At 41.0% G+C, this 144,179-nt stretch overlaps 3 protein-coding genes across 3 annotated transcripts; all 3 read left to right on the top strand.

The window, feature by feature from the left end:
* The first annotated feature begins 2,136 nt into the window (after positions 1–2,136).
* On the top strand, positions 2,137–17,091 carry LOC145405015 (uncharacterized). Its single transcript, XM_080276515.1, has 7 exons — positions 2,137–2,149; positions 2,749–2,871; positions 7,139–7,215; positions 8,684–8,766; positions 9,262–10,039; positions 15,419–15,637; positions 16,320–17,091. The coding sequence occupies exons 1-7, from the start codon at positions 2,137–2,139 to the stop codon at positions 16,806–16,808; spliced, it is 1,782 nt and encodes a 593-aa protein (XP_080132641.1). The 3' UTR covers positions 16,809–17,091.
* A 6,513-nt stretch (positions 17,092–23,604) lies between these two features.
* On the top strand, positions 23,605–45,758 carry SCOT (Succinyl-CoA:3-ketoacid CoA transferase). The gene is made up of 11 exons (XM_080276430.1): positions 23,605–23,693; positions 29,716–29,833; positions 32,211–32,437; positions 32,972–33,075; positions 33,528–33,680; positions 34,463–34,631; positions 35,936–36,104; positions 37,236–37,401; positions 38,109–38,184; positions 41,441–41,611; positions 44,894–45,758. Exons 1-11 carry the CDS (start codon positions 23,616–23,618, stop codon positions 45,044–45,046), a joined length of 1,584 nt encoding a protein of 527 aa, XP_080132556.1. The 5' UTR covers positions 23,605–23,615; the 3' UTR covers positions 45,047–45,758.
* A 22,283-nt stretch (positions 45,759–68,041) lies between these two features.
* Positions 68,042–143,574, top strand: 14-3-3epsilon (tyrosine 3-monooxygenase/tryptophan 5-monooxygenase activation protein epsilon). Its single transcript, XM_080276307.1, has 6 exons — positions 68,042–68,184; positions 86,364–86,563; positions 92,026–92,150; positions 101,261–101,380; positions 127,554–127,759; positions 139,231–143,574. Exons 1-6 carry the CDS (start codon positions 68,121–68,123, stop codon positions 139,293–139,295), a joined length of 780 nt encoding a protein of 259 aa, XP_080132433.1. The 5' UTR covers positions 68,042–68,120; the 3' UTR covers positions 139,296–143,574.
* Positions 143,575–144,179: the final 605 nt, after the last annotated feature.

Raw genomic sequence — 144,179 nt, 5'->3', positions numbered from 1 at the left:
CCTAACACAACAAAGCTTACCTAACCTAGACATAACCTTACACCTAACCTAACCTAGAAACCGAATCTGGTTTAACCCAGCCTAGCTTAACCTAACCTAATCTAACTACAGCAAACCACACCTAAGAGTAGTAGTAGTAGTAATAGTAGTAGTGGTGGTGGTAAGTGATTTTTTTTTTTTATGTGCAAGACCATTAACTCATACCACCATTACCCGGTACGTTTAATGGAGGTTAGAGTAGTTAAAACTTTGAATGCTATAACGACTCATAGTACTCCACTAGGTCATTAGCTAATAACGGCAGTTATCTAGACATTAACTTATATCGTGGGAATAATTTGCTCTGGTAGGCTATTAAGCAGTCTTCATTAATGTCTGCTGACAACAAAAGCAAAATATACGAGTAGTAATCGAATTAGCAGTACGGTAGTTGTAGCAGCGACCGCAAGCTTATCTGAATGTAAAGCCGGGTGGATTGCAGGCTGAAGTTGCCCCTCTCCTGCAGTCCACGATCCTCCTTTCCGATGGATAGGGAGGGAGTTGAGGGACGTTTGTATAACCGGGCAGCTCCACCGCCCAGTTATACCTGCCACCACACAAGGACACCAGTCATCACAGTAAAGTGATCAAGTAACATTTCGTTTGTTTTCGTTGTTCAGACCCATATCAGACGGTATGGTTGTGTATTGTAGCGGCCGCCATACACACATCTGGCATTGGGGAGCAGCGTTACTCCTTTCATCTGACGGAACTGGGACACCCTTTAACATTTAATTCTAAGTCGTGGTTGCAGAAAATTCGATGAGCCTTAGTTATGAGCTAGCCATGAGTCTCCTTGGTTACTATACCCTTTTTACTTTAACTTTGCCTACAATAGCCTTTTCTCCATCTTCAGTACTGAGTTGTAAACAGTAAAATAACACAGGATTATGATGCTAGTCATGAAAATGTGCTATGAAAAGAATCTTCCGCTGAGGTGCGTGAAATGATCTGCAAAAAGACGAAAATCTGAGCCAAGTTATCGTGAACCAACCATAGTCATCTCAACCCTCCAGTCTGACAGCGTTTGCCCATCCGCTGAGCTGAAAGGGTTGACGGGTCTTCGTCAGGAAAACAACTACCTACAGCCCAGGCACGTTCAAGACATGTTTTACTGGGGCTTGCTGATCTGTAAGGGCGATAAACGCTACTCTTTATCACCGGAGAAGGACGAGAGAGAGAGAGAGAGAGAGAGAGAGAGAAACTGTAAAGGTTAATGAGTTACGTGGGAAGTAAGGAAATGGTGGAGGGTAGACATTGGAAGAAGTTGGCCGCAATCTATGAGCCACCTTGTTTTTAGTATTTCTTCATGGTGTTTCTTTTTTTCTATATTTTTTGATGGTCGCGGTATTGCTTTTTCCTCTCGCTTTCCAATTTTTTTTAGGTTGATGCTTTCCTTTCTTTTTGTATACCCGTATGTTTTTCGTCCTTATCAGTTTTTCATATTCCATTGCTTTCCCTTCGTCGCTTTCCATTTCTTTAACTCGCTGTGTGTGTGTCGGTGTTTTTTGTGTTATATGTGCAAGATCTGATTTTTTCGAACTGGAAGGGCAAGATTTATAGCCTTGATAAACCCCTGTAGTATGAGACGCCTTGCATTAGTTGAAGAGAACATCGGAAAAGTAGAAAGAATAAAAGAAAAAAGTCACCTGATTGGGGTTAAATATTACTGTTTTCCGTTGTATTGTGCACTTACTATTACCGAACATCAGAAGTTACGTTTGACTAGTAACCAAGGAGACTCATTCCTACCTCATATCTAACTCAACTTCCATGCAACCACAGCTTAAGATTTGAATTTTGGAAGTGACCTAGTTCCATCAGATGAAAACAGTACAGCTGTAGTATCTAATAATATTACTTGTGTTGCTTCTGAATGCGATGTAGACTTCTTATTTCTTTATTCGTCACCTCTTCACACTGGTGACGTATTTTAAGCACGTTTAGCGCCCCCCCCCCCCCTTTTTTTTTACTGGATCCTCCTGACGACTGTGAGGAAATTAGGAATCAAAGCGGGCTCTATATAACCCTCTGTTTCGAAAAGTTTCTTTCTGCATAACAGCGTTTGAAGAGCAGGAAAAAAGTGAAACTTACGACATGACTGGCTCTTGTTAGCGCAAGGCGATATGTAAAGCAGGGAGGACAGCTGACAGTAAAAGGAATGATGAAGGCTGTACCGTATCTAATCCCTCCAGTTTCAGAGATCTTTCCATCGCTTAATCATATCATTTGGAGTAAAAAAGAAAGCCTGTCATCGGATTAAATGGGCTGACCCATTTCCAGCGTATACTAATAGCCTGAGGTAATGGTGATTACCTGTGACTGATAGCATGTTGCCTGATGATTATATGCTACCTGTAATTGTGTTGGTAATATATATATATATATATATATATATATATATATATATATATATATATATATATATATATATATATATATATATATATATATAATTTGTTACCGGTATAGTACTAGGCTATATGTCCACTTACTAATTGACTAACCGGTGTTACTAATGGCATTACTAAGCCCAGCTACTGCTCATGATACTATTGATGTTACCAACCTCTCCAGCTACGAGTTACATAACTGATGCAGTTACTGATGGCTGAGTTGCTACTTACCATTTATTGAATACCTTAGTAATGATACAAACCTGTGCAATAACTAATAACATTACTAATGGGTTGTTACGTTACTGTGCAGGGTGTGCGTGTGGTATATGCGTGCTGGACAACAAGAAGGGGTGGAGTCTGGAGTGTGGGGTGAGGGACAGCTATCTCTTCAGGGTCAAGGATTACGGAGGCATCAGAGCTAATTTCGATTTTGGTGAGTACAGAGGGAGGGAGGGGAGGGGATGGTTTTATTGTATGCTTCTGTAGAAATATAGATGTACAGACGTGGACAAAAGTTCGCCAAACTTTTCATTTCTTCTATTTTCATATTTCCTCTTCAGTATTCATAAGCTAGAGGGACTTAATGTGTTTCTAGGCGTTTGTATGATTCTTCGAGTTTGTTAAAGAACAGAGACCGGGGAGACTTTGGCATACATACATACAGACATATATATACTTCACAATAACTTTTTATTGCTTAATTGTGGCTGCCTCCAAGTTTTTATTCATCCTAGGAAAGGCTTATCGTACAGAAGGGGTTAAATAAAACCTCCAATAATTAACCTTTTCACTACATGGTGTCCTGAGCAGGGTAAAATCGTCTGGTAATGGCAGGAATAACCTAAGGAGGTCCTTTGGTCGAAGGTTTTATTCATTTGTTACATGTCCACAAATATGAGCGGCGTGCCACGTATATAAATGTTATTATAGTCAGTGGTAATTAGCCCAGCCTCCGTTCTCTGTCAATTAACTGTGTATGGAGTGACGTCATCAGGGCCAGACGTGGTCCACTATTTACACATTTTCTTGGCTTCAAGTTCTGTGTATAATTGTTTATACCTCTGTGTTCATTTAGTTCGGTTGCCCAACGCATTACAACTAAACCAAAGATATTATGAAAGGAAAAATGTCTGATCAGACAAAAGCATTTCCGATGATTCACTGCCTTGACACTTTGATTATCGTAGTGGGTAAGAACCTTTGTGAATACAGCCCTCGGTAGCGGCGTAGACGGGTAGCGACACCAAGGGAAAGAGGACACCACATATTATTGTTTTTAGCCTAATATTTATGTAGTTGAAAGTGGTTTCTCGGCATAGGGAACGCCATTGAACAATGCCAGTTATTGGATTATGTACAAGGAGTTTGGGAGTATGCTGAGGGAAATGTGTAGGGGGGTGGGGGGAAGATGGTCGCTAAGCATGCAGCCAGTGTGGCACTTATTGTCGGATTATGTCACTCAACTGATTTCAGGAATTTGCAATTTGACAGTTGTTCATTTATTTTTGGAATGATTTATTGGAGCATATGGGAGAAAGAGTAAATGTGGTAGACCTTGGTAGCACTTAGCGTTTAAGTGCAGTGGATCACGTGTATATATATATATATATATATATATATATCAATCAATCAATCAATCATTTCCTGTGGCACCCTCGGGGATGCATAGGGCCTCGATGAACTCACACCACCACATCCTATCTTGTGCTAACTCCTCAAGATCTCCCCAACACTCATCTCCAGTTTCCCGTCTCATTGTCCTCACCCACGTCTCTTTTGGCCTTCCTCTACCTCTCCTACCAAGTGCCACCCACCCTGGTGTACCTCGTACTATTCCCTGTCTCCTATACACATGTCCTAGCCACTTCCATCGTGAGAATCTAACATATTCATCGATCGGCTGCACTCCCGTTATTTCTCTAATTCTACTATTTGGTATCCTTTCCCACCATTTAACTCCTAATATTCTTCTAAGTGCCTTATTTTCAAACACCAAGAATTTATTTTCCATAGTCACTGTGCTGTACCAAGACTCGTGTCCATAAATTAAGATACTCCTAACCATTACCTTATAAAGTTTGATTTTTGTATGCACAGAGAAATTGTTATTATTCCAAATATTTTTAAGCATTCCCATTGCCTGATTAGCCTTCTTTAACCTTTCCTCGAATTCAAAGTTCAAAGAACCATCCTTATATATATATATATATATATATATAAAGTCACTTAAGTACTCAACTAACGTGATCTTGTTGTGGGGTTTGAAAATTTAGGTAATGGTCAAGGGATTCTTAGATCATGTTTGTGGGCTATTATTATTAATTGGAAAGATGTATTTAAGCAAATTGTGAAAGTGCTGTGTGTGTGGTAATCCCAACACAGTTCCTGTTGCTGAGAGTGATGGCAGTCAGGAGCTGGTGTGTTTAGCGGACTTGTTACATGTGTGGCAGTAACAGAGATGTCAAAGCACAGTTACGACAGTTAATGCCACCAATTGGACGGAGAGATAGAATACTTCCCCTGTAACCTAAAAAGGACCCTTTTGTTTCCAGTCTTTCTCCTTACTGTCCTCTGCTCTCCTGTCCACTCTCTCTTCTAAGTATTTCCATGTCTCTTTTGGCCTTTATTTTCCCTCTGCTACTATCAGGTTGGACGTTAGGTTTCATGGCATGGATAGTTTAAGGATTTCCCACACCAGTTCAGCGCTACACCACCTTGACGTCAAAACGGCTTCAACGTCACCACTTCATCGTCAAAACAGCTTCATCGTCACCACTTCATCGTCAAAACAGCTTCATCGTCACCACTTCATCGTCAAAACAGCTTCATCGTCACCACTTCAGCGTCAAAATAGCTTCAACGTCACCACTTCATCGTCAAAACAGCTTCATCGTCACCACCTCATCGTCAAAACAGCTTCATCGTCACCACTTCATCGTCAAAACAGCTTCATCGTCACCACTTCAGCGTCAAAACAGCTTCAACGTCACCACTTCAGCGTCAAGACCACTACATTTTCCCTTTCTGCCGTTGCCTTTCTTTGCCTTGGTGTCATATGGCCTTTGTTGCCTAGCTTTGGCATATTCAGTCAGTCAGTCATTCAATCAGTCAGTCACCATTAGCACAGTGAGGACAGTTGATACGACCATACTTGATAACACCACTACCACAGTTGATACAGCCACTACATTTAACACCACCATCACACTGAACATCATTACCATCGTTAATACCACTCCTACCACAGTCAGCGTCATCATTCCTATAGTTAATTCCACTACTGCCACAATCAACACCATCACAGCCAAGTTAGCATTATCACTGCCATAGTTCATACCACCACTTCCACAGTTAACACCATCGCTATCATAGTTAAATACCACCACTACCACAGTTTTAACACCACCACCATCACAGTTAACACCACCACAGTTAAATCCTCTTAACATATTAATCATACTAGTACCACAAATGCATCAGCTAATACAGTTAACACCACCTGCCAGTATTTAACACCACTACAACTGCAGATACCACCAGCATTACCACATTAAAATCCTTTCAGTATTATACCATTATCACTTACCATCATTACCACAGTTAATGCAACCAAAATTATAATATTCAGCTGCTGATTCCTTTAGTTGTCCTCCTTGGAATGAATAAAAACGTCTTGAGGTAACCAAAATAATAACAATAATAATAATAATAATAAGGAGGGGAGGGAGTACAGTAATAATAATAATAATAATAATAATAATAATAATAATAATTATGAGGAAGCGGAAGAGGAGGAGGATATTTCAAACTGCTTAGGAGGGGAGTACAACAACAATAATAATAATAATAATAATAATAATAATAACAATAATGGACCGCAGTCTGTTTGTATGTTTGTCTGGCTGCTCCTAGACGCGTGAACCGATTTTGGTGTAACTGCAAGAAGGGCCCGGAATGTGTATACAGTATATTTTTTTTTTTTAAATTCTGAAAAATAAACAAAGGGTGACGGATCAGACGAGCATCGATGGCCAATAATAGCAGTAGTAGTAGTAGTTGTTGTAATAAATAAGAATAATGAAAACTACTCCTACTATGAAAAGTTTGCGTGAGATTCTTCCATCATCACCATTACAACCATCTCCACCACAACTACAACCATCTCCACCAGAGCTACCACCATCACCACAACTACCACCACTATCATGACAACTACAACCATCTCCACCACAACTATCACTATCACAACTACAGCCATCTCCACCACAACAACCACCATCTCTGTCACTAACCACAATAGCAAATGCACCTCTTTTTCTCCGTATCTCCACCACGGTAATAGCAATCTCCCTCAGCTACCATCATCTCCACAACCACACCAGTCTCACTACAGCTAAACCCGTCCTCACCACAACTAGTCATAACCAAAACTACCACCATCACCACGACAAATATCCCCTCCACAGGTACCACCATCTCCACCGCAAGTTCCATAATCACCATCAACTACACCACAACTACCATAATCTCCACTATCATCTTCACTACAGTACAACCACCATAATCTCCACAAACGCAACCATCTCCATCACATCTACAACCACCTTCACCACAGTTACCACCATTACCACATCTGCAGCCACCTCCACCACAGTGACTCCCATCTCCACCACAACTACAACCACCTCTATCTCCGGCAGGTTTCGAGGTGGGGAATGAGAAGGGTTTCCCGCTGTCCATCACCAACTCTAAGAAGGGAGGATACCACAGGAGACAGGTGAGAGAGTAGTAGTAGAAAAAAAGAGGCTTGTCTGCGTGAAGGTAAACCCGATACAGTACACTACAGACTGGAGTTGCCCTTCTGCAGTCCACCATTCTCCTGTTGGGGGGTTTGGTAGAGAGTTGAGGGACGTTTGTATGACCGGGTAGCTCCTCTGCTTGTCTATATCGGTGCCACCACATGAAGGTGTCCCACTCTAGGAACAGGTGAGAGATAAAGGTAAATAGATGACGTACCACTAAATAGACGACTGAAACGATACATGCTGAGATAAGCACATACAGTAGCTTGGATAGATTGGTAAGGAAATAGGTAGCTACGATATATATATATATATATATATATATATATATATATATATATATATATATATATATATATATATATATATATATATATATATATATATATGCTACATTGGTAAGGAATTATATAGATTTACACTACCGAGATAGCCGTGGATGGATTGGTTAGAAAATGGAACCAGGAGATGATACAGCAGATGTGCAGAAGTGTGTGTGATAGATAGAATAGATTGTCAAGGGATTAGATAGATAGACAGATAGGTAAGTAATTAGATAGAGAGGTGTGTGGCAAGATTGTACCGATTGTACGTTAAAATGGCTCACATTCCTGTACTGAGATTGATGACGCCAACTTACCTGATGATAAAAGGTTTGTAGATTAATTACACAGATGCATTTATAGGTAATGCTAACATATGTGATGAAAACATGTAATACTTAGATTTGTATATAAACTGTAGAGTCCTTATTAAATATGTTTTATTTTAAAGTTTTGATTCTGAAAGCAGTGAATCAGTGAAGCGTATTTTTTTCCCCTAATATCTGTTAGTGACTAATTATTATGTTGTTTTGAAGTAATTTTTTAAATCAGTCATTACCTAAAAGCATGTTTAAGAAAAAAAATGTGTTAATAATGTAACTTCATGACCTAGGCTTTTACCCATGCTGCCCGAGAATATCAAATGGCTAAGTAAGGAACATCTGTTTACAATCGTATAGAAAACGTTGACTTTCTTATGGTCTCCCTTTCAGAATTTAAAAGACAGTGGTACTATTCATGATGATACTTTGATGATGAATACAGGAGTGTGAAATTCATAGACGAATTCTGTAGATCCCTAGGCAGATAATGGTAACTTTCCTGGTTATAGGTGGACATGTGGGTTAATTGTACACAACGAATTTTAAACAGTGATGGAGGGATAGGATGGAGAGGTATATGAGAGAGGGGGGTGTAAGTTGGGAAGGGGAGCGCTGCAGAATGACAGGGGACAGTGTGACAATGGAGGTGATTTGTTTGTGGCCACCCCTTATGGGATTAAGGCATCTGGCTGTAGAGAGAATTTTATACATCCCCAGACAGGTAACTTTCCTGATGATAGGTGGATCTGTGGGTTAATTATAGACAGTGGTAATTCTCTGACGGTTCTTCTCTTCAGGATGACACTGCCAGGAGTTCTGACGTGGCCCTAGAAGCTCCCCAAGCGGGCAAGAGGCAGGACGGTCATGGAGTCAGGGCAGCGTAAGTTAATGTCCGCCCTCTTGTTTTACCCGTTGAGTGGCCATGTGTGTGTGTGTGTGTGTGTTTATAAATCCACAATGCCTAGACCTGGATTTGCGAACTTCTGATCAGTTCCTTGTCATAACTATACAGTAATTTGCTTTTGTCGCAGGAAGGAAAAGAGTTCAGCATCTTCCTGTATCTCTTGTTCTTTTGAGAGTTTCAAGTATGTTCTGCCACCGAGGTAGTAGGCTGGTCTCAAACATTCGTTTGTCTGGACAATATTAGCTAAAATCCTCCCTAAAGTTTAAAGATTTCCCTGGAGTTGATTAAAATAATGTGGCAACAAGAACAACAGACATCATTACTTTGAGAAAGTTAATAGATTATTTCTGTCCTTTTGACTGTGACAGGATGCCCGAAATCAGAAAAAAAAAAAAAAAATGAAATGTATTAACAGCACTTCAGATGGGTGATCACTCACGTTGAAATAGTTAATTGTGTTGTCTTGTACAGCAACTCCTGGCCACTTCCCCAAGATCTCCGGCCGCCCCCACCCCTGAGCCAAAGTCTTCCAGAGAGAGGCTCACCCGTCTACGAGGTCCCGGCACAGAGGAGGCACGTGGTTGGCCCGTTCTCCATGGAAAAAGTTCGTGTTGGTCAGCCGTCAGTAGAGAGAGGTGTTCCTGGTCAGGCAGTAACAGAGAGTAGTGCCCCTTTTGTTCATTCACCAGTGGAAAAAGGAGACACTGCCACTCTTGTGTCACTAGAGAGAAGGCCTGTTATTGAAGCATCATTGGAGAGGAAGCCTGTTTACCAAGCACCAATCGAAGAGGGTGTTCCTGTTGCCCAAAACTTAGTTGAGAGGAGGACTACCACTGACCAAATTATTAACAGACCAAGGCCGTCCTTCCCGCCACAGAGGACAAGGAAGCGCAGCAGAAACTCCAGGCGACCTTCACGAGCGCAGAGTTTCCTGTCATGGCTCCCCTGGCCCTTCAGTTACTTCGTGTCCTCGCCCGATCCCACTCCAGCCCCAGCCGACCCCGTTCTGGCCTCCCCTAACAAGCGCTCCCACACTCATTTCAAGGTGTTTCGTGAAGACGACTTGCAGCAGGGCTTCAGTGTGCCGCAGCAAGACTTTAGTGTGCCACAGTTGCCTCCCCCGCTAACACCGCCTCCAGCATTGCACCACTCGCAGCCACAGCCACACTTTCGACCACACCCACACCACCGCCAGACCTCCACACAACCACCACCTACAGTCGGCCCAGAGATTGCACAGGTTTTGAAGGTGAGATTCACGGTAATTATTATCTGTAACAGCAATATATCTAACTGCTGTCCTGTATACATGTATATCTACCGGATTTATCTGACCACGTTACTGACACCTTTCTTGCTCACATGACGAGAATCACAGCACATGTATAATATTAAAAAAAAAAAAAAAAAAAAGTCCTCAGGGTTCCTTGTCTTTGCGTAGCCCCTGTTTTTCCATTAAATTGGGATTGGGTTTGAGAAATGTGTATTGCTTCAGATACCTTTACGCAGTTATCTTATCAAGGTATGTAATGAGAAAAATTACCCTAACAGTGATATGAACTGATCTGACTGACTGGCTAAAGACCACCTGTGTCCAGATGACAAGAGTGATGTATGCGCAGTTTAAAGGACAGAAGTTGAACATACACTGAATTGCTACTTATCGCTCATTAAATAAGATTTCAAATTGAGTGAGAGGATTTAATCCCCAAGCTAGGCAACTATGGCCATATAGCCCTGCTAGGTTAAAGGAGCGCGCTACCACTCCCGGCACGGCAATCCCGGGCGAGGCTCGAACTCGCAATCCCCCGATCACGACTACGATGCTCTACCACTGAGCCACCGTGCCCCCCAAATTGAGTGAGAGTAAAGAGAATATTCCATGCTCTGCTGTACATTCTTGTGGGTGTGTTCAGATGAAGTGCTGTATGGACCTTAAATTTGCATGCGTGTATGGTTCGTCCACATAGAATATGATAAATGTCTTCTTTTTTTAAGTAATTCATGCCGGAAGGTTGGCACGCTGCCGAAAACCTGGCAACTGGAATGCAGTATTGAAAAACCACTTTCAAGTAGAGTTGGGCCGATAGGCAATTTTGTTGATTACCGATGAATCTATCTATCTATATACCTAGGCTGCTTCCCCCAAGGAAAGGGAGGTAGCCGAGACAGGACGACACACTCCCCATTTACTCATCCATTCAAACACATTCATTCGCATCTTAGCCCCAAAGGGGAGAACGGACAGATCCTCACCGTACCACACCGCACAAGGGTCAACTGCGCAATGCAATCAGTGACATCCGCAGCAGGGCCCGACAGCAGAGCTGGTTTACCCCTGCCACATCGTAACAGAACCATCCCCTTACCCGCACCGGACCTGACTAGCTGATCAGAACAAATGCGGGAGAATATCCCCTCAGAGCTGCGTCATCACTTATTCATTCACAATTTCTCTCCATTTATTTCTGTCACGCACAGCCACTCTTCCTTGCTCAACAGACATCCGTCTCGCATCCAGCGCTCTCTTCACACTGTCCATCCATCCTATTCGTGGTCTTCCTCTCAGCCTTACACCTCTCACATCAGATCTAGTTATCTTTTTCACCAATCGCTCATTATCCATTCTCTCCATATGCCCAAACCATCGTAACACTCTCTGCTCAACTCTACCAGCCATCTCCCGAACAACTCCAGTTCTCCTTCGCACTTCATCATTTCGCACTCGATCCATACGTGTCACTCCACACATACTCCTCAGACACCTCATCTCCATTACATTCATACTTTTCCTCTCTGCTACACCCATATTCCATGTTTCAGCCCCATATAACGCAGTCGGTACCACAACACCCTCATACAACCTTCTCTTTACATCCATTCTAAGTGAACGACATCTAAACACTGTTTTCATTCCTCCCAGCACCTTTCCTACTTCATTTATTCTAAACTTCACTTCTGCATCTATTCTTCCATCCACAGCAACATGTGACCCTAGATATTTAAAACACTCTACCTCCTCAAGCAACTCGCCATTCAAAACTATATTCATCCCCCTACCATCTACCAACCTCGTACACTTCATCACTTTACTCTTATTCTCATTTACTTTCAATTTCCTCCTTTCACACACCCTTCCAAACTCCTCTGCCAACTGTCTCAATCTCTCCTCTGAATCACCCACCAGTGCAGTATCATCTGCAAATAGCAGCTGCTTCAGATTCCACTCTCCACCATCAACATCACCAGACTCAGACCTCCACCTAAAACTCTAGCATTCACCCCACTTACAACACCATTCATGTAAATATTAAACAACCAAGGCGATATCACACATCCCTGTCGCAGCCCCACTCTCACGGGAAACCAATCACTCACAGCATTTCCAACTCTTACACACGCTCTACTATTTACATAAAAACTTTTCACCCCTTTTAGTAACCTACCATCAAGTCCATACAGTCTTAAAACAGTCCACAAAGTCTCCCTAGCAATTCTATCATACGCTTTCTCTAAATCCATGAATGCCCAAAACACATCCTTGCCTTCCGCTAAATACTTTTCACACACGTCTCACAGCAAACACCTGATCCATGCATCCCCTCCCTCTCCTAAAGCCACATTGCTCATCACCAATCACTCCCTCTGTACCCTCTCTAACTCTCATAATTAACACTCTGCCATAAACCTTACCTATAACAGTCAACAGACTTATACCCCTAAAGCTAGTACATTCATACTTATCACCCTTGCCTCTATACAACGGGACCACACAAGCACTTGCCCAGTCAATCGGCACCATACCGTTCACAAAGCACACATTCAACAATCTTACTAACCAGTCAACAATAGTCACTCCACCACCCTTCAGGCATTCCACAGCACACCGATCCATACCTGTAGCTTTCCCTGTTTTCATCTCCTTTACTGCCTTCTCCACTTCCTCCTTCGTGATCAAAGAATCACTCAGCTCTCCCAACACATTTATTCCTTGCACCCTTCCATCCGCCACAATCTCAGCCACCCTTTCCTCCTCTACATTTAACAATCTTTCAAAATACTCTGCCCATCTCTTCCTTACTGCATCCATCTCGATTAACATCCTTCCATCCTCTGCTTTTACACACTCTTCCTTCCCAGACTCTCCCTTTCGCACCCTTTTCACCTCCTCCTAAAACATTTTCTTATTCTGTTGAAAATTCTCTGTCAGCCGCCTACCCCACCTCTCATCTGCTGCCACTTTAGCATCACGCACAGCCCTTCTCGCCCTATTCCTCTTTTCCTTATACCTTTCATATGACATCTCATCTTTCCTCTGCAGCCACACTTCATATGCACGTCTCTTCTCAGCCACAGCCATACGTACTTCCTCGCACCACCATTCACTTCCTTTTCTTACACCACCACCCACACGTCTCACACCACACCTCTTCTGCATGCCCCACCACAGCACTCTTAAACAACTGCCATTCCTCCTCCACACTGCCATTTTCCTGATCTTTCACTGCGTTCCACTCATCTTTCAATTTCTCCTGATACTCTATTTTTTTTCTCTCTTTTATCCAACTCACTTTCAAAAACTCCCTGCCACACCTAACCCTCCTAGCTCTCACCCCATCTCTTACCTACTCTTAACTTTCCCTCCACCAGGTAGTGGTCAGACATACCTCCACCCTCCCCTCTCACATCCAACAATCTTCCTATTACATTCGTAGACACAACCACATAGTCCATCAAAGTTCTATCAACAACCCTTCCTCCCTCCTGTCTCACCCATGTATACTTATAAATATCTTTCTTCTCAAACCGTATTTCCAATCACCATCTCTCGCTCAACACACATCGCTATCATTAGCTCCCCATTTTCATTTCTTCCAGGCACACCATGCATACCAACTACACCTTCAACTGCTACATTTTCCACTTTAGCACTCAGATCTCCCATCATTACCACATTCACATTCACTCCAAAACCCTGCAGACACTCATCAACATCATTCCAGAAAGACTCCCTCTCTTCTTCATCCCTTTCACTACCAGGCCCATATGCACTCACAAACACCCACAACTCACGTTCAAATTTTACTTTCACGCACATCAGTCTCGATGACACCTCCTTCCATTCAGTCACACACTGCTGTACTTCCAGACTCACTAACAAGGCCACACCTCTTGACCTTCCTCTGTCAACACCTGACAATCTTCATTCACACTTCCAAACATAGACTCACCCTTCCCTTTCATCTTCGTTTCACTCAAAGCTAACACATCCAACTTTCTTCTCAAAAACATTCTCCCAATCTCCTCCCTTTTAGCCTCAATCGTACTACATCCACTCACATTCATAGACCCAGTCTTCAGGGTACGGGGATAACTCCATCCCCCATCCCTTTCTCTGGCCTGTCTCTTTCTAGGAACTAAAAAACAGAGGAGGGGGCCCCTAGTCCCCTCACCCCGCCCCTTTTAGTCGCCTTTTACGACACGCAGGGAATGCGGTGGCAGTATTCTTCCTAACACAACCTGGCCACAGAGTAGTAGTACCACCCCATAGTGCGGCCAGATTTTGTCCCCCCCGCCACAAGGGGGCCGATGAATCGGTAGTCCATAATCGGCCGATTATTAAGAAATTTTAAATGTGATTAATCTTCATGAAATATTGGCAGCACAAAGTTAAAGACATCACCCTAATGTTATTTTCAATTTTGTTTAATGCCCAACTGCCATCTCCTGTATGGAGAGCAAATATTATTTGCCATTCGTCTGTAGTCTAGTTTTGCTTTGTTGCAACATCTCATTCTTTGCATCCTGGTTGTTGTATTTTGTTAGAATTTGCCATTTTTCTTGTTCTTGTGTGATCCTAGATGCTACTAGAAATGGTAGTGTATAGAAAATGTATCAGTGTTTATGAAGAACTATAACAAGATGAGAAACTTATTTTTTTTAGTTTCATTATTTGTCTGTTTCGTGATGTGGGAAATGGTAAAAATAAACAGGCGGAGCACATAAAACTAATATAGATAATGTACGGTAACTAATATACATTTGTATAGGAACTTGCCTGAATTAAATGCTTTGGAGAGGGTATAAGTTTTGGCAAGATCATCATACTCACATACTGACTTTAATGCATGTTAATATAAAAGACAGATATAAGCTTCTTCAACTAATTGGCTCCGATTATTCGGTCAAAAGGCCGATTACCAATTATGGTAATCGGCAAAGTGGCTGATTACCGATTACCTGCCGATTGAACGGCCCAACCCTCTTTTAAAGGCCTAATTGCTTTTTGTGTCTGTCTATTTCACTTTTTTTTTTTCTTGATAAAACTACCAAAAATTACCCAAAGCACCATGTTAGCACAAAAATGTTGAAAAGTGTTTAGTATTGTACACACACAGACTGGAATCTACGACACCTGCTTTGTGTGACGTCATGCTCGGCTGGAACTGTGCTAGATTACTCGTGATCAGACCACGTCAGTTGTAAGAAGGACTACAATGTTGTTTATCATACTACAGAAATCCTTGCATGAAAATGATGAGCTGTGTGTGTGTGTGTGTGTGTGTGTGTGTGTGTGTGTGTGTGTGTGTGTGTGAAGCCAGTATTGTACAGTATGGGTTCCCCACAGGTGCAATGGGATACCCCAGCAGACACCGATCACGTACCGTCCTTCGCCGCGAGGATGTTTGTGGTGAGGGAAGCGCCCAAGGACTACCACCCTCCAGGCTACACCCCGAGCCCCGGCGAGCTCACTGGGGAGAGAGTTGAGGTGCCCAGGACTAAATTTTTCTGCGAGGAACAGAAGTACCTGCCGGGGATATACGCAGACACCCAGCTGGGCTGTAAGGTAAGGAGAGCAGTTGGAAGGGGAAGGGGAATAAAGTCACAAGAGGTCAAGCTAAGGGAAGGAGAATGCCTGATGATGGTTAGCCCAAGTAGGAGGTGAGAGGTCGTGGATGAAGAGATGAGTATAATACAGTACGATACAGTCGTTTTGTGATCCTCAGATTAATATATGGATGTGGAGCATGGACTCTGTTGGAAAGACAACTCAATTTGAGAGTGGAAGTACGTGGTCGGAGAAGAATGTATGGAGTTAAGTGAAGATATAATCAAGTGACGAGGGTTGGAAGCATGATGATGTTGATGTGGATATACTGGATTTTTTTTTTTTTTTTTTTTTTTTTTTAATGGAGTGCATGGAGAGCGAGATTGGCTAAGAGAGTATATGTGAGTTTGGTGGAGAGAGAGAGAGGGGGGAAAGGATACCAAGAAAGAGGTGAAGGGGCAAGATTGAGAGATGCAGTATATGAATGAGAGTAGTGCGGGACAGAGGCAGGGCTGTCTGACAGTGAGGGTAGGATGGCATGGAGAGTTGTTCATTGTCGCTCCCAGTAGCTAAAGACATCTCACTCTAGACAGAGAGATAGAAAGATATACAGGTAAACAGGTAGAACTCTGTACAGTGATATATGATGTTCATTAGTTACTTGTCCAGTGTTCTTATAATTATGTATGATACCTGACAGGTGTTCCACTTATGTGTTCCGGCGGCCATGGGCAATACTCTGACAAGTTTCCTGTGCCCCAACATGACACTGTTTGACCAGTCTGTGCTGCAGTGCAACTGGTGGTTCCACGTCAGCTGTGAGGAATCAAGCAGGCACTTTGACGCCAACTTGCCCTTGGCTATCAGCTACCGCAAGATCAACTCTGCATTGTTGCCATTGTCAGCAGTGAACAACCTGAACAGCGTGTCCTTGCTGGCCCACAACACCAATGGCTTTGTCAGTCGCATCTCTCGTGCCATGGACTTTTCAGAGGAAGAGACAGATCCTGAAACTATTGAGGGTGAGAGCAGGACAGCAGAGGGGGAGAATGAAGGTGATGAGTCAAGTAGTGAGTCTGAACACATCACAGATTCACCACGAACCTTCCCTGCACCTGACATTTCTCCAGATCAGATCGCGATGCTAAAAAGGTTTTATAAATTACTGGAAGTTGCGCAGAATCATTGACATCTGATTCATAAGATACAAACGGGTTCACTAGTCGCAGTTCCATAGCATCTGAAAACAACTCTTATAAAACATTTTCTTAACAAACTGTTTTTTTTAATGTAAGTACCATGTACTATTTTATGAAAACCGGTGATTTGGTACCTAGAAAAGGAGAAATGACAGTGAAAACTACGTTTTTTATATGGAAGTGCATTAGACAAACTGTTGGTGCTCAAAAACAATGATTTTGCGATGATGAGTGAAAGACGTGAACAAAATCTTCATATATGCAACTTCTGGAGATGTAGTGTGCGTGTGTGTGTCACAGTGTGTGTGTGTGTTAAGCTGTGCAGCGAGTAAAAAAAAAAAACAGTGAGATAAAAATTAAGTAATAATGTTAAGAACTAATCAAAATTTACCTATCAGAATCAGGATTTATTATTAATGGTTGGTGGGGGCACTCACCGTCCACTCACTCGATGTAGTGCTGCTCTCGGGTCCCTGCCCTTTCCACTTTTCCTTCTTTCCATCCTTTCTCTTCTGCCTTTCTTTCTTTTATTCATTCATCTTCCCTCTATCAACGGGTGACCCTGCACTGAGTGACAAGCGTTCTGGTTTCCTGTATGTGACCAGGCTATTGTATGGCCTGTTTCCCTTTATAGGAGGGATAAATCTTAAAACGAACAAGCGGTTTCCTGTGTAATGGGGTCTGTATAAGCCTGCGTTGCCTGCTGGCAAAGGGGGGATCCTCTGTTTGGCTCAGTGGTAAGATGCGCACTTATGGAGCGCTAGAGCTTGTGATCGAATCCCAGTCAGACCAATGTGATTAATTTGTTAAGTTTCAGTTTGGTTATAACATAGGTTGGCAGCGGTATGGGATGTGAGGCGAGGCTTGGGGGGCAATGATGTTGGTTAGCTGACAGCGTCCTAGTCCTTACATCCCCCGGGTGAGCTGTTTGGTGTGGTCTGCAGCGTCCCCAGTGGTGGCCTCCTGTGCTACGCTACCGTGTGTTTGAAACTCGCCAAATTAATCACCAAGGGGAGATAAGAGTGATGTAATGGGGTCTGTTAAAGCCCGTGTTGCCTAGAGGTAAAGGGGGGATCCTCTGTTTGGTTCAGTGGTAATGTGCGTGCTTAAGGAGCGCGAGGGCCTGAGATCAAATCCCGGCCAGACCAGTTTAATTAATTTGTTAAGTTTTACTTCAGTTATTACACTTGTACACCAGGGAACCATTTACTATGCTGGGTGGTAACCATATAACTATGTTATGGCGCCTGGTGGTTCAGTGGGCAATTAAGGCGCTCCAAACGGATTGGGCCGGTGCAGGTCTATATCCAAGGGGTGATTGGGGTCTATTGTTCACATAAGGCCACTCAGGGATGAGTGAGGCTGGTCATTCATCTTAAATGTCAGGTTCAATTTGCCTAGCCCCGGGCTCCTATGCTCCTCGTGGAGCGACAGTGGATTAGATGATGAATGAATGAAATTATTATTAGTACTATTATTGTGTCATTGTGTTGTCTTTGTCACTGCTTTTTTTTTTTTTTTTTTTTTTTTTTTTTTTTTAGTGCGATCATTATAAAACGTACAGTTAGTGAGTTTTGGAAATATTTTGTATAATGCTATGACAGTCCTGTGAACCCCAAAGTGCTCATGTTATGTAATTGGCTGTGTTCAAATTGCCCTTAAAGACTCGTCATTGCACTGTATCTGTATACAGTTTAAACTTCACAGTTTTCATAGTAGCTGACTAGATAGAGTGATTTTAAATTAATATTATATATTTTATATACTGTACAGCATTGTGATAGAGCCAGGAAGGTTTCAGTAAGCCCTGTTTATTCCAACCCTTAATATTGCAAGCTTCCATTACATCATGTAGGTAAATCTGAAGGAAGGCACACTAACCCTTTTAATACAGTATGTTTTGTATTCCACACTTCCTGTCTGCCTGTCTTCTGGTGATTTTATTCAGCTTTGGAGAAACTTAGAACTGGAACGGTCAGTTACAACCTTTATCATTCTACCCATTGTTGAGGGACTCCCCCAAGTTAAGTAAAATTGTCCAGACAACGATGATAAGATATAAAAAGAAGACCACTGTATTTATGGGGCTGTGCTTGTTCAGAATGTGAGGTAGAGAATAACTTGTTATCCAGGCATTGCATATAATGTTAAGTACAGCTCAAAATGATAAAAGTGTAAAACCGGAACCATCCCTCCCCTTCTTTTAGTGAATATGGCAAACTTACACCCTGCATTATTATTGCAGTCTGACATGTACAGGACGTCCTGAGGTGTAGAAGGGAGCAAATTGCACCTGTACTGCCTTCTCTGATTTTTTTCGTTCTTGAAATGAAAATGTCTTATCAAGGATCTCCCCACTCTGTGAGTTTGAATGAGGATGATGAAAAATAGGTATGAATAATGATGATTTTGAGAAATAGGTACTGTATAAGTAATGGTGAGTGAATTATGATGGAAATGAGAAATGGAGTTAGAATGATGATGGATGAGATCAATAGAAATTGGGTCTGAATGATGTTATAAAGTGAAAAGTCTCACTTGTAACCCCCTCTCCCCCTGTTGCATGGGAACTACCGGTACTGCACTAGGCTGCTGGCATCACGGTTGTACTTTTAACAATGTCCAGTGCAGTTGATATCCATACTTCAATAAAGCAACCCTATATTTCAGTCATTGCATATTCAAACATTCCCTCTCTCAAGCTTCCCAGTGTTTCAGTCTTGCCTTCTCAAAATTTATGTATTATATAATGCTTTGATGATTGTATGTCAGTATAAATGTACTTTATGTGTAGAATTGACTTAAAGTCCTGCTGAGTGGAAGAGTGGTGTATTTTAGCTGTCTGTGATCAGTACTGTTGTGCCTAATTTTATTGTTAATGTCCTTACCATATTGTTTAGTATGTATATTATAATATTGAGTCCAAAACAGATTGATCATTCACTCATTGATACTGCATAGTATTACATGATTCTAGTAGATTCTGTTATTGTAATCCGATGGTTCAGCTGTGCTTTTGGCTTAGTTTGGTGAATTATTCCATTATGCCATTGGTTTATTGCATTGGACTAATATTTCAGTAATCATTAAGCTAGAATGGTGGCTATGCTATTCCAGAATTTCCACAGTTTCATTGCTCAGTTTTTCAGTCTGAAGGAGCTCTGACATAGGATTGAAATAAAGAGGGTTTACTGCAGAGTACAAGTTAAGTCTGCCCCCTGGGTGCAACATGCCAGGCAGTCTGCAAGGGAGACTCCATTATGAAGATAAGACAACTCTTTTCGTGGTGTGTTTGTCTCATTTAATCATTGTTAACCACCTCACTATGATGTCATCTGTTGTCAGTTCTGGCTAAAACCACTTGATTTTACTCAGGACAGACTTCTGAACTTGAATGATTGACAGCAGCCTTTTTTTAGCCCTTCACAACGAGAGATCTCCCCTAAATTACGCTAAACCATCGGTTTGATAACCAAGGGAAACTAAAAAGCCACTGCTGTATTGAAAATATTTTTTAAGTTTTATTATTGATATTTTGCTTGATTATCCCAAGGATTACAAGGACATTCTTGTGCTTTAAACTAGCCGTAATAATCACGCGTTAGTCCTGTACTGTAATTGCAAAATTTGAGGAAGCTGACAGACGTGCCAGAATGAAGAAGCTGTTCATTCTTGATTTAATAAAGGATCTCTGGTATGCTGGCCATGGTATTACCCAGACTTGCCACTTCACCCCCTCAGGTAGTTCCTCTCACCCCCCGCCCACCAGTAGATGATGCTCTATACGCTCAGAAAAAGACATTGTAATTGGTTGTTGTAGTTATTTATGGTAAGGTGTAAGTATGAGTTAATGTATATTGTGTAGGCTAAAAGAACTTATGTGTTGATTTAGACATTGTTTAAAGTTTGGTTACATCCTACCATGACTTAACGTGTAATTTTACGATATCATAACTGTGAAAATATAACCACATTTAAATTTAAGGGGGGGAAAGTTATACAAATGTAAGCCAAATTGTATTTCATTGTTGATATAAATAATATCAGTGTGTGATGTCTGGTAAGCACTATTTAATTAGTTAATACTGTAGTAGAGAAACTGAGATTTGGCTGATTTGATAAACTGGCATGGATAAATGTGCAGTACAGTAATTGCCTTCTGGAGAAATTGATAAATTACACATGTTAAATTGACTGATTAAATTGTATCCTAGATGTACGGTAAACAGATACAGATATAGGTAATTACTTTGTGGATATATATGCCTTTGAGTAAATTGTAACCTGTATAAATGTAAGTACAGGTATGGATAAACTGGCTTGTTATATGTAAATGGGGTTTGAGGAACTTGTGCAAAATAAGAAAATACATCAATATTTCCTAGTACTGTGTTGTTCTGTACATATGTCTTGTCATTTATTTTGTTATATGCAATTCAATAAAGCTGTTGATTATGTCTTGGTATTTCCCACACATTAGGGATTCAGTAGATGGGAGGGAGAGATTCAGGTTATGGACTTTTTATTTAAATTTTTTTACCACATGACAATTATGTTTAACACTAGAGAGACCGCTTGTAGTGACGGTTAGAAGTATTCCATTATCCTCTTCACAACCTGATCTCTTTCCCTGAGCTAAATAAAATCGTCAGAAAGTACGGTAACAAGCATAAAAACATTACAGTATGTCATCAGACTGGAGGAGTGAAAGCATACGGTAGTTAACCCTTTTTCAAAGCTCATGCCTTCTCCAGATCATTTTATTCCACTGACTTTGAACTGGAGGGGTTGGATGCAGTCTTTATTTCTCCTTCACTGCTGTGTTATCATTTCAAGTAAAATTTTCCTTTGGTACTGAGGGAAAAAAAAAAAAATGCATCGCCACAAGAAAGAGTATTCTCAGTAATGTATAAAGACATTGATGTCAGTTGACTACGGTGTGCGCTAGTACAGTACTGTACTATTATACGACCGGTATATGTTACAGGATATAATTATTAGAAAGGTGGTTTAAACCTATCATGATTTAAAGTACCTGAATTTATTGCACATGGGCTTTTGCAAGAATAGTAATAAGAATAGCGCTAATATGCCACTCTTTAGGATATGATCAGGATAGAGAGGTTGCAACAACACATCAGCATGTAGACAGATATGATGGAGCTCGAGAGCCAAAGGTGGTCAGGGGTTCTTGATTGATGTCAGCATGTGGATACCTGACTAATGCAAGGGGAAAATCGCTCCAAGGTTCTTGTGGGAATTAACAGCTTAGTACCTCCAGATGACACAAAGGATAGCAGTTTGGGTTGGAAAATTAGGAATTCAAGTTGACTAGATTCATGAGTGGCAGTTAATATTAATTCAGCTACCACTAAAGCGAGAGCAGCAAGCAAAGGAGGTGGCCAACTCCAGAACAAGGTTTCTTACATTTTCCCACGTGAAAGAACTGCCATCCATGGTGTGAGCTGAGATAGGGAGGAAAGGTCAAAAGGGTCTAATAGCACAATAATACCAAAGGACGAATATCCAAGGATTCAGGACTGAAGACAATGAGGAAACGGTGCACACGAGCAGCACGAAAATCCTACCAAACAACAGGGTACAACCACCAGCGAAAGAAGACAATTTATACAGTACTAATCTTCCATAAAACAGCAGGAAAGAAAATGGCGTTTCACACAGCGTGGGGGCAGGGTGGTTCAATCGTAGTGCGCCTGACTCCAAACTAAAGGGTCGAGAAATTGCGCCTCGCCAGGATAGCTACCCTGCTAGGAGAGGTAGCGCTCTCCTGCCACCAAGCGAGGCTATATGATCAATGAAGGTCTAGCTTGGAGAGTTCTTTTCCCCATATTAAATTCCAAAACACTTCCAACACACACAGAGTCGAAAGATACAACCTATCTGTGGCCATAAGGCTTTCCAGCCGCTAGTTTTCTGCAGCTCGAAGCAATGGGGGGAGGGGGGGCGCTCCTCGGGACTGTAGGCTATAACTTGTTCAGGAAAATGAGGACCTGTAAAAGGGGCTTGAAAGTGTCCGGCAATGCTATGATGTCATATACAAGCCGGTAGTTGCTAAGATCCGTCAACCATAGGTGGAAGCCGAACATGATGAGGTTAGCCTACCGGTACAATAACCTCAGAAATGGTAGGCCTAAAAAGATGACTTGTGAGATGAAAATAATTTTGATAGCAGCTGTAGGCTATTTTCGTTGACATTTCTTGGCATCGAACGCACTACATGCCTCTGATTGGTGGAGGTGAGGGTGTGTCCAACCTCCCCGTCAGTGATTGGGAGCCGTCCAAACTTTATTTATTTATTTATTTATCTTAACTGAAGGTGCTGTGCAGTACTGTATTGAAACCTTATTTATGAGATATATATAAAACTGAAGTTTGTGCAAAACTGGCAGACATCAAAAGTCGTAATGCCAGTTAACAAAACACCATTAGATTTTAAAACCTGCAGCAGCACATTACTCCCAAAACAAGGCATGGTAACTACAGCTGTTTTCGGTTTTTATTACACGTCAATTTGTCCTAGAACTTAGTTATCACATTTTGCAGACCTCGGCTCAACAGCACTATCTCACTCAAGTGTATTTAGAATTAATATGATTTTAAAATCATATAGTGATAGGCAATTAAATATCACCTTTCATTATAGCGTTCTATTGTTAGGATTTCCTGAATATATCATATTCTTATGTTATAAATAAATGAGTTGGTTCGTAGTACCAATTGCAAGTCAGAACATTGCGACTTGCTTCTTACGCTTGTACAGTACCAGCTGGGCAGAGATGGCTTACGTACTTAGCAGTTTTCTTCGCGGCAGCTCCAAATTCTCCCCCATTACCTTGACATGGCATGTCAACCAGGTAATTCAGTGTTTCTAAGTTATATTTACACATATTTTTGACATGTCAGCACTAATCAAACGTTTATCTCAATATACATACAAGGTCGCTGGTGTTTGCTCGGTACCTGGGATTGTAAACAAGAGAAAGGCAATGGCGCACCATGGTTTTTTTTTATGTTCTGACGGGCCACTGGGTCACTTCCCGTACCCTCAGCCAGAGTTATTAATTCCACATGAGCATAAGACAAACCTCACTACTATACCCTGTGAATTCACTCATTGTCCCAGTTGAAACTAGGATCTTAAGCTGTCTGTTAAAAAGATTTATTTATCTAATATAAACGTCTTGAAAGTAAATGTTGTTGTCACCAGCTAATCCTGTTTGCTGACATGGTTCCTAGCTCTTGCTCAATTCTTTATAACGTTTATTTTGATGTGATCATCATTTAAGCCGCGCTTTTGTCGTCCAAGCTGACAGATCAGATTCGAAGCCATCTTCGGTGAAACCAAGGTGCATCGTTTTTGTCGGCCAAAGTGATATGAAGCCGAACCAAGCATTTGTTATCAAAACCAAGACCGTCTTCGTATCTCACCCAAGCATGGTTGGGAGCAGTCTTGGTGTAGCTTGGGGAGAGTGAGAATGACAGTATTATTTTACAAGTGGACAATACGCGGTTCAGGAATATTAGCACCATTAACGTATAGTATATTCCCTAAGGATGATAATGAACCCTCATAACCCCATTCGGAAATTGATATTTTCAGAGATAATGAATTTAATTTAAAATTAAAAAAAAGAAACTACCTTGGATCTTCACTCGGCCACTCCAGGCAAGAAATGCGTGCGTTTGTACGTGTGTTTCTCTTCCCTTCGACTGCACATGCGTCTCGTAGGTCTGTATCACCCACTGATAGGCATACTTTAGGTCACATGATGGTATTCTACCAATGAATTTGAAGTGCGGTCTCTGATTCATTCTGGATGGAAAATTCAAATCCTTCTCGGTATGGCCTCTGATGAAGAAAGACGTGCTGTGTGTTCCAGGTGTGATATTGATTATTTACGGGTGATTAAGTGTTTCCACTTGGAATCTGAGGAGGCTATTGATTTTTTCAGAAGACACTGTGTATTACCTTGGAAGTTTATTGCCCAGATTGTCAGGAACCTTGTAAAATTAGAAAAGACAAACATCAGTGGTACTGTGGTTGGTACAAAAAATACGCAAAAACTAAGAATCGGGTCCAGTGTAGTTTTAGTGTTTCTAACTACAGAGGAACTTTTTTGGACAACACACACCTTCCTGCTTGGCAAATTACATTGTTCATAAACCATTGGATTCAGAAGTTCTGGAATCACGACGTTATTATCACGTGTTTGAAGTGGCCTACCCCCGGAAGACGACGACGACCCTCATTCTGGACCATCGTATCTCTAGGGTAAGCATTCCCCTAGGATAGGTTAGGTTTGGTTAGGTTCAGTATGTTGGGTGAGATTACGTTAGGTCTGTTTGGTTAGGCTTGGTTAGGTCTGTATGGTTAGGTGGTTAGGTTTGATCAGTTCGGTTATTTAACGGGTGGTGCAGTATATTTTTCTGGTGGTTTTGATGTGATTTGAGTTGTTTTTTTACTTCATTTTTTCGGAAAATGCTTGATTTCTCCTACTTGTCCAATCAGAGTTCATGATTGGAAAAGAGGGGAAATGAGGCATTTCCGACAAAAATGAAGGTCAAAAACATTTGAATCGCATCAAAAACTGCCTGAAAAATATATTGCACTGCCTGGGGAGTGTTTTGTCCACTTGTAATGATTTACCAGAATGGCCAGCAAGGATACGTAAATGCTAAATCTATCTATCTATCTGTCTATTGCCAGACGCCATAATCCCGTACAGGATGGCCATTTGACTCTGAGTTATTTGTTTTACAGGGAGGGGCACTAACCCTCGACCAACCCACTTGACATGTAGGGAGCACATATGGTTTGGTTATATGGTTACCACCCAGCGTTGTAAATGGTTTCTTGGCTAACATTATGCAATTAGCACGATGTACATAAAATTAGAGTGCACGTGGCAAATATTAACAACATATAGAGCCAGTTCAGCACAAATAACTTCCATATATAAGTTGCATATTCGTCAGAAGATCATCTTCGGCAAACCCATCTGTTTACTATGTGATCACATTTAATTTGTCGGTTCTACGTATCCTGGACTGTTTTTGCGGACAGAAACCAAGCGCCCAAGACACACATCAAATCCCAAGCTCCAGCTTGGACGACAAAAACATGGCTTTAATGACGGCAGTCATGCTCAGTAGGTGGTGGCGACCATCAGCACTTGGTGTGCAGCCTTCCTTCACCTTTATTATTCTTTTTTTTGTGTCTGCCCTCCTCTCTTCCTGTTTCTCGCATCTTTCCTGTCACTTTTTATTACCCTTCTTTCTATATTAGGTGGCTTTACATCAAGGGACAAGCCTAATGGTTTCTTGTAAGCCAGGAAACCATTCTCAGCACTGGGTGGCAACCATAAAATTAACCCATATGTGTTCCCTGTGTGCCAGCAGGTGGTTTGGCAGAGGGTTAGTGCCCCTCCCCGAAAAACAACTACCGGTAACTCAAATGACCACCCCTTACGGATTTATGGCATCTGGCTATAGATAGATAGATAGAATCTTGCTCAGATTACTATTCAGTGATCTTGTTTTATACGGTACAGACTAGCACAAAAAAAAAAAAAAAAAAAAAAAAAAAAAATCTCAGTGTTTACAGGATCATAAATCTGGATTCCTAAGAAATAAATTGTGAATCAATTCTTTGTATAGTTCACAGTCAACTTTCATCTGTGATGTTTCTTCAGCAAATAAAAAGTAAGCAAGATATTGTGGAGTCATTAATGTGGTGTAAAGACTTTGTAAACATCAACTCCCATCATGACTTTTTTTTTTTTTTTTGTGAAATAAACAAACAAAGTAATTTCAAAACATATTAGGCATTAACCTACCCAAACATCATTCTACCTTACCTATCTGTGTGTCACTGAAGCCTAACTGACACCAATTTCCAACCTTACCCTAATTCATCAGTGGAGTCTGTCTTGACTTATTTCAAATTACAAAACACGCAACAGACCTACTTCCAGCCCCCTGATTGGCAGAACCAGAACCATAATGAACCAAGAATTTAAAATTGCATTGCTTTTTATGGGCAAAACTTAAGCAAACTGCCAGGCTTGGCACACATCAAAGACCCCATAACCTCTTGCTTAATTTTAATTTGCAGAAGAAATGTCACAAGAAAGTTGACAAGGATCTGTGCTACAAATTGAGTCATGTTATTATTTCCTAGGAATCTGGTGTTATGGATCTGTAAACTTTTTTTTTTTTTTTTTTTTTTTTTTTATAACCACCAGCAGATAATGATAGTCACCTCATATTCCAGGAGGTAATTACATTATAGCCACTATTTCATAAGAGTTCATCCCCCTTGTTCAGTAAGATAATTTGATGATAAATAATTCAGTATTTTGATAATGCCTTAGTTGACACTTTCACAATGTATAATTATATGTTTCTCATGAAGGTCCAAACCTTGGGGCTGTCCCCTTGATTAACTTGAAAATGCCCAGTTCTGTCTCTTTTTAGTGGGTACTTGGCATGAATGGGTTCAACTTATCACACTGCTGTGCAGTTTATCTAAATTAGTAGTCCTTAACTTGTTATAAGGCATTGACCACCAGCCCAACTAAAATAAAACTGTGGACAAATCTCCATTTTTTATTTATTTTTTACCAGCAAATTTTGGATTATCACTGACAATTTATTCTCTTATTTCTTAGGAATTGTAGAAAGTGAACAGATAAGAAATTTTAAGTTTATTATTTACAGATGTTTAGTATTCCCTCTTTATTTCATCCACAACTTGATCACATGTTTATGTTCTGTGACATCTCAGTTATCCATCCTAATACTGTGTCATTGGAGACAGATATATCATTCAGCTTCCATGCTGCTTCCTTGCTGGCAACAAGCTGCACCATTTCATTTGCGTAGGGCAACACAAGTTGCTTTACAATCTTTTGAGGCATCTTGGCCTGTGCAACATGTAGGAGGTGTGCACTGCATTGCTTGTCTTTTCATAGAATGCTCCTCATGAGCTGAGAGACTGCCGCTTACGATGAGTGCTGCTCAAAATAATCTTGATCCTTTTCCAACAAGGTGGGGAGACACTCTTTTAGATGGAGTTTGAGCTTGGCTTGCTTCATAGAGTCATTCCCCAAGGCTTTGAAGCAAATTACACATTGTGAAAGAGTCACACCTTCTCTTTCTTGGCAAGTGAAGGCGAATTTGATGTAGTCCTCTGAATACTGTATTTGCGTTTAATTCCTCCTTGTCATTGCCATGATTCTAAATCTGTAGACAAGCATAATACATATTTTTAGGGGGGAAACAAATTTATAAAAACAAAATATTGCATGCACAGAATAACAAAAAACAGCATTAAATGTAATAAGTAGCCCTGACCCATGCAAATCAGTAATTTTCTAAGCTGGCTCCAAACTGTCTTTTAAGGTGATGCATGGTAGTATACAACGTGGTGGAATAGTTTGAAAAATAGTTTTTTTTAAAAGGCTTCAAGTTAGGTTAGGCAGCACTCTGCACCCACCCACACCCACAGAAATTATGTCGCCTCGGGATCTGAACTATGGACCACTCAACAGAGTCATTATGGGCCACCAGTTGAGAACCATTGAGCCAAATGATTAGCACATTTGAAAAGCTTATGGACAACACTTAATATATCCTTGAAATAGTTATGCAGCTTATTGTAGCATTTGGTACATATTGAAACATATCTGAAGCCTTCACATGATTTTAGATATGATAGTTTTACCTACTGCAACATAACCTTGTGAAAAACAAGGTAGTTTGTAGGAATGCATCTAGAGTGCTAAAGGATATACTGTATATAATTCTTTTTATCAGGAGCAGTAGGTCTTTGACATAGCTATTCAGTCCAGACATTTTATTTATTGCAAAAATGACGAGTCATATTTCCTTGAGTGGCAGTATTGGAGCAGTACCGTAAATACCAACCATCCTTTGGACTTGAACCATTGCAAGCCTTATCTAGTTGGAGTGCCTCAATCCACTAGTTCACCAGGCATCCATATGTTGAATGTATTATTAACACCAAATGTATTAAATTATTTTGGGGGGTTACAGGAAATCATTTGGCTTGTCAGTTAGTCACTTGACATTAAAGGTAGCACTGCTGTATAACGTGAGTGAATGGTTTGCACCCCTACTTACATTGCTGTGTTAATAGTAATGAAAGATCAGACACTTGGTTGTTGCTTAAGCTGTGGTGAAGTGTGTGTTTGATAGAATTTATATAGAGCATAATATTAGAAACCTACAGATTAAACAAATTTATTGAAGATACTAGTCAGGTTGTAGTACTGTAAATTAAAATGAAGCAGCATTGACTGTTTGGTGTGAATTATCAAGCCCAGTTATACTTGATTATGGTTCATTGACTCCTGGGTTCCTTTTCTTATTTCTAGATTCTGGTAACTCATTTCATTATACAGGAAATTTCATTTTATGACTTTTCTCTGAAGTCTGCAGTAATTTCCTTAAGAATTAGCTGTTAAAGTTCCAGTGGTGTCTGTAAAACTGATTTACTGTACCATTTCTCACCCCACCCCCAGTTTACAGTGCAAATTGTATGGGAGAAGATGAGATATTTTGAAACACTTCCCAGATTCAGCCCCTTTAGCCAGAGTTATCTAGACCAGAAATAACAGCTGAACTCAGTGTACAGTACAATATGCACTGATACTTGGTATATCAGTGTTTACAGTTGTTATACACTGTACAGTATAGTGCAGTACCTGTACAGTACTCAGTGTATTGCATAGGCTATGTGATATATATTATGGAAGTTTATTGTTCTACCATGCATTATGACAGTACAAAAATGATTTTATTAATTTACTGGAAATAATATTGCTTACTGAGTATCATCCTCTCTGCTTCAAGGTTGTGCCAGTCAGTGTGTGTTGTCTGTCCACCTCCACCCGTCGGGAGGCCAGATTCTACCAGTCATCACTGGAGGCTGTTCAGGACATTCCATCTGGCTCCAAGCTACTCGTTGGAGGTCTGTTGGCTCAAATCACTTAAGGATAATAAATACTGTATATTACCTGTAGCCATAGGTGCTGTGTGTACTGTAGAGGTAGTGTTGTACTACCAGTATGCCACTGATATTGTAGCTTAAGAGATTTAGCTCTTTGTTATCATATTGTTTCCCAGCAGAAATACAGATCAGTTTGTATTGTTGTGTTCTGTACTTTTTTTTTCTTAACTGGCTAGAATTTACTTAAACATTATTCCCCTACCGTAATTTCATTTGTTTAGGCATACTGTTATGACACAAAGATCAGTACCGGTATTTGTTTTACTTGGTGCAGTACCAGTATTGTATCATTGTTCATATTACAGAGATTATGCAGATATCCCTTAATTCTCTTTCTGTTCCCCAAAAAGAGGATGGTGGACTGCAGGAGCTTCAGCCTGCAGTTGTTGCAATCGCAACAAAAACTAGCCTGCCAAAAACAGAAGTCATCATTTAGCTTTGCAGCGTCTTTGTTTTCGTCTGTTCACTTAGTTCCTTTACAAAAATTATTATTTTCCATTATATTCAGTATACCACCAAGTGATTTTACTGAACCTAACAAAGGATATGTAAAAGTGAGAGGGTTGATAAAGAGTGTTACCCATCTGTTTTTAGAAGTCACTCATAGCTGAATGAAATTGTCAAGTACTGTAGTATTATCCCTAAAATTGTAAAAAATTACATCAAGGTAATAAAAGGGTAACTAAACTACAGTAAACCCTTCGTAAGTTGAACTTTTAGAAGACGGAATCTTCGGTAAGCCGTACTCAGGCCGAGACCACGTATGTAAGTAGACTGAGATGCAGAAGTAGGGGGACAAAGGAAGGTGGCGCCAGGCCAACATATGGCCGCCAGTCTGCTGCTTGCTTGATTTCACTGGCTTTGAAGTCTCAGATTATCTTGAAGTTATGTAGAATGTCGGTGAGAAGAATATTAATGAAGATGATGTCATCCAGTGGCTGGAAATGGATGCAGATGATCTGGGTATCATCATCAAACAGAAGAAACAGTTGAGTCTGTGGCTAGGAAGAAAGATGAAGATGATGACGACGAGGAAGAGAACAGTGATGTTGGACGAAGAATCCATACAAGTTATCTCAAGTTCATGAAGCAGTGGATGTTGCAGTATCTTGGCTGGATTATGTTGATGATGTAGAAGCACAAAATTTTTATACGCATGTAAGGGAGTTGCAAGGCTTGGTTATTCGTTGCCAGTATTCACAGCAGATGGAGGTGAAGATTCATGACTTCTTTAAGCCTATGCCAAGGCATCGGCCTATCCCTCCTCCTGATTCCTGTAGTGATTCTGCTTCTACAGCTCTTCAGATAGCCAGCACATCGAGTAACGTTGGCACAGACACTGAATAGTGTCTGTATGTGTGTTTATGAAAAGTGTAATTTGACTAAATGAAAAAAAATGTGTGCATGTGACTTAGAGTTAAGTGACCATGATTAAAGTTCAATATTATTATTACTGCAAGTGTTACATTGCAGTCTATTATAGTGATTACATATAAGTTTAATTCTTAATGTTGAGTGAAATAAATAATGGGTACTGTTTAGATTGTTACATTAAATTGTGAACTCCACCACCTCCGTCTCCAACACAAGCCGCCGACGGGTCTGTACTACCTCTGACGAAAGGTAAATTAGGTGCACTGAATTTTTTTTTTTTCTTTCTTTCTTTATTCATTTATACACTGTATATGCTCCTTTTCTTTAGTGTTGAAGAAACAAGTAATAAGTATTGTCTTTGCAATTTAGGGTGTGAAAATCCATCTCCAGCACAAGCTGCCGACAGGTCTGTACTGCCTCTATGAATTATTTTCTGCCAATTAAAGGTATATTAAATGCATTGAATTGTTTTTTTGTCATAACTCTTTTATTTACTGTATATATGCGCCTTTAACTTAGTGTTGAAAGGAGAAGGAATAAGTATTGTTTTAGCAATTTTCAGGGGTGAAAATTCGGTAATTTGAACCAGGGTAGAGCCCCATATAGTTCGACTTGTGAAGGGTTTACTGTATGTGCACATTTAATTGTAACTATAGCTAAGTTGCATTTTTTATGTACCATTTACCAGTACAGTATTTTTTTTTTATATTATTATTATTATTTTTTTTTTTTTCTTTTTTAGTTGACAGTAAATTTCGAGAGATTCCTTGTTAGAGTTCATGTGCTACCTATAATGTTGATTTGCCAGTTTTCACCATACCACAGTACCAGTTTTACGGAAAAACTTTTAAATTTTCGGAACACATCTTGACTTATAATCTGTATGGACGTACTATTCAGGGATTGGGTTATTGCACCTGTATTTCACAACACATTCTCACCTAAATGAGGACTTACTATGCAGGGTTTGGGTTGTGTGGCATTCCTGAGAACCTGATTGGTGGGCTTCTGGAAACGAAGGTAAATAAACTGACAGTAGTGAGCAACAATGCTGGTGTGGACAACTTTGGCTTGGGGTTGCTGCTGAATCAGAAGCAGATTAAGCGCATGATATCATCCTATGTGGGAGAGAATGCTGAGTTTGAGCGCCAGTACCTCAGTGGGGAGCTGGAGGTGGAGCTCACACCACAGGTAAGATGGCAAATACAGTGCAATACAAGTTATCATTTTAGGTGGCTGCCATTTTTGTGCGTTTATTTGTTTTTATATTTGTTCCTGTTAACCGTATTCATTCAGTGATGTGTATTACAGTAGGTCTTCTGTTATAGTGGGGATTAAGTTACAAATTGTAGAAACCTGCAAATAGAAAATCCTAGACACTTGTGATTGCTTAAAAACACTTTGCAGTGCTCCAGAGAATCATCAGATATTAGCATCTACTTATTTTAAGGTCTATTTTGATGTGATTTATTAACCCACAAATAACCAAGCCACAAATAGCGAACCCATGAACTTGGAGGACTGAGCACAGTAGTTTTATTCATGCTATAGATTGGTGATGAAGGGGACATACACACTACTGTGTAAGTCCATTTTTCCAATATCACCTTTTATCAGTGTTTGGTATAGGGATGATATTAACCGAATATGCAGTATGAAAATGCAGACCAAGGTGTATGTTGTGAGTAACTGTGTGTGTGTGTATGTTATCTGTGTTGACATCAGGGTACTCTGGCTGAGCGTTGTCGTGCAGGAGGCGCTGGCATTCCTGCATTCTTCACCCCCACTGGCTACGGCACATTGGTCCATGAGGGAGGATCACCCATTAAGTATGTACTACCAGCCAGATCCATGAAATACATCACTGTAAATATATTGCTTTTAATTTTATCTTTCCCACTTTGTTATAGCAGGTTGTTAAAATTCTAGTGCTGCCTGTAAATCTAATTATCCTTTTCCTCCAGCTATAGAACTAAACATATAAAAAGTATGTTGGAACACATCTGTGACATTATGAGAACTGTCTTTATTAATGTAGCTTGACTTGGGACTTGCTAAATGACCAGCCTACTGCCCCTGGTGCCATTTTATGATGGAAAACCTATAATTATTTCATGGGAGTTGAGTTCACATACAGTACATGGCATTACTGTCACTGAGAATAGGACATTCTCTCAATAGAACTTAAAGAAGATGTTTAGCCAATGTCCAAAGCTGTATATTTTAATTATGGTTAATTAAATAAGCATCAGTTAATCCTGACATTTGTGTCCTTGGACAGGTATGGTGAAGGAGGAGTGATAGAGATACAGAGCGCAGCACGTGAGAGTCGACAGTTCAATGGCCGTAATTATGTCATGGAGGAGGCTATCACTGGGGACTATGCTCTCATCAAGGCATGGAAGGCTGATCGTGCTGGCAACTTGATCTTCAGGTAGAGTATACAGTTTCAGCATTCCAATGTAGGCTAAGCAGTATGTACAAAGCCAGTCTAAATTACTCCTTGATCAAATATATTTGGAAATAAACCTCACAGTACTTTCCCCCTGTTGTCTCTTCAGCCTTCATTTAATACCACATTGGCATCTTACAATACTATACAGTATTACCTTACATATATGGCACATAACTTCATGAAGGATATTTTAAGTGCCACAGCAGTTTATTTAACTCAAAATGATGAATATAAGAAAATTTAGATGATTAATACTAGGTGCCTTGTCTCAGAATTCATCCATGGTTAATGCAGTGTAAATAACCTCCAGACATCTACGAATAGATCAGTTTGTTAGCAATCCCTCTCACCACCATGATGTTTTTCTTGTTCACCATCTTTATTGTTATATTCTAAATTTCATGGTACAGTACTAGTACTGTAGTGAGGTAGTTAAGATGAAAAAATGGTAAAAGGAAGGATGTAGCTTTCACCACTGTTCCCAGTGAAATCTGCCACAGTCACATCCATTCACATATTATTCAGACTGCTTTCATAATTCATGGCTCCATTTAATTTGTGTCAGTCATAAAATTTGTCTCTTCAGATAATAGAAATTCAGGCACAACAAATAACATCTGTTCCAACTACAAAACTGTGGTATGAACACGTGCGCATATGCATGCACACACTAACTCACACCTGTCTCCTTCTTAAACACACACACACACACACACGCACGCACGCACGCATACACACTGATTTCGTTCTCCCCACAACAGAAAAACCACCCGCAACTTCAACCTTCCTATGTGCAAGGCAGCAAAAACAACAGTTGTGGAAGTGGAAGAAATAGTGGACATCGGACAGATCCCAGAAGATGGAGTTCACGTTCCAGCCATTTATGTGGATAGGGTTGTAATTGGGGAGAAGTATGAGAAGAGGATAGAGGTGAGAGGAGGACCGTGGAAGGAAGGGAGGGGAGAGAGAGGGTAAGGGAATAAAAGGGGAGGGAATCAGAAGGGTGAGGAGTGGAAGAGGTAGAGTGTAACTATGAGGAGTCGGGAGGGGGCATTGAAATAACAGAGGTGAGGGAGGTAGGAGTTGGTGGGAGTGAAGGTGGGAGATGAGGGGAGGTCGAGGTAGAGTGATGAGGAACTTTGAAGAGGGGCAAAACAAATGAAAGGGCTAGGGGTACTGGATTAGGGAGGAGTAGGGAATAACATGGAGTTAGGGAGAAGGGCATGAGGACATGGATAGAGGGAAGGGTAAGGGATGAAGAGGGGGTGTGAAGGTTGAGGGTAGGTGAAAAGTAGAAATGAAAAGAGTGAGATGGGGGTGAGATTAAAGTATAAAGATAAGAGAGAGAGGGGAAGAGATTGAGGATGATTAGGGATGTGAAGTGAAGAATGAGACAAATGTTTTAAGGGAGACATGAAAGGAGGGAAGGGAGTTGGAATTTAGAGGCAAAATGGAAGAGAAATAAGAAGGAGAAGGGTGCTGGGGGGAGCATAGAGGAAGTGGAATAAGGGTGAGGAGATGTAAGGATAATTGGAGATCAGAGGTATGAATGAAGGTAAGAAGAACAGCTTTAGAAAAGTGGGAAGTAAGGTATGAGGTGTGTGAATGGAGTTGATGAGACCTTGTTCCATAAGTAGGCTGTGTCTAGTCCAACTGTAGTTCATTCATCATCATCAGAATACTATTCTCCAGTTACTCTAACTTGGCATACCATTGCCATCTCTCCATCTGCTTTGTTGTAACGATAGATTAAGATTAGAGATTGATGGCAGTCATGAAGAAGCACTGTGGAAAGGTGGCAGAACTGTTGAAATGTCTTTTTGATCAACTGAACTACATGAAAAAAGTTGCAAAAAGATAAAAATCTGGGCCAAGTTAGGGTGATAAAGATATAGTAACACGAATAAATCCAATTATTTTTAGTATCTGTTCGTGTAAGTTAAGGTTAGGTGTGTTTGCTGATTTTGAGTTTGCCATTAGTATGTTTACATCAGATGCAGTAACAGTGGAGAATGACTGTACGAGTTTGGAATGGTGAAGCAGGTAGAGTAGGGAAAAAGTAAACTGGGAATGAGGTTGCAAATAAAATTACACTTTGATGGAATGAAGGGCTTCAATGGAAATAGAATTTGATCATTTGGAAGTTAGCTTTGTAATTTAGACACCTCTTCTTAAATTATTGTAGTGGTACTGGCATCCTGTATAGCTGTAATATTTTGTAAATTATGTGGCAGCGTTTGACACTCAAGAAAGAAAGTAAGGGCAGCAGTGCAGCAGCCAGCAATCCAGCAGTAGCCATGAGGGAACGCATCGTCCGCCGCGCTGCAATGGAGTTCAAGGATGGAATGTATGCCAACCTAGGTATTGGCATGCCCATGTTGGCCAGTAACTACATTCCTGATGGTGAGGCTCCTTGTTCATGTTGCCTGTATAGCAAGTCCTCGTTATATAGCAGGGATGTGTACCAAAATATCACAATGTTTTCCATATAATTGGCACTAGGTTGGGAAAAAATGGTATTGGTAGGTTTGGACTTCAGTGGGCAGTAGTCTTTTTATGTTTGCCGTGGACTTAGTTGGAAAATAGGACAAAAAAAGTCGACATATAACAAGGGCTTGTTGTACTCATATTGATATTAGCACAGCTCTTGTTGAGTTTTGATTTTGGAAGCATAATAAGTCATTAATATTATCAAAATGCTACATCTACATGATTTTTTGAAAAATATTTAATGTCATCTGGTGATAGTCTGTTTTGTCCAGCTGTTACTGTTAAATATCACTTTTTTCCTTTCCAGAGTTGCCTACAGAAGAATATTATTGGCTTTTCCATATTCATTAAATCAACACATTAATTTATACACAAAAGTTGGGCAAGTGTCATCTGTGATTCCATCCAACCCAAATCTAAGCTGGCAACTTAGGAGCCGGGTGATGTCCTGATCTATGCCTGGTTAGGTGTACTCCATCACCACCTCTGGTTAATATCAGAAGGGGGGGCTTGCAGTTTGGTGTTATGATCACAGTGTTGTATTGTCTTGTGCATGAAGTGAGTATGTAGGCATCTTCTCGTTGCTAGTGTTGGAATGTCTGGTGGTGGGATATTATTTTGGGGGGTTTGATATTGTTTTTTTGTGGTGATTGTTTTATATGCCTGTGTATGAGGAAGTAGTAAGAATAAACCAAATAATTACATTACTGGAGTGAAGAGATTGGTGGACTGTGATAGCCCTGTCCTGGGTTGCTATGCTTCAAGGAGGAGTAATATAGGTTGGCTGGTATGGTACTGATTTTTATTGCTTCAAATACCAACTGATTCCTAAGACCAGCCAAGACATGCTGTAATCTACTCTCAACCTAGCCTTGGACTCCTGTACCTCACAAAGGGTGATATGGGTGAGGCTGTTATTGACTTTTACTACTTCAGAGACCAACTACCATACATCCCAAGACTTTATACCAATTTTTTATTCCCTCAAAGACCAGCTTTTTCAAGGCCTGCCAATTTGCAACCCTCTCCTGATCCCCTGACCAGGCATGAATGTGCAGCTGCAGAGTGAGAATGGTGTGTTGGGTCTGGGGCCATTCCCTGTCCCTGGCCAGCAAGACCCAGATCTCATCAATGCTGGCAAAGAGACCGTCACCACAATACCAGGAGCATCATTCTTCTCTTCAGATGAGAGCTTTGCCATGATCAGAGGGTAACTTTTGAATATTTATTGAGTAGGTTATTTTATTCGTAGTTATAACCATTTACTACGCTGGGTGGTAACCATATAACCAGATTTTGGCACCTGGTGGTTTTAGTGGGTAATTAATGCGCTCCAGTTGGATTGAGCCGGTGAAGGTTTATATCCAAGGAGTGGTTGGGGTTGATTGCTAATGTAATATCACTCAGGGATGAATGAGGCTGGTCACTCTCACCTTAAATGTCAGGACCAACTGCCTAGCCCCGGGCTCCTACGCTCCTGACGGGGCAATGTAGGATTGGATGATGGATGGATGGATGGATTTAATTTGTAAGAATAAGAGTCAGGATGGTGTTGGTACAAGAATTTATATATGTTTTTAGTGTTTTTGGTTACTTTGCTTCATTTGTTATAATCTAATTGTTGTTATTTTTTACTCAAAATTGATTTGTACAGTATCATTTCAACAGCAGATATCAGCCAAACACCAAGGTTCATAGTAGTCTCCAAATTTGAAGCTACCTTGCTTTTAATATTAAGTAGAAAAGCTAGTGAATGGATGTTATAGAGTTCAGTGGAGAAATCAGAGGACAGCGTTTGTTATGAGTGTTACGTACAATATTTTTTTTTCCCCTGATGTTCATTGGAGCAGTGAGAGAATAGTGTCCTATCTGTTATGTTTTGGTGCATATTCGTGTTAAGCCCCTTTTATCCATCAGAGGACACGTTGACCTGACGATCCTGGGGGCCATGGAGGTGTCTCAGTACGGTGACTTGGCTAACTGGATGATTCCTGTGAGTACCTGTGCTTATTATTTAGCTGCCTCATGTTATATACCATAGGCCATCTTCACTGTAAGTAAATCCCATTTTTACCAGTCTGGCTGTACAAACATCATCTGATAAAAAAATACACTTGTTTTTGTTTTTGTTTTTATTTTTGAAGGCTCCGACATGCATGCATTGGCCTTGGTCACCTAATGGTGGCTCTCCATGCTGCTCAATCTCTGGCAGCCTCTCTATTCAGTCCCCTAACCTTGAGGTCACACTTAATGACCTCGTCCCAGGTCTTTTTTGGTCTGCTCCTCACAACCCCACACCTAATATTAACACTTCCCACTTTCTACACCCAATTATCATCCCCCGTCCTCTCCACATGCCCAGACCACTTCAGTCTACCTCTCATCATCACAACACCAATACACACCAGTCCCATCCTACCTCTCAACTCATCCATTGTAAACCTAGCCCCCCCTGGGATTTGCACTGAGGGACGCACTGCACATCCAGCTAATCATTGTCATTTCTGTACGTTTGAGTCTGCAGATACCCTCTTCCTTTACTGCCCAGGTCTCACTACCATGCAGCATTACACTCCTAACATATGCTGCATACAAAGATCCCTTAGCACATAGGGAGAGCCCTGTCAGTGTCAGAGGACATTGATAGAGTAAATGACAGCTTTATCAGTAAAATTTATAAACCTAGGTCTGGACAGTGCTGCTGATGATAAATATTTTATATTATTGTACAGTATCTTCATTTTACAAATACAATGATGTCCGGTACAGTAATTTTCTATGTGTTTTGATAATTTCTTTGGTGTTTTATCTGTAACTCCAGGAGTAACTTTCAGCTCAACAGTATTTTCCACATTATGTACAGGATCATGATAGGTGGGGGCACTCACCATCCATTCACTCTATGTAGTGCTGCTGTTGGGTATCTGCCCTTTCCTCTCCTCCATCCTTCTTTCCTTCCATCCTCTTCTGTCTTTCTTTCCTTCATTCTTTCCTTCTGCCCTACAGGTGACTTTACACTCCCTCTTCTGTCTTTCTTTCCTTCATTCTTTCCTCTTCCTTCTGCCTGTGGGTGACTACACTGATTGACAAGCCAAATGATTTCCTGTACACCAGGAAACCATTTACTGCACTGGGTGGTAACCATATAACCAAATTTTTGCACCTGGTGGCTTAGTAGGTAATTATTGCGCTCCAATCGGATTGAGCCAGTGAAGGTTTATATCCAAGGGATGGTTGGGGTTGATTTCTCTTGTAATGCCACTCAGGGATGAGTGAGGCTGGTCACATCTTAAATGTCGGGACCAACTGCCTAGCCCCGGACTCCTATGCTCCTCATGGGGCAATGTAGGTTTGGATGATGGATGGATGGATGTACAGGATACTGCTTATGTACAGTAAATGGAACTTGTGTAAACTGGGGGCCTCCTGTAAAGAGGGATAATTAAAAAATTGTATATAGCCTTTATGTTGCTGTCTCTCACTTTTGAGCCAGTCTGTCTCACTAACATCTTGTCTGCCTCAACCTTCCATACTTTACAGTTTTCTTTCAGTTCCTCATCATAACTATAGTGTTAGTTTCTTTCATTTCTCCTTCATTTTTCTGTCATAGCACCTTTTCTATCATCCCATTCTTTTTGCAGTACAGATGTACAGTGATCCCTTGGTTGTAGCGGTTTTCATTATCACTACTAGATGAAAATCAACACTTCTGCCTTTATCATGCATTTTTTTGCCGAAAAAATTATTGTGCACCTGAACTAGTTTCTGCCAACAATGATGTTGCAGAATCTGTGGTTTCTTATGGCTGTGAGGGATTTAGAGTTGATGCCCTTCTACTCAGCAAGTTAATTCCAGGTGGAGAAGACCATTAACTCTCCACCCTCTAGCTTCAGAATCCCTTACCTCAAGCCATTTCAGGTCTCCATATGGTGTGTATTTCTTATTATGCCTTTTTTAAAATTTTCTATTAACCCAACCATGCCTGTGTGTGTTTCTGATTCATACTATAACAGTATTTATGTATTTTGTGGGTCAGAATTGTTGTAAAAAATTTGGGTTTTCAAGTGGAATGCCCGGTGCCAATTAGAATAAATTCCACAGGTTCTGTGCTTTTGTTAATCTGCAATATTGTTTTCACGCGCAAGGCTCGGTACTAATTATTCACGATCACCAAGGGATCACTATGCTGTACTTATGTTCCCAGATCTCTTCCATTTTTATCTTCCCTTTTTTTGGACTCTTCTCTCCCCATTTATTAGTTAGAATTGGGATATAGATGATTGTTATGATTTTTTACTTTTCCCTTCCCATCCATCCATCATCCAGTCCTATGCTGCCCCATGAGGAGCGTAGGAGCCTGGGGCTAGGCAAGTTGGTCCTGACATTTAAGATGAGACTGACCAGCCTCACTCATCGCTGAGTGGCATTACAAGAGCAATAAACTCCAACCACCTGTTAGATATAAACCTTCACTGGCTCAATCTGATTGAAGCACCTTAATTACCCACTAAACCACCAGGCATCATAAATTGGTTATATGGTTACCACCCATCATAGTAAATGGTTTCCTGGTGTACAGGAAACCATTAGGCTTGTCACTGAGTGTAAAGTCACCCACAGGCAGAAGGAAGAGGACAGAATGGAGGAAAGAAAGTCAGAAGAGGTAGTGTGAAGTCACCCGTAGACAGAAGGACAAGGAAAGAATGAAGGAAAGACAGAAGAGGATGGAAGGAAAGAAGCATGGAGGAGAGGAAAGGGCAGACACCTGAGAGCAACACTACATCAAGTGAGTGGATGGTGAGCACCCCCACCTACCACTTTTTTTTAATATCCTTTACCTCATCATTACGTTGAGTAGAATGTCGATGCATCATTACAGTGAGTAGATTGTTGGTGATGGTTATTCTTCTAGTTTTTCACCAGTTCTGTCTCCCCCCTTCCAGTCTTCCCCTCAGATATCTCTCATTATAACATCATTGTCTGTATGGGTGATGATGATGGTGGTCTTTCTATTTTCATCTTTGCATCCCATCAGACTTCTGCCATTCAGTTTTACTTTTCATACGTTGTTGTTTTTTTCTCTCCGCCTTTTCAGTCTCCAGTCATTCACTTCACAGTCCTTGTCTGTCATCCATCCTTAACATTTTAACCTTTGTGTCACCTATCTTTATCATATACAATATCCTCCAGTGAAGTAAAATGGAATTACCCTCTACCATTTTACAGTCACTGTGTGTTCCTTTTCCCAGGGCAAGATGGTGAAGGGTATGGGTGGTGCAATGGATTTGGTGTCATCACCGGGGACTAAGGTGGTGGTGACCATGGAACATGCAGCTAAGAAGGGTGGCCACAAGATTGTAGAGTCCTGCTCCCTTCCCCTCACTGGCAAGAACTGTGTCGACATGATCATCACAGAGAAGGTATCTGTGATCTCTAAGTCCATAACCTTTCACTAAGAGAAACTAAATGAAATCTCATGGCAGTGCGAGATATGTATGTTTACATTACATTTACAGATCATTAACCCCTACCTGCCAGGGGACGTGTATAGCCTCCATAAAACGGATGGACAGAGACCACCAGGTGATGGGAGGAGCTGCAGATGTATTCCCACCACAATTTGAACTGGCTACCATTTGATCTCAGCACCAAGGGGTAGAGAGAGACTCCCGCCACCAGGCGCAAACATACCTCAGTCTTCTCTTTGACTTTGTCAGGTGTAGAACGATGTATTTGATACCTCCTCGTCCGATTCCATTCCCGCCTTATGCGGACCCCTTGTCTCATCCACCCCTGCCAAACCTCTTTCCAAGGATACTAGGAAAGGGCTCAGTGGTAATGCCATAGGGCATGCCTTGGATGCCACTGTGTTTAGTTTGTCTAGTCGTGGAGATGTTATCCCTTTGAGAGCGAAGCCAGAGTTGGGGCCGCACGCACATCCCTGAATACATCTCGCTTTGAGCACCAATATTACTCACCTTCTTCACGTCCTTACTCATCGACACGACCACCTGCAGACCTGGGGATGCTTTCGTTCGCAAGAAGAAGAGTTGATGGGTAACTTGGTCTTTAAATTTTTTGCCCTAACTGCTATACTTTCCCAGATACGAACGTTTGAAAAAAGGCTATTTGGGAAATATACCTGTAAGGAGAAGGTGGCCATGACCAAAACATTCCTGGTGTCTAGGGGTTAAATATGATGGCATGTGTAGGACTCATCCAATAGCAGGTTATGTCACAATCTTGAGTCATTTCCCTGATCAATCCCATACCCGGTAATGAAGAATAAAGTATGTCTTGCTTTCCCTAAAAGTTACTGGGGTTACAGTTGAGGCATGCTTTGGAATGGAAGTTAAACCAAGTTCCAAAAGCAGGTAATTATTGCAAGCAGTTTTTTTTGTGTTTTAAGATGATGTTATCGAACATTAAGAGTTATTGGAGGTTTTTACATGTTGCTCTGAGAGGTCTTCCCAGATCTGAGATAAATTTCAGTAAACCCTGAAATTGCTTAGCTAACGTAACCAGGAATTTTTACGTGTAAATTGCATCGTTGAAACCCACGTTACAGGGCTAAGTGTTATTGCAAAATCCAAAAAGTTTCTCAAAGTCCCCCCTTCGGTCTTTAAAATTTTCTACTTCTTCTGATCATACCTAACATTCATTGTACATTAGTACACATACAACCTCTAGGAACATCATTGGGCATAAAAAAGGGTTAATTAGAGAAAATGGTATGTAAGTGGTGAGGACTTACCATAAGTGGGAACGGAGTGATGTTTGGGTGTCAGGGAAGGGGGTATCTTCACATGATGACTTGTCTACTTAAGAGCAGGTGAAAAACTACCGGTATTTGAATGCGGGGGGGTAGCAGAAGATTGAAAGAAGAAAAAGTATATAGTGAATGGTGGCAATGAGTTGAGAAAGACAAGAGGCATCTGGCAAGCAGTGTATGTGTGTGTGTGTGTGTGTGTTTTTTGGAGGGGGGGGGGAGCTGAGCGAGTGTAGACAGATCATTTCGTGTTCCATAATTTTAGCTTTGCTGATTTTTGACCATTTGTTTTAACTAAAGACTTAGTTAAAGAAGAAAGAGTATGTATTGAATTGTGGCAATGAGGTGAGAGAAACAAGAGGTAGAAGGCGAGCTAAGCGTGTATGTACATGCAAATGTTAGAGTGTGTTTTCTCAGCTGATTGAGTTTAAACAAACCATTTCATTTCCCATAATATAATTTTAGCTATGATATGACCATTAATTTGTTTTAGCAAAATTTTACAAAAAGACATTGTGTTGTATATTCTAAGTGTAATGAGTGTGCATCCTCATTGTCTGACAGTGAACTTTGGAAAGGATGGCCATGGACAGGGGCCAACTTCCAGGATTTTCCCATGCATTTTCTTGTTTGGGGAGGGGTGGGGGGGGATTGCTAGACTACAGTTTATTCTGCACAAAATGTGTTTAGTGCAAATCGGGCCCACGTAAATTGAGGGTTTGCTGTAATATAGTAGTGGCAGGAATGAAGTAAAGATGTTGGTGTAATGGTCTCAAGTACTGTACACATTAACCCCCTAAAGACATATCTGCATGCTATGACAGATGCTGAGGACAGGCATAATCCGCCAAATGTAAACAAACTTTTATACCTTTGTAATAACATGAGTAATGCTAGAGTAAAAAACGAGGTACCGTTGGAAAGCACATACCTTCAGATCTTCCATGAGGTGGCATTGCAGACTACATGAACTTTCACTGGACGTGCAGTGATTTAGAAGGAAGTGTACTAAAATCACGTTTTTTCACTCCCATCACTCCTAGAGCTTACCACACTTTGATTTTCACATTATAATTACTCTTCAGCATTGCACATACCATAAATATTCACTGTGTAATCATTTCGGTAGTTATATTTTACTGTATTGACACTGCAGTACTCATACTACACGCTTACAGTGTGATACGTTTTCAAAGCCATGTTATAATACTATTTTCCAATAAACTGGACAGTCCATATTAGGATAATAATGATGATAATGTCACAGATATGTCACTGTCATGTCACTTACTGCAATGTTTTTATTACACAGAGGCACTTATAGGGAATAATGTTTCCAATATATATGTATATATAAAAATATGATGTTGCTATGGTGGGGGGTTTTGGGGAAGGTTTGTTATTGTCATCCTACTCCTCCATCCTCCATAGAGCATGGGAAGCTGCCTCAATGTCCGCATTACTTTGAATAACGACGGGACTGCATAATGCGGACATCTGTCTTTTTGCCACTTGTTCTCTGGGACTGCATGTGTGAACACCCATCTCTAAGGGTTAATTTGAAGTTTAGAAGTGGCTGAAGGTTTTCATTCATGTAAAACTACCAGGAGTTTTGTCAGGTCGCCTGCTCTCGTACTATTCTGAGTTCTGAGTTTTTTCCCTGTAATGTAGAACCAAAGATTTCAGAGTCTTGAGTGAGAAGTGGTGATTCTGTATGTGGCTTATATCACTAGGCATTCTTGATAGCTTTTCCTACTTAATTACTCTCTCTTCACCCCACTCACTGTATTATTTTGTTGGAAAATATGTTTAGGATGATGGTGATAGCCAGGTGATGCTTCAGTAATTTAGATCTGTTTCATAAACAGTTAGTGTGATGATGATAATGAAAGCCAGGAATAGTTAAGGTCTCTCACCTCACATCCTTTTCCAGTGTGTCTTTGAAGTGGACAAGGAAGAAGGACTTACACTGACTGAGTTGGCGGAAGGGACGAGCATTGAAGACGTTGTGTCAAGCACCGGCTGTCTCTTTAAAGTGTCAGACAATCTCAAACCCATGGGACAGATTGAAGTCCCAGAGGAGTAGCATGTAAAGTGCAGTTAGAACACACGATATATGGGGGAAGGAAGAACTTGAGAAGTGGAACAGTGGTAAAGTGAGAGTTTATCAATATGGCAAAACAACATTTAGAAATAATGTAAATGGATGTTATTAAGTTTCAGCACTACTTTGAAATTGGTGTAGAATCAGTATGGATTTGGAGCAAGAGGTAAAAAGGTCAGTGTTTATCAATATGGTAGGACAACTTTTAGATATCTTGTAGATGTGAAATTTAAGAAATGCATGGAGAACATAGTGGAATCCTCTAGACTCTGAAAGAAAGGAGGGGCAAAGTGACCTAGGAAGTGGGTATTGATTAGTATCGTGGAACAGGTTTAAGAAAATGTGCAGATATGGAGTTGACTTAATATCTGGGAATATGAAAGGATACACCAGGAAACCATTTACTGTTCTGGGTGGTAACCATATAGCCAAATTATGGCATCTGGTGTCTAGTGGGTAATTAGGGCTCTCCAGTCGGATTGAGCTGGTGCAGGTTTATATCCAAGGGGTAGTTGAGGTTTATTGCACACATAATGCACTCAGTGATGAGTGAGGCTGGTCACCCTCATCCTAAATGTCAGGACCAATTAGCCTAGCCCTGGACTCCTATGCTCCTCATGAGGCAACACAGGATTAGATGATGATGATGATGATTAAGACAGTTTATATGATTGTGTGAAAATTGTTTATTCTTTTTTTTTTAATTAATATTGTTTTAGGACTTGTGGTTTATTTGTAAGTTTCATGGAATAATGTTGATTTGGCAGGAGTATGTTGAAAAACACTGAAAATATGAGTTGTTGTGCTGAGAGGGATGATGAATTTTTGGAGACCAGTTTTATTTAGAGCAAATTTTGAATTACATGAAGAGAAGGAAGTCTAAGCATGAATGCAGGAATAGCATATATATTGTGTGAAATTGCAGTTATATCAGAGAAATAGTGTGAGAGTATTATTTGTATTATTTAAAGGCTATGAGAAATATTTAAAACCCTACTGTTTTTATCATGACCATGAGATAACAGGTACAGGGTGTTTGAAATGTGTCTGTGTTGTAAAGGAAAAGAGGTTTGACAGTGTAAGATGTGATTTTGTGTGAATGCATGTGGTGTGGTAATATGTGATTGTATAGGGTGTTACTTTGGTTGTTGGACAGTGTGTGATAGTGCGAGATGTAGCCGTGTAAGGTGTGACAGTGTGTGGTTGTGTGATGTATGAAAATTTTCAGTGTGTATGAGGTATGATAGTGTGTTCTACTCACAGTGGTATAAGAAAGTCTGCTGTGAGAAAGCTAAGTGTTACTAAAAGAAGAATGAGTTTGGTCATAAACTTAGAACACAGTAATACAGTACAATTTAGTTCCTAGTGGAGAACATAATTAGACACTAATTCTTCATTACGGTTTGAAAGAGTTAATGACAGTAAGAGAGAAATGCCAGTACATCGTAGTTCTATTGGTCATAACAGGGAGCATGCTGAATATAATGATGATTTTGATGATAACTAACGAGAGTAAAAAGAACTAATACAAAGAGGATTCCAAATGTACCTCAAATTTTGCCTTGTTAGAAAAAGAAAGTATGGTAATCTGTCCATGGTGTGTGTCTATAAGTTAAATAGCTGTTTTGACTGCCTAATATCATGTCTTGTATGGGATGGCCCATACAAAAAGATCTACCTGTTTTGGGATCCCAACACAGTAACAAACCCTCTTCCTATAACACACCAACCTCCCTCATATACTCCCTCACCTAGTCTCCATCCTCTTCATAGTCTGCCTCCTCTAATTGTCCCTCCAACACTACCACTGATTGCAGTCGATTGCAGTCCACCATTTCAGTTTTACAGCTGTAGGTTTAATACTTGTATAAGGACTTTTTTCAGCTTACAGTACTAACTCAAATCGTTGCAACTAATAAGCTCCCCTGGTTTGATGGTTGTAAGTATTAATCTCAGCTTTTCATTAAGTTGCAGCTTTCTTAGGGTGTATTTCATGTGTCACATTGTTACAGAATACTGGTGGTTTCTCTAAAGTGTGATGGACTCATGTACTGTTCAGTGATTGGTTATATTGTACTCTTATAGCTACATTACTTTTATCAGTACATCTCAGGGTTGTAGTAGTACAGTACCAATATGTTGAATGTGATTATAAGAACATCCTCAGTACCAAAGTGATTTATTTTTCCTTGCTACTGCCAGATTATTTTATTCACCTTATGGGAGACTTTGAACTAGTGGGGTTAGGTAGAGAGGTCTTTAATCCCATAAACTGGTTCCAATTGTCTGATGGTAGTAATGAAATATATAAGGTCACTGTATTGAAGAGATTAAGTACATTTTTTTTCATTCATCATCTAATCATTTGTATAAATACTTTGTCCTTTCAAGAACAGTCTTCAGTGATTGGGTTATTATCCTTTTTAACTAATCATCCAGTGATTTGAAGTTGATCTGATCTTCTGTTGATAGTAGTTAGCAACATAATTAGAGAATTTCTGTGTACTGTATTTAGTTTCATTTGATGAAGCTTTTATATGAATGTTTAATCATTAATTAAGTGAGCAGTAAAAATATGGAAGCATTATTTTAGCCAGTATTTTGTTGACAGCCATTGAGAGGTTAGGCAAAATCCTTAGCTGTGGAATATTCTCCAAGACAGTTTGTATGTAACATTTTCAGAATACCGGGCTTTGTGTCTTGCTAGCTTTTGCTTCTTGCTTGATTAACCAAACCAGTGAACAAGGTGCAATGTATGGTATAGTAGTAGTTAACGTGCTCAGTAAGTACAATTAAGTTAAAATTGATGCAGAACACTTCCCCCCCTCCCTTCCCTCAGCACAAAAAATTTATATGTCTAATTGAGTCACCTATTGCTCATTCCCAGTTATTGTGAGCTAAGGAGGGCTAATCCTTTGAGCAGCTATGGTCACATCCCAACTGACAGTTGCCTTTTTTCCAGGAGTTGTGCTTTATAATTAATATATTATGACTGATACACAAGTACAGTAGACTGGCAGAAACAGTTATCTATCCATCTATAGCCAGACACTCTAATCCATTGTTTTATAAGGAACCGAGAATGTTACATACAAATATTGTATAGCTTAATATCTCATATTGTCAGATTTTGTAAGTTGCAGTACTGTACTTGGCTTCCTAGTTTTATGCTAAAAGGTGTGTGTGCCAGGTATAATATACAGGACTTGTATGTGGTTGAAAGTGTGTTGTTGAGTACAGTAGCATATCCGCACCATTTAGTCCCTGATGTATGTGTTGTAATGGCTCTTTCCTGGAATTTTAGTAACCATTCAGCTTAAGTTGGGGCCTCGGTTTTCATCCCAGTGGAACTGAAATAAGGTTTGGTGTAAAGTTAAGGTTCATGTGCTTACTTTGTTACTGCATAGTGTGTGTGACATTCCTGGTAGAGTCAGATATTTTAATACTGTAAATAAAATCTTATAATAAAGTGGAAAGTTGTGTTATTTATTTATTCCTTCCTCTTCCATCATTCTTTCCTCTTCCTTCTGCCTACAGGTGACTTTACACTCCCTCTTCTGTCTCACTTTCCTTCATTCTTTCCTCTTCCTTTTGCCAGTGGATGACTCTACACTGACAAGCCAAATGGTTTCCTGTACACCAGGAAATCATTTACTACACCTGATGGTAACCTTATAACCAGATTATAGCACTTGGTGGCTTAGTGGGTAATTAAAGCACTCCAATTGATTTGAGCCAGTGTAGGTTTATATCCAGCAGGTGGTTGTGGTTTCTTGGCCACGAAATATCACCCAGAGATGAGTAAGGCTGGTCACTCTCATCGTAAATGTCAGTACCAACTTCCCCATCCCCAGGCTCCTTTGCTCCTCATGGGGCAACATAGGATTGCATGATGGATGGATGGATATTTATTTGTTTTTTGCCAACTGCTTTGTCAGTATCACCTCTAAAAGTAAGCTGAAAACTGCTTAAAGTTACTATAATTTTGTTAGTTTTGCATTAAAATTCCACTTGTTCCGTGATGCTGCAATTTGTGAAAGGCTTTAGAATTTTATATAAACTAAAGTAGTTGATAGGAATTGGGTTAGGCTGGTGATTATTACAACAATTATATTTTCTATGCAAACTCGTGACGAAAAGTGAGCATAAGTGCAGTAAATCTGTCAAGGCTGTAGTGGATGTAAGACAGTCATTTCTACCTTTGGTCATACCGTTTGTGAAACCAGGATTTCAGTGACTCGAGTGCAACATGAATGATCAGGTGGCCCACTTCAGTGGGTATGATGTTGATTGTTCTCCCAGTTTTGTATTTTCTCCTTCCTTTCCCCATTCTTAGGTGGGAAAGAAGGTCATGATAATGATGATGAACCACCCTATCATTGAACCAACGGCTGCTGAAGTGACAGGTGAGGACTACCACTACTCACTACCCAAGACATCTTACAGTGGCAACTCCCTCCTCTGTCACTCAGATGGATGGATGTGGTGGAATCTTAAGTAATGCTGGTGTGATCTGAAATAACAGTTCTGTTTATCTATCTATCAATTTATTGCCAGACTTCCTAATCCCGTAAGGGGTGTCCACAAACAAATCGCCTCCATGTCACCCTGTCCCCTGCCATTTCACTGCCCTGCTCATAGCTCACATCCCCCTCTATCAGATACCTCTCCACTCCATCCCTCCATTTCATCCTTGGCCTCCCCCTCCCTCTCCCCCCCTCCACCTCACTCATATACACTCTCCTTGTCAGTCTCTCCATCCTCTCCACATGGCCAATCCACCTCAATGTGTTTCTCCTAACGCTTCCTATCACGTCCACGTCCACACTACTGTACAACGCGCCTTCACTTCCTCATTTGTCAGTCTCTCTCCATGTGACTCCACATGCTTTTCTCAAATAACTCATTTCCACTGCTCTCACTCTTGACTTGTGTCCCTTCAATAAGGTCCAAGCTTCACTTCCATATGTTAGAGTTGGTATCGCAATACTGTCATGCAGTAACTTTTTCACTTCCCTGTTTCTTATCACTGCTTTCAAGGGACCAGCAACCAATCTTTCTTTTACCCTATCAAGCACTTCACCCTCTAAACTTCCATCCATACTCATCACACTACCCAAGTACGTAAACGCACTCACTTTTTCCATTTCCTCTTCATCCAATCTCACTGTACAGTACATTCACAGACTACCACTACCCACTACCCAAGACCATATTATCTTACAGCGGCAACTGTAACAGTTCTCTCTATCTATCTGTTGCCAGACGCCTCAATTTCGTAAGGGGTGGCTACAAACAAATCGCCTCCATGTCGCCCTGTCCCCTGCCATTTCACTGCCCTGCTCCCAGCTTACACCCTCCTCCCTAATGTATTTCACTCCATCTCATCCTCGGCCGCCCCCTCCCTCTCCCCCCCCCCTCCACCTCACTAACATACACTCTCCTCGCCAGTCTTTCACCTCCATCCTCTCCACATGGCCAAACCACCTCAGCGTGTTTCTCCTAACGCTTCCTATCACATCCACATCCATACCACAACGCTCCTTCACTTCGTCATTTGTCAGTCTGTCTCTCCATGTGACTCCACATGCTCCTTTCAAATACCTCATATCCACTGCTCTCACTCTTGACTTCTGTCCCTCCAACGAGGTCCAAGCTTCATTTCCATACGTTAGAGTTGGTATCAATGCTGTCATGTAGTAACTTTTTGACTTCCATGCTCACTTCCCCGTAGTAGTAGTAGTTGCTGTTGTTCCCTAGGCAGTCTGGCCGAACAGCCTCGAGTCCCTTAGGAAAGCTATGGCCGAGACCGGGCTTTCCCACAGAGCTCTCAAAGAGTATATGTTGTGTTGTTGGCGTAGGTGATTGTGTGCAATGCAGTCTTCCATAATGTGCTTAATAGTATGGGGTGCTATGTTACTTCCTGGGACAGGCATCAGCGACGGAGTCATCCAACCTCTTCTGGTAGCTTAAGAGGTCTGGATGGTGCCCACATCTGTCTGGCCAGGTGGACCCTGTTCTCACGAGGGAGATAGGATTCAGAAAGGTGGATGTCAGGAGGCCGTGCATGCAGCTGTGTGTTATCTTTAAGTGACTGAATGGAGCGGCGAGTTTCTTATCATTGCTTTCAAGGAACCAGCAACCTTTCTTCCTTGTTGTAGGCTACCCTTTCAAGCACTTCACCCTCTAAACTTCCATCCCTACTCATCACACTACCCAAGTATCAACGCACTTACATTTTTCATTTCCTTATCCATCCTCACTGTACATTCACTGACTTCACTTCTCTCGACGACCATCACTTTACACTTCCCTACATTCACATTTAGATTCCGTTTCTTACACACTCTCCTAAACTCATCCGCCAAGCCCTGCAGCTCCCCTTCGTCTTCACTTAACAACACAGTATCTGCAGACAACAGTACCGGGGGTTTCCAAACACTGCCCTCTCTCACCAGGGCCACTCCAACATCCACTGCCCTACCTTGTATCTCTTTTATAACCTCATCCATATACAGACTGAACAACCATGGAGACATGACACATCCCTGTTTCAATTCAACCTTCAAATAGAAAAATTCACTCAGTTCACTATCCACACGCACTGCAACCTTAGCACCCTTATACATACTCTTCACGGCATTCAACATCTTCCCATCTACTCCATATATTCTTAATACTTTCCACAATCTTTGTCTATCCATCCTGTCATATGCTTTCTCCAAATCCATGAAGGCCGCATACAACTTCTTCCTCTTCTCTAGAAACTTTTCCACTAAAGATCTAAGAATGAATATCTGATCTACACAACCTCTTCCCTTCCTAAAGCCTCCCTCTTCTCCAACTAATTCCTCTGTTATTCCCCTAACTCTGTCAATAAGTATCCTGCTATATACTTTTCCTATTACACTAAGAATACAAATGCCCCTATGATTACCACACACTTCTTTTTCCCCTTTTCCTTTGTATACTTGACTTCCAGTCCTCCGGGACTCTATCTTCCTCCCTGGCCAGTCTGCACATCTTCCACATCCACTCCACCACTATTGTCTCCCCCATGCTACAGCACTTCACCACACACTCCATCACTTCCTGGGGCTTTCCCCATTTTGACTTTCTTCTTTGCATCCACAACTCCCATCCTACTGATTCCTTCCTCTCTTTTCACATCCCTCCGTCTCCCAGCCACTCCCCAGCCACTTACACTCGCATTTCTTTCATTCTCTATGTTCAACCATTCCTTAAAGTGTTCTCTCCATCTACTCACTTTTTCCCCCTTCTCCACTAGCAATCTACCATTTTTATCTTTCACTCCCCAGCTAACTTATTTGCCACCCTATCTAACTCTCTTTACCTCCTTCCAGAAGAGTTATTCAGAAATTTTATAGTATACAGGCATTCCTCATTCAGCATCTACTGCTGTGTGTATTCTGACAAAACGCTTCTCTTAGCCCTTTCAGTACAGTGAAACATTTTTCATGAATCTTGCCACCTCCAGATTATTTTATTCATGTTAGGAGAGACCTGTGACACTGGAAGGATTAAATACAGCCTTCATTTACCCTTTTATTTTTTATCACTTCTAAGCTGAATAGAAATTTTGCGTTTGTAGAATGAAATATGAAAGATCGGAATTGGATTGCGGTGATGGATGGATTAAATGAAACGACTAGCTGTAAGACACATGCTTCTGTTGTGAAACATTAACAGGTTTTAAAGTGAAAACTGATGGTGATTCCTTGCTGAATTAATAATGAAGCCATCTCGAAATCAAACACCTGAAACTCCTTCCCCCCCCTTCCCTTCCCCCCCCCCCACATGCCTGGAGTACATTACCTGTTTTGCTCAACCCAGTTATAGTTTATTTTGTTCTGTGGTGATAACTCCAGGCAATCATTAAAAAAAAAAAGTAATTACTTCATTGCTATGGAGACACATTTAGCTAGGTATTTCATTAATGCCAACACCATATTACGTTCAGTTGAGAACGTACATAGTGCTTGAAGAATTATGTGAGAACTACCGGTACAGTATATTCGTTTAACAGTTACTAATCATATCTTGACACTATTATAACCCACAGCCTGACACTAACGGTATCACTTTAACAGTATAATATTATCACAAACTGACTCGTAATCACAGGTTAATACTGTAGTAACATTTAACATTATCATGCTTGATAATCAACAGGAGTCTGCAGTAGTGACCCACTGAGTAATTGCCTTGTGTTGGATGTGTACTGTAGTCAGGAGGTTATGTGGAACAACGAATGTTGATCCAATAATGGATCACTTAATTAGGACTGATATCAAAACATGGAAAACTGGGAAACTGTAAATACTCTGACTGCCATATACACTAAGAGGAGAGGACGTGAATGTTTCTATACGAGTATATAGGCACTACTGTACTTTTATTGTTATTGACTAGGTGACATGATTGACTGCAGTAGTGTTGCAGATTAATCCTTAGGACAGAGTTTATTCTAAAGGTTTCTATACAAATTACTGCACCTGTACTGTATCAGTAATTTGCAGTAATAAAGGCAAGGTATAAATTCACGATTCGGGCATTACTTCATAAAGAAAACACGTGTTTTGCTGTGACATATTCATATATGGCCAAGTTTATTTGATATATATGTACATGCAGAATACATTCTGTATATGCATAACTGGGTGGCCCATATAATACGATCCCCTTCCACTCCATCGGGCAACATCTTGTATGCTGTAGTGAGGGCACAGTCAGTGATTTCAGTATCTACTTAGCATCATTTATTCATTTACTATTCCAATTGCCAAAACCATGCCCACACTAGCCGACTGAGCTGTCCATGCAACACACAAGATAATGCAAATTGTTTTATAACTGGTAATGATGGTGAAGATGAAGATTTGGTGAGGGTGAGAGTGCGGATATTGTGATAAGGGAGAGATAGTGAGGGTGTGGTAACAAGGGTGAAGGTGCAGTGATGTGGGTATGGTGATGGGGGTGTGGTGGTAATGCTGAGGATAAGCTGTGATGGTGTGGGTGTGGTGGTGGTGAGACTGATGGTGTAGTGGTGAGGGTGAGGGTGTATTGGTGAGGATGAGGGTGTGGTGGGGAGGCTCAGGTTGTGGTGGTTAGGCTGAGGGTATGATGATGAGGCTGAGGGTGTGATGGTGAGGTTGAGTGTGAGGGTGAGGTGGTGATGCTCAAGGTGTGTGGTGAAGCAGAGGTTTTGGTGTGGGTGTGAGGCAGAGATTGTGGTGAGGGTGTGGTGTTGAGGCTGTGTGTGCGGGTGTGAGGCAGAGGGTGTGGGTGTAAGGCAGAGGTTGTGGTGAGGCTGAGGGTGTGGTGGTCAGGCAGAGGGTGTGGGTGTGAGGTAGACGGTGTAGGTGTGAGGCAGACGGTGTGGTGGTGAGGCTGAAGGTATTGTGGTGAGGTTGAGGAGTTGAGGAAAGTGTCAATCATTCCCGGCTCTCTCTCTCTCTCTCTCTCTCTCTCTCCCAGGCATTAATTGCAGACTTGAAATTTAATAAGAGTTGTGTATGAAGAGTTAGATGGGTGAAAGAAACCGGAAGAAGGAAGCGGAAATCAGTTAAGATGGAGAGAGAGAGAGAGAGAGAGAGAGAGAGAGAGAGAGAGAGAGAGAGAGAGAGAGAGAGAAGGTTGTGACGTCACAATAACAACACGTTCTTCAGTATACAGTGGAAGCCTTTATGACTCTCTCTCTCTCTCTCTCTCTCTCTCTCTCCGCACCAATGAAAAACGTTACTATAATTGTTATTATGGCACCTGGTGGTTCAGTGGGTAATTAAGGCGCTCCAATCGGATTGAGCCTGTCACCTGTGTAGGTTTATATCCAAGAGGTTGTTGGGGTTTAATGCTCACGTAATGCCACTCAAGGATGAGTAAGGCTGGTCACTGTCGTCTTAAATGTCAGGACCAACTTGCCTAGCCCCAGGCTCCTACGCTCCTCATGGGATGACGATGAATTAGTAGTAGTTGTAGTAGTCTGAATGAAAGCCACAATTGAAAAAATCAAGAGTAGGGAATAGCAGAAGGCTATAGCAGGGAAAGGAGCTCAAGCAAATATGAGAAAGTAGAAAAAGCGATAGTATTGTCTGAGCTCAATTAAGAAGATGGCAGTGGCTCGCGATTTGAACCTTTGAAGGTCAGTAAATTAGAGACCATTATGAAGGATAACACAGTCTATTCCTTAATTCCCTCTTTTAACCTGGCCCAAAGTCTCGTCTTTTTTTCAACTTATTTCACATTGCCCAGTGCCACGGCTCTGCACACTCTACTTCACACTTCTTCGTGTCTATAGTTTTCGTACCATAACCTGGCACAGGTTTCTGTCCTTTTGTAGCTTACTTCATATTGTCCCGTGCCAACGTAAGACAGCGCTTGCTGCAGCTCTTCACCTTTTCCCGAGCATTTCTTGCAACTAGCATCATCTATGGTGCTATCGGAATGATAGGTACATTCAAGATGGGGAGATACTAGTTTTAAACTAATTTACAGTGAAGGAAGTCTAGTAGGAAGTACCAGAAAATGGATTTATAATGAATTAATAAGCAACTATACTCAGGACAAAGTAACTGAGCTTAACATGTGAGAATTTCAAGACGTTCTTCTTGCCGTTGAATGCATTGATATATTATTAGAGTACCCTAGGGGCACAGATAACTTGCATCCCAGTGTAATAGGGTGGTACTATCACTTTCTTTCAAATTATAGAAGTCTAAAACCTAATACTGAAAGTAAAAGGCGAGATTATACGGTGGTTCGTTCACCTTAACGTAACTAAGATGTTCGTCCTTTTGCAGCTTCTTTCCGTTAGCTCGGAGGGGAAAAAAAAAAAGAAAAAAAAAGAGGGGCCTCAGTTACATTTATTCCATAGCACTGCTTCGTGACTAGTATAATTATTATGTTGATCTTTTACAACTCACCATGCAAGACGGAGAAACGGCAATTTACGACAGTGGACAGCGTATGGTTGTATTTCTTTTTATCTGAAAAAAAAAAACAGATACTGTTTTCTTCCGTTTCTATTTAATTTCATATCAAGTTGCGTCTACCTGTTTTCCTTGCTGCTGATGGTTGGAGGGAGAGTGAGGGAGAGCCTAATCGTGCTTTGATATTCTATTCTTAAGACTCTCTAATAAGAGAATAAACTCTTCTCTTAATAAATTAGGACCGGTCCACCTAGTAAGAACAATAGCATAGTAAAGGAAGAGGGATCCTCCCTCTCTCTCTCTCTGTTTCTCTATCTCTCTCCGTATCCTGGCTCTGGTATTGCAAGAGATAAGTTGAAGGGGCTCCTTCGATTACTGCAAACAAACTCTTATCTCTCTCTCTCTCTCTCTCTCTCTCTCTCTCTCTCTCTCTCTCTCTCTCTCACACACACACACACACACACACACACACACACACACACACACACAATTAAATTTCTAGTAATTTACATCTTATTCATTTATAATTAGTTATTTCCTCTATGAAATTTAGCAATTTTTTCCCCCATACTGTAGACAGAGGCAATCTTTTTTCCGTTTCCTAGACAAGACTAGTTACAGTAGTTTCCATTTTCGAACTCAGTATTTTTCTACTTTTTTCTTTTTCATTATCTGCACTAACGCTTTACATTTTTCAGTTTCTTTACTACAACTTTTTCCATCATCGTAGTTACTTTCATCATTACTGACTTTTTTTTTTTTTTTTTTTTTTAGGACTTTAAAATGAGTGGTATTTCTGGACTCGGAACACGTGTTTTCGCCTATCTGTCGGGAAGTTTGGCCTGTCTTCAACTTTTACTTCCTATCGAACCTTCCATCTCTCTCTCTCTCTCTCTCTCTCTCTCTCTCTCTCTCTCTCTCATATGCCATAAATGCGCTTCCATACCAGTCTCCCGTCCAAATAACCCTCCCTCATAGCACTTAAGACACTTCCAGGATTAAACTGATCAGGTCGCCACAGTTTCACGTTTTTCTTGTTTTGACTTTCGTTTTCTTGTTCTCTTCGACAAAGAGAGTATATTTTCACCCCTGTTTGTTCGTTTGTTTGTGTGTTTGTTGGCAGGATTACTCAGAAACTATAAAGAGAGATTGGACCAAATTTGGTGGGTATTCCCTGTCGTAAATAATTTTGCAAGAACTGTAAGGAATGGAGTGTGCAGAATTTTCTCATGTTTAGCCTGTTGTTCTACCCTGCGAGTGTTGTACCCTAGCTAGGAGAACAATTGTGCCGGTAGTTTATATGTGAGTATATGAGAGGGACTGATGTGACAGAAAAGTTAATTTAAATATGAATGCACTGCCGATAAAATTTCAAATCCACTCATTTGGTCTGCCCGCTCTCTCTCTCTCTCTCTCTCTCTCTCTCTCTCTCTCTCTCTCTCTCTCTCTCTCCGCTTATGCTGGCCTCATGATGAAAATAGAATATAGGGCAGAAGAGATGAGAAGAAAATGAAAATACAATAAAAAAGAAAATACAGAAGATGAGAAAAGATGAGTGGGAAGAAGAGAAACTGATGTGCAGATAAGAAAGGAGCAGGGAAACGAGAAAGAGTAGGAAACAAAAGTGAAACGAAATGAAGGGAAAAACAGACAATAATAAAGACAGAGAAACGACAGAACGAAATTGCAGTGCGGTGAAGAGAGAAGAAAGGAAAAGGAGAAACAGAGGTAAGTTAGGATACAAGAAGAAATACAAAATGAAGAGAGAGAGAGAGAGAGAGAGAGAGAGAGAGAGGTGCGAGCCCTTGAGTGGGAAAATGATACAGAAGAATGAGGTAGGTGTTTGGGGAGGGGAGGGGGGAGAGGGGATCAGTAAGTGGCATGGGCGACTGGGTGGCTCGGTCGGTATGGCACGTGCCTCACTTTCGGATGATGCTCTGAAGTAGGTTCGAGGCATGTATTTTAGGTGGTATAAGAAATGTCATGATAAGCCTTGCTAAGCGATTTATTTTACGTGTTACATACCAACATTTTGCATATTAGCCTACACTAACATTTTCATCCAGCAGTCGGGTAGCTGCATGTGCGCCGATCAGTTCTCCTCATCTGGATTAAGTCCCACGGGGAGAGGGGTGGGATTTAAGAGATGTAATAGTGTCTTTTCATGTGTTCTCACATGTTCGTACCCTGTTGACATTACCCTGATGGTATGCTGTAGAGACTCTCACACGCACCCACCATAATACTGTTTCCACATGCACTTCTCGCCGTAAACACCAAAAAATCTTCCACAGTTATACCCCTGTATGGGGCACTGGGTGTGGGTGGGTTATTTCTCCACTGACAGAAAGTGGTGTTTCCTGGCCCTCAATTTGCCCAAGGCCAATATCAGTGCCCGTGCAACATGGCTTCAACGTGTTTATTTGAGCTACCCACCAGTGACAGGCATGCGCAGGCCGGCCGCTACAAGACACATCGATCATGTACATTAATAATATGCAAGGGGATATGAAGGTGCAATATGCAAAATAAATTGCTAAGGAAGAAGCGTTACGAATTATCCTCGAGCCCCACTGACTGCCACTGGGTTTGTCGGTGGGATGTTTACAAGGTAGCGCTGTCCGCGCTTTAACCCTCTCATGGCGGGAACAACTCTAGTATTGACTCAAACGTTTTATTCAGCTGAGCGAGTTACAGGATCATGAGTGAGTAAATACCAGTAGAAAGGCTGATAATCTGAGGGATTTGTGGTGCCACATTTCATAAAACATGTTTATACGGTCTGACCATTGACCTCATAAAACACTTTAAAAGGCCTTAACCCAAAACAACGAGCAAGATTTACGAGGAGATTGCCCAAGGAACAATTGTATCAAATTTTAAGGTGAATTGGTGAAGAAATGAAGGAATGGCACCAAACTGAAGTGTGTGAAAAAAAAAAGTACAGTGTGGTCTCCATGACGGTGTTGGGGCCATAAATACGTCAGCGGACTGAAGGAGTTCAAGCCTAAATTATAGCCTACATTAACTAGATAATATTGTTACTGATATATGACAATACCGCAACCGCAGTGCAACGGTATGGTACACTTAGTGGTAGGCTTGCTTTCCTTTAAACACTTCATAAACCCCTTTGGTGCGGGACAGGGACACCTTCACGTGATGGCACCAACATAACCTGGTCATACAAACGTCCCTTAGTACCCTTCCTAGCACCTCCGATTATTTGTTTTCCCACTCTGTTCTTTTTACCTATGGACGATTTTATTTACCTTAAGAGAGACTCTTAGACCAGGAGGAGTTAGATATAGCCTTTTTTAACCATTTACTGCAACAGTCCTTTCACCTTAACTTGGCCCAGATTTTCCTTCTTTTGCAGCTTATACCACGCAGTTCAGTGACACAGACGATGCTATGGTTCTACATCCTTTTCGCAGTGGTTCTTTGTGACTAGCATCATATTCTAGTGTTGATCTATTGTTACAACTCAGCGTTCAGGATGGTAGATGGCAGTTTTATGTCACATCAGAGTAAAATGGGTATAGGAGACTCAATAACTGATCCAAATCGTGTGGAGATGCAAGAATATAATACAGAAATACGTCACAGGATGGAAGGGGTTAAACAAGTTGTCTGTTAATTTCTTCATTTTACATTTTGACACTCATGCTTTCTCTTGACAGAACATCATCTGGTGTCATTCTAATTATATTCGTATGTGTACCAATACTAGGAAAAAGATTACTTTTTTTTTTTTTTTCCCACTAGTACAGAGGATAGGTGACCGGAGATAGCGTTTGACTGCTGCAGAGAAAAGGTACCTGGAGATGTCTTTTGACTGGTGCGGAAAAATAATGACAAGATAGCTTTTGACTGGTGTAGAAAAGGGCTGACAGGAGATAGTTTTTGACCGCCATAATTAGTCTTGGGTGAATAAAATCACCTGGTGTTAGTGTAGATAATATAGTTAAGTCTATCTATAGCCGCGAAAGAGCTATATTTCGTGAGTTGTTTCTACACTGCGTGAGATTGGCATGTGCATGAATCAATGTACAGTATATTCCACGTACAGTAAGAGCGCGCGCGTGTGTGTGTGTGTGTGTGTGTGTGATCCTTAGCTAAAATCAAAACAGATACTGCAATCTTAGCCTGCATATTAACATACAGCAATTGATGGGACAATATATCAGCGGTTTTTTTGTTTTCCTTCCGGTTGTCATTTTCAGGTCTGTCAGCAGTAACCCTAGATAATTATTAATTAATGATCAGCTATAATTGCTGAAGGAGGTGTGTGCAATTTTGTTGCACGAGTATAGGTACTCTATACTTTTATAACAAAAATTGGAGCTCATCGTTAGACATGGAGTCCTCTCGCAGAAACGTGAATAAGAAAAGGAAAATTTAAAAAATCAGTGACTGCAGTACATATTCCAGTGAACAAGTCTTGCAAGCACATTTTATTAACCACGTCGGTAAGACTGTGGAAAAGTATTGATGGAATGTCCGGAGTTTAGGACGGTACAGGCAGTCGCGACACCTCCCACCCCCCTTCCTCCTCCTTTTCTCCTACGTTGAATATTCCATCTCAACACTGGCTTCGTTGACCGTGAGCGACTGATCGATACATTCTGAAGCATCTATATTCAGTTTGGGTTCCTCAATCATTTGATATCTGTGCTTAATATTCCCAGTCTTTCTGCCCTGATTAAGTGGTTTGGCACTTTAGCTCGAAGTTTGTAAATTGCATGACTTCGTTTACGTACTGTTGCATACTTTCGTAAGTAATCTGTTCTTCTTGGCATTCCTGATTTGTTCAGTTAATGTATGGCATCGTTCACTTACCCACAGTATATTAGCTTAGGAATATTGCATTGATGATGTCAGTAAAAGAAGTACTAACGTGAAATATTTGCGTGTTCTTGCATGAGGGGTTGTAGACGTTGAATGAGTCACGGTAGAGGAAGATGCCACGCTGTGCGATAATGGCGCATTATCGCTCACCATTTCATCACTTTCAGCGTAGACAGGGGATGATATAATTTGAGTGACGAGGAGGGTGTATATTTATTGCACAGAAGACTAATGCAGCATGTGGCTGAGCGGGAGGTCAGCGGTGTAGTAACAGGTTGTGGTTGTCTCAGTCAATGGACAGGTTGGTGAGTCAGGATTGCCATACGCCGGGATCCGTCTCGAACCGTTGTATTTATTAACCTCTTGAGGGCTGGAGATTTCAATGAATGAAGATTTATATAAATTTAGCTGCTGACGAAGACCAATGATGGTTTCAAGGCGACCACTGTGGATTTCAGTGATTTGTGTGACTACAATGAAGAAAAACATGTTGCCGGGTCTGCTAGTATTGACTGTTGTCATAGAAACCGCGTGCTTTACGTCATCTGACTGTGCTCTGCGCCGCTCTCCGCTAAATAAACTAGTCCCTCATGTTATTTCCTCTTCCGGGCTGATTTTCCTCGATCGATTACCCGAGGAATGTACGAAAACACATAAACACGTGTTGTCTTGGTCATGACATTACATAAGCAGATCTTAAAGGGGTAGATGCCAGAATTGTGTCGAGTGTGTCTGATCGATTCCCGGGGCTAAGCGATGTGAATGCTAAGAGTTCAATTATTCGACTCGGCCCAAGTATTTTCTGGAGGAAGGCGTCTGGGGAGGGACCTGACGTGGCGGGAGTGCGTAGTTGAGTCCCGCGGGTCTTGTCCTGCGTGAGGGGAAGGACAGGAATGATAGGGTGCGCGGTGGGGCGGATCTGGGTCTTGTACACCTGCGCTGATAATCTTGCTCTGCCGCCGAGATCATCTGGCGACATTGTTAATAAGGTGGTTGTAATTAACAGTAGCAGTTCGACTTTTGATATCGTTGACATTGCTTTTCTGTATTATTATCATTATTATCATTGTTATTATTATTATTATTAATATATATATTGTTTTCTACAGAACTGGCGTAGCAAAATCGCTATTATTATTATTATTATTATTATTATTATTATTATTATCATTGTTGTTGTTGTTGTATCATTATCAATCATCGTTTCTCAGTAAAATTTAAATATGAAGTATACTCTAGAAGTTTCAAATTCGCTGGTTTGACCGAGAGTAACCTGTAATTGGGAGTTTAAAAGTTAAAGTTCAAGGTCAAGTTTCCGTCCAAACCCATTCAAGTTATAAATGGTAGTAGTAGTAATAATAGTTGTGGTGGTGGTGGTAGTAAAGATGTTTGTAGGTTGCGGCTGAAGATTGTAAGATGAATTTGATATTAATGGCGTTATGTGCGATATTGGTTTCAGTGGTAGCTGTGGTTAAGATTGTGGAAGTAGTTATGTTATGGTTGTGGCAGTTGTAATGTTGTGAAGAATTTGGTAGTTAATACTTAGTTGTGGTAACTGTCATAGTAACCGTGGTAACTGTGGTGATCGTAGCAGCATTTGTGGTAGTTGTGGTAATCGCGGCAGAATTTGTGGTAGCTATGGCAATCGTGTAGTATTTGTGGTGGTAGTCAAGGTAATATTCGTGGTAGTAGTTGTGGTAGGTGTCTTGGAAGTGAACGGACTTGTGGGAATGTTTGTAGTTGTGGTAATTGTGGTTACGAGGTGACAGGTGTATTGACCTTTGAGCAAGTAGGGCAGTTGACCGGCCCGTCCCCACACCTACCACACCTATACCACACCACACCACACCATGCCACATCATACCACACCAATCACATCATACTATAACATACTTACTACATTCACCACACACCTACGGGACCACACCACACTTGCCATGTCACACTGCACTTTCCACACCACACCTACCGCACTACCTCTACCACACCCACCACACCACATTTTTCGCACTCTTACTACACCTGCCACACCACACCACACCCAACCCGATTCCACCACACCATACTACGCATCACACCACGCTCACCACACCACACCACACCACACCACACCACACACACTGTGCATATCATCATCCATCATATTCCAACCACATCTACAAACATCTTCCACTACCACAAATATTAAACCTACCACTATTGCACATTTCCTACCACACCTGCCGCACAGCTACCACACCTACTACGGATGCTACCACAACTACCACAGCTGCTTCATTTATCATTACCTTACCACACGCACCACCACTACTGCCTCCGCTAGTACCACAGCTGCCTTCACTATTACCATTGCTACCACAACCATCACAGCTACTAGTACTCCCCTTACCACTACTGCTGCCACCACTACTACAACTACCACTACTACCACAAGTACTGCAATTACCACCATCATTATCACAACCACTACCATTTATACCACAACTACCCCACCATTGCTACAACCATAACGACTACCACCATCACTACTACAGCTACCATAACTGCCACTATTCATCACGTAAGCCTAGAGTATGGCTACCAGACAGATAAATCCACGCCATTTGAAGAGGATTACTGAGCCCTTACTGTCACTCCCTACCACAACTACCATTACCACCACAGATACCAACATTACTACAACAACTAACAAAATTACTGCCACAGCTACCAACATTGCTACTACAGCTACCAACATTACACCACAGTTACTAACATTACAACCACAACTATCATCATCACTGCCAAAACTACCAACATTACTGTCACATCTACTGTCATCACTACCACCGCTACCAACATTGAATAACGATACTACCACACCTACCACCATTGCTGCTGCACCTGTTAACATTACTACCACAACTACCAACATTACTGGGCCCTTGTTTTCACTCGCTACCAGAACTATCAACATTACAATAGCTACAATCATTATCACAGCTATCAACATTGTCACGCCTGTCAACATTACAACCGGTAGTACATTTACCAACATTGCTACCACAACTACCGACAATACTACCACAGCTACCAGTATTATAACTCAATTACCAAATTTACCAACTTCACTTCAACTACTAACATTACTATCATTAACCGGCAATACTTAAACGACAAGCACTACGTCTGCCTAATATTACTATCACAACTACCAACATTTCCAACACTGAGTCACTGCTGTCAACATCGTCCATTACCACCAACATTTCTTACATTGCCAGTCCTGTCACAGCTACAAACATTACCCCCAAAAATGTTATCACTGTTGCCAACATTACTATAACTACCAGCATTGTCACAACTACCACCATCAGACTATACGACAGCTGCTACCATCACCATCACAGCTACTACAATTGCTTCAGCTACTAACATTATCGTAACTACCGTATTATTACAACTGCCACCGTTACCAGTGCGATTTAACCTACGAGTAACCCACCTACCACAACTACCACTATCCTCAGCCATCACTACCACAGCTACTACTATAACAGCTAGGCTTCGGTGCGTACGTACAACACTGACTTCTCTCCTATTGTCCTTATTACAATTACTGTATTTGAGAGAGAGAGAGAGAGAGAGAGAGAGAGAGAGAGAGAGAGAGTTCAAACAAGTAGATTTAGTATCATTTATTTATTTATTTATTGATGGTCAGTTACAGAAAGATAAATTGTCTTCCAACACTGAAAATGCAGATAAGAACACTGAATAGTATTATCATATATATATATATATATATATATATATATATATATATATATATATATATATATATATATGTGAAAGATCTTAACCAATTTGCAAGATAACTAGAAAAAATCTACGTAGCAATTAAGGGCTATTAGATTTTTAAAATGATTTATATTACTATTCAATCTAGTTTACTTGTGAAGTGTTTGATAGCTGTATGAGAGAGGAATATATAAACAAGATTGTTTTTTTTTTTCACCATTTGGGAGCAAGAAAGTTTGTAAATATGAAAGCTGAGGACTCGTAAAAGGAGGCCAAGTTCGTCCATTTTCATTTATTAAACGCCCCGTTACAAGACTTAAACCAACCGTATTTTTATTCTTTATAGGTGCATGAAAGGTAACATCATAATCTAGCCTAATACAAATCCCGGCTGCAACGCAGGTCTCGGCTAGTTACGTGTGTTTTGATACAGTATGTCCGTCCTAGGTCGAAAATAGGATGACATTCCTGCCAAAAAGTTAACAGCATGAGAACAGAAAATCTAGCTTTATGTGAAGCATTGTAATGTTAAAACTGCTCTAGCTGGCTATCTCTAAATGACTCTACCCTAGAACTAAAGTGGCAGAGACGGGCACAAAGTCCCTCATATGGTGACTTTTCCCGCCAAAAATGTGGAGATGCGACCTTTAATCCTCCACGACGCCGCTTCTTCACGTCTTCACTCGAGGACGGTCACACTGTAGGACTTTCCCTCCCTCCCCCCCTCTCTTTCTCTCTCTCTCTCTCTCTCTCTCTCTCTCTCTCTCTCTCTGCTGTATTCACGGTCAAACGGTTAGTCGGGTCGAATCAGGTCAAAGTAAAAAGTAAGTAACCTTGAAGTCTCTCTCTCTCTCTCTCTCTCTCTCTCTCTCTCTCTCTCTCTCTCTCTCTCCTATGTGTGCTGTATTCACGTTCAAACGGTTAGTCGGGTCGAGTTAGGTCAAAGTAAAAAGTAGTCTTGAAGTCTCTCTCTCTCTCTCTCTCTCTCTTCTTATAAAATACATATTGGACTCTGATCATATACGTTCATTCATTGCCAGACGCCATGTATCCCAAACGGGGTGACCAAGGGCTTAGAGTTAATTGTTTTACAGGAAGGGGCACTAATCCTCCACCAACCCCACTTGACACATAATATGTAATTATATAACGGATCAGTGTTTCAGAGTTCTTATGGTCAAATTATTTTGAAGTTGATAAAAGTACCTCTCTTTTTATTTTACTCTGCCTTCTGTTCAGGTTCGAAAACATGCCATTGAGTTTACTTCAGATATAATGAAAAACATTCATACTACTGATGGACTGAAGAAGAAGAATATTTCACCTTTAATCGAGTATACAGACGCACCTCTCTCTTTCAGCGAGGCGGTGCAATAATGATGATTATGATGATGATATGGGCGAGGAGGAGGAGGAGGAGGAGGAGGAGGAGGAGGAAATGAAAGATAACAATGATGGCAATTATGATACTAAAAACACTGATGGTGATAATGATGTTGATAATGAGTATCACTGTATAGACCTACTGATGATAAGTGATGATGGTGGAAAGTGATAATGAAATAAAGGAAGAGGATGATGATGGTGATGATTATGTATGAAAGGTTGGTGATGTGGATTACGATGTGTACCAATCCACCTGACCTGTTTGGGCCCACTCGGAGAAACACACAACAGGAAGTAGTGTTGTTTTATGTTATTTGTCCTGGAGTCCTTGTTCTCGTCGGTTAAGGAAGCTCCCTAACATCTTCTCTTGGGCTATTTATTATTCTCTACTCTCTTGTCATTTAAATCATTCAAAATACGTCAAAAATCAGCAAAAGCATATCGCTGAAGAAGAAGTGCCAGTGCTGGAGGGAGGCACCTTCACGTGGTGGCACCTAGATGACTAGATGGTGGAGCTACAAAGTAATACAAACGAAAAAAGTAAAAAAAAAAAAAATGTTCCTTGACTTTTACGGCTACCTTAGGGAATCGTAAAACACGGTGTGAACGTGTATGGTTTTGTACAGCTGTCTTACAATTATTAAGGAGTAAGAGTAAGGTATGATGATGATGATGAAATAGATATATAAGTAGGCAGGGTAATGATGGTGAAAATTTGCCAGAAACTTAATAAGGATGATAATGGTGATACAGAAGATTAAATTGGTAGTAATTCAGAGAGAGAGAGAGAGAGAGAGAGAGAGAGAGAGAGAGAGAGAGAGAGAGAGAGAAGGGGGGGAGGTCCTAGGCTACCTACACTCGCTTTTGGAACTATTATGATTGTTTCATGTTCGAAGTTGAACAAAAAATGTGAATGAGTTAAAATTATAAATGAATTATGTATTGCACTGCTGTCTGATGTTGAGGTAGTGTAATGCAATTTAATATAAACTGCTATTATAATGTATACTCATGATCGGGAGAGCTGTGGAGAGCTGTGGTTCTCCATTCCAACTAACTCAAATGATTTTATTCAGCTGATGAACTAGTATAGGAAGTTGTGTTACTACCTCATTCCTCTTAGTAAAGTCGGCTGATGGTAGCAATAATTTAAGTATTATTATTATCATTATTATTATTAGTAGTAGTGGCAGCAGCAGCAGCAGCAGCAGCAACAACAGTAGTAGTAGTAGTAGTAATAGTAGTAGTAGTTGTTGTTGTATTACGATCATGAACATCATAGTAATGATAATAATAATAATAATATAATAATAATAATAAAGTAAAACTGATGGGTCATCACAATCGTCTGTTGACAAGAAAGAGAAGATTGCAACTGAGAGAGAGAGAGAGAGAGAGAGAGAGAGAGAGAGAGAGAGAGAGAGAGAGAGAGAGAGAGAGAGAGAGCTTTCTTGACTGTATGGCAGAATAATTATGATTCAGATATTCTCACTAGACTGGAGATAATCATGCGCTCAAATATCAGAAAATATTCACGTTAGGTATCTGACAAAGTTCATCTTAAAGATGTACTGATAGGCTCAGAGAAACTCGAACAATATTGGAGTTCTGATTTATGAGATAAATATAAACACAATTTAGTACTTCTAACGATGCAGTTTTTTTCTCTTTGCTAACTATAACGTTTTGGAAAATGAGTTATAGCTTCCTTTCGAGAAGAATGCAAAGTTTGGATGAAGTTTTAAATGTCTGGAAACTTGCTCTAAGCTGATCTCAGACAGCTCAAGATTTAAATATAGTGGAGAAGAAATAAGGTGATCCATCTTCACATAAGTAAGATTAGCTTCCTGTTGTAAATTAACTAAATGAATAGTGTCAGATGATTGCGTTAGATAATGTAAATGAAAAATAGATGGAAATGGGTAAGTGGACGTTTAAATATGGCGGGCAATGAGCTAGGCAGGTGTAGGCGCGGAGGAATACACAGCCTGGCCAGCTGTCGGGTGCGGCCATATTTGCGGTGAAGGTTCCTGTGTGGTGCGCCTCTTACACCTTCATCCCGGGTCATCGGCGTTACAATCGGCGGGTCCACCATGACGGAGCGGGAGGATAATGTCTACCGGGCCAAGCTTGCCGAGCAAGCGGAGAGATATGACGGTAAGGTGGCCAGGAAGGAGATAATTGTTTGCGATGATTGAGGTGGTGCCCCTTTTTGGGATATCTGAACCTTCGCCTCTTCTCTGGTTGACAGTCGCCGGAGATCATGGCTCTTGTTGCATTTTGGCGCGTGGGTGCATGTATAGGGTTATTTAGATCCACAGGGGGACATTCTTGGGTGGCCTGAGGACTGGAATTTTTGCTGTGGACAACCAAATGTGGGTGTGGGCGGCTGGAAGGGCGAGGAGGGTGGGGGCGTGATCAGAGATTTTGACATTTGAAAACGCGCAATTTGTGCCCGCGTGACTGCATCTCTGGAATCGATTTGGGCTCGTGCACAGCCATGTCGCCACTGCCACCACTGAGGATGTACATTAGGGGCAGAGGGGTATGTTTCCTCGTCTTTCCAGTGGTCGTTGCAGGGGATAGCGCCCCCCTTGATCCCAGCCCCCTCATAGCCGGGCGTAGCCGACAGGGAGCCTAGCCTGTCTCATTAATGGTTCCCTCAGACGCAGTACCACACAGTTAGACCCTTGAACCTTGCGGCTACTCTGAAAATGAGAATAGACCAAAAGTGTGTTCATTGTTAATATTGAACAGGTTTCTAGTGTCCAGACCAGCACACCATTACTCCCTTTCCTCCCACCCAACCATTCCATGACAAATTTAACCATAACAACCATCCTTACATAAGCCAGAAATGCCTGAAGTCAAAATAAATCAGGAATGGAGGTTGGTTTCCATTTTGCCTTTGATGAAACTGTATTTACACCCCTCATTGTATTTATTGACCCACATTGTCCTAGAACAAAGGCCTGACCCACTGACTTTAACACTTTATTTGACTGTTGTTTATTGCAGTTGCTTCCTCCTGCTGCAGATAAACACAAGACTGAGTATTATCAGTGGTCAATTTGCTGATATTTTCACAACATGTAATGCACTTGGCCAGAGTTTGTACCAAGTACACTTGTACAGTACCATATTTTTTGAGGAATCTGCAGTGCAATACTAAATTGATTTAATATGTTAATCCTGTAATGAGTAACTGGCCATCGTCCTAACCCTTTGTTCCTCGTGTATTTCCCACTCTTGTTAATTGGTAGGTAGAATCCAAAAAAAGTGAAACAAAAGTTTGAAAACTTTATTTCCCCAGTATGAATGGGCCACACCTCTTGTTATATTCTCGCATCAAGCTACCAGTGTGTGATTTTCTGACAGCAGTACAGTACTCTACTGAATGTTCACTGTAGTGATTATTCATCATACTGCATATTTAAGCAGGGTCCAATTTGCTTAAATTGGGCAGCTATAATTTTATTCATGAAATTTTTATTGTTGTAACCACGGGTTCATCTGGACATAACTAGGCTGTCTGCAGGCTGAAGTTGCCATTTTCCTGCAGTCCATCCTCCTCCTTTACTGGGAATAGAGAGGGAATTGAGGGATATTTGAAGGACTAGGTATTGTTGCTGCAGTTGTAAGGATGCCAGCATGTGAAGGTGCCCTACGTTATTACCAAAATCTCCTTTACAGTGTTATTTCATTATTGTATATGTTATGACCAAACTTTTGTTGATGATAGTACTGTTTTTGTATGTTGTGTAATACATGGTTAGGGTGATATAGAAACTTTCAAGACTGCTTTGCATTGTAGGTTGTTAGATTTGGTTTTGATCTTAAGATGTTTGGCTCACCTGTGATGTGTTGTTGTGTTTTAAGGGGTTTTTCCGCTTCAGTGAACAGATGACAGTTTTATTCTGGTCAGTCAGACAATTTAATTCAGCACAGGAGATGTGATAAAGAGGTTATACACTATTCTGGTGCTCTGGCCTTTAACATATTACCCCTTGAGGAGTGTAGGTGCCAGGGCTAGAGCATTCACACCAGACATCAAAGGCAAGAGTGATGAGTCACTTGACCTTGAATGGCACCATGTGAGCACTAAATCCTAACCATCCCTCCAGTTTACTCTTAGTGAGCAACATCTGGATGGAGCTCTGTAATCCACTAGTTCACTAGGCATCCATTTGTTGGCTATGTAGTATAATGGTTATTGTGCAGTGTAGTAAATGGATTCCTAACGTAGAGGAAATCATTTTGCATTTGCAGTTTGGAGTTGTCACTGTTAAATGGGTGGCTCTGCTGAATGGCAGTATAAATATCCCTCAATGCCTTCCCTATCTCCCTAAAGTAGGATTTTTGCACTGGAGGAAGATGGCTTCAGTGGCAGTTTATTGGAGCCACAGCTACTACTTTAAGTTGATCGGTGCCCCTGTGTACCAAACAGATTCAAAGGAAATCTTCCGTTTGCTGAGTTGAATAGTGATTGAGTTTGATTTGCAAGAATTATGGATGTGAAAGTTTTCACCTAAGCAAGACAATAAAAGCTAGTCATGTGCCTCTGTTGGAAACAAACTACACCCTGGTGAATAAACTCACATAGCGTTCATCACTTTAATATCTGGAATTGATGTTATGCCAAAGAAAGGATGTCTTACTTTGGGCATAATTTCCCAGGTGTGGGCTTGCCATCATTGATGAAACTGATAGGTTGGCTGGCCAGTTTAAGTATTGGGAGATATATGATATTTACACTTGGCTGCCCCATGGTCGTTGCGAAGTTAAAGTGCCAGACTCACTCACTGTAAAACATGTTATTTTGTCTGTCTATTTATTGCCAGATGTCTTAATCCCAAAAGGGGATGTGACAAACAAATCACCTTAATGTCTCCCTGTCCCCCTTCATTTCTCTGCCCCTGGTCCCAACTCACCCCCCTCCCCTCTCATACACCTCTCCTCTCCATCCCTTTGTCTCATCCTTGGCCTCCCCCTCCCACTCCCCCAGCTCCACCTCTCACATACACTCTCCTTGTCAGTCTCTCACTCTCCCTCCTCTCCACATGGCCAGACCACCTCATTGTATTTCTCCAAATGCTTTCCTATCACATCTGCATCCCCATGTCATGGGTGGTAACCATATGACAAAATTATGGCTCCTGGTGGTCTAGTGGGCAATTAAGGTGCTCCAATCAGATTGAGCCCATGCAGGTATATATCCAAGGGGTGGTTGGGGTTTGTGGCTCACTTAATGCTACTCAGGGATGAGTGAGGCTGGTCACTCTCATCTTAAATGTCAGGACCGACTTGCGTAGCCCCGGGCTCCTACACTCCTCATGGGACAGCACTGAATTAGATGATGAATGAATGAATGTACCCTGTTAAGCACTTCAGTCTCGTAACTTTCATCCTTACTCATCATACTATGCTGTCTGTCTACTGTATCTCTCTATTATCCAACCCTGTGTCACCTCATGAGGAGCGTAGGAACCTGGGGCTAGGCAAGTTGGTCCTGACATTTAAGATGAGAGTGACCAGCCTCACTCATCCCTGAGTGGCATTATGTGAGCAGTAAACGCCAACCACTCCTTGGATAAAAACCTACACAGGCTCAATCTGATTGGAGCACCTTGATTATCCACTAAACCACCGGACACCATAATATGGTTATAGGGATGTGCTGATTGTATGGATATCAGCAGTATCTTTTTTTTTTTTTTTTTTTTTTTTTTTTTTTTTTGTATGGGCAATGGAAAAATATGGCCAATACTCTGATACTTTTCTGGTTTATTATGTGATTCAAGACACTCATGTTTCATGACACTGATAAACAGATGGTTATGATATTATATTACATTATACAGTTATTACATGTACTGTATGATGTAACATTATCATACATTAATATTATATATCGATTACTATGCTGCTCCTGCATTAACAACACCCATGTTACCGGCATCAAATAAAACAAAATAACATCAAATAAATAAAGTAAAAGTATTGGTTTTGGTAGAGTATCAGCCATTTGTTAGTATTGGAGTATCAATATCAGTATTGGCTGAAAAGTGGGTATTGGTATCTGTATCGGCCAACATCTTGGTATTGGCACATCTCGGTTTGGTTATATGGTTACCACCCAGCGTAGTAAATGGTTTCCTGGTGTACAGGAAACCATTTTGCTTGCTGCTTAGGGTACAGTGATCCATAGACAGAAGGAAAAGGAAAGAATGAAGGCAAGTAAGACAAAAGAAGGAATGTAAAGCCACCGTAGGCAGAAGAAAGAGGAAAGCATGAAGAAGAGAAAGATGCTCACATTTTCCATTTCCTCCTCATCCAATTTTACTATACATTCAGTGACTTCATTTCTCTCGAAGACCATAACTTTATTCTTCCCTACTATACATTCAGTGACTTCATTTCTCTCGAAGACCATAACTTTATTCTTCCCTACGTTCACCTTTAGATTCCGTTTCTTACTCAACTCATTCATCAAGTCTTGCATCTCCCCTTCATCTTCACTTAACAACACAGTATTACCTGTATATAACAGTAGACAGAGCTTCCAAACACTGCTGTCTCTAATTAGGGCCACTCCAGCATCCATTGCCCTACCTTGTATCCCATTTATAACCCCATCCATATACAGATTGAATAACCATGGAGACATGACACATCCCTGTTTGAGTTCAAACGTCAAATAGAAATATTCAGTCAGTTCACTGTCCACATGCACTGCAGCCTTAGCACCCTCATGCATACTCTTCATGGCATTCAAGAACATCCCATTTATACTGTGTAGCTACAGTATTCTTAATACAGTCCACATTCCTTCCTTGTCTATCCACCCTGTCATATGCTTTCTCCAAATCCATGAAGGGTGCATACAACTTTTTCCCTTCTCTAGAAATTTTCTTTATTGTAATCATTATGGTGTTTTAAAAATTTGGGTGGTAACCATATAACCAAATGGATGCCAGGTGGTCTTGTAGATCAGGGTGCTCCAACCGAATGTAACCCAGAAGCTTTTACATCTGAAGGGTTATTGGAGTGTGTTACGTGATGCCTGAAGGGACGAACAACTAGTCGCTCCCACCTTGAATTTCTGGGCTAAGAGGCTGAGCCCCTAGTCTTCTACTCCTCTGATGAGACAGTAAAGGAATGGATGATAGCTCTAAAACAAATATGAGTACAGTAACCTGAGGAGCATCAGCAGTAGGAACTATTTAATTGGGTTCATTTTCTTGATTGTTTAATATTTTTTGATTCTTGATAATTAAAGTTTTTCACTTACCTATATTCTTAATAATTATTATATATATATCTATTTTCTATTGCCAGACGCCTCAATCCCGTTTGGGGTGGCCACAAACAAATTGCCTCCACGTCGTCCTGTCCCCCGCCATTTCACTGCCCTGCTCCCAACTCGCACCCCCCTCTCTCATATACCTCTCCACCCCATCCCTCCATCTCATCCTCGGCCTCGCCCTTCCTCTTCCCCCTTCCACCTCACTCACATACACACTCTTCGTCAGTCTTTCACCCTCCATCCTCTCCACATGGCCAAACCACCTCAGTGTGTTCCTCATAACACTTCCTATCACATCCACATCCACACCACAACGCTCCTTTATATCCTCATTCGTCAGCCTGTCTCTCCATGTGACTCCACAGGCTCCCCTTAAATAACTCATTTCCACTGCTCTCACTCTTGATTTGTGTCCTTCCAACAATGTCCAAGCTTCACTTCCATACATTAGAGTTGGTATCACAATACTGTCATGTAGTAACTTTTTCACTTCCATGCTCACTTCCCTGTTTCTTATCACTGCTTTCAAAGAACCAGCAACCTTTCTTCCCTGCTGTACCCTTTAAAGCACTTCACCCTCCAAACCTCCATCCTTACTCATCACACTACCCAAGTACTTAAACGTACTCACATTTTCCTATTCCTCACCATTCAACCGCGCTGTACATTCACTGACTTCACCTCTCTCAAAGACCATCACTTTACTCTTCCCTACATTCACCTTTAGATTCCATTTCTTACACACTCTCCCAAACTCATCCACCATGCCTTGCAGCTCCCCTTCGTCTTCACTCGACAACACAGTATCATCTGCAAACAACAGTACAGGGAGTTTCCAAACACTATCCTCTCTCGCCAGGGCCACTCCACCATCCACTACCCTACCTTGTACCTCTTTTATTACCCCATCCATGAACAGATTGAACAACCATGGAGACATGACACATCCCTGTTTCAACCCAACCTCCAAAGAGAAAAATTCACTTAGTTCACCATCCACACGCACTGCAGCCTCAGCACCATCATACATACTCTTCACAGCATTCAACAACTTTCCATCTACTCCATATATTCTTAATACTTTCCACAATCCTAGTCTATCCACCATGTCATATGCTTTCTCCAAATCCATGAAAGCCGCATACAACTTCTTTCCCTTCTCTAGAAACTTTTCCACTAAAGATCTAAGGATGAATATCTGATCTACACAACCTCTTCCCTTCCTAAAGCCTCCCTGTTCTTCTCCAACTAATTCCTCTGTTCTTTCTCTAACTCTGTTAATAAGTATCCTACCATACACTTTTCCTATTATACTAAGAAGACAAATGCCCCTATGATTACCACACACTTCTTTTTCCCCTTTTCCTTTGTACAAGGAAATAATTATACCAGACTTCCAATCCTCCGGGACTCTACCTTCCTCCAAGGCCAATCTGCACATCTTCCACATCCATTCTACTACTATATATATATATATATATATATATATATATATATATATATACATACATATATACAGTACATATCTATCTATCTATCTATCTATCTATGTATATATATACATAGGCCTATATATATATATATATATATATATATATATATATATATATATATATATATATATATATATATATATATATATATATATATATATCTATATATATATCTATATATCTATCTATATATATATATCTATATATATATATATATATCTCTCTCTCTCTCTCTCTCTCTCTCTCTCTCTCTCTCTCCAGTACATATCTATCTATCTATCTATATATCTATCTATATATAAATGTATACAGTACATATATATATATATATATTTATATATATATATATGTACATATATACATATATGTATATATATATATATATATATTAGTATCTATTTATCTATCTGTCTATCTGTATATATATTGCAAGTATTTTTCTTCTCGTTTAATGGTGCAGAAGTGACCTATTTAGACCTAATGTAGGTCTCACCAAGGCATAATTTAACCTGTGCATAATTCGGCCAGGAGCAGCTTAGGTTGTGGGTTCCAGGTGAAATTTAGTTTGACTCCTAGAATGTACAAGAAAGAATGTACTGTATAAAAAAAAAATTATGTATATATATCTATCTATCTATCTATATTGCCAGACGCCATAATCCCGTAAGGGGTGGCCATTTGACTTTGAGTTATTTGTTTTTATTTCACATATATATATATATATATATATATATATATTTTTCAGGAAAAGTGACAGGAGACAGTTGTCTTAAAAAAGTAATGGGAAATAAGAGGAAAACATGCCTGTTTAAAAAAAATGCAGAGAACTCTCTCAAAAAGCTGCAGACCTTGATACACAAAAAGTTACCTGTGTGTCATCATAAATCTGGCACTGGTATACTTTGTAGTTGTGATTGTTAAGCTATCCATTAGTTCATTTTCCCTTTTTGGATCATGTGCTATGAAATGATAACTGTAATATACTGTAGAACATATTTGAATTATTGGGATTGGAGACATGGGCAGTTTGATCCCCCCCCCCCATGGGTCACACACTTTTGCTTACCATTCATATCAAAACAAGTGTGATACAGAATTCAGAAGATCTGAAATTACCTTTAGGATCATTGGAGTGTTATGGATCTGCTAGTCATTAGTGTACACATTCCACAGTTTTTCCACATGGAGAGGGAGTGGAACCAGTTTTTTTGTGTGTGTGTAAGTAATTAAAGTAATCCCTTGATCATCCACATGTCCATTATCCAAACAATCCATTATCCAGATGCTGTTATTTGGCTGTTCAAAACCATTATTCATACATTTTTTCATTTTATCCATACAAAATGCTTGTGTCTGAGTGGAAATTATGGCCAAGCAGACATTTTTGTCTGGCCTGGCCAGTTTTTTCATACTTTTTTCATGTCTGCAGAGTATGGCCCTGCAGTGATGATGAGTGCTTTTCTGTGGTTCATGGGTCTGCTTGACCATGGAAATTGCTTGGCTATGGTTTACAGGTCTGCTTGGCCAGATTGAGTAGTGTAAAACACCAGGAATAAGTGTTGTATGGTGTACTGTAGTGGCCTTTTACACTGGCTTTCAGAGTTAGGGTATGTATAAAGGGGGGCCAGGGGAGAAGTCCATTATCCAGAGGGATCCACCATGCAGACGTGCCTCTGGCTCTGTTGTGTCAGGTAATTAAGGGATTATTGTATCTTTATAATGTCATAGATCATGTGTTCAGTTTGTAGCTGGGCTTAGAGAACAGTAATTTTCTTTAAATAGTATTGTCATAACTTCAATTCACCCTTCATGTTTTAACTGCAAGTGGTTCAAGTTGTGCACCAGCTTGGTGGTTTAAGTATCAAGTTTACCTACTGACCTACTATTTTCTGGTGTACTGTACATGACTGGGACAGTAATAACCTTTGTATAAGTGATAGCACAATGGACCATACAAGAAGTTCTAACGCTTACAGTACAGTATATTGCTGTTGCCTACTGTAGCTTTCTGATTCTATTCTGATTCTGATGGAGAGTGAGACTCTGTTGAGAGTGTAGGCCTATGTGGGTGAGGTGGAGGGGGAGAGAGGGAGGGGGAGGCCAAGGATGAGATGGAGGGATGGAGTGGAGAGGTATATGAGGGAGCGGGATGTGAACTGGGAGCAGGGCAGTGAAATGGCGGGGGACAGTGCGACGTGGAAGCGATTCGTTTGTGGGCACTCCGTATGGGATTAAGGCGTCGGGCAATAGATAGATAGATTCTGTTGGAGCATTCTGGTAGAGCCATTAATAAGTTAATGTGAGTCTGTTGCTTAACCCCTTCAGTATGGTAATGCCTTTTTGTGATATAAATTTTTAAGAGGTCTTCCTTTAGCAGTGATAAATTGTTTGGAGGTAGGGTGAATAATAAGTCTTTGTAGTGAAGGAGTTATGCCAGTGAATCATTGAGCAATGAGGATAGTTGTTGTGGGGTTAATTCCTGAATCTTGGTGACATCCTTTTGAGTTCATTCCTTGTGATGTCAGATGATTTGTTCAGCTTAGGAAATGCGTGCCATACTGAAGGGGTTTATTAAGGAGTTATTTGGCTCCTGCAGGCTGAAAGATCTACCCTAAACTGAAAAAAATCATCAGGAGATGGTAAAAGTGAAATGAAGAAGACATCCTTAGGCTTGAAGAGTTAAAGTTGTTTCACTTAAAGTAGCATGTAGCATACACATTGAAGACATTAAGTGAGGGCTGTCAGTACACGCGTGATACATGCACCACCTTCATTATAACTGGTTGGATTTACCTCCTGAATGGTTGCTAGAATATTGTTAAACTATTCAGACCTACATCACTACCATGTACTGTATGCTTAGTGCTTTGGTAAAATTTGTTATGTAGCATTATTATGTTTTGTGATGATAAAGGGTCAGTGCCTGTACAGTACAGTGTATTGTTATGTTTAAGATGATTATGTCTGCCATATTTGTTTGAAGGGAAGGTGTGCATGTAGGGTAGAGCATGGTTTTCTTATTTGTTGGGAAAGATAAATGCATTTCTTTTTTTTAGTTTTTGGGTAACTTCTTAGTAGGGACAGACATGCTCAAGGTCTTGGCTGGATCCACTCATCACATTGTTGCATCTTTTTTTTTTTTTTTTTTTTTTTTTTTTTTTTTATGTGTCCGACTCTGGGCAAAGGCTTCAGAGCCTATTGCTTGGGGGCACTGACCTATCCCAAGGCCCAGTAGTCCTCCTACACCTCCACATGTCACCACTTCGGCGCTAACACCCACCATCCATATTGAATACATGCTAGGGCTGTCTCATACAGGATTGGTGTATTGGTATTAGCGGGGGTATTTTTACGACATGTCGGCGGGTCATCTGGTAGATCAGGAAAGTCTGCTTTTTTAGGAGATTCAAATCCTCAAACTGTTCCCTGCCCCAGCCGGGATTCGATCCTGGGTCCATTAGGACCGCAGGCCGCCTCTCTACCGATTCAGCCACGCCTGTCAGTACATAGGTCGTTAGCTACTTCAGTGTAGGGTTGTCATTTTTTTGGTTTATTCTTGCTGTTTCCAGACAATTTTAGGAAAGATTTCTGTGTAATGATTCACAGAATCTATATCTAACAATTGCAGTTCAGAGTATTTCCCCCAAGCTTTTTAAAACACAGTACTCTGTTGCAGTTTGGTAGCAGCAACAATAAACAAGTATACAAGTATACTGAAACTAAGTACAATATACAAGAATAAACAAGTGACTTGTAGAAGAGTCGTATGGTATGTAGGAGGACTGCTGGGCCTTGGGAGCAGGCTGCGAAGCCTATACCGAGAGTCGGACACATGAAAAAAAAAAAAATGGAGTTGTACGGGTTAACTAGATTATGGGTTTTCATTGACACCTCAGTATTGCTCATAGCTAGTATCAATGAAAATTGTAATGACAATGAAGTTGAAGTAGGAAATATTTTACTGCTGTATGTGAACTTATGTAGTGCTGCTCTTGGGTGCCTGCCCGTTCCCCTCTATCTTCTTTGCATCAGTCCTCTTCTGTCTCTCTTTCCTTTATTCTTTCCCATTCCTTCTGTCTGTGGGTTACTCTACACTGAGTGACAAGCCAAATGGTTTCCTGTACACCAGGAAACTATTTACTATGATGGGTGGTAACCATACAACTAGGTTATGGCGCCTGGTGGTTTAGTGGGCAATTAAGGCACTCCAATCGGATTGAGCCAGTGTAGGTTTATATGCAAGGGGTTGTTGGGGTTTATTGCTCATGTAATGCTACTTGGATGAGTGAGGCTGGTCACACTCATCTTAAATGTCAGGACCAACTTGCCTAGTCCCGGGCTCCTACGCTCCTCATGGGGCAACACTGGATTAGATGAATGAATGAATGACAATGTAACAGCTGTACACCCCAGCTAAAGTAGAATTGTATTGTCAGTAGATGAATTCCTGAAACAATGTACTGTACAGTAGATGGTGTTAATTCTGGATAATCGTCATTGAAGTCAACTTTTTTTTTTTTTTTTTTTTTTTTTTTTTTTTGTAAGAATGGTGATTGGAAGAGTGTAGCAGAAAAGAAAATATCTTGCTGATGCCTAGCTCCCTCCTGGGAACTACTCGTCTGGGGAAGACTGAGACGTGTTGACGTGTTTCCGGGCTCCTTTGTCCTTATACTGTGTCTCCAGACTTCTTTGTCCTTATACTGTGTCTCCAGGCTCCTTTGTCCTCATACTGTGTCTCCAGGCTCCTTTGTCCTAATACTGTGTCTCTAGGCTCCTTTGTCCTTATACTGTGTCTCCAGGCTCCATTGTCCTTATACTGTGTCTCCACGCTCCTTTTTCCTTATACTGTCTCTCCAGACTACTGTGCTCTTATACTGTATCTCCAGGTTCCTCTGTCCTTATACTGTGTCTCCAGGCTCCTTTGTCCTTATACTGTGTCTCCAGACTCCTTTGTCATTATACTGTGTCTCCAGGCTCCTTTGTCTTTATACTGTGTCTCCAGGCTTCTTTGTCTTTATACTGTGTCTCCAGGCTCCTTTGTCTTTATACTGTGTCTCCAGGCTCCTTTGTCTTTTTACTGTGTCTCCAGGCTTCTTTGTCCTTATAATCTACATTTCTCTCGACCGACCATACCTCTTCCATTCCCCTTGCCTGTATCTGTAAATATTCAAAATGTAGGCACACTTGAAATGTTGGCAAACCATTGATATGACTTGATTCTCAGATTGAAATACAGTACATGATAAATGTTCTGGATACCGGTACTTAGATAATTAAGCAGGTTGTACTAATTAAACAGATGTGCTATTTTTATCAAAGGTTGTAAAGTATAAATATTGAATTTCCGAGGGAATATGTTTCTTCTTACCTTAGGATAATGTTTTACCGATAGTACCAAGTCTCCAGTGTGATCTTGGTTAAATTCCGAGGCTCTGGTGTGATCTTGGTTAAGTACTGAGGCTCGATTGTGATATTGGTAAATAGTGTTGAAGGAAAGAAGATAAATTGCCATAGTGGAGTAGGGAAGAATATAAATGACCTTAGTGGAATAGGAAGAAATAATGTGGAGTAGGAAAGAATGTAGATAACTCATAGGTGGGTATGGAAAAGCTCGGCATGTTTACCCTGAGTTGACCTCCTTTACTGTCGTGGAGCAGTTTGCCCTCCCCTGCTCTTGTTTACTAGTAGCTCCACTTTAGTGCCACGTCCCAGGGTGTTCTCATCACCACCAGCAGCCACATCTCTTGTACCAGGTACCCAGCATCTTGCTGATTTCCACACCCTCTTTTGTGTCTGTGTACAATCAGAATCAGCAGTTTGCCTATTACCATATTGTATTCTGCTGCATCCACATAACGCTTAGTGTGTGTCGATCACATCCATCTTTGACACATCAGAGAGAGAAGCTTACCATACTTGTAGGCTTAGGATTAAGAGTCAACAAAGAAAAGTGATTTGTAAAAGAGGTCAGATATGACAGGATCTTTCTGGCTTAGATTGCACGGGTATTTAAATTTTCATACACTGCCTGTTTTTTCTAACTCAGCCTAAAATTGCTATCTTGACATCTTGAACTCAGGCTTGTAACAACAGATTAATATTAGAATATGATGCTAGTCATGGAAAGTTCTATGGAAAGGATGTAGAGCCATTTCATTGTCTTGTCACTGGGCTACATGGAATAAGCTATAGAAGAGTGGAATTCTGAGCCAGGTTAAGTTGAAAGAACCATAGGATATATATATCATTACTTTATTAACTTTTTTTTTTTTTTCTTCTATGTTGTTACATCAGTTTTCTTAATCTTTGGTGATATGGTACTTTCCAAACAGGAGAGCTTGGTCATAACCATCATTTACCCCTTCACTGCTTAAGTTCTGTCCTAAGCTGAGTAAAATACAGTAATCTGGCATTTTAAGTCAGTCCAAAGCTGGATAATGTAACATGGAAATAACAAGAATGAAGTAATCAGAAAAGAGGGGTGCATGATAAACTACTGGCTTGTGAATGATACAGGCCCCCCTTCCTTTTTCTCAGCAAATAAGCTTAATACTGTATTGTGCAGCATTGACCCTAGAAACTTTTACGATACAGGTACTGTAGACCTTCACTATAACTGACTACTTGGGGGGAAACCTGATTTGATGAGGCCAATAAATCGCTATATCCAATGGTTCCCCTGAGGTGGAATTTCAAGCATGTTTGAAAATAAGTGATTGCCATATTCTAGTACTGAAAATGAAAACTATGTCCATTTTATTCCAACTTGGCCCATAATTTTGCCCATTTGCTTCTTCATGACTAGTACAGTATTATGGGACTGTGGTCTGTTACAGCCCTTGTGCTGCTGAGCACTTTTCCTTGAGACAAGCACTGACACCAAACTTGACAAGGACCTGCTCTGACATCGGTCATGCCCATGCAAAATTTTAGGTCATTCCACCCAACAGTATGATATGTAGAGGGTTCCCAATGTCTAGTGAGAAATCAGGCACAAGTGTGTGTGGTTCATGCCAACTGATTGCATGCAATAATAATTTACTCCATTGTCGTCAGCACATTGTTCCGCATCTTTTGATGTATGGTGGGTCAAAATCCGTGGGGGTCAAATGTGGACAGACACACAGACAACATTTATTCGCATATTATTGATAACAACGCAGCGGTCACGATGGGGAGAGGGTAATTTCAGGCCAGGTTGGAGTAAAAAGAGTAGGAAACAGATGTATTGTGACCCATTGCACCCCACTTCATGGACGTTGTTTGTTATAGCTGACAGAAATCCTGTGGCTTTTGTAGTGTCATTTAAGTCTAATACTGTACTGTATTTGGTCTACCAAGGTCCTTTAAATCGAGGGTGTGCTGGAAGTATTAAGTGATTAGTAACATGGCCATTTAACACAATACACTGATGTATTGTATTAAATTGTGCTTGGTATCTGGAAGCTGTTTTCTTAAATTATGGGAGAGATTTTTTTGAAATGGGGGTTAGGGAGTTAACTGAAAAACTGTACTAGCAGCAATAAACTATGACAAGTTGCAATAGTATGGAAGGGTTAAAGTTGGAATGCATCCCTTTGCTTGACAGGCGTTTGGTAGTGACCAAATTATATTTCTGAAGTGTCAACTATGCATTAAAGATTTAACAGTGTAATAAAAATAATGACAGCCTATGTTAGTGTAATAAAAAAGTCACAACCACTTATACTACCTCTTCTGAGTTATTGGGATCAAAGGCCAGTACATTACTGGTAGATATCCAGAGTACTTCCCTTGTTGACATTGCATGATTGAAAAAACGCCAGTGACCTCTTTGGGTTCAAGACCATGAATGTATCAAAGCAGTGACTCAAGTTGGAGCATGCTATATCCACTAGACCATAAACTCCTATAATATCTATCTATATCCAGATGCCTTAATCCTGTAAAGGGTGACCACAATCAGATTGCATCCATGTTGCCCTGTTCCCTGTCATTTTGCTGCCCTCCTCCTAACTTAATCCCCCCCCCACACCCTCACATACCTCTCTACTCCATCCTTCCATCGTGTCCTCAGTCTCCCCCTTCCTCTCCCCACTCCCCCCTCTACCTCACTCACATACACTCTCTTTGTTAGTCTCTCACTCTCCAACCTCTCCACATAGCCAAACCATCTCAATGGACATGGCCAGACCTCGTCAACATATTTCTCGTATTGCTTTGCATCACATAAACACCACAATGCTCCCTCACTTTCTCATTTGTCAGTCTGTCTCTCCATGTAACATCACATACTCCTCTCGGATAACTCATTTCCACTGCTCTAAACTTGTGTCCTTCTAACAAGGTCCAGGCTTTGTTTCTGTACATTAGAGTGGGGATCACGATACTGTCTTGCAGCAACTCCATCACTTTCCTATTTCTTAATCACTGCCATAAGTGAGTCAGCTACCTTTCTTCCCTACTGAATCCTTTCAAGGACTTCATCCTCCAAACTTCCATCCTTACTCATCACACTGTCCAGGCACTATAATAACAAGTAGGCAAATCAACTTCAGTTGAGGATCATGAATTTTTCTCCGTAGCTCATAATATTTTGCACCCACCTGTGTTAACCACACTATGAGGTTTGGCTTTGATGTTAACCTTTTTGTGTCAGGTAGGAGCTTCAAGGCATACTGTATTATTATATGTTCACTGTGTAAAATTTGTTGATACTGCAGGTGTAATGATTAATTTTATTTAAAATGTAAATGTCTCGTACGAAAGAAAAAAAAATCTGATAGACAACTTTGTGGTGAATCACAGGAAACTTTTAGAAAAAAATACTGTTTTTTCAAAAGCATAATGAAGCAACTTCAAAGTGAAATAACTTGGTGAGAGACATGTCAGAGTCCAGAGAGTCTTCAGTTGAAGGAAATTGTGGTAGTTGGAAGAATAAAGTAAGCCATTGTATTGGAGTGGTTTATTAGCAAAGGAATTAAGTACTGCTGGGAAGATTATGGATTCATTGTCAGGAAGTCTTGTGGTTAGAACACTTCAGTAAGAATGATGGTCTAGTGATTTACCTAGGTTTGGTTCCCAGGATGGTACTTGATTATGCACTTCCATCAAGGGAAGTAGGCGTGGTCATATACCACTAAATGCAGTGGTCTGCAGTAGCTTAGCCTCAGATTCCTATACTTCAAAGTGAGCAGTATGGTATCTGCAGAGTTTTTCAAGGTAACAGTTTCATTTCTGTTGTGTGGAAGGAGTGAGTAGGATGATAAAGTATAACAAGGAAAATTTAGATGTAAGAGACACTATCTGTACGGATTCAAAGTACCTGTTCTGGATGTGAGGTAACCCCTCCTACCTAATACCTGTACATGCTAAGGTTATTCAGCTTTGTGGTTACTTTCAGGTTGGAGAGGTAGATATCATCATCATCTAATCCTTTGTTGCCCCATGAGGAGCGTAGGAGCCTAAGGCTAGGCAAGTTGGTCCTGACATTTAAGATAAGAGTGACCAGCTTCACTCATCCCTGAGCGGCATTATGTGAGCAATAAGCCCCAACCACCCCTTGGATAGAAACCTTCACAGGCTCAGTCAGATTGGAACCACCAGGTGCCATAATTTGGTTATATGGTTACCACCCAGCATAGTAAATGGTTTCCTGGTGTACAGGATACCATTTGACTTGTCACTCAGTGTAGAGTCACCCATAGGTGGCAGAAGAGGAAAGAATGAAGGAAAGAAAGACAGAAGAGAGAGTGTAAAGTCACCCATAGGCAGAAGGAAGAGGAAAGAATGAAGGAAGTAAAGTCAGAAGAGGAAGGAAGGAAGGCACATAATTCGTATTGATTGTAGTGATTTCTATAAGGTTATTTGGCAAAAATAATTGTTTCCAAAATTTTCCTACAGTATTTTCATTCTTACCCAAGGGATGGCTTTTTTTATTTTTGACGGTTGATAGTGCGGTAACCATTAGACATATGAGAGTAAAATATACATTTTCAGGAATGTAAAGATTAAGTCCTTGAAATCTAAAAGACCAAAGTTTACCTTGGTGAAAGTTGAAAAAAATTGGACCTGAAATGCAGCTGGGGGGATAGTGAGGGTGGGAGATTTGTGGTTTTTGGGAGTTAATTATCATTGATTTGTCATCTGCCCCTGTTTCTTAGTAACAAGTGGGGATGGGATGATCCAGTAAAAAAGAATGCATGATTGAGAATCTATAATGATCGTCCTTTGAATTGGGTCATACATCCATATACAGTACTGTACTTTGTGTGTGTGTGTGTGTGTGTGGTAGTCATAGTAGTAGTAGTAGTAGTAGTGGTGGTGGTGTTGAATGCACATAGAATTAGAGCACAGTACAATGAACGCTTTGGGTACTGTAATATATTGAACAAACTGGGCTATGCACCTAGTGAAAGTAGGTGCATGGCCTCAGGTCAAGTTAAGGTGCATATAATATACATTATGCACTGAATGATAACCACATCATAAAGCCATTCTTCAGGGTTGAAGTGGCATGAAAGTAGAATTTTTAATCAAACTGTCACCAGATGACTGAATTGACGTTAGGAAGAATGTGTAGTAGTGAAGGTTATACGGTATATAACTTCTCAAGTCTAAACATCTCTTAAGTTGGGTATAGTTGTCTAGAGATTGCCAGAATAAGAGATAGAATACATCATCAGTTTGAAAGGGTTAGTGTAGTCATGGTCATACAGTTTATACAGTAGGAGTACAGTACGCCTGTCCTCATTATTTAAACTTAATTACTGGTGAATTAAGCCCTTTTTCTCCTTGTTCATGATTCACCATAGATTGTCAAAGTGCCATATGCTTTAACCAGGAGCCTGTAGTAAAGTTTATGGTGTGTAATGTAAAACTTATGTATCAGTATTAACCTGTACAGTGTACAGTTTATTCCCTCATTTGTTAAGAAGGCTCTCTGGCTTCCCAAACCCTGTACCTTACCTGCTTACAGTATTTTGGTACAGTATATTGCACATCAACCCTTGCCGAGCTGCATACTTCATATGTGGCATAGTGAAGTTGTGTATGGACCAAGCTGCAAGCCTTATGTGAGGTACTGTTGACAGTGGGTATTAAACTGTGTTTTAGGGGAGGTAAACTACCTTATAAAGATTCAGTCCGGCAGGGGTTAATATTTTCTTGTATGTTGTATGTGCAATGTCTGTTAAAACATTAAGGTAACATAAAAAAAATTACCTTCCAAATACAATCTTAAGGATGAGGTGAAGAAATGTTAGAAAGCACCTACAATGGTTGTGTTCACTGTGTTATAAAAAGTGACGGTATCTAAAGACAGGAACATCCATTTTACATTGTTGTACGGATGTTACCCCACCACTTAGCACTTGTTTTGCAGGCAGCTTCATGCTTCCCACAGCACAGGTGATTGGTAAGCTCAATCCTGCTGTACTTACCCCCTCCTCCATTGATTTTTTGAGAGCCTTACCAGAGATCTCCCCATCCTAGTAAGCATGAGAAATCCGAATGAGGAAAGGTTACCAGTCTTTTTTGTTTTTTAATGAAATTTACAGAGATGGTTGAGGCGATGAAGCTTGTGGCTTCAATGGATGTGGAGCTGACAGTGGAGGAGCGAAATTTGCTTTCTGTGGCATACAAGAATGTCATTGGGGCGCGACGGGCGTCGTGGCGTATCATCTCCTCCATTGAGCAGAAAGAGGAAAACAAAGGTGGTGAGGAGAAGCTGGAGATGATCCGCACATATAGGACACAGGTACAGTCTACATACTTCTTGTTTACAGTTGTTATTTTGGCCCTTGGCTCTAGATATATACAATAAACTCTTTTAACTTTGTACTCATGCCAATCATGGCTCCTTCAGGGATAATGGATGAAGCTAGAAGTGGTAAGGGAGTACAGTAAACTCCCAATTATCCGTCTCAGCACTACCTGGCATACATCATTATCCGGGGTAGCCAATGGCTGAACTAAAATGATACCCGGCAGTAAGCATAAAATCTTGACACTATCTGACATGAAGGACTCTTTCTTCTGGCTAAAAGTACATTATCATCACTATTATATTAGTGACTTGGATTCTGCTAAGGCACTGGTGAAAGTGTATTGGAAAGAAAAGTTGATTGTGTTACTAAACAAGAAGAATTGATGAAAATGTGCTTATTTTACTAGGCAAAATAATCATGCTACAAAGGAATAGTTAACACAAAATACAAAGTGATTTAGACAACTGGTTCTTCCCAGGTGAAGGTTGTCTTTCATGTAATGAGACAAAAGTTTTTTTTAGTTCTTTGTGGTGGAGTCATCTGCTAGAATTTTGATTTATGAAAGTACAGTATGGTGTACACAGTACAGTACAGTGCAGTGAAGCGCTTTTTTTTTTTTTCTCAATAATGTCTTTACATCACCACCACCACCATCATCACTGCAATTAACATGAAATGTGTTTCTGTACAGATAATTATAGTGTACTTTATAGTACATACAGTATTTCAGTATTAGGGATGTCTTTTAGCTGTTTGTCAACGATTTCTAGTGTTTAGTGTTTGTGTTTGTACATTAGGTACTGTCAGGTGAAAGAAAATGGGTCTCCCGGCTGGGGGGACTTTGATACCATCCCCATCGTCAGCATGAAATTGTTTCTGTACATAAAATTACAGTGTACATAGCAGTACATTACAGTATTTTGTTATTAGGAACATCTGTTAGCTGTTTTTTAATGTTTTAAAGCATTTCCTGGGGGTTAGACAGTGGAAAATTGTTGTAGAGTTAGGCAGTTAGGGGCCCATACAGGGTACTTTTACATAGTCTGGCATTTTGATAGTATTTTGCAGGTCTTTGGCTCTATGCGCCAGATAATCGGGAGTTTACTGTATATTTGCCATCAGAGTAAAACATTGTTGGGCTTAATCCTGTGGTTCAGTGAGTTATGCAGATGGTAGGTAGAGGATACTTAGCTTGGGTTTAGCAGCAGTTTGCAGAGATTTTTAAAAAGACTGAATACTGATTGGATATTGGATGGAGAGGAGTGAGGACTTATTACTTTCAGCTTGAGGTAAATAAAATTACCTGATTTTAGAATAAAATGAACTGCATGTCTTTAGGTTGAAAGGATTCAAAGCTGTACAGCTTTGACAGCTCTCACTAAATGCAGCAGCTGTCAATGTAACTAACTGTCAGATCAGGATTAGAGTTCTATTTTGATGAATCCAATCACCCCCCTTGTTCACACCTTTGAGATTTTTTGGTTTTATTAATATCTGTTTGTAATGAAGAAAGTCAAAATGGGGAAAGCCCCAGGAATTGTGTTGATATGCTGAAGCATGGGGAGAGATAGAAGTAGAATGGATGTGGAAGATGTGTAGACTGGCCTAGGAGGAAAGTAGAGTCTTAGAGGATAGGTAGTCATGTATGATTACTCCCCTGTACAAAGGAAAAGGGGAAAAGAAGTGCATGGTAATCATAGGGGCATTTGTCGTCTTAGTGTAAACAGAAGTATATGGTAGGATACTTACTGACAGAGTTAGGGAAATAATAGAGGAATTAGTTGGAGAAGAACAAGGAGGTTTTTAGGAAGGGAAGGGGTTGTGTAGATCAGATATTCATTCTTAGATCTTTAGTGGAAAAGTTTTTAGAGAAGGGAAATAAGTTGTATGCTGCCTTCATAGATTTGGAGAAAGCATATGGTGGATAGACAAGGATTATGGAAAGTATTAAGAATATATGGAGTAGACAGGAAGTTGTTGAATGCCGTGAAGAGCATGTATGAGGGTGCTAAGGCTGCAGTGTGTGTGGATAATGAACTGAGTGAATTTTTCTATTTGAAGCTTGGATTGTGACAGGGATGTGTCATGTCTCCATGGTTGTTCAGTCTGTATATGGATGGGGTTATAAAAGAGGTACAAGGTAGGGCAGTGGATGTTGGAGCAGTCCTAGTGAGAGAGCAGTGTTTGGAAACCCCCTGTACTGTTGTTTGCAGATGATATTGTTGTTACGTGAAGACGAAGGGGAGCTGCAAGGCTTGGTGGAAGAGTTTGGGAGAGTATGTAAGAAATAGAATCTAAAGGTGAATGTAGGGAAGAGTAAAGTTGTGGTCTTCAAGAGAGGTCAGTGAATGTACACCCACTACAAATTGACTTAGGACCTACACACTGAATTGCTGTGGGAGAGTTGCCTGTCTTTGCTTTGTGTTTCCACCTCTGCCAAGTGAATTTTTTGGGCAAGAAGTAACTGGCAACTCCCCTGGTGTTGGCAGGAGGTGGTGAAACACTCAGCACGTCAGTTCTTGCCCAGAAGCGAGAATGGGAGTATATGTTCCCGTTGCTCCGAGCTTGCACCTCCCTCTTTTTCCGTATGCATTACTGTTTGCCCTGTTATTTTCCTAGAGTCGAGTTGTCATGCCTGGAAAGTACTACTTAAGGGATGAGAGGGTCTATATCATTGCATGGAGGCAGGATAATGTCCCTATCAACACGATTTGTGAACGTATTGGATGCGCAAGTCGACCGTCCTGAAGTTTCTTGATGCAGTGTGTGGCTTGCCACCTGATATCGTATCAGAGCACAAGCATGGCGGTGGAAAGAAGAGGACAACTTCCAGAGGTACAGATATGCTTCTGAAGAGGGAAGTAATCAAGAATCCTCGACTGACAGCAGCAGAATTGAAGACAATGCATCCCCAGCTGTTACAAGATGTCTCAATTTGAACTATCCAACACCGCCTGCAGAAGGAGCTGGGTTTGCCAAGCCGCACTGCAGCCAAGAAACCGCTTCTTACTGGCTGCTTGAAGAAGCAGCGCATTCAGTATGCCAAGAAGTATGCACACTGGACATTGGATGAGTGGAGAAAAGTTGTTTTCTAATGAAAGCACATTTCAAGTGTTCCAGGTACGTTCTGCCAAGATTTGTCGCCCTGCCTCCCATAGCCGATATGACCCTGGTTATGCGGTGCTGACTGTTAAGCACCCACAATCAGTAATGGTATGGGGGTGTTTCTGATGTGACATGGGAAGGGGAGGCCTCTACTTTCTTCCTAAGAACTTGATGATGAATGGTGGCCGGTACCTTCAAGTTCTGAAAGATCATTTGTTAAACGTTTTTGCTTTTCATGGGTGTGACTTTTTCATGCACGATTTAGCTCCATGTCACAAGTCAAGAAAGGTGACAAAATGGCTTCAGGATAATCAGATTAAGGTCCTCGACTGGCCTGGCAGCAGTCCAGATCTAAATTTGTTAAAAAACTGCTGGGCAAAGATGAAGCAGCTCATGGCAGAGAAGACACCCAATCTAGACAACCACAAGACTGAACTGACAAATTTTTGGTGCAATGAAATGTCCTTAGATTACTTTAGAGGTCTAAGTGATTCCATGCCAAAACGCATCCAACTGGTCCTGAAAAACAAGGGAAACATGATTTCATATTAATGAATGGCATTTCATGAACAAACATTGTGATATATTATGATTTCTGTGTTTTTTAATACCTTGTGGGGGAGGTCCTAAGTCAATTTGCAGTAGCTGTACTTTGAGGTTGGATGAGGAGGAAATGGAAAATGTGAGTGCATTTAAGTACTTGGATAGTGTGATGAGTAAGGATGGAAGTTTGGAGGATGAAGTGCCTGAAAGGGTACAACAAGGAAGAAAGGTTGCTGGCTTCTTGAAAGCAGTGATAAGAAACAAAAGTGAGCATGGAAATGAAAAAGTTACTACTTGACAATATTGTGATACCAACTCTTACGTATGGAAGTAAAGCTTGGACCTTGTTGGAGGGACAGAAGTCAAGAGTGACAGCTGTGGAACTGAGTTATTTGAGAGGAGCATGTGGAATCACACGAAGAGACAGACTGACAAATGAGGAGGTGAAGGATCATTGTGGTGTGGATGTGGATGTGATAGGAAGCGTTAGGAAAAACACACTGAGGTGGTTTGGCCATGTGGAGAGGATGGAGAGTGAGAGACTGATGAGGAGAGTGTATGTGAGTGAGGTGGAGGGGAGGAGAGGGAGGGGGAGGCCAAGAATGAGATGGAGGGATGGAGTGGAGAGGTATATGAGAGAGATGGGGGTGATGTTAGCTGGGAGCAGGGCAGTGAAATGGCGGGGGACAGGGTGACATGGAGGCGATTTGTTTGTGGCCACCCCTTATGGGATTAAGGCGTCTGGCAGTAGATAGACAGACTTGATTTCATAATTTACTTCTACAGGAATTAGTGAACATACTGTATATAAATGTAATGGTACAGTAGGCCTACAAGTTCACATGCACTTACCTAAACTTATAGTAGGTTCCTTATTTACATATGTACAATAGAAGGGGTTGATTGGAGTCTGCTACTGCTGGAAGAAGTCCCCAGCAGTAGAGGGTCCTCATGGAGAATTTCAAGACTGACGAAAAAAAATCGGAAAATCTGCCGAACAATCAGAGATTTTTGTAAATGGGACTATTTCTCAAAACTGCCGAAATGTCAGATTTGCCGGGGAATTGGATGCCGAAGAATTGGACTTTTACTGTATTCTGAATACTGTTAACATCATGTCATGTCTATCCACTGATTGTTCAGGCTGAAAGCCACTTGCAAATATTATCAATCCTTAGTTCCACAAATTTAAAATTAATTTGTGTCATACAATGTAACAGTTTCAAATGGCACCATTCCTTAAAAATCTGCTTACTTAATGCCTAAGTATAAAATCAGAGTAAATGAATGCAAAGTTATACACAACTTTTATAAACCCTCAGATTCTATTTGTTAATCTTTAGGTGAAAAAATAAAAAAAATCAAAATTCAAAAAAATCATGATTTTTGTAGTAAAAAAATCACTGATTTAATCACATGATTAAATCAGTTTGATTTAATCAATGCCAACCCTGCTAATAACATCAGTACACAGTACAATATAGATTGTTGGAAATTGTAAAACTGGCCAGTTGTCTTTATAGGTAGCAGTGAAACTTAAATACATCTTTCTTTATCTTTCTGTTGACTTAATAGCAAAAAATAACTTTCAGTATGGTAACATTTAATTTTTCCTGCTGACAATTTTAGTTTGATTAAGAGAGATTACAAACTGTAGTAGTTAGATGCAGCTTTCATGGATCCATCCAGCATGGGAGAAAATTGTCTGGTGGTAGGAGGAATTAAATAAAGATGTTAGTGTATTCAAGGGAATGGTGTCAGAAAAGTAGCTAAAAATGTTGATTCGTTGTATTTTTTTCTTCAGGTTGAGAAGGAACTTAAGGATATCTGCTCGGACATCCTGGGTCTGTTGGACAAACACCTTATTCCCACTGCCTCTGCTGGGGAGAGCCGCGTCTTCTTCTACAAGATGAAGGGCGACTACCACAGGTTAGTAGTGTCTTTGTGTTGTAAACTCAGATATTGATAGTATAATTTGAGTGTCCTTGTCTTGTAAGCTCTCACATATTCACTTATTGATTGCCCCTTTCTTTTAAGGGGTTATACTGTATGTTCTTGTGTAATTTGTTTTCCCTTGTTTCTTAATCTTTCTAATGTTCTCATATTAATTTGTTTCCCTTCGTCTCAGAAGTTCTCAAATGTTCACATATAGTTTACCCTCATCTTGTAAGATGTTGTTTCGTCTTGCATTAATTTGATTTCATTTATATATTAATTTGCCATAGTCTCGTATGTTCTCGTGTTCTGATATTTGTTTGCCTCAGTCCCATGAGGTCTTTGTGTTCTCATGTGACTCTTACCTTGTTTCTTAAATTAAGGTTTTTGTGTGAATTTTATTGCATTTGTTTCATAAGCACTCACATGTTCTTGTATTGATTTGTACGCCTTTTTCATCCTCTGTATGTTGTCTGTTGTGTTAACCTCCTCAAGCACAGGCATGATCATCTGTCTTGTTCTGTTTACTGGATTCTGTAAAGATGAGACTCAGTTACTGACAAACTGCGAGGTCTGTTTGGAAAGTTTCCAGCCATTTTTTTTTAAATATGTACAGTGAGTCCTCGAAATACGAAAGGGATAGGGACCAAAAAAAACTTTCATAATCCGAAATTTCGTTTATCGGAACGATTTTCCCCATTGAAATATACATACAAAGGGTGGGATGCATTCCAGGACCCCATTGGACCCCTGACTTAAACTGTACCCATCCTATTTAGAAGTATGCAGTACATGTATACAGTACTATACTATTGTACAGACGTAAAAAAATAAAACATACAACTAATTACTGTAGTATTAGTAGACTGTACAATTAAATATATACCTGTGCTGCAGCTGGAGATTCGTGTTTTTGATATGGTGCTAAGTCACGTGGTGGGACCCTATTGCTCCTCGGGTACTTCCTCGACTGGTGCAGGTGTTTCTGAAGCTGTTAATGGTCCAATTTCCTCTCCAGAGTCAGAATATGGTGCTGCTTCTCCTTGGCAGCTGGTTCCCCAGATGTTGGAGATGATGCAGGGTGCTTGGGAGGCATGATGAAAATATGAAACAAGGAAGAACAGTGAAAAACTGCGTAACGTACATCGAAGCTGAGAGGAGAGGATGGACGTGACTCAGCTGAGAAGTGCACGAAAATGTGTTTACCAGAGAGGGGTTAGTTCGTTTTCTCGCCACAAGCAAGTGCGGCACTGTGCAGCTCTCCCATTTTGAATTTTTTGTATTTCCTCTCGTATTGCTTTACGTACCATTGAGACAGATACTTTCGTATTGTGGAATTTGTCCTACATTCATCGCTTTCGTACCATCGGAAATTTGTACATCAAGTTTTCATATTTCGAGGACTCACTGTATATGGCTTACCTAGGACATTGGTGCCATAGTCACCATCAGAGTACAGTACTCCCCATGGGACCTTGCACACTTCTTCCAGCATCTCTTCCACTTTTGAAAACAGTCTGCAAAGTCCTCTTTTGGGATCTCCATCAACTGCTTTGTTGAGTTCTCCTTAATCTCTTCCACGGCCTGAAATATCCTCCCTTTCAACAGCGATTTTAGCTTTGGGAAAACGCAGAAGTTGCAGGGAGCCAAATCTAGGCTGTGGATGGGGTGAGAGACCTGGGTGATGCAATGTTTAGCCCCCCAAAACCTGCAGAAGACGTGAAGAATGGTCAGGCGCATTGTCATGATGAAGCTGTCAGTCACCACGTGCCCAAAGCTGCTGCCGTTTTCTTCTTCCTGCATCTCTCTGCCAGCGAAGAACTTTGATGTAATACCCCTTTGTTATTGTCTGGCCAAGAGGAGGGTATTCATGGTGAACAACACCCTCGTGATCAAAAAACAGTCAACATGGCCTTTTCTCTGACTTTGCCGCACCTTCTTCTCAAATGGAGACAGGCATTTCCATTGGGAAGACTGGGCTTCTGTTTCAGGGTCATAGCTGTAGACCCACGACTCATCTGTGGTTATGACCTGTGTAAGGAAATGTGGATCATTGTTAATGGTTTGAAGAAAGTCTTTTTCAACCTCAATATGAAATTCCTTCTGCTGTCGTGAAAGGAGCCTCAAAACAAATTTTGCCGCCACACGCTTCATGCCAAGATCCTTCTGTCAAAATCTCTGAAACACTAGTACGTGGAATCAGTAGATCTTGTTCTAGTGCTCGCACTGTCAGTCGCCGACTTTTAAAGCATCTGCACCACTATTTTATCTTGGCTTCACTCATTGAATCATCCATGAAAGCCATCTTAATCATTTGAATAATTTCCGGGGACAAATATTCAAGTTTGCAGCAAAACTTGATGTAGATTCACTGATCTACTTGCTGTCATTGTGAATGTGATGGTCTCAGTTCCCAAGCTCAATCAGTGGCATCTGCTGGCCAACTGAGTGTTCCCATGGGAGTGTGGATGGTCACAAATGCGCAGTGCAGTCCCCTTTGAGTGCCTGAATAGTTACATGAAGGCCGTGCGACCACTTCTTGAATTATTCACAGTGGCTGGATGCTCTCCGCACAGACCTCGTACATTAGAAATGATTGGTTTCAAAGTCATAATTCAAATATTTGCTTCAGGTTTCAAACTTTCCTGTTAACTTTACTGGTTTTCATTGCACAGAGAACTTGAAAATGCATGCTGTAAAACTTGTCTTCACCTCTTGACTACAGTGACAACTCTTAATTTATTCATGTCACCACCAGATGATTTTATTCAGATTAAGGGTTTGTAAAGGCTATCCTCGAACTCATTCATTTCAGAAGCATCCCCAGAGTTTGAAATCATATGGTGGTAGCAAGAACAGTCAGTGTAGTGAATGGGTATAATGCTGCATGAAAATTTGAAGCAAAAACAATCAAAATGCCTGAAGAGGTTAATATACTTGCCACTATTATAATTTTTCTTCGTTTGTATTGGGTTGCCAGTAGCTTGCAACTCACCAGTGTATTAGAGGCTTGTGGATTTTATTTAGGTGTTAACTGTAGCATAAGAGTGTGCTGATTAATCATGGTAGTTCCAGTGTACTCTGTTTCCTGTGTGAAGATAAGGATTAGAAAAAAAAATTTGCTGATAGGATTCTAGGGGCTTGAACAGTGTATGACTGTGGTCCATTTCACTTGGGATGCTGATGATGGTTTTCCCTCTTTTTTACTTTCTCTTCCCATGTTTTTTGTACCCAACTTCAGCTCATCCTTTTGTGGGAATGATGCTGACCATAACCTCACTTTCCCTCAGTACTGGTTGCTGTGAGTTACCATATTCCACATTTCAAAGCCAGTTTGCAATTTTGAATGTGTTGCTGGTTGGCCATGGAAGTTGGTGATTAGCTCCTGCCCAGTAACCTATTTATTGTTCAAGGTTGGAGCACACTTGTGTGCCTAGCCACATGTAGAAATAGTATCTTTGCCTTTCATCAGTTAGCTTTTTTTTTGGGGGGGGGGGCAGATTAGCTGTAGTGTGGGAGGTTAGCTGTAATAGATGTCTTTGAATTGTGTGTAGGTGAATTAGCTGTAATGTAGTCTTTTGTTTTGTATATATGAATTGATTCATCAAGAATATTATTTAGGAATGAAGAGTGCATATTTGTCTCATCATTATCTCAAGTTCTCTGCTGTATTTCCAGCTAAGTGGAATGGTGAGATGGGATTCAGGGATCCAGAAACAAAAAATGTCATAAGGGATATGTATCAAAGAGACAGACAGACACAGTTTTCAAAATGCTGATTCCCCCCCCCCCCTTGAAGCTGAAGGATTTTTTTTTATATCATTAATCCATCCATCATCCAATCCTATACCACCCCATGAGAGTAGGAGCCCAGGGCTAGGGAAGTTGGTTCTGACATTTGAGATGAGTGACCAGCCCTACTCATCCCTGTGTGGTGTTACGTGAGCAATAAACCCCAACCACCCCTAGGATATACTGTAAACCTACATGGGCTCAATCCGATTGGAGCACCTTAATTACCCAGCAGACCATCAGGCGCCATAATTTGGTGATATGATTACCACCCAATGTGGGAAATGGCTTCCAAGTGTACAGGAAACCATTTGGCTTGTCACCCAGCGTACAGTCGCCCATAGGCAGAAGGAATGGGAAAGAGTGAAGGAAAGAAAGACAGAAGAGGGAGTATAAAGTCACCTATAGACAGAAGGAAGAGGAAAGAAGGAAGGAAAGAAAAACAGAAGAGGAAGGAAGGAAGAGAGGAAAGGGCAGACACCAAAAGCAGCACTACATCGAGTGAGTGGATGGTGGGTGTCCCCACCTACTCTTGTCATTAGTATTGGATGATTTAGATTTTGCCAGAAATGCATTAAGAAGAACATCTTAAAATGTGTTACTGAAATTGGTGGTAGGTGGGGTCTCTCGCCATCCACTCACTTGATGTAGTGTTGCTCTCGGGTATCTGCTCTTTCCTATCCTCCATCCTTCCTTTCGTCCATCTTCTTCTGTCATTTGTTCCTTCATTGTTTCCTTGTCCTTGTTCCTACGGGTGACTTTACGTTCCCTCTTCTGTCTTTCTTTCCTTCATTCTTTCCTCTTCCTTCTCCCTTTGGGTGACTCTACACTGAGTGATAAGCCAAATGGTTTCCTGTACACCAGGAAGCCATTTACTTCGCTTGGTGGTAACCATATAGCCAAATTTTGGCGCCTGGTGGTTTAGTGGGTAATTACAGCACTCCAATCGGATTGAACTAGTGAAGGTTTATATCCAAGTGGTGGTTAGGGTTTATTGCTCACGTAATGCCACTCAGGGATGGGGGTGAGGCTGGTCACTCATCTTAAATGTCAGGACCAACTTGCCTAGTCCCGGGCTCCTATGCTCCTCATGGGGCAACGTAGGATTGGATGATGGATGGATGGATGGTTACTGAAATTGCTACTAAGATGAAAATAAAATGCTTTGATGGAAGACAATGTAGCTGCACATATACTTGTTTGAGTGTTGGGTATACATATGTCTCATAGTCCATTTAATCTGACATACAGAGCCAAACCAGACTCCCACCTTGAAAACTGAGCAGTAATTGGGTGCTGTGGAATTGACAATGATATTATGAGCCAAATATAATGAAATGAGGACTGAAGAATAAAAACACTATCTTTTCCTGTAGTAATGTCAGCTAATCATCTGCAAGTGGAGTGGTGCACCTTCACTATGAATTTTTAAATGAACTATAGTGATCTGAGTTTCCATCCACTGGGATATGACTGATGTCTGTCAGTTGACTGGCTTGCAGCTGTTATGTATACTTGAAAAGTACTGCTGTCTCAGAGGAACTTACAAACCATAACTATAGTAGACCTTTCATATGTGGAGGTAAAGTTTTAACCTAGTGTTCTGTGCCATCAAATGCATTAACTCAGAGATCTGTAACCATTATAAAAATCTAGTTTTAACTAACTCTCTGACCTGACCCCAACTTGCCTACTAAAGACCGTCAGTGGTCCAACTAAAGTGCAGATATGCTTAGGTAAGACAGGGCATAAAACAGTGACATTAAATAATTGGAATAATGAAGTTGGAAAAACTATGTTAGACTCCAGTTTGCCTAGTTGACCAACAATCTTTGCGACCCCAACTAAACTACATACACTTTCCTACTGGCATAACCTGCTGCATACAGACAAGGCAGATGTTAAGTAGTGATGTTAAAGAGGTTTAAAGGGTAAAAAAATGGGAAAAGGCAAACTTCAGGTGGTGTCAACTGTCATGGATATTGTATGATGTCATACCACACATTTGGCATGCTTTTTCTATGCATATGACATTCCTGATGCCACTTTTTTCATCTGTGCACTGAGAATTGGTTCATACAGAGTTAATGCGTTTGGGGGGTCTGCATTATGTTTACCATACAGATTCATTTTGACATCTGTATCATGACAGAGGAGAGACTGGTAGCTATTGGTGTAATGGTACTGATTCCATCTTCTGTATCTCAGAGATATTCTTGGAGAGTCCCAGTACTTTTCTGTAGATTGTATTATATTGTTTCTACAAACAATCCATGTCCTTCACCAAATCTCAAATCTCCCTTTAGTTTGTAATTATCCTCTGCAGTGCCCTCCTTACTCCATATTACATCTTCAGATCATAACATAGTGCCATGTGATCTTTGCTATCTGGCACTTGGATTTCACTCACTCCACCTTTTTATATTATAAGGTAATGAAAAAGATTCTCTCAATTCAAATGTTTTTCCATATGGAAAATCGTAATCATTAATTGCATATTAAGGCATTTTGTGGTGCATTTCACTTAACCAGATAATTCTGTACAGTCAGACCTCATTATAATGGATTAATTGAGGGGAAAAGGTGCTTGTTGTATCTGATAGTTCATTATATAACATGTCTGATAGGGACCTGCCATATCAGACCTAAGATTGGTGTACAGTATATGAAAAATGATTTAATACATACCCCACATAGGGCAGGTTGTAAGACATCAATAATCAGTTTTGTATGGGTTTGGCCAGTGCTCCATGATACCTAATCGATCAGTGAGCAGTGCAGAAATAATTTTGGCTCTCATTTCAATAGTTACTCTATATTATAATGATCTGGCTTCTGTACGTTTGTTGGTTTGTCCATTTGTTACCGTAACACAGGAAAAATGGCGCATTGTCGTGCAAATTTTGTCAGAGCAGGGTGCCAGTAAAATGCTTGAACTTGAAGAATAAAACAATTTCCAATCCAATCAGGCCACCGGTTCCTGAGTTATGACTCATTTCTGGCCATTTGACATTGAGCAGCTTCTGCAGTTTTCAGGCAGATCACTTTCTTTGTGGGCATTGAAGTTACCATAACTCAGCCTTTTTGACATCGAGCAAAAAGGTCGCCTTCAGTAGTCTTTAAGCAAGTAGTGAAAAGAAGAGTAAATACAGCAATATCTTGTTATTTACCAAGTGACTTTGGTACTCCTTAACATGCTCAGTGACTGGCTGTTCCATGCACTGTCCACTTAGAACATGTCTTTTCCAAATTGCCAACATAGTTCACTTCAGTATCCGTCACTGAGCACACATTATCCGTCCATCAATTGCCAGATGCCTCAATCCTGTAAGGGGTGGCCACAAACAAATCACCTCCATGTTGCCCTGTCCCCTGCTATTTTTCTGCCCCCCCCCCCTCTCATATACCTCTCCACTTCATTCCTCCATCTCATCCTTGGCCTTCTCCTCCTCCTCCTCCTCACTCACATAAAGTCCCCTAGTTAGTCTCTTGCTCTCTATCTTCTCCATGTGGCCAAACCACCTCACTGTATTTCTCCTAATGCTTTTTATCACATCCACTTCCATACCATAATGCTCCTTCACTTCCTCATTTGTCAGTCTGTCATTCCGTGTAATACCACATGCTCCTCTCAGAAAACTCATTTCCGCTGCTCTCGCGCTTTGACGTTTGTCCTTCCAACAAGGTCCAAGCTTCATTTCTGTATGTTAGAATTGGTATCACGATACTCTCATGCCAAAGCTTTTTTACTTCCATGCCCACTTCTCTGTTTCTTACCATCCATCCATCCATCCATCCATCATTCGGTCCTACATTGCCCCAGGAGAAGCGTAGGAGCTCAGTGCTAGGCAAGTTGGTCCTGACATTTAAGATGAGAGTGACCAGCCTCAATCATCCCTGAGTGGCATAACATGAGCAATAAACCCCAAACACCCATTGGATATAAACCTTCACTGGCTCAATCTGACTGGAGCACCATAATTACCCACTAAACCACCAGGTGCCATAATTTAATTATATGGTTGCCACCCAACGTAGTAAATGATTTCCTGGTGTACAGGAAACCATTTGGCTTGTCACCCAGTATAGAGTCACCCACAGGCAGAAGGAAGAGGAAAGAATGAAGGAAAGAAAGGCAGAAGAGGGAGTGTAAAGTCACCCGCAGGCAGAAGGATGAGGAAAGAATGAAGAAAGACAAAACAGGCAGGAAGTACTTAAGGAAGGAGAGGACAGGACAGACACCTGAGAGCAGGACTACATCAAGTGAGTGGATGGAGAGCTCCCCCACCTACCACCATATAACCACTGCTTTTAAAGAACCAGCAGCATTCATGTCTTGATTACACTTGGGACATGCCATACCACCCAAGCACTGATCATGTGATTCACCCTGTGTGACTCACTGCCTGCGATGTGCATCCCACGTCTCCATTGTCCACCACCTTGCACATGGCTGTCTTTAGGCTGCCAGATCTGCTTCATATACCAGGCTTGTATTCAGTATTTAATAAATTTGTCTGGTAGGGAGCTGAATGCACACCCAGTAACAGACCTTGTTTTTTTTACATACAGTAACATTAAGTTGTTTTGTGGGGCCAAGGGACCCATTAGACCTGAAGTTCAGTATAAATGAGTCCATTAAAGTGAAGTCTCACTGTATATGCTTTTTAAGTACATAACTATGAAACTAAATGGTACAGTGATTGGCTGAGGACTGTTCAGATTTATTACACTGTTGATGGAGCTCTGAAAATAATCCTGACTGATGGTGTTGGAAAGAGATATTGTTGCACTGGAGTGGTTGTTATGGTGGTGGAGCTTGAGGTTATTACAGTGATGATAATACATTGTCACTGTTGATGATGATATAGATAGTGTGGAGAATTATGGAGTGTTGGCGGCATTAATCCTTGCAGAGCTGCAGACTTCATACGAGGCACAGTGAAGGTCTGCGTGGGCCAAGCTGAAGCCTCATATGAAGTACAATTTATTTTGTTTAATTAACAATGACATAGGAGGTAAACTGTCTTACAAAGAATCATCTCAGCAGCGTTTAAAGCTTGTGATAAAATATTTCATCTGTGATATCATATTATATGCAGGATTGAGTTACCAAATGGCTGCTGGAGATTTGATTGCATGTAATGCCACGAAGGGTGAAGGCTCACCACTGACCAATCAGTGTTCTTTACTGCAGCAGCCTAGCCATGGGTCACTTAAACCTTTTGGGATGGATGGGTAATGTGAATCTGACTATACCAGTACTGGTGTTTGTTTTTGTTAATTCTTACCCCATCCTTCTATTGTGACAGGTACTTGGCAGAGTTTGCTACAAGCAATGATAGGAAGGCAGCAGCTGAGAATTCCCTGGTGGCATACAAGGCTGCCAGCGATATTGCCATGACAGAATTGCCACCCACACACCCTATCAGGTGAGTTGAATATATTATCTTTTGTTTCCTTTGGGAGTTTAGATATTCACAGAAATTGCCATCCCTAGATTGCCAAGTTCACCAAGCAGGATACTGTGTGGCCATCACCATTCCCTGCTTCATTACCAACAAAAACTACTCATGAATAATCCACCATGCACACAACACACTTTTTTACCTTGTAGATTATTTTGCCAGTCACATCATTGATGTTTTGGTGCTTGGGGCATTTTCTGTTTTGAGATTTTGAACTTAGGGCCAGTTCAGTGTGTGTATGTGTGCATTTGTTTTCATGCACATTGTACATGCATGAAAGAGAGAGGGGAGGGGTTATGGTTAACATGAAGAATATTTTAACTGCTAAATCTGTGCATTCTTGTGTTCACGGTCATGCATTGAGAGGGAGAGAGAGAGAGGGAGAGAGGTTAAGATTCATATCATATATTAGTATCCTTTATAAAGGCTCCATCATGCTTGCATGCATTGGTCTTGATCACCTTATGACAGCTTTCTATGCTGCTTGATCTCTGGCAGCCTCCTTATTCAGTCCCTTATCTCTGAGGTCACGCTCTGTGACCTTGTCCCATGTCTTTTTCAGTCAGCTTCTATCAGCCCCATCCATAATGCTTACACTTCACACCTTCTGCACTCAATTGTCATCCTCTGTCCACACAACATGCCCAGAAGTCTACCCATCATCATCACAACACCATTCATTCCAGTGCCATCCTTCCTCTCAACTCTTCATTTGTGATCCTAGCCCCCAGGCCTTGCATTCAAAGACACCACATATCCCTCTAATCATCATCATTTTTGTACATTTGAACCTATGAATATCCTCTTCCTTTACTGCATTGGTCTCATTACTATACAGTATTTCGCTCATAACACATGTTGCATACAGAGATCCCATAGCACAGAGGGAGAACCCTCTTGATGTCAAGAGAGGGAACAGCTCCCTGAACTTCTTCCAACCACTCCTTACCCTAGCCACAGAGCTCCAGCCCCACTTCCAGCACATACCATGGCCCACAAAAATCAAAACTCTTACCACGCTAAAGAGACTCAAGCAAGATCAGTCCTTTCACATCAGTCAGTCTCTATATGTTCTCCCTGACACTCACACGCACGCACGCACACACATGCAAATGCGCACGCCCGCACATGCGCACGCTCGCACATGTGCATGCTCGCACACACGCACGCTCGCACACACACACACGCACACACACACAGAGAGCATTGTTTTGCGGTATACCTCTAGTACCATTATATCTCTTATGCACCCACTTATCACAAACACTGCACAAGATGGAGTTACTTCCCACACCCTTGTGCCAAATTGCACGTGGCCATACCCCCTCTGCTTTGACAGTATCATCACCAGCCCTAGATATTATCACTTGATTGTCTGTTTGCATTTACTCTCAAACCCGTGTCCCCTGTTCCATCTCAGTTTCCTAAGTCTTTTCTCTTGCATCCTTTTCATTCTCTGTAGTCAGTACCAGGTCATTAGTGTATGACATCTCACATCAAAGTTTGTTTCTCTAGTCAAGTAAGAGAGCTTCAGTCACCATGACAAACAGTCAGGGGCTCAAGACTGACCCCTGATTCACACCAGCATTCACAGAAAACTCTTCAACTTAAATCTTCATTCACTCTCACCTAGGTGAGAGTACTGACATACATAACCATAAGCTCTATAACCAGTCACTCCTTGATACCAAGCTTTCTCATTACCCACTTCAGCACATCCCTAGGGACTCTGTCAAACACCTTCTCCAAATGAACAGAAACAAGTACAGCTCCCTTTTCTCTCCAATATATTTTTCCAGAAGCTGTCAGACAGCAAATGTGATGTCATTGGTCCCTTTGCCTGCCATTAACCCAAACTGCAGCTTATAAGTATTCACCCTTTCTTTAATCATATCAGTACCCTCTAGAACTCTCTCCATTACCTTCATTGTCTGGTCCAAAAGTTTTATGCCTCTGTAATTTCCTGTTTCCAGGGCACCACTCTTCCCCTTATACACATTTACAGTCACACACTTCAGGCAGTCATCTGGGACAGCATGCTCATATGTAATATTTATTAGATCGGTAACAAAGCCCACTCCTGTATCTCCTTAAGCTTTCAACATTTCAGCAGTCATCCAAGACAGACCTGCTGCCTTCTCCAGCTGCATCCTGCTTATTTTCGTGGTCACATTAGCAGCATTAATCAAAGGCCAAGGGCCAAACACTGGATGTACTGACTCCAGACCTTCCCTGTTCCAGTCAAACTCCTCATTCACCAAGAAGTTATAATGCTCACTTCAGGCGACTTTAACCTCCTTTGCCTCAAGGATGACTAATGTTGTGCGTACCCTGTACAAGGCTTCCCCTGCTCATTCCCACGCACTGCTCTTCAAGGGAAAAACTGTTATCTTGCGAAATGGCTGTGGTGTTTCGTATGTTTGTATATACAGTAATCCCGCATATTTCGCGGTAGTTACTTTCTTGTAATCCCCGCGAAAAGTCAATTTCGTGAATACTCTATTAACAATTGAATCTTACACTTGTGTCCACCATGCTGCCCATCACACAGTCCATGTCCATACTGATTGCGAGACAATTCGCCGTCAGACAATTCCCCGTCAAAACATGGACGATTCCTTCAAAACAATTCGCACCCTGGACAATTCCCCGCCATTCTATAAATATACTAATCAATACTTTTATCATTATACTTGTTATTACTTAATCAATACTTTAATAACTATATTTCAGGGGGATCCAGCAAAGTCTATGTTCAGTAGCGTAGGTTCTGGATATTATTTATTAGTTGCACCTTTAGTCAATAATTAACTTGTTTCTTCCTCGCTGTAGTCGCCTTTGAATTATATTCTAGTGTGAGAGAATGGGAGTATGGATGGGGTATATGTGCAGGAGTAGGTGAGAATGAGAGGGCAAAGGAAGGAGTATGTATAGTTGTGAGTAAAAGATGGAAGAGGAGCATAAGACAGTATGGATCAGTTGGATCAAGGATTGTGTGGGTAAAGTTGAAAGTTTGAATACAAATGTGGGCGATTGTGTGTGTGTATGCGCCAACGCAAGATCGTGCTAGAAGAGTGAGGGAAAAGTTCTGGACAAATGTAGAAGTATGCATGGAAAAGTTTGGAAGGAATGAGAGAGTGTTTTTGATTGGTGATATGAATGGTAAAGTTGGGAATGTGAAGGTGGATGGAATAGTTGGTGAGTGGGGTGTGCCTGCTGAGGTAGATGAGAATGGGAGTGCGTTAGTGGACATCTGTGCTGGGAGGGGGTTGGTGATAGCCAATACCATCTTCAGGCATAAAATGATCCACAGGTATACATGGCGAGTGATGAGAAGGGTGAGTGGTGAACTGAGTGAAAGGAAGGCAATGATTGATTATGTGTGTGTGGATGAAAGGATGCGAAGATGTATATTGGATGCAAGAGTTTATAGAGGTTGGGGGAGTGGACTTTCTGACCACTGCTTGGTGGTGGCCAGAATTAAAGTTCAAGTAAGATGGAGGAATAGAAGAAGGGAAAGACGAGAGGAAGGAGTAGTTGCAAGGAGAGTGGAAAGGTTACAAGAGGATGAGAAAAAGGCAGAGTATAAGAGAGAAGTGGAGGAACGATTGGGCAAATATGAATTGGAGCAGATGGGGGACGTGGAAGGTGTGTGTAGAATATTTACAGAAGAAATATGTGCAGCATGTGATGTGGTGTGTGGAAGGAAGAGAAGACGGAGGGGGGTGCAAGGAACAGCGTGGTGGACTGAAGAGGTGAAACGGGCTGTGGCACAAAAGAAGAAAGCATACAATGAATGGATGAGAAACAGGGACGTGGAAGAAGTTGAGAGGCGAAAGAGAGAGTTATATGTAGAAAGAAAGAGAGAGGTGAAAAGATTAGTAAGAGAGAGTAAGAAGAGAGTGGATGAGGAATTTGGAAGGAATTTGAGTGTAAAGTGGAGGGACTGTAAGAAAATGTTCTGGAAAGAGGTGAAAAGAGTAAGACAGGGTGGAAGTGAAGTTAGCAGGGGAGTGAAAGATAAAAATGGTAGATTACTAGTGGAGAAGGGAGAAAAAGTGAGCAGATGGAGAGAACACTTTAAGGAATTGTTGAACGTGGAGGATGGAAGTAATGCGAGTATAAGTGGCTGGGGAATGGCTGGGAGAAGGAGGGAGGTGAGAAGACAGGAAGAAATCAGTAGGATAGAAGTTGTGGAAGCAATGAAGAAAGTTAAATCAGGGAAAGCCCCAGGAATTGATGGAGTGTGTGGTGAAATGCTGAAGCATGGGGGAGAGATAGTAGTAGAATGGATGTGGAGGATGTGCAGATTGGCCTGGGAGGAAGGTAGAGTCCCGGAGGATTGGAAGTCAGGTATAATTATTCCCTTGTACAAAGGAAAAGGGGAAAAAGAAGTGTGTGGTAATCATAGGGGCATTTGTCTTCTTAGTATAATAGGAAAAGTGTATGGTAGGATACTTATTGACAGAGTTAGAGAAAGAACAGAGAAATTAGTTGGAGAAGAACAGGGAGGCTTTAGGAAGGGAAGAGGTTGTGTAGATCAGATATTCATTCTCAGATCTGTAGTGGAAAAGTTTCTAGAGAAGGGAAAGAAGTTGTATGCGGCTTTCATGGATTTGGAGAAAGCATATGACAGGGTGGATAGACTAGGATTGTGGAAAGTGTTAAGAATATATGGAGTAGATGGGAAGTTGTTGAATGCTGTGAAGAGTATGTACGATGGTGCGAAGGCTGCAGTGCGTGTGAATGGTGAACTAAGTGAATTTTTCTCTGTGAAAGTTGGGTTGAAACAGGGATGTGTCATGTCTCCATGGTTGTTCAATCTGTACATGGATGGGGTAATAAAAGAGGTACAAGGTAGGGTAGTGGATGTTGGAGTGGCCCTGGTGAGAGAGGATAGTGTTTGGAAACTCCCTGTACTGTTGTTTGCAGATGATACTGTGTTGTTGAGTGAAGACGAAGGGGAGCTGCAAGGCTTGGTGGATGAGTTTGAGAGAGTGTGTAAGAAACGGAATCTAAAGGTGAATGTAGGGAAGAGTAAAGTGATGGTCTTTGAGAGAGGTGAAGTCAGTGAATGTACAGCGAGGTTGGATGGTGAGGAATTGGAAAATGTGAGTACGTTTAAGTACTTGGGTAGTGTGATGAGTAAGGATGGATGTTTGGAGGGTGAAGTGCTTGAAAGGGTACAGCAGGGAAGAAAGGTTGCTGATTCTTTGAAAGCAGTGATAAGAAACAGGGAAGTGAGCATGGAAGTGAAAAAGTTACTACATGACAGTATTGTGATACCAACTCTAACGTACGGAAGTGAAGCTTGGACGTTGTTGGAAGGACACAAGTCAAGAGTGAGAGCCATGGAAATGAGTTATTTAAGAGGAGCCTGTGGAGTCACATGGAGAGACAGGCTGATGAATGAGGATATAAAGGAGCGTTGTGGTGTTGATGTGATAGGAAGCATTATGAGGAACACACTGAGGTGGTTTGGCCATGTGGAGAGGATGGAGGGTGAAAGACTGACGAAGAGAGTGTATGTGAGTGAGGTGGAGGGGGAAAGAGGGAGGGGGAGGCCGAGGATGAGATGAAGAGATGGGGTGGAGAGGTATATGAGAGAGGGGGGTGTGAGTTGGGAGCAGGGGAGTGAAATGGCGGGGGACAGGGCGACTTGGAGGCGATTTGTTTGTGGCCACCCCAATGGGATTGAGGCGTCTGGCAATAGATAGATAGATAGTCACCCATAGCTATCTTCATTAATGAAGGCGAATTGTTTTGTGTTTGTTGTGACTGCGAATTGTCCCGAAACCTCCATACTCATCCCGAAATACCTTCTTACAAGATTGAAAGCACATACTCCGTTATGAAGGAAAAACGTAAACACCGTACTGTAATACACAATTATCTACACATTTATTCACAAAACAGTACAAAATAAAAAGATGCATTAACTGGTGATAGCAAACACTCCCACGGTCGTTTCTTAGCTGGTCCAGTAACACAATTTTCTCTGCCAAGGTCATAACTTTTCTTGATAGTTTTGTCACTTTGGAGTTCTTACTAATTGTATTATTAGCCTTTGGTGAGGCTGGCTTACATCCTGGGGCCATGTGGAAAGCAAGTGGGAGGCAAGAGGCTCATATCATAGTGCGGTTACAAGCACACCAGACACGTAAGGCAGTCAGGCGTGGACTGAGGAATGCGGGGCAGAGAGCAGTGTTGCCATATCCAAACAACGAAATTATGCTAGGGCAATGAAAAAATTATGCTAGATTGAGCAAATTTGTTCCAAGTAAAAAATGAATTATGCTAACTTGAAGCTAAATGATAAAATTCAATACATATTCGTGCAACATATTAATTATGTATTGTTTACTATGAAAATATTAAAATGAACCTACATACAGTAAGAGGATAAATATCGGTTTTCTGCCCATACTGCTTTTTCCCATGAAACTTACGTTTTTCTGATGGATTTTGATGTGATTCATTCGATTTTGAGCATCATTTCCATCAGAAATAACCAGATTTTGAGATATGACCCCCCCCATCCCCCTGCAATAATGGGGGATCTTTGGGGAATCGGGGGTTATAGGGAGGGGGGGAAACAGAAAATGGTCATTTCCGACTGAAATGAAGCTGAAAATCGAATGAATCATACCATAATCCATCGGAAAAACTTAGGTTTCATGGGTAAAGTACAAAGCTCAAACTTATCCTAACCTAACCTAACCGAACCTAACCTAAAACCTAACCTAATCCAATCTAACCTAACCTAATCCAACCCAACCAAGCCCAAACTGAAAGTAACCAACTATTCAAGCATCTTACCTTATTTGTCTCTCTCTCTCTCTCTCTCTGATTTGTAGCTTTTATAAAATAATTCAAAAAATATTCCATTCCATTCTAAATTATGCTAGAATGATTCTAAAACTTCTAATATGCTAAAAAAATATTCCAGACTCGAAAATTTGATCAAAATTATGCTAAAAGAATAAAATTATGCTAGATATGGTAACACTGGCAGAGGGGCCGCGGGAAAGGGGCAGAGGGTGGCGTGAGTTTACCGCGCCACAATTGGAAGCTGCGGGAATTTCAAATTTTTTGTTTTCTGTATATTCAAGGATATTTTTGTTGAACTTATTAATGCTAAGAAAATCCGCGAGAGGGCAAAACCGTAGACAAAAAATCCGCAAAAAATGCGGGATTACTGTACTGTATGTGTGTATTCGAGTATAGGCCTATGTATGTACGTGTGTAAAACTGAATCTGCCACTTCTTGTGTTTGTAATAAAACTAATATAAATTGAAAGATATTTTTGAGTGGGTCTATCTTAAATAATACAGTGCAGAGTAAGATCATATAAATACAAATTAATTCAAGGTACTTATTAGAAATGTTGCCTCTGAACTCACATCTAGACTTACAAACCGGTCTCTACTTATCACTTCAGGACAGAACACTGCTGGGCCACCAGACAACATACTTTTGTTCCAGTACATGTAAATGCTGGGCAGTTTTGTTATTCCCATGGCTAACAAAAGTCTGATAAAAGTGTTCAAATCACTCTTTGAAACTGGATTCCAAATAGTGCTATTTACTTTACCCTTTTTGTGTGGGTGTTCTCTGAGAAATTTATCTGCCCTCTGATTTGTTTACTCACATTTTCTTCCCCACATCAGCATCAAAAATTAGTTTGAAAGATTCACCAGATATGTTGCGTATCAGGCACCAACCAGCATCGACTTTTCAATATCGTCAAATTTGTCACTCTCTAGTTCTTCACTGGACGAGTCATCGATATCTGAGTCTTGCACCAAGGGCTGATACTCCTCATCACTCGAGGAATCGCGAGATTCCTCAAGAATAGTCTGTGATTCAGTCATAATTCACTGTGAAAGGAGCAACAAAACACCCTCCTATGATTTACATCCAAGACTGATCATGGCAGCAGGCAGTGTTACTCTCAAACACTTCAGTGATCATACATCCTCCCATGTATATTGGGATTGGCTGGAAAAAAAAAGTGGGTGGAGCTTATTTTAGCCTCAGTAACATTTACTAAGCAGTATGAAAGGCCCTGCCTCATTAAATGAACCCCTCTGCTGTCATCTTTGGTTGAACTGATATATGACAACACTGGTGTCAGAGTATATGTGCTCTGGAGGGTTATGACAGTGTATAAGTGTCATTGTGGTGAAGGGGTAAATATCTTTACTGTCCACCACAGTCTTTCCCTTATTCTTCACACACTGCTCACCTATGATATCCATTTTCCCATTTCATCTGATTTGCTACCTTAAATACCATGTTCTTCCATTCAGTGGTACTTTGGGTATCCAATAAGTCTCTTGAGACTCAAATTTTGACCTGTATACCTCCCTTCTATCCCTATGCTTGGCAGCCAAGTATTCCTCTGTCACCACTCCTTTTCTACTCCTAGAAAAGTTTTTTTTCCATGTCTTGGAGATCCCTATGTCCATCCACACACCGAATTAGTAGCTCTCAAAAGATTGTTCATGAGAGCTCTGTTCTGTTCAGCAACATTTCTGTCAGCGGCTTTTTTTCAAGCCACATCTCTACTCATCTCACTGTGGAAGGCATCCCTTGCTGCTTGGTTTTTCAACTTCCATGTTTTCCTCCTCGGTGCATAGTTCCTCTTCACCACCTGCGTCTTAAGCATCGTGTCACGTATGAATAATTTACATTGCTGCACACACTCTGCTTCCTATAATTTTAACATCTCTCACCAACCTCCTATCAGCTCTCCTGACCAAATAGTAGTCAGTCTTGATTACTATTTCCTCTGGACTCATATGTAATCAACCTACCCTCTCTTGTTCTAAAATGCATGTTGCACACAATCATGTTCATCACCTTCCCAAATTGAGTATCCTTTCCCCTTCCATTGTCCACATATGATATGCACGTCCTCAATGTAACCTTTCATATTCCCGAGCTGCTTCACCCACATGACCATTTAAATCCCCACCCAGAACTACAATCTCGTCATATGTATTGAGTCATCCCAGAATCTGTCTCTTTCTAAATCATCCAAACCAGCCTGTGGAGCATACACTGATGTAACTGAAGTAATGAGTTTACCAAACGGTATTTTCACAGCTTTAATCATTTCATTCACTGTCATTACATTCATGACACATTTCAACCATTTTTCCTCAGCCTGCACACCCACACCACCAAATCTATCTACACTTCCCTGCCAAAATAGCATATATGTGTAGTCCCTCCTGGCACTCATTTTTGCTGACCCTCACCGAGGCCTGACATCCTTTATGTAACCAACATTCACCTGCCTTCACTGTGAACTTTTTAACTACTAAAGTATGATAACTATTTTTGCTACCTCCAGACAGGAAGATGCCATTCTTAGTGGAGGATTTGTTAATATCCACCATTAAACCCTTCACTATGGGCATCTTCCCTAAGGTGCATAAAATCATGTGGTTCCAGCAAGAATACATTAAGAAATATTATATTGTAGTGAAGCATTTAATGGAATTAACATGGGAAGAGCTTAGACTGGACTCCTTTCAATCTAGAATGCTGAAACATTGTTAGTTGTAGACATAAAATGTTGTCAACTTTTGCCTGTGCAATAAACCTGCATGGAAACTGCTTCCCAAAAGTATTATTTTTGTGTAATAACATTTTTGTATGGCAGGCTCGTATCTGAGAGAGAGGTTGCTTTTGTGTTGGCTTTATGAAGATGCATGATTAAATGGCTGGAAATTAGAAGTTGATGCCCATTTTTTTGCCCAATTGTATCAGTAATTTGTAACTACTGTATAAAGGCTATTGAGTGGATAAATAGGTATTAAGATGCTTGGTGGTGGTATTGCAAGACCACCCTAATTAAACTCCTGGCTAAAATGGGCAGTGGATAGAACTGTTGTAAAATGACTATCCCGATCATCATCCCAGCTCAAATTCTCATACAAGAGACAAGAAGAGTTAGGATACGGAAATGGAAAGAATGCACAAAAGTAGGAGTGCTGTCAAACTTTCCAGTGAAATGTGCCATGCAGTCATTCACATATCCAGGTCTTCGAAGTCATGACTTTATCTTACAAGCAAAAGCTATTGAACTGTGTTACTATTATTCCTGTTCTTTTCCCACCTCTTTTTTGGTTAGTTTTTAATCATATGCTTTATTTATTATGCTGTCATCATCCTAACTATATTTCCCACACTTGAATGGGTTGGGTTCAGATTTTTTTTTTTTTTTTTTTTACCCATGCCACTACAGTATATTCAAAGCATTGGATTATTTGTTCATTTATTACCTTCACCGGTGAAGTTGGATATAGGTTATATATTCAACCATGTCTGTCTGTCTTATGTTAGTGTACAGGTTATCTCAAATAGTTGTAATCAGATTTCAGTTAAATCAGTTAAGATATGTGAACAGTAGATCAAGGAAGGAGGTTGCGCATTTGTAACTCGTATATCAAACACAAAGTTACACATAAATGTGCACGGTACACAAGGAACGGGGATTGTGTTGAAAGGAGCCTGATTGATTGTAAAGAGATAGATGCTGGGAATGGTTGCTGATATGAGGTTCATGAGAGGATGATGTGGAGGTCTGTTAAATCATATGATTGTGGTATGCAAGATCAAGCTGAGAGGAATGGGGTGGACCAGGAGAGTGAGGAGCAGTGAAGGAGAAAGACTGAAAGTTGAGAGGCTGAGGATCAAAGAAATGGCAGATGAATACAGGACTAAAGTAGGGGAGGAGTCAGAATCAGTGAATTGGAATGAATGGATCTGGACAGCTTGTGAAATGCATATAGGGATTGCTTAGTTAGGAATGCTAAAGCAGTGTGTGGTGTGGCTAGAGTAACAACAAAAAAGAAAGGTACGGCATGGTGGGATGAAGATGTTAATGAGAGCAGTGGAGGAAAAGGGGAAGAAGTGGCTAGAGTGATTACAGGACAGGGGTTCAGTTGAAATAAGAACTGAATATATTGAGAGCAAGAAGCACATAAAGAGACTGATGAAGAGGAAAAAGGAGGTAAATGATCTATGAAGAAAAATGAATGCAAACCACTCTGAAAATAGGAAGTTATTCTGGAAAGAGGTGCAGAAATGTAGAAGTGAAATCGGAAAGAAATGTAAGGTGTGAAGGATGTAGGTGGTACATTATTAACCCATGGGGATGAAGTAAGGGCCAGATGGAAAGAATATTTAGAAAGCCTGTTGAATTGGAATAGAGAGTGCAGAGCCACTGTAAACGTGATTGGTTTTGGGGATGTGGTGAGAAGGAATGCAGTGCCAGGAGATGTGACACTCACACATGTGAAGAACGCTGTGCAGCGTCTGAAAAATGGAAAGGCAGCTGGGGTTGATGAAGTGTATGCAGAGATGATTAATTGTGGTGGAGGGAGCGGAATGAAGTGCTTGTTGGAGATATGTAAGAAGGCATGGATGAGTGAAACTGTACCAGCAGAGTGGAAACAGGCTGTGATTGTACTATCTATCTGTCTATTGCCAGACTTCCTAATCCTGTTCGGGGTGGCCACAAACAAATCGCCTCCACGTCGCCCTGTCCCCCACCATTTCACTGCCCTGCTCCCAACTCACACCCCCCTCTCTCATATACCTCTCCACCTCATCCCTCCATTTCATCCTCGGCCTCCCCCTCCCTCTCCCCCCCTCCACCTCACTCATATACACTCTTCGTTAGTCTTTCACCCTCCATCCTCTCCACATGGCCAAACCACCTCAGTGTATTCCTCGTAACGCATCCTATCACATCCACATCCACACCACAACACTCCTTTATATCCTCATTTGTCAGCCTGTCTCTCCATGTGACTTCACAGGCTCCTCTTAAATAACTCATTTCCACTGCTCTCACTCTTGATTTGTGCCCTTCCAACAACGTCCGAGCTTCACTTCCATACATTAGAGTTGGTATCACAATACTGTCATGTAGTAACTTTTTCACTTCCATGCACACTTCCCTGTTGCTTATCATTGCTTTCAAGGAACCAGCAACCTTTCTTCCCTGCTGTACCCTTTCAAGCACTTCATCCTCCAAACCTCCATCCTTACTCATCACATTACCCAAGTACTTAAACGTACTCACACTTTCCAATTCCTCACCATCCAACCTCGTTGTACATTCACTGACTTCACCTCTCTCAAAGACCATCACTTTACTCTTCCCTACATTCACCTTTAGATTCTGTTTCTTACACACACTCCCAAACTCATCCACCAAGCCTTGCAGCTCCCCTTCGTCTTCACTCAACAACACAATATCATCTGCAAACAACAGTACAGAGAGTTTCCAAACACTACCCTCTCTCACTAGGGCCACTCCAACATCCACTACCCTTCCTTGTACGTCTTTTATTACCCCATCCATGTACAGATTGAACAACCATGGAGACGTGACACATCCCTGTTTCAACCCAACCTTCAGAGAGATAAATTCACTCGGTTCACCATCCACACGCACTGCAGCCTCAGCACCATCATACATACTCTTTACAGCATTCAACAACTTCCCGTCTACTCCATTTATTCTTAATACTTTCCACAATCCTTGTCTATCCACCCTGTCATATACTTTCTCCAAATCCATGAAAGCTGCATACAACTGCTTTCCCTTCTCTAGAATCTTTTCCACTAAAGATCTAAGAATGAATATCTGATCTACACAATCTCTTCCCTTCCTAAAGCCTCCCTGTTCTTCTCCAACTAATTCCTCTGTTATTTCCCTAACTCTGTCAATAAGTATCCTACCATACACTTTTCCTATTATACTAAGAAGACAAATACCCCTATGATTACCACACACTTTTTTTTCCCCTTTTCCTTTGTACAAGGGAATAATTATACTTGACTTCCAATCCTCGGGAACTCTACCTTCCTCCCAGGCCAATCTGCACATCTTCCACATCCATTCTATTACTATCTCTCCCCCATGCTTCAACATTTCACCACACACTCCATCAATTCCTGGGGCTTTCCCCAATTTATCTTCCTTCATTGCTTCCACAACTCTATCCTACTGATTTCTTCCTGTCTTCTCACCTCCCTCCTCCTCCCAGCCATTCGCCAGCCACTTATATTCGCATCACTTCCATCCTCTATGTTCAACAATTCCTTAAAGTGTTCTCTCCATCTGCTCACTTTTTCTCCCTTCTCCACTAGTAATCTACCATTTTAATCTTTCACTTCTCTGCTAACTTCACTTCCACCCTGTCTTACTCTCTTCACCTCTTTCCAGAACATTTTCTTACAGTCCCTCCACTTTACACTCAAATTCCTTCCAAATTCCTCATCCACTCTCTTCTTACTCTCTCTTACTAATCTTTTCACCTCTCTCTTTCTTTCTACATGTAACTCTTTCTTCCGCCTCTCTACTTCTTCCACACCCCTATTTCTCATCCATTCATTGTATGCTTTCTTCTTTTGTGCCACAGCCTGTCTCACCTCTTCATTCCACCACGCTTTTCCTTGCACCCCCCTTCGTCTTCTCTTCCTTCCACACACCACATCACATGCTGCACATATTTCTTCTGTGAATATCCTGCACCCACCTTCCACATCCCCCATCTGCTCCAAGTCATAAATGCCCAATTGTTCCTCCACTTCTCTCTTATATTCTGTCTTTTTCTCATTCTTTTGTAACCTTTCCACTCCTTGAAAATACTCTTTCTTCTGTTTCTCCATATTAGTTGGATCTTGATTCTGGCCACCACCAAGTAGTGGTCAGAAAGTCCACTCCCCCAACCTCTATAAGCTCTTGCATCCATTACACATCTTTGCATCCTTTCATCCACACACACATAATCAATCATTGCCTTCCTTTCATTCAGTTCACCACCCACCCTTCTCATCACTCGCCATGTATACCTGTGGATCATTTTATGCCTGAAGATGGTATTGGCTATCACCAACCCCCTCCCAGCACAAATGTCCACTAACACACTGCCATTCTCATCTATCTCAGCAGGCACACCCCACTCACCAACTATTCCATCCTCCTTCACATTCCCTACTTTACCATTCATATCACCAATCAAAAACACTCTCTCATTCCTTCCAAACCTTTCCATGCACACTTCCACATTTGTCCAGAACTCTTCTCTCACTCTGCTTGCACGATCTTTCGTTGGCGCATACACGCACACAATTGGAAGGTATTCTGGAAAAAGGTGATTGTACTCCTGTACAAAAACAAAGGTGAGCGAAGTGAGTGCAAGAATTATCTTGCCATAAGTTCATTGAGTGAGGTAGGGAAGGTATATGGAAGAATTATTAAAGAGAAAGTATGAGAGATATCAGAAGTCGTAGTGAGTGATGAACAGGATGGCTTTAGGAGTGACAGAGGGTGTGTGGATCAAATATTTGTAGCAAGACAGATAGTGGAGAAGGCTTGTGACAAGGACTATCAGGTGTTTATGGCATTCATGGATCTGGAAAAAGCATACGATAAAGTAAACATAGAAGGATGGCGGAAAGTTTTTGCGCATGTATGGGGTAGATGGTAAGCTGCCAGGTGCCATCAAGAGTTTTTGTGATGGTAGTGAAGCATGTGTAAGGGTAAATGGGCATCTAAGTGAATGGTTCACGATCAGTGTGGGTGTGCGACAAGGTTGTGTGATGTCCCCATGGTTATTCAGTATATATATGGATGGGGTGATGAGAGAAGTAAATGCACAAGTAATGGAGAGGGGGATGGCATTGGTAGTGAATGGTGATGGATGGAATATCTCAAAATTAGTTGTATGCTGATGATGCAGTACTACTTCCAGATACGGGACACGAACTTGGTAGACTAGTGCAGAGTTTTGCTGATGTCTGTGTGTTGTGCCTTGAGAGTAATTGTAGAAGAGTAAAGTGATGGTTATTGAGAGAGAAGGTGACCCCCAGTGTGATGTTACAGTGAATGGAGAGAGTTCAAATACCTTGGTACAGTGACTGAAAAGGGAGGAAAATGGGCAAAAGAAATGGAAAGTAGAGTGACACAAGGAAGGAAAGTAGCTGGTGCAATGAAGGCCATGATAAGAAACAGAGGCTTGAGTGTCACGAGCCCTACATGAAGGAGTGTTAGTTCCAACTTTAACCTACGGATGTGAGACTTATGGTGTGGCATGACATTGAAAAGTCAAGGGTGAGAGTAGTGGAGATGGGACTGCTGAGGAATGTATGTGAGTACAGAGAGTGGATAGTATACAAAATGATTCATGAAAGATGTGGAGTCGGGAAGTCTGTGGACACCAGAATTGAAGAGTGTACTGAAATGGTATGGTCATGTAGAGAGAATGGATAACAATAGAGTGGTGAAAAAGGTATAACTGAGTGAATTTGAAGGAGGGAGGGGGCAAGGTAGGCCAAGGAGAAGGTGGAGAGAGATGGTGGATGAGTGTGTGAGGAAGAGAGGTTTGGAAGTCGGTGAGGCAAGGGGACTGACAAGAGATCGAGTTGGCTGGATGAATATTGTGAGGAGAGGTGCATGGTAAGGGATTTGGCACCCCTTTTTAACATGACAGCGTCCAGATTGGCTCTGTTGGATACGTTGTGAAGCTATAGTACGTGGCGAATGTTTTTGGTGTATCAGATAGAGCCAGTATTTCAGGGGCTTGATTGGTGAGTGAATGGAAGCATGGCCCATTAGATTGGACAGATTTGGGCTGTCTGGACGTTGCTACTCCTCGCCCTTCCTTCGGGTGGGAAAGGAGGTCTGGACGATGATGATGATGTGAAGATCAAGGAAGAGTTTAGATTTTGAGGTGGATCTGGATCCAGATGCATGAATAAATCATAAATTTAATTGGCATTGGCAGAGATAAATGCTCTTTGAGATTATGTAACAGGGCAGACTAAGACTAGAATTAATTGGCTCGGTGAGACTATAAGTTTTCATCTGATAGGAAAGAGGAATTCTTCAGTAAAATATAAATTTCATTGGCAGTGGTGTGTGTATCCACTCTGTGCTTTCTAGTTTTTTATTAGTAGGTCCTTTTTTATTTATATATTTTTTGTACATACAACATTCATCCAAACCTTAAAAAAATTCAAATAAAAGTAGGTTCCAATAATAAGTAAAGGAGAACATAAAAATAGAACAATTATGTTTGCAAATTTTATATACCAATTTTCATACCACAGTATAGCATTACTTTAAGCCCAGATGAGGTACACTGATGTAGCCTTTTGTTGGTGGGTAAGGTCGTGTGTCTGAACACTGTATCCATGCTTGGGTGGCCGGATGGCTGAGGGAGTGAGGTGTCTAGCGTGATAATGTGACATCCCCTTTAAGCAGTGCAGGGTAAAGAGCTCAGACTGCCTGCACTCACATCATCACACACCTAACACACTGTTGCCCTTTTTGTTTTTTTGTGGGCAGGGGGTTGTGTGGGTGTGTTGGTTGGGGATAAATGGGTGGAATATGTCATGAATGTCATGAAAGTAAGTAATAGGATAGTCGTAGTGAAAATTTAGTTCGGTGGGAAAATGGTTGCTTTTATATTGGTGTATGCTTCACAGGCAGGCTTGGATGAGGTAGAGAAGGGTAGTTTTTGGGATGACTTAACATGTGTAGTAAGTGGTATGGGGGATGATAATGTTGCAATTTAGGGAGTAGACTTAAATGGTCATGTAGGTGAAGCAGCTCCAGGATATGAAGGAATACATGGGGGGTGTGCTTATAGTACAAGAAATGAGAAAGGAGAAAGGATATTCAAGTTTAGAGGGGCAATGAACATGATTGTGTGCAACAAACATTTTAGGTGAGAGAGTAGGTTGATTACATACAGTATGAGTAGGGGGTAAATAGCAGCCAGATAGACTACAGTATTTCCTGGTCAAGAGGGCTGATAGGAGGTTAGTGAGGGATGTTGAAGTTATAGGGAGTAAGGAGTGTGTGCAGTGACACATGTTATTGATATGTGACATGGTTCTTAAGGAATGGGTGATGAAAAAGAGGACCCATGCTCCTAGGAGGAAAATATGGAAGCTGAAAAACCAAGCAGTAAGGAATGTCTCCATAGCGAGATGAGGAGAGTGGTGGCTGAAAAAGGAGACTTTGACAGAAGTGGTAATGAGCAGTACAGAGCCTTCAAGAACAACCTCTTGAGATTTAACTGATTCAGTGTGTGAATTGACAAGAGGCCCACCAAGACATAAAGCAACTTGATGGTGGGATGAGGGCATAAAAGTTGCAGTTAAGGAGAAAAGAAGGCTTTTCTGAGAATAGAAGAGGAGTTGTAACAAAGAGGAATACATGGCTGCCAAGCATACGGCTAGAAAAGAGGTTTACAGAGCAAAGGCTGAGTCACAAAGACTTTTACATGATAACCTATATTGTGTTGAAAGCAGGAATGTGAGATTTAAGGTGGCGAATCAGATGAAGAGGGAGAGTAGGGATATCATAGGTGAGCATTATGTGAAGAATGATGAAGGAAGGGTAGTGGTGAAAGATGCATGGAAAGAGCATTACAACTGGTTGTTGAAGGAGGAGTTTGACTGGGACAGGGAAGGTTTGGAGTCAGCAGATCCAGTGTTTGGCCCTTGGTCTTTGATTGACATTGCTACTGTGAGCGGGGCAGTAGGCAGGATGCATTTGGAGAAGGCAGCAGGTTTCTGGGTTGATTGCTGAAATGTTGAAAGCCACAGGAGATGTTGGAGTGAGGTTAGTCACTGACCTGATAAATACAGTTATGTAATAATAATCATTGTTATCATCATCATCATCATCATCATCATCATCTGGACTTCCTTTCCCACCTTAGGGCAGGGCAAGGAGTAGCAACGTCCAGACAGCCCAAATTTGCCCAATCCAGTGGGCTGCACTTCCATTCACTCGTCATTCAAGTCCCCGGAATCCTGGCTCTATCTGATACGCCAAAAACGTTCTGTAGCTTTACAAATGTATCCAACAGAGTCAGTCTGGACGCTGTCATGTTAAAAAGGGGTGCCAAATCCCTAATCATGCACTTCTCCTCGCAGTATTCATCCAGCCAGCTTGATCTCTTGTCGGTTCCCTAGCCTCACCGATTTCCAAACCTCGCTTCCTCACACACTCATCCACCATATCCTATCACCTTCTCCTTGGCCTACCTCGCCTCCTTCCTTCTTCAGATTCGCTTAGTTATACCTTTTTCACCACTCCATTGTTATCGCTTCTTTCCACATGACCATACCATCTCAGTACACTCTTCAATTCTGGTGTCCACAGACTTCCTCACTCCACGTCTTTCATAAATCACATTATTTTGTATCCTATCCACTCTCTGTACTCCACTTACATTCCTCAGCAGTACCATCTCTGCTGCTCTCACTCTTGACTTTTCATTTTCATGCCACACCATAATCTTACATCTATATGTTATAGTTGGCACTAACACTACTTCGTGCAAGCCTCATGCAGCTACAATACTCAAGCCTCTGTTTCTTACCATGGCCTTCATTACACCAGCTACTTTCCTTCCTTGTGTCACTCTACTTTCCACTTCTTTTGCACATTTTCCTCTCTTTTCTATCACTACCCAGGTATTTGAACCTTTTCACCAATTCCAGTATCATTCCCTTCACCGTAACATCACATGCGGGAGTCACCTTCTCTCTCAATAACCATCACTTTACTCTTTTCTACATTTACTCTTAAGGCATGGCACTCACAGGCATCAGCAAAACTCTGCGCTAGTTTACCAAGTTCATGTCCAGTATTTGCAAGTAGTACTGTTCATTAGCAACGCCATCTCCCTCTCCATTACTCGTGTTTTTACTTCTCTCATCACCCCATCCATACCGGTATATACATTGAACAACCATGGGGACATCACACAGCCTTGTCACACGCCCACACCGATCGTGAACCATTTACTTAGATGCCCATTTACCCTTACGAATGCTTCACTACCATGATAAAAACCTCTTGACGGCACCTAGCTTACCATCAATCCCTTACATGTGCAAAACCTTCCACAATCCTTCTCTGTCTACTTTGTCGAATGCTTTTTCCAGATCCATGGATGCTATAAACACCTTATAGTCCTTGTCACAAGCCTTCTCCACTATCTGTCTTAATGCAAATATTTGATCCACACATCCTCTGCCACTCCTAAAGCCACCCTGTTCATCACTCACTAGGACTTCTGATATCTATCATACTTTCTCTATAATAATTGTTCCATATACGTTCCGTACCACACTCAGTGAACTTATGCCACAATAATTCTTGCACTCATTTTGCTCACCTGTATTTTTGTACATGGGTATAATCACAACCTGTTTCCACTCTGCTGGCACAGTTTCACTCATCCATGCCTTCTTACATATCTCCAACAAGCACTTCATTCCACGCACTCCACTAAATGTAATTATCTCTGCATACACCTCATCAACCCCAACTGCTTTCCCATTTTTCAGCCGCTTCACAACGCTCTTCGCCTGTGTGAGTGTCATGTTTCCTGGCACTGCATTCCTTCTCTGCACACCTCTAATACCAGTCATGTTTACAGTGGCTCTGCTGTCTCTATTCTCATTCATCAGGTGTTCAAAATAATCTTTCCATCTCATCCTTACTTATCCCCATGGGTTAATAATCTACCACCTACATCCTCCACACCATCACATTTCTTTCCGCTGTCACTTCTGCATTTCCGCTCCTCTTTCCAGAATAACTTCCTATTTTCAGAGTAGTTTGCATTCATTTTTCTTCCTGGATCGTCATTAACCTCCTCCTCCTCCTCCTCCTTCTTCTTTACTATATTTTTTTACGTGCTTCTTGCTCTCAGTATATTCATTTCTTATTTCAGTTGATCCCCTCTCCTGTAACCACTCAAGCCACGTCTTCCTCTTTTCCCCCTCTGCTCTGTCAACCTCTTCATCCCACCATGCTGTACCTTTCTGCTTTGTTGCTACTCTTGCCACACCACACACCGCTTTAGCATTCCTAACTAAGCAATCCCTACATGCATTCCACAGGCTGTCCCAAGTCCATTTCATTTTAATTCACTGGTTCTAACCCTTCCCCTACTTTAGTCATGTATTCATTAGCCATTTCTTTGATCATCAGCTTCTCAACTTTTAAGTGTTTCTCCCTGACTGCTCCTCTCCTGGTCCACCTTACTCATCTCAGCTTGGTCTTGCTTACCACAATCATATGATCTGACAGACCTCCACATCGTCCTCTCACAGCCCTTGTATCAGCAACCATTCCCAGCATTGACCTCTCTACGAGCACATAATCAATCAGGCTCCTTTCAACACGATCCCCGTTCCCTCTATACCATGTATATTTATGTGCATCTTTGTGTTTGAATGTAATAATATTAATAATCCATCCATCCATCTTCCAGTCCTACGTCGCGTCATGAGGAATGTAGGAGCCCGGGGCTAGGCAAGTTGGTCATGACATTTAAGATGAGAGTGACCAGCCTCACTCATCCCCAAGTGGCATTATGTGAGCAATAGACCTCAACCACCCCTTGGATATAAACTTTTACCAGCTCAGTCTGATTGGAGCGCCTTAATTACTCAGGCACCATAATTTGGTTTTATGGTTACCACCCAGTGTAGCAAACTGTTTCCTGGTGTATAGGAAACCATTTGGCTTGTCATTCAGTGTAGAGGTACCCATAGACAGAAGGAAGAGGAAAAAATGAAGGAAAGAAAGACAGAAGAGGGAGTGTAAAGTCACCCCGTAGGCAGAAGAAAGAGGAAAGACTGATGGAAAGAAAGTCAGAAAAGGAGAGAGAAGAGAGGACCCTGTAGGCACTTGGGTAGTAAATAATAATTGTAGTAATAATAATAATCTGGGCCTTTGTTTCTCAAAAGCACCAGGTCTCCCATGGAGATTTCACTAGCGCTTGACATACACATACATTGTTTTTACAACTACAAGAATTGTGAGATCTCTCATGTACAATACAGGCTTCATCATCATCATCGTCATCCAATCCTACATTGCCCCATGAAGAGCGTAGGAGCCCTGGGCTAGGCGAGTTGGTCCTAACATTTAAGATGAGAGTGACGAGCCTCACTCTTCCCTGAGTGGTGTTATGTAAGCAATAAACCCCAGCCATCCCTTGGTTATAAACCTTCACTGGCTCAATCCGATTGGAGCGCCGTAATTACCCACTTAACCACCAGATGCCAAAATTTGGTTATATGGTTACCACCCAGTGTAGTAAATGGTTCCCTGGTGTACAGGAGACCATTTGGCTTGTCACTCAGTTTAGAGTCACCCACAGGCAGAAGGAAGAGGACAGAATGAAGGAAAGAAAGACAGAAGAGGATGGAAGAAGAAAAGGATGGAGGAGAGGAAAGGGCATACACCCGAGGTCAGCACTACATCGATTGAGAAAATATGGAAATGACTAATTAAACCATATAATTATCAGTCATAGTGCCTCTCTCCAGGTCTTGGCATTTTTTGGAGGGGGGGGGGGAAATCAGCTGTCTCTTAAAGGATTCAACAGAAGAGAGTTGTCTCATGGACAGTGGCAGTCTGTTATATAATCTAGGGGCTCTGTACACAAAAGGAATGATCAGAGAAAGATGACAGGTGAATGGCTGCAGGCTCGTCAAGATACAAAGAATCATCTTCACTATGTAACATCACATCTAATTGGAGGTTTAACAATTCATCAAGATACTTCGGTTCACCAAACTTCAGAACCTTGAATGTAATAAGACAGTTTATATTCAGTTCTAGCCTTTACAGGTAACAAATGCAGATCAGTTACGAACGGGGTAATTGAGGTTCTCGGGGGAAGACCAAAGATAAGCCGTGCTGCCCCGTTCAACACAGACTAAACTTTTGTTAGTATATTATTTGGAAGACCAATCCACAGTGAATTACAGTAATCGACATGAGACAAGATCACTGCATGGACTAATGTTAAGAGGCAGTGTCTGTTCAGGAATTTTCTCACAGTGTTCAGATTTCTGATATGCAAGTTTAACCCTCTGACAACTTGATTAATATGTTCTTTTGTCATTTAACTTTGAATTAAAATAAACACCCGGATTTCAAACAGAACTGACTGGATGAAGCTGTGACACGCCAATGTTCAAAGCAAGGGTGTTATCAGTGTCGTCAGCCCTTTTGTTTCCTCTGATGATGTTGATCTCAATTTTACCATCATTCAGTTTAAGTTTCCTCCTTGCCATACAGATCTTAATATCAGACATAAGAGATTCAAGCTTAGTCTTGGTATCATTAATATCTGACATCTTAACATAGATTTGAGTGTTGTCAGCATATAAATGATAGGACATGAAGTGACCATCAAGTAAAGATGATACACCACTTGTGTAGACTATATAGAATTGGACCCAAAACTGATCTTAAGGGATTTCGAACAGAAGGGGAGCAGAATCTGAGCTAGTGTAATCAACAACTACTGTACTCTCAGAGATCTGTCCGACAGATACGACTTAATGAGCATAAGAGCACTGTCATGAATGCGATGAAAATACAGATCAACAATAGTTTATGATCTACCGTATCAAAAGCTGCAGACAGATGCAACAGAATTAGGAAGAGAGGACATCCCACTACAGGTGTTTGCCTAGTCACTATGAATCCTTGTTAATGCAGTTTCTGTCGAATGGTATATTCTGTATGCTGACTGAACAACAGGAACAACGTTGTCAAGTACCAGTAGTGGTAAGAGTTGATCAAGTATGGCCCGCTCAATAATCTTGGATAAGAAAGACAGGTTAGAGACAGGACAATAATTTGTCATGCTCTCGACATCAAGGCCAGGTTTCTTGATTAGGGCCCTAAGCAAAGCACATTTCTCAGACTGCACAAAATTACATTCTAAGAAGCATCTATTTATTATGTTGCAGATAAAGTTTGCTGCATGCTCGTCCATTTCAGGCAGTTGTGACAAGTTACACGGATCGAATAGGCAAAATGTTTTGTTAAGTTGTCTGATATAACATTTGACTTTATTTACATGCAGTGGATGAAATGTTGGAAGCAAATTTATGAGGGTGTTGTCCCAGATGATTGACTGAAGAGTGTAATTGTAAATGTGTACAAGGGGAAGGGTGATGCCTTGGAGAGAGGAAATTATAGAAGCTACAGAACATCGTTTTTTTTTTTGGGGGGGGGGGGGGGGCAAACTGATGGAGCCAGGATTCCGTGGGCTTGAATGATGAGTGACTTGAAGCGTGGCCCATTGAAATGGGCAGACTTAGGCTCTCTGGATGCTGCTACTGCCTACCCTGCCCTAGGGTAGGAAAGGAGGTTTGGATGATGATGATGATGAATGATGATGAAAAAGCTTTTAGACCAGATAATGAAGATAATGGAGAGGGTTCTAGAAGGTATGATTAGAGAAAGAGTGAATATTGATGAGAGACAATTTAGGTTTATGCCAGGCAAAGGGACCAGTGATGCCATGTTCATTGTTCAACAGCTTCAGGAAAAATATGTTGGAAAGTAAAGGGAACTGTACTTTGTTTTTCTTGATATGGAGAAGGCCTTTGACAGAGTCCCTAGAGAGTTGGTGAAGTGGGCAATGAGAAAGCTTGGGGTCAAGGAGTGGCTAGTTAGGGTCATTATGGCCATGAATGTGGGTGCTCTCTCTCAGGTAAGGGTGAATGGAGATTTGAGTGATGAGTTTTCCGTGAATGTTGGTGTTCACCAGGGGTCAGTTTTGAGCCCCTTGTTGTTTATCATAGTACAGGTAGTTGAAACCCTCTCACGTGACTTCAGAAATGGACACCCTTGGAAGATGTGTGCTGATGATTCGGTGTTGATTGCAGAGAATGACAGGGAGGCGGAGGAAAGATTTAGGAGGTGGAGAGATGTTATGGGGCACAAGGGCTTAGTAAATGTAGATAAAACTAAAGTGATGGTATCTAGTGCTGGTGGCGGTACTGTCAAAGAAGAGGGAGAGTGGCCGTGTGCGATTTGCCACAAGAGTATGGGAAGTAATTCCATCTTGTGCAGTGTTTGTGATAAGTGGGTGCATAAGAGATGTAGTGATATCAGAGGTAGACTGCGAGATAATGCAGATTTCTGTGTGTGGTATGTTGGGGAGGTCAGGTGGAGATTGTCAGGCGTGAAAGGTTTGAACTTGCTGGTAAGCCTCTTGCGCGTGTGGAAGAGTTTTGTTATTTGGGAGACATGTTCTGTGCTGGAGGTGGGGCTGGAGCTAGCTCTGTGGCTAGAGTGAGGAGTGGTTGAAAGAAGTTCAGGGAGCTGTTGCCGCCCCTGACATTGAGAGGGTTCTCCCTCCATGCTAAGGGATCTTTGTGTGCAGCATATGTTAGGAGTGTAATGCAGTATGGTAGTGATACCTGGGCAGTCAAGAAAGAGGATATTTACAGGCTCAGACGTACAGAAATGACATTGATTAGGTGGATGTGCAGTGCATCCTTGAGTGCGAGGCTTGGGGGGGCTAGGTTTACGATGGAAGAATTGAGAGGTAGGATGAGACTGGAGTGTATTGGAGTTGTGATGAGGAGAGGTAGATTGAGATGGTTTGGGCATGTAGAGAGGATGGGGGATGATGATTGGGTGCACAAAGTGAGAAGTCTTATTGTTTGGGGTAGGGTTGTGAGAGGTAGACTGAAAAATGACCTGGGACGAGGTCATTGAATGTGACCTCAGGGATGAGGGACTGAGTAGGGAAGCTGCCAGAGATAGAGCATCATGGAGACCCACAATTAGGTGATCAAAGCCAATGCATGCAAGCATGTTGGAGCCTTCAAAAATGAATGTACGAACAAAACAGGGATTTATTGTGGACTGGGCAGTTTTGGCTTAAGGTATTGGCTGTCTTTGCCTTTGTAAATTATGTTGTACTGTTTCTAATGGAGAGAGATTCTTAACTAAAGTATGGTATGGTGCAGGTAAATTTTAATGTGCTAGTATGTTCACTGTATTAGGTTGGCTATTTTTTTCAGTGCTTGCATTTTTACTATAAAGATGTGCACATACATAGTTTGTCCCTTAAGTACAAGAGGTCTTTTCTAAGCTGAATAGTCTAGTGGTAACCAAAATTAAGCAAAATTCTTTTGTTGTGAAAGGATGAGCCACAATTAGCTGCTTTTACTTCCATCTTGACAGCAGCTACTGCATTATATATTGCTTTTTAAATGCTTTGTATAGAATTAGTCAGATGAGCCTCGCATCCACTTCACAGCAAGGGGTTATTTTGAGAATATAGTCATGTTGTAATAGTAAGAATAGTACACACAGTATTAAGAATGTCTTTATAGTGGAGCACCTCCAGATGATTGCATTCACTGCAGGGTCTTTAGCTGAATAAATTTGTATGACAGCAGCAAGACTGAAATACAGAGGCATAGTTGTGGAGAAGTTCAGGCTTCAATGTATACAGACAAAAGACAGTTACTAGTAGAACCAAAGTAGTTGGCTTTGAAGTGTTCTTCATAAAGTTGACAGTTCAAAAGAAACTGAAGAACTTACATGGATGCCATACATATGATGTTGCCATACATATTACTTAATGTAATTTTAAAAAGTGAAATAAGTCCTAATACTGTACTGTACAAGCTTCATTTTATCCCCATCAGTTTGGCAAGACTTGTTCAGTTTGTAGTCACTACTGCCAGAAATGTTATATAGCTGAAGCGACATACATCTTATTAATAGAGTTTGAAACAGCCCCCATTACCTGTCAACCCTGATTACTACTTTTTATATTTTTGCCATGAACAGATAATCTAGGTAGCAGACATAATCTTGGGCAGAAATGTTTAATGCAAATTGGGTTCAGTGTTCTGGTAACTTTGATGTTGATATAGCCTGATCACTTAGTGCTTGATGGAGTGAGGCAGTAGTTGTACCTGCTTACTGCCAATCCTTCAGTATGTTGTTTCCTTCGTATTATTCATGAAACCCTTAGATGATTTTATTCACCTGAGGTGATGTTTTGAAATTAGCAGTTGCATTGGATACTGACTCTTTGTTTACTTGTTCAGTACAGTGGCGTTCTTGTAAATCAAAAAGAATAGCCTGGAAATAACAAGAACAAAATGGGAAAATACATCATTGAAAGAATGTATAATGAAGACAATAGTTCCATGTTTCATCCTGCCATGAAACCTTTTGATTTATCATCTTGCTATCTCCCCTTGGAGTTTTGACATGTTGTAATAATGATATATCAACAGGTTGGGTCTGGCACTGAACTTTTCAGTGTTCTACTACGAGATCTTGAACAGCCCTGAGCGTGCGTGCCGGCTGGCGAAGGCAGCATTTGATGATGCTATTGCAGAGTTGGACACCCTGTCTGAAGAGAGCTACAAGGATTCCACTCTCATCATGCAGCTCCTTCGGGACAACCTCACGTTATGGACCTCAGACATGCAGGGAGAAAGTGAGTACAGTACAGTAATATCATAATTGTCAACTGTTTTATTTCTTTCATAGTTGTTTTGTTAATGCCATATTTAAGAGGACTGAACACTCATATATCATTTTTGTGCTGGATTTCCTCATCAGTGTCACTCTTGAAAACAGAGCCACAGCATAGCTTTTAGGGTGATTGAATCCTGATGCTGTTGCATGTTAGTTTAGTGCCTTCCACATAATCAGTATTTATTTACTGCAATAAACTCTCAGTTATCTGTTGTAGCAATATCTGGTGCTGATGGCTTGGCTTTATTAAAGCAATATCTGGCAAAATTATGCAATATCCGGCTCCCAGGGCAGTTCTATGCAATATCCAGCGTTGAGGTATATCGCTGGTTCATAAATGGTAGCCAGCTGGCGTTGTATTGCTGTACTGTATCAATTGTTTATTGTATTTTATGCTAAATTTTCACCTTTTACTAATGGGAAAGTTTTTAGGATAGAGGTTTTAGACGCATAGTAACACAGTATCCAGCTCGACGCTCAATACAGAGCCGATGGGGGGTACTATGCTTTATCTGGCATTTTACTTTAACTGCATAGTGCTTTTGCTGCATTACGCCTGATAATTGAGAGTTTGCTGTAATTTTTATCACCATCCGTAAGTGGAAAAAAAGAGGTCAGGATGATTGTGTGTTGTGTGTGGGGGGGGAGGGGGGGGGAGAGAGAATTTACTTGCCTGGGGTGTGTCATGGTCAGTGTCAGATGCTTATGACGTAGTTCATAACTTATGCAGTCGTCAGTTATTCAGTGTGAAGTTTTGTTGAATGTGAACTTGTTGATTGATTTGTTTGACTCTCAGCTTAACAAATGTAGGGGCTGTAAGACCTTGCTGTCTACAATAAATCGTAGAGCTGTCTCATTCAGGACTGGGTTGGTAGCACAGCAGGGATGCTTGTGTGTTTAATTGGTGTTTTGGAAGATAAGACATCTAAAGAAAATAAGATCCAGAAGCTGTTCTGTCCCTGTCCCTGCTCTGCCCCAAGCTAGATCAGTTACACATCTCACTTAACCATAACCTTTAAGTTATGTTAGATGAATGTGTGCGAGGTAATGCACATAATCTAATTGGAATGTTTAAAGGCGCTTTGTTGGTGTTAGAGGGTCTTAACGGCTTCCCTGAGGTGAAGCCATGCTAATGTGATGTGGTAATATGGCCTCACTGTTTACTGCTCTAGGTGTGCATTGCCATTAAAGTGAAAGGGATCACAGTAATTTTTATATACCATATTACTCATGAGGCACTGAACATTAAGGATTGCTTGTCTAAATGTTTATTCTATATCAGTAGTTTGAAGTACCATAGTATATAGTAACTTAGAGTTTTTTGTATGTGTTCATTTATTTCAAGCATTATTCTCCTTGTTTATGTTTCAGCAAGTGATCAGCCCACATTACAGCTGGTGGTCTAGGTTAGGCTGCATTACTATCACATTCAAGTATTTTAAATCTGAATGCAGAATCAGCTTGTCTTTATTGAGAGTTTTGCTTACCCACTATTCAGCTGTTTTGTGGTGATTAACTTTGAATATAACTTATTAACCTTAACACTACTCAAGATGCTTAGGTGAGTGGCAGCAGGGGTAACTAAGTCAGTTTTACCCCCAAACTAATTACTCTACAGACACTCCTTGTTAGACCTCAGGGATGCTTCCATAATGTTACTGCTTTTTTCTTTGCAAATGATACTGTAACTTGGAGGAAGGAAGATCTGCTTTATAAGTAGAAGTGGAATTAAAAAAAAAAAAAATGCTGTATCACTCAGACCATCTTCCTGGCTATTTTTCCAGCCAGAAATGAGAGAGAGAAATGAGATGCTGCCCTTTATCACATTCATTGATCATCCTGGCTTATTTTTCGTGCCAGGAAAAGCTGGTGAATGTATTTTTTCATAAGTAAATGGTTGCTGACGTTCAGTACTATCCCATTTATCCGGTAACCAGGCAACTGGGAAAATTCACAGATTGGCAAATATATAAATAGATATAACTGTGTGCTACTTTGAATGCCCGTCCCTGCATGGGATAGTCACGTGTCACAGATTGGGTAAGTCAGGTGATGTGACGTGAAGGCATTTCCAGTCAAGGTCGTTTCCTTGTTAATCCCTTCTCCCCTTCTTTCCCCTCCTCTGATTCAGTCTCCTTCCATACCTCCACAATTCACCAGTCTATTTACCGCCACGAATCAGTAAACAAGCACTCTCTGTTGTGTTGTCGTGTTGTGATAGTGATTTGTACACTACATGATGCCTAAAGTGCAAACTAATCTTAAGAGCATTGTGCTCGCCTTGAAACAGAAGCTGGAGAGAATGCAGTAGCCATGAAAATGGCAAACAATTTAAGACACTGATAACATAAATTTAACTTAGGAAATTCCATGATTTATGATATCAAGTCCCAAGGACACAAGCTGAAAGAATTGTTTGCGAAAAGCAAGACGAATTAATCCATTGAAAAAAGTATACTCTTCATCAACCCAAAATGTGAGGTACCAAAATGGTTATCTACTTAACGAACTGACTCTTACTACTAAAGAGCTTGCAGTATCAAACAGTACCTTGGCAAGTCCATTTTGTCATTATTCACAATTTTACTTATAAAAACATGGAAAAATGAACTATTGACATAAGTCTTCAGCATTTATTGGTGAATTCATGATTTGGAAAGAAGTGTTGTACAGTAGAATTATCACGACACCCTTGGTCATAGTTGTGTTTATGGCAGCGACCTTCCAGTTATTCCTCTTCTGACTACTGTCACTTCACCCTTCACTCGCCACTCAGATGTTTTGCGGATAATATAATAAATACTTAGGAATTGCAAACTCACAGTAATTTTGTCAAACAAATTCTCCATTTCTGCCAGCTAGATTTTATCTTTTCTGCCAGTGCAAATGCATTCCAAGATAAATTTATAAATAATCTTGGAACACATTTGCACTTGCAGAAAAGATAATAATCTAGCTGATGGAAATGAATCATTTGTTTTGTTTGACAAAATTACTGCACTTGCAGATCCTATATATTTATTTTATTAACTGCATAACAGCTGTGTGTGGGTGAGGGGTGGAGTGATGGCGGTCAGGAGAGGGATAAATTGGCAGGTCGCAGCTGTAAACACAACCATGAGCAACAGAATCGTGATAATTCTACTGTACTACACATCTTTCCAAATCATCAGTTCACCAATAATGCTGAAGATTTTTTTGTATATTCTATTTTTGTTTGATGAATAAATTATTAATCAACAAAATGGAGTTACCATGTGCATTTTGCACTACTGCAAGACACTGCCATCACTTGTGTTGCATCTTTGGGGTGCTTAAGAGGTGTTTCGAATGGATAATGTTAGTGTGGCCGTGGGTACAACTGTTATTTTATATACTGCAATGATATTGCCTGTGTATAAAAGTATACTATCAGATATGCGTGAAAAATTGCTAACTGGGAAGGTTAAGTTCGCCAAGCTTCCCGGTTAACTGGGATTGTGCTGTAGTTAAGGATTGCTTTTACTTTATTAACCCATCACGTCCAAGGGTTGTTTTCACCACCCAAAACACCAGCAGGTGTTTTTCTTAAAAATCACCGTTATTTAAACCATAATTTCTCAGCTAAAACTATAATATAATATTATAGCATAATATAATAACATAATGGTATAATGATAATAATAATACAATAAGAGTACTACTACAAAGCACTAGATCATGTATACATTCCACCCGGACGTCCCCAGGTTGTCATGTATTCATGCCACCCGGACGAGATGGATTAAATCCACTGGTTTGTTTGCACGTAGGGAAAATTATTATGTAAACTTTGCCTTTGCATACTTCCCTTTTTAATTTTGCTAGCAACACTTTGGTGGTGGTCTATTTTTCTATTCATTAACTATAACATGTTTGAGTTGAATTAATTTTTTGCATTTTAACGGGAGGGATATCGCAAAATGAGAGGTGGAAACATGATAACTGTATTAAGGGATGTTTAGATTGACTAGGTTTGTAGTAATAGCATTACTGAATGGTATGGAAGCCATTTTGATACAGGTGATAAACAGGTAATTTTGGATTGTTTTCATGTTTACTCTTAGGTTGGCCAAAAATGACGTTTTCATCTCCAGAAAACTCCTTGGGTGGTACAGTATGTATAAAACTGGCTAGGAGCTCCATTTAAATTTACTCATAAGTCCCCAGTCCTCCTCCTTGCTGGGATCTATTGTGATACGTAATGGTACATAGGAACCTTCCTTACTGAGTTGGAAGATTTATAATCTCATCTTTAAAAGTTGAGAAGAGGTGAAAATTCTGCTACGGATAGCAAATTCGTTCGGTAGAAAATTAACTTAAGACATGATTTAAATATTTTAATCAGGAGAAATATTATCTCATTTCTTATTCTAAAAGAAAATAATCTGCCCATAAATAATCATTTGAAAAGAATATATCACCATCATCATCATCCAATCCTACATTGCCACATGAGGAGCATAGGAGCCCAGGGCTAGGCAAGTTGATCCTGACATTTAAGATGAGAGTGATGAGCCTCACTCATCCCTGAGTGGCATTACGTGAGCATTAAACCCCAACCACCCCTTGGATATAAACCTTCACTGGCTGAATCCAATTGGAACACCTTAATTACCCACTAAACCACCAGGCGCCAAAATTTGGTTACATGGTTACCACCCATCATAGTACAGTAAATGGTTTCCTGGTGTACAGGAAACCATTTGGCTTGTCACTTAGTGTAGAGTCACCCCCAGGCAGAAGGAAAAGGAACAAATGAAGAAAAGAAAGACAGAAGAGGGAGTGTAAAGTCCCCTGTAGGCAGAAGGACGAGGAAAGAATGAAGGAGAGAAAGACAGACGAGGATGGAAGGAAAGAAGGTTGGAGGAGAGGAAAAGGCAGACACCCGAGAACAGCATTACATCGAGTGAGTGGATGGTGAGCGCCCCCACTCACCAGACTTATGTTTTTCCAAATACAGTGAATGGATTTCTAGATGACCACAGATTGACAGTCAGAGTTATACAGTAACATCATCTTATTTGAACACGCACGCTTTGCATAGTTGCACTAATGGAGACCATCATTTGCATGGATATCCAGAGGCTCCCAGTAGGTGACATCCAGCAGGTACTGAATTTCTTTTCACGAGCACATGCAGTCCACTCTAACACCAATGCAGGCATCATGTGTAGCTCCAGGCTGTGTAAAAATTCTATACTTTGCCTCAAATTCAAGTTTAGTAATGGATGGGACACTCCAATTAGCCATTTGTATTCAAGATTAGAAGTCTTTTAACAATTATAGATACCCAATGCACATTTTGTTATAATTCATTATAATTTGAGACTGAAAGAAAATGGTGGTTAGTTGTGCTTACGTAACTACATGTAAGAGTTAATGCAGTGGAAAATTTTTATCATTCAACTACTTCTGTTCATTATCCTTGGGTGCAATTATTCTGATGTAGGTCCCATCTGTGACACTAAGTATGTCAGGGAAACCTGCAGTGTCCTTGAATTTTGCCTGTTTCTTTTGAGTATCCCGTGGATGTATAGGGAAGCAAATAAATTGTGTCACAGTGTTGGGCGTTGATAATGCATGTACTGTTTGTGTTATGACTCTGCTGATGGTTGGCTGGGTAGGCCCAAAATCATCACTAGCTTACGACAAAGTTGGGTGTTACCTGATTTAGGTATCTTAGTGTCAATGTCACTTTCAACTGCACAGTTGTTACTGGATGTAGAACTAGTTATGGCAGTCCAGTACAGATAAAATTTCCATTCACTCAGTGTAGGGCTGCTCTAAGACAACTGCCCTTTACTCTCTTCCTTCCTTCCTTCCTTTCCTTCCTTCCTCTTCTGTCATTCTTTCCTTCAGTCCTTCCTCTTCCTTGTGTCCACAGGTGACTACACTGAGTGACAAGCCAAATGGTTTCCTGTACACCGGGAAACCATTTACTACGCTGGTTGGTAACCAAATTATCAAATTATGGTGCCTGGTGGTTTAGCGAGTAATTAAGATGCCCCAGTCGGATAATGCCTGGGCAAGTTTATGTCCAAGGAGTGGTTGGGGTTTATTGCTTACGTAATGCCACTCGGATGGGTGAAGCTGGTCACTCTTATCTTAAATGTCAGGACCAACTTGCCTAGCCCCAGGCTACTACACTCCTCATGGGGCAGCAGAGGATTAGGTGATGAATGAAATAAAATTTCTGCACAATCCAGTCTATACCATCTGATGAGTTTACGGCCATCATATAACTCGAGTATGTTTTTACTTTCCTTGAAACAGCATTGATGTCTTTATTGTTGTTCCACCATGGTCACTGGGAGTAGGTCTTACACATCGTGGGAGCGATAGGTTGTTCTTGTGCAGTACTGTACAGTCTTCATACCACACGAGATTGGTTATGGAGAACCTCGTGCAGAATCAAATTCACACTAAAACGTGACATATATTTACATGTAAAATAGGGGGTTAGGTTTTACGAGCTCCATATTTACACATCAGTGCATCCTAAGTCAACTTAACTAACTATTGCCCCTTAGTACTCCCCATAATTTTAACCACCAAGGATTGCAAGTAAGCCTCGTGAAAGCCCCCAATACCAACCAAGCAAAAACTTCTAAATAACATGAAAAATTGCCGCCCAGCATCACGCACATTTTGCCAAGAATTGCATTCGGTGCACTCATTATAATAATTTAAAAAAGAAAAGCATTAGTCCTACAGTAAAAGTCCTGTAATCCGAATGACGGGACGGAGGGTCGTTCGACTATTGTTTTTCAGACTGTCGGAAGGGACCTTCCATCATTAAATAAACACTCAAAATGGTATGGGTTATTGTTTTAGACACCGGAAATGCATAGAAGTGTAGCTGAATAGTTACAAGCAGGTACATCCAGGGGCACATCCAAGCCAAATAAATCCTTAGGTAAAGCCCAGAAAGATTCAGAAATTTCGCCTTAAAAAAGTTCGGAGTATTGGGATATTTGGATTATTAGTGGTTGGATTCGAGGACTTTTACCGGATACTGAAGTCGTCAGTATGGAGTGATTGCATACAGCTTCTTAGATACACACGAATGCAGTAATCCTGAATAATAAACAAGTCACCCAAGCAATATAATTTGTATGATAGTATAATTCAGAAGAACTGAACTCACATAATTATCTTACCTAACTACTTACATCAACATGTAGTGTCTTCACATTCCATAGGAGCCAAATATTCTAGCCCCTGAGTCCATCGCATCATAACAATTATCAGTCAGAGAACCCTTTTCACACACATTGCATTAAACATGAAAACATTACTTGCTGCTTCCTCATCATTAACATCTTTAGTTATTCGTTTTATCATTAACCCCATAGTTTTCGTAAAAAGTATATATAAAGTTCAGCTACTATCAGTCCTTAGGTGCAAGCTGCAGTGTGTTTACATAGGATCTTGCCACCTGGACACGTAAGTGCATCCTAACCAAACTGAGAGGTTTACTCTTCCAAGACCTCCCATAATATTATCCACTTAAAATTGTCACAAAGCTTAACATTGAAAGCCCCGAATACTAACCAAGCAAAATTTTCTAATAATCAGCCTGTGAAAAATTGGCCAGCCAGCATCACGCTTATTTTGCCAAGAATTACTTTTGACAAAAAAAAAAAAAAATCATTACCCATCAACAGTAATAATAAATAACAATACAATGAAATCGTCAGCATGGAGTGACTGCATACAACTTATATGATAAACATGAATGCAGTAATCCTGAATAATAAACAGTTCAGACAGCAGTATAATTTGTATGACAGTATAATTCACAAGAACTGAACTCATAATTTTCTTACCTAACTTCTTAGGTCAATATGTAGATTCTTCGCATACCATAAGAGCCAAATTTTCTTGACCAGAGACCGTCAGTTCATAAAAAAGATTGGTCACAAAGCTGTTTTTTCACACTTGTTGCACTAAAAGCGAAAACGTGAATTTTACTGCTCCCTCGTTGTTAACATTTTTCTCCAACAAAGATACTATCCAAATCGTAAACATATCCAGCTCATTTTATCTGACTGTCTGAATGTTACTCTCGTTCTCATTTAAGCTCCCACACCACATGCCACTTCATTCAACAACTTTACTTTTTCATCAGGAATATGTGCTTTTCTTGTGTTCATAACACGTTGAGGGTGCCTATCCATAACTAAAGTTAATTTGGAACCATGTGCTCAGAGTTCTGATAGGAGATGAGGAGCAAGAAAATAAGTAAATAAATGCTTCTAATCACAGCTGTTGTCTACACAGCAACTAAGATGGGCAGTGGTAGGTATGGGACGTGAGTCACGTGGGTTGGGTTGGGTTGAGGAAGCCAATCAGTGACCGACAAAAGCACAACACACAAATTGTAAGCAAATACAGCCATCTGGAAATCCAATACCTACCCACATCCCACACAGTTCCTGTTGTGCAGTGGAGTGATATTACCATGTAATTGAATAATTATGTTATTGTAGATCGTTGTCTCTTTTTCTTAAAGCACGACTCTACTGTATTATACAGTACAGGTTTACGAGTCCTTGTAACTCCGTGGAAAGTTTTATGCGTTACTGTACTCTTACGGCTTAGTAACTCCTCTTAAAAAAATTAAGACTTGCTTCTAGCTCTTAGGAGGCCTGGAAGGTTTCAGGCATACTGCCCCAGGTGGCAGGCTGACTACTTTTTGTCATCCACTTTACATATAAGCCAGACATCTCATTTTCACTCAGATTTTGTACTTAAAGTCTCAAAATATGTACCTGGTTGATTTTGCAAAATATGTACAATTTTCATCTCATTCTAAGTTAGACAGGATTGTGTGGGACAACAACTGTCCTTCCCACAAGCCTCAGCATGTCAGTATGTGGAGGTTTGGTCAGGGACAGATAATTTTATTATTACTGTATGTTGTTGTTCCGAGGTTCGTAGTTGCGACATTACAGTTAGTAATTATTCTTAACCCCTGTTGAGCTGATTCTTTGTAAAGTAGTTTACATCCCCTGAGTCATTGTTTCAAAGCCTATGTAAATTACTTCAGATGAGGCTTGCAGTATGGCCTGTGCAGACCTTCATAGTGCCTCATGTGAGGTCTGCAGCTTAGCAAGGATTAATGCTTAATTTTATAGAACAAACATTTTTGAACAAGTTATAGAAAATAGTCAGGGAAAAAACACACAATCTAAACAATGACAAGTGATCCATGGTAGGTTAAGTGCCAGATCCACCTTGGGATACACAACCACCTTGACTGCCCATCCCTTCAAAGTGCCATTACAAACTTCACATTTACAAAACAACCCCATAGTGTAAAGAGTTGCGCATAGTTATCTTGTGCATAGTTAGTTCAGTTGGTTTTAAAAATAGGCTCGTTAAAAAAGGGTGCCCGACCTTAGATGTGTAATCTTCCACAGGTAATTATGTAACCATTTTGATAATCTTAAATTCCCTACCCCCATCAATTTCCATGCCTTCCTTTCTTACACTGTCATTTACCATATCCACCCACCTTTGTTGCCTACCGTGCATCTTCCCACCTTTAAACTAACTAATACTTTTTTCATCATCGTATCTGGTGCTGGAGAGGGACACAACACTGTGATATCAGCATAACTGGGCAGCTGTATACAAATGCCCCTCTGCTCCCTTCCTGTCCCGTGTAAGGAGGACGATGGATTACAGAATGGCAACTTCAGCCTGTATTTCACTTGGGCGATGTTCAGATGAGGCTGGGGCCTTAAGAATAGCAGAAGCAGTAGCAATAACAGCATAAACAGCTTAGTCTGGATCCATATTCCATGTGACCATACCACCATAGCACACACACCCTTTTGTCAACCTACTTTTCACATCTTTTTGTGAATCATAATTTTATATAATGTCCACTATTTGTGCTCCTAACTCCTCAATAGTAGTTTTTCCACTACTTTTACTCTTGAATTTTAGCTCTCCTGCCGTATCGAAGTCTCATATGTATATACTGTACTGTATATGTTAAAAGGTGGGCCCTGACACACCTTCCTGCAATCCCCTTTGAAATTCCAGTCAGATTTCTTCCTAGTATTGTGAGTTTCATTACACCAGCCACCTTCCTTCCTTGTACTGCTGTACTTTCAATGTCTGTTTGCCCCCCCCCCCTTACTTTTAATTATGGCTTTCCTCACCAGTTGCAAAGCTCCATTAATTAGCACATTACCTTTTCTCTCATCAGCCATCACTTTAGTCCACACTTACATTTACTGTCAAAATACATTTCTTACACATTTTTAAAGCTCTACACGTCATTTCCATCATGAACTTCAGCATCCGGGGATGCTTTGGGCATGGCCATCCTCTCCCTACGGCAGTATTTCCCCAAATAGTCTTTTTTAAAACTTTCATATCTGGGAAAGTATAGCAGTTAGGGAAACTAATTAAAGACCATATTACTTACCAACTCTTCTTCCTGCGAATGAAAGCATGCCCAGGTCGGCAGGTGGTCACGTAGATGAGTAAGGATGTGAAGATGATGAGTGACTTTAGTTGCTTGAAGCAGGATATCTTCATGCATGTGCATGTGGCCATGACTTTGGCTTTGCTCTCATCATAATAGCTTCTCCACTACTAGATAAATAAGACAACAGTGGCGTCCAAGGCACGCCCTAAGGCACTATCACTGAGCCCTTTCCTAGTATCCTAGGGCAGAGGCATGGCGGGGTGGATGAGGCAAGGGGTCCGCGTGAGGTGGGAATGGAATTAGATGAAAACATCATTCCGCACTTGGCCAAGTCAAAGAGAAGACTGAGGTACGCTTGTGTCGAGCTGCAGGAGTCTCTCTCTACCCTTTGGTGACGAGATCAAATGGCATCCAGTTTAAACTGGCGAGATTGCATTTGTGGCTTCTATTGACACCTGGCTGTCTCTGTTCACTCCTTAAGTGGCGGTCCATACTGACACCTGGAGCTTAGGGGTTAAACTTCTGTGCATCATAAACAGTGAAACAGTTAAGAAAATAATGCTCCTTCTCTCAGAAAATCACCTTTCTAATAATAATTTTTGTATGTTAAAATAAATTTTTCTTGGCACTGGTGTTGATTATGACTTGGATGTGGGTTATGTACATTACTGGTATGCAGTGTCATTTACAGATAGGCCCATACGATCCTGTTTGCACAACAGAAAAAAACATATATATGTAGTTGTTGTGAAAGGGTTGATAAAGACTGCCTTAAACCAGTTTTTGGCTAACACTCAGAGGCTGAAGATATTATCATGAAATGGCAAGCATAAACTAGTTTGGAATCCTAATTATGTAGTAGGAAGTAGGGTTAGGATGGTGGTTAGGAGAAGGAGGGGGGGGGGGAAGAGGTTGAGATGATTGTGATTGCAGGGGCTAAAGTATGTTGTGTTTCTTTGCAGGTGGAGAGGGTGAACAGAGAGACAAGGAACAGGTGCAAGATGTGGAAGATCAGGACGTGAGCTAATGTGGCAGTGGCGGCGGTGGCCCTTAAACCTCCCCTCCTCTCTCTCTCTTGTGGTCCTTCTCTCTTCATCTCTACACCACCACACCACCACCACCACCACCACCACCACCACCACCACCTTCCTCTACCACCACCACCACCACCTCCACCACCACCCCTTCACACAGCGGAGCTCCACCTACTTACCACTACCACCGACTTCTCTCTCCACCACTGCCAAGGACATGTATGTCAGCTCCACCGATCAAATCTGCCACAGAGAGAAGAAACCCAAGCTTCTGCTGATGCGTTGTAGACTTGCATTTTTTTTTCGTGTGATACTTTTAAAAAAATGCCGAAGACTTTTTTTTTTTTATTTTTTTTTTTTTTAAGGTGTATGTTGGCAAAAGTAATGCCTGCAACCATTTTTCTAGGTGTACCTTGGTGTTTTAAGACTTCTCAACGACATTCCTCAGTTTGTCGTTGGCTTAACATTCCCGGCGCGAGTCTACCTGGAGTTCTGCTGGTGTGGCAGGGGAGTCGACACCATCATTCCAAAACTTAACCTTTTTTATATATATTTTGTCCTTAGGTGTAATTCTCCTCCATTTTTTAATTATTTTTTTATAAGATATTATACCACTGTTTTTGAAAATAGGCCATTGCATCATTTGTTATGTATTTATTAATGATATTGGTACTTGATAAGAAATTTATATATTAGGTAGGCTAATTACTTTTTATGGAGATTATTTTTTCCCCCCCTTGTATATTTTCTTCCATGTGGCCTTAAATTAAGGCCAGAGGTTCCGTCGGTTTTCTCCCTCGTTGGTGTTCGGTGTCTGACGTGGATAATATAATTTTGTTTGTATCCCAGCTCAATGTTGTTAACTGGTGACCAAAGGGGGTGAGTGAGCAAGTTGCAAGAGGGTTACATCAGAATCCAGCACCACCTGGTCCCCTCTTCCTTGTCCTTTCTTGTGTCCTTGAGATTAATGTCTGCTCGATCATTCTCCTTGCTTTTGTTTCGCTCACGTCCCTCTTACCGCTGCTCTAAGATGTCCCTGGTTGAAGAGTATAATGAAAGTTTGACTTGGACCTCAGAGTAGCCTCTTTTATTAGAGTATAGTGTGAGGTTTAGGTTGAATTTGCAACATAATCCAGGGGCCCTAGTTCCTCTGCCTCAGATTGGCCCAGCTAGCACTTGCATTCCTTAGTGTAATAATTTTTAACTAAGACCGCATCCTGGCACTTTCCTGACAAGCTTGGGGTAGAGCAGTCACATTGAGATGAAGGCAGTTGCTGCATATTTATTGCAAGAAAACAAGTTGACTGTGTATTTTGGTGTGCTTGTTAGGGTTTTATGTTTTTTTGGTAAGACTTGTTAGTGGAACCTTGGAACCATTGTTCTGACCTTATTAATATTCTGTTGCAGTGCTGTGAGTTAAAAAACTAGTTGGAAGAATTCAGCAAGAGAAATTTGGGTTTATAAAAATTAGTGAAGTCTTAAGGGCTTTAATTGTTTATGGTGTTGCATTGTTGCCGGCACACAGAGGGTATGCTGTAAGAGGAAATGTGCTGGGTCGTGTCTGTTTGTTGTGTAACTTAGACGGTAGTAATGAAATTAACCAAAAGTTTACCTGTTGTATACTTTGCCCATCTGTTTATACCCACTTAACGATGTAGTCTTAAGTTCCATCCTTCCTGTCAGTCACATCACCCCAGATTACCTTCTTTAATAAAATTATCTGTGGTTAATGGAGTGTACTTAGGTTTGTTACATAGCAACTTCGTTTCTGCACAAGTAGGTTACACCCCCCCCCCCCCTCCCTTGCCTAACAAAACCTTTCATGATGCTGAGAAACTTTTTGTAAGTGTGGATGATGCTTCTTACCAAGGTAGCTCAGTGGGAGGGTTATGTCAATACTACTCGCCTTGTCTGTTGGTCAGTAGGGTAGGACGAGGGATGGATGGTAGTGTTGGGAGGTAGTACTGAGTTGTCTTAACACCTAAATTCTCATTCTGTGGCCCATCTAACTTCAAAGTCTTGCTCTCTGTTTTCCACTTGTCATCCTTTGCCTTGTCCTATACTTCCATCAGTCCTATCACTTGCTGTGTGGACAATGGGAAGCTTATTCCGCAAGCAGCCAAATAAAGTATTTTAGAGTTCTTTTAACACAAGAGGTTGACTTTCAAAGCAACTCCCCTCGTCACCGACAGGTATTTACCATCCATTTAGTTTTCTTTTCCTTGCACTTTATCCTTCTGTTTCTTTCAAACTCCACTCCCACATTCTATGGTATTTTTTGCCTCCTTGTCTTTTCACCACTCTCACTGACTGCACTTAAAGCAGCTTCCTTGTCCCTCCCTCCCTCTTTCTTGCTAAAGTATGCCAGCCACCCCACTGTCCTTCCTCCCATACCACCTGGCCACCTGTCCTTCTCTACCACTTACCACACCTCACCCACACTTCCTGCCCACCTTTCTATCCCCATGTGGGTCACTCCTAGTTGCAGGTACTGTAGGCTAATAGCTTGGCCCCTTGTGGCTTCTTTCGTGTCTAGTATTTGTGTCGCAACTTGGGGTGGAAAAAAAATATTGTCATTTTCTTTTATTAATTTTATCCGAGTGCATCAAACTCTCCCACACTCGGAGGCGCAACACGCGTCACATCTTGTGCTTTGTCGAACCTCGAATGATCACAAACATTTTTTGGTGTCTCCTGTGTATGGGTGAGCAGAGGAATACGTTTTTTGCAACTTCTCAGTCATTAAGTGTTTTCATTGTGGTCAGCGTGAGGTGACCACAATACCAATAAGGTTGGTGGATTCTGCAGAGATTATTATCATTTGAGAGGCCAGCTGGTTTTGAGCTCCATGATGGTGCTTCAGTAAGGCTACTATTATAATAATTATTATTATTTTTCCAGTGTTGCGAGGGAACAAGTCCTTACTGATGTGCTTGTCTCGCAGGAGCTCTGCACCGCTGGGTTGCCACATAACACATTTACTTGAACCCCCAGACATTCCAAGAGAGCAACTTGATTTTATTTTTGAAGGTCACTCTTTCTGAAACTCCATTGAATGTGTGAGCTCCCCTTGACAAACTATAGCCAAGCAAAGTGTTAAAGTAATGAAGCTTAGTATGTAAGTTTCTTAAAATCAGCAATCTCATTTTCCCAGCATAAGTTTGCGTAGGGGGGCAAAACGCTCTTGGCTGGAGTTTTTGCCAGGGTAGCCAGTGTGTTTATCGTAGTGGTTCACCTCAACGCAAGCCAAGTGATGAGTGGCTGGTCCCTGGGTCGTATTCTCATCAGTTAAGGAGACTTCCTAGCACCTAAACGAGTTTATTTTCTGTATGTGGTACAGCAGTTCTTGTATGTCATTATGTAAGCCATGTTGATGTAAAAAATATAAATAACATGCAGGAAGAATAAGTTGTAATACACAAAATAGTCTCAAGGAAGCATTGTGAGAAGGCCTATTCTGACAAGAATATGGACGCCTGTGACTGCTACACCCGGGCCACACTGCATGGTCAGTCCCGCCCCGCAGTTCTTGGTGCTAGCTAGCTGATTTCTTGCCTCCCACGGCTCTCTATCATGGCAATAACAATCCTGGAAACAATGACTGCAATACTTTATAACACTAATTAGATCAAAAAATCTTTTTTTCTTATGTAGCAAAGTCCTGTGTTTAAATTTTAAGTAATGTTATAAACAGCCGCTTGTTAAATTATCTTAGCAAATTATTTGAGTTATATAAATGTAGCAGCAAACTTAGATTGGGTCCAGTGATATGGAGGGAGCTGTGCCAGACTGCACCACTTAGCTGTAGAGGCTTTTGGTAGGTTTGGCTTCAGTTTGTCACTGGATTAGTCATGCTCGGGTTTGTCACAAAAACAAAAATTCAAATCGTCAGGCAGCAACAGCAGCAGCAGCAGTGGAAAAGAAATGAACTGTGTTGTAGATTTAGAACATAAAAATAGACCCCTAAATTACAGTCAGCCATTGGTATTATTGTAATGCTGTATTTTTTACTACTACCATTATTACTCATAAATGCTATACACCAAGAGTTGTGAATCTTGCTAGAATGTGCCCCTCTATGTACATACCAAATTGTGATAGGCAAAGCACATGTGTCAATGCACTTGCATGTCAAAAGTGTTTGATTAAACCTCATATTCTCTACTTTGGGTGTTTCTTATCCTCCATGCCAAGTTTATATCATCCATAAAACTTTATTTGTTGCTTTGGTAACGTTGTTGCAGATGTATGGAATAAAGACTGAAAATCCTCCATAGTGTTTATTACATCCAACACCATGACTATGGAGAGTATTTAGTGCTGTAATTGAAGAATGTACTGCTGCTTGGAAGATTCTGGGTGAGATAGGATATGTTGTAAATGTTCCTTAATGTTTTTTAACACCCACAGTGCACTACACGTTTAGGTTGTAATGGTGAGGAGTAACATCAGCTGGTGCCTGGGAGAACCGCAGGGCCTCAGCATGCAGACAATAGTAAATTGCGTGACGTACTTCAAATGAGACCCAAAGTGGTAAAATTGATCGAATACAGAAAATACAGTACTTTGTGTGATGGGGAAGGTCCTACCTATAGAGGTTCCATGTGTAAAAAAAAAAAAAAAAAAAAAAAAAAAAAGTTTGCATCATTAGGAGCAAGACTGCTTGCTTTCTGATCTCCCCCTTCCTTATGTATGGTAAACATACAAGTTAAGCAGCAGAAGCACCTTACCAAATCAGTTTGGATTCCGTGGCCTTGAATGATGAGTGAATGGAATCGTGGCCCATTGCACTGGGCAATTCTATGCTGTCTGAACATTGTTACTCCCCACTTTGCCTTACGGTGGAAAAGGAGGGTGTTGTATGCACAGAGTGACAT

The sequence above is a fragment of the Coenobita brevimanus genome, chromosome 65 (genome assembly GCF_032717465.1).
Source record: "Coenobita brevimanus isolate Jiangsu-jjx chromosome 65, ASM3271746v2, whole genome shotgun sequence".
In the NCBI taxonomy this organism is placed as follows: domain Eukaryota; kingdom Metazoa; phylum Arthropoda; class Malacostraca; order Decapoda; family Coenobitidae; genus Coenobita; species Coenobita brevimanus.
The sequence above is the reverse complement of the archived record's forward strand: the minus strand, read 5'-3'. Positions and strand labels throughout refer to the sequence as shown.

Excerpts from the sequence above, each read along its gene's own strand:
- SCOT (XM_080276430.1), top strand. The coding sequence starts at position 23,616 with ATGGCTTACGTACTTAGCAGTTTTCTTCGCGGCAGCTCCAAATTCTCC. Across the intron at positions 29,834-32,210 it reads CTCCAAGCTACTCGTTGGAG|GGTTTGGGTTGTGTGGCATT; the intron begins GTCTGTTGGCTC and ends CTTACTATGCAG. Across the intron at positions 41,612-44,893 it reads ACATGATCATCACAGAGAAG|TGTGTCTTTGAAGTGGACAA; the intron begins GTATCTGTGATC and ends ATCCTTTTCCAG.
- LOC145405015 (XM_080276515.1), top strand. Across the intron at positions 10,040-15,418 it reads AGATTGCACAGGTTTTGAAG|GTGCAATGGGATACCCCAGC; the intron begins GTGAGATTCACG and ends GGTTCCCCACAG. Across the intron at positions 15,638-16,319 it reads ACACCCAGCTGGGCTGTAAG|GTGTTCCACTTATGTGTTCC; the intron begins GTAAGGAGAGCA and ends GATACCTGACAG.
- 14-3-3epsilon (XM_080276307.1), top strand. The coding sequence starts at position 68,121 with ATGACGGAGCGGGAGGATAATGTCTACCGGGCCAAGCTTGCCGAGCAA. Across the intron at positions 101,381-127,553 it reads CCACCCACACACCCTATCAG|GTTGGGTCTGGCACTGAACT; the intron begins GTGAGTTGAATA and ends ATATATCAACAG. Across the intron at positions 127,760-139,230 it reads CTCAGACATGCAGGGAGAAA|GTGGAGAGGGTGAACAGAGA; the intron begins GTGAGTACAGTA and ends GTTTCTTTGCAG.